Source organism: Adiantum capillus-veneris, chromosome 17, assembly GCF_014529385.1.
Source record: "Adiantum capillus-veneris isolate H3 chromosome 17, ASM1452938v2, whole genome shotgun sequence".
Taxonomy (NCBI): Eukaryota; Viridiplantae; Streptophyta; class Polypodiopsida; order Polypodiales; family Pteridaceae; genus Adiantum; species Adiantum capillus-veneris.
Genome location: NC_140947.1, coordinates 31,480,130 through 31,624,308, shown reverse-complemented (window position 1 = coordinate 31,624,308; position 144,179 = coordinate 31,480,130). Strand labels below are relative to the sequence as shown.

Sequence of the window (144,179 nt, the reverse complement as noted above, 5' to 3'; positions counted from 1 at the left end):
CTATATGACTTTCAACTTTGCATTGTGAGGACCAGAAATCCTTTTGCAGTGCACACAAGAAGTACATGTATTGCAAGAAAAAGTGTGGAACTTATAAAGGAAGGATAGAAGCTTAGGTGCTCGTGTGCGAAAGAAGAGACTATGAAAGCTTGAAACCTTGAAGGTTCTCTCTGGAGGTCTCAAGAAAAGAATCCAAGCATTGAGGTCAGGATTGTGAACCTTTTAGTTTATTTCAACTATACATTATTTTTTCTTATGTCTTTTATATTTTCTATATAGACATGCTATATATCCAGACAAAGAAAATATAGATCCAAAGGCCAATGTAGGAAAGCAGTTGAAGCCTTTGATAATAAGTGGTCTTGCAAAGGATATAATGCATGACAAAAAGTATAAGGTTTTGTAGCGAGATAGTGTTGACTGTTTTATTACAAAGAGTGCAGTACCTGCCAATGAAATACAGGGCACACTTGACTCCCTTGGTGTTAGTAAGAGACAGTACTCAGCTATTCAACAGTCTATCTCCTCCATTTTTGTGAAGAATGGAATAAAGTCTAAACTTCTACAAATAGCAACAAGTGTTTGGAAAGAGAGACTTCGACACAACCATGCACAAACAGATTTTATTGGATGTCCATTTCATATTGATGGTATTTATAGATCTCAAGGAACAACTATAACCTCCTACGATGAGTACAACAATATCTTCATTGACCTCACTTTGTTGCAAACTAGAATGGTTTAGTTCTACAATGTAGCATTTGAAAAGACCGGTGGTGTTCTGCATTTTGTTTCGAAGCTAGATGAGTGTGAGATCCTCAAAGAGAAGAAGCTAGAATGATTCACAATAATATTGATAAATAGGGATCTTTCAAAATGCCCCACTGATGATCCACCATACTTTAGTGTTCAATCAGAAACAAACATATGGTGGCTTGGTGCTTTTCAGGTATTCCATTTCCATCTTCTCTTCAGCTTTGGTGAGCCCTCTTGAGATTTAATTTTAGACTTAGTTTCACGTCTCATGCGGATTTAATCTTGAAGGTAAAGAAAGAAGACCATGACATTTAATATTGGGTGTTCCTTCAAACCCCTATCCTTGATATCATTGATTAAAAAAATAAATCAAGGAAAGGTGCTAGTTGTCAATGGGAGGGGAGACTTTCAGGTCTGATGGCATCTTGAAAGTGACCTTAAAACACTGAAGTGTATGTATAATTGTGGAATGGGTGCTATGGTAAAGGCTCCATGCTTGTATTGCATGGAGCCTGCAAAGACGATGGACCCAAAATGGTGGAGAAAGGCACCTACTCGCCACAATGAGGATCCTAATCTCCACCAGTTTTGGATATTCCACTTGTCAATGTTCACATTTGTACAATGCATGCTCTTTGCAGAATTGTGGAGAAGTTGGTGATTTGTACATTGGGTTTTCTTGGAAAATCAAGAACTCAAAAGAACAGAAGGTTGCGGTAGAGGCGCTTGAACTGGCTTTGTCAAAGATTGGTCTCCATGGGGGCAATGTGAAAATTCAACGGGATGAGAAAAGGTCAACCAATGATAAAGATGTACCTTGCAAACCATCTATTGGTGGGGTCAAGGCACGTCATTTTTTTTATCAAAACCAATGGATGTCAAAGATAAGAAGCTAACCAAGCATGGAAGGATATATCAGTCCACTTATGTTAGCAAAATTGAGTTTCAACAATGGAAAAATTTCCATATGGCAGTGAAGGACCAGGAACCCACAACTTGCAATGCCAAGGGTGAAGTGTGGCAATCCATCGATGTGCTATTTCAGATGTATGACAAAATATGAGTGGACACAAAATGATCTAAACAAGTTTAAGGAGAACCTTCAGTTACTAAAGAAAGCATTTAGAACAACATGGACTAAAACTTAGATTACTCATTACATAGTATTGTTAAAGCACCCTTTTAAATGATTAGGACTAAACTCGTTGTTTAAAATTCCTAACAACTTGTTTTATTTGCAGCACATCATTTTCAATCACTTACCATACTTCATGCAAAAGTATGGAAACCCAGGCGTATGGAATACCCAAGGCTTTGAAAAGTTTCATTACATGGCTAGGAATGCATATTTTAGACACACATAACATGGTGGCTCTAGAGATAAGGCAAACAATTTCTAAGAGTTGTTTCAATGGTTTTATCACACAATCCTTCATCGATTGCAGCAAAAACATGTATTGGACTATTCGACAACATCACAAGCAATTTGTTAGGAAATAAGACGTAGCTAAATAGATAATTGAGTAGATTACTTAATGGAGAGAGACAGATTTACATACACGAGATTATAGAGTAGAGAGAGAGAGAGAGAGAGAGAGAGAGAGAGAGAGAGTACACACGATATACGTGGTTCACCCAATGTGGGCTATGTCCACGGGAAAGCAGCCACTCAATGGCTTTAGTACTTCAAAACAAGAAGTAGTTTACAAAGGGATTATACCCTTAATGGAGCTCCCGCCTTGCTTCACTCTCACCACCTCACACTCACCTTGTTGCATCAACTTCACACTCTGAAATGTGTGTAGAAATGGCCTCCTTTTATAGGCCAAAAGGGATGCCCTCTCTCATGAGAGGCAGCCATGTGTAGCCGCCCTTGTGTAGATAAGTCCAAATCGGACCCTCCAATCCGCCCATGTGTGGCCGCCCTTGAGAAGACAAATCCGCTTTTGAATTCGGCCATCGGCCACCGGCCATTGACTTTCGACCACCGGCCAGCGGCCATTGACTACCGGCCAACCGACAGTTGTTTTCCGACCACTTTCTGATCGTCGTCCGGCCATAATATTCCGGCGAAAAGGAATATTCCGTGTGTGAAAATTTTGGTTTCCAATGAGTGATTTACCTTTACGCACGATGGCTTCTCCTCATAATGGGGCCCTACAAATGTACGCTTTTACCACAGAAAATTACAAGGGTAAATCAGGCTCCATACTTAACACAATTAGGTATTTGCAACAAAGGAAACGGAAACGAGTAGAGGCATTCAACAACTCTAGTGCTCGTGAAGACTAGAGTTAGTGTAGAGAGACAATGCAACATGTCAACCATAGGTGGATCAAGAGATTTTGATTTTCTATCTCAACCACCCTCTCACTCTGTCTGTCTCTGTCTCTCTCTCTTTATTTCAACCACCCTGTGTGTGTGTGTGTGTGTGTGTGTGTGTGTGTGTGTGTGTGTGTACGAGCTCTACCTAAATCTCTCTCTCTCTCTCTCTCTCTCTCTCTCTCTCTCTCTCTCTCTCTCATACACACACACTCACTCACACACACACACAGATACACACACATAATCTAATAGTTCATAGTACCGTTGCCGGCATGCACGAAAAAGAGTGTATTACTTAGTGTGCAATGGAAAGATAGATAACCCTAGAGTGATGGACGTATATACAATGCAACGGGAAAAGCCCTCCCAAAGAGGGAAAAAATTCCTCGGCAGTCCTAGCGTGTTCACACACATCACTACCACATGTATATGGTAACAAATTCCCCTAAGAGTGATGCAGTGAACGAGGGCTGGCATGAAGAGTAAAGGGAAGTGCCATGCCCTGAGGACATGATCAGTCCACAAAAAGGGGAGCAAGCCCAAAGCATTGTGGAAAGCTTCGAACTTCTCACAAGAAAATGCCTTTGTGAAAAGATCTGCAAGGTTGTCCTATGTTGGCACATAAGCTAAGCTTATCTCTCCGGATGAGAGCCTCTCCCTGACATAGTGGTAATGCATCTCAATGTGCTTTATGTGGGCATGAAAAACTGGGTTCCTTGCAACTGCTAATGCACTCTGGCTGGCAATGTAGATAGTATTGGCAATGTCCTGTCCAACACCCAAATCAGCCATAAGGCGTCTGAGCCATACACACTCAACCGTAGCTGTGAAGATTGTGATTTTCCACTCGCAGAAGGACCATAAGAAGTGATTGCATTGTTGTTTCCACCCTTTCTTTGAGTAGCAATAAAAGCCTGTTCAACTGCACACTGTCTAGTCCTTTTTTTTTTGGAAAGTGACTCTTGCAACAACAATGTGCATAATGCATCAAACTTGACAACTTCAGGATATCCTTGGGTCATTAGTCTCCAAGTACTAGCAAAAGTCTGGTAAGAATCTGACAAGGCATCAAGAACAGTCTGCACAAGGGAATAGTCTGAAATCACTTCACCTACAATTGCTCATTGATATCCTTGACAAGAGCAAGGACAGTGTACATGTCATCTTCCTCATGCATAATCTTCCATTCCAGCTCTTTATGCAGCATTGCAATTTTAGCCTCATTGCGACTTGCATAAAGACCAGCCAGAATATCCCAAGCCTGTTTTGCAGATTTTGTTGAACAGATGTGAGGAGCGATAGTGCACTTCACAGACAATGCAATCAATGCATGAGCATGCACATCTCTTACATCCCAACGAGTGTGCTTAGCCGTAGGCAAAACAGCTCTAACAGCAGCAACCGTGGCAACAAAACTTGGAGCATCCTCAACATCGCCTACATCCACAGTACTAGGACATACATCAATGCCTTGCACAATGTTCCACACTCCCTTTGATACAAGTACATGTTGCATCATGTAAGCCCACATACAGTAATTGTCCCCATCCAATCTGTCCTCGGCAACAAACATCTTGAACACATCTGTGTTGTTGTCAGCCATGAAAAATGCATGCACCTGATGTGAAAACTGCCCAGAATGAGGAGAAATTGAGTGAGACCAGCACATGCTATATAGCACAAGCCATAGTAGAGTGTATGGGACCTGTTATGCAGTAATTGACACTGACAAGAATTTCGCACAGAATGACAAAATTGCATGTGCAAACCTGGCTGTAGTGGAAACAAACTTGTTGAAGCTCGCGAAAGCTCGTTGAAATCTAAGAAAACAAACATGGGTGTTTTGGCAAGGCTGGCAACTAAGCTCAGGAGGATGTGGCGGCCTGCTCTGATACCAATTGTTGGAATTAGGGTTGCATGGAAACGCACACAGCCTAGAGAAGACAACGAAAGCTCAAGGCACACAACATAGAGTGTATTACTTAGTGTGCAATGGAAAGATAGATAGCCCTAGATTGATGGGCGTATATACAATGCACGGGGGGAAAAACCTCCTAAAGAGGGAAAAAATGCCCCAACGGTCCTAGTTGGTTCACACACATCACTACCACATGTATATGGTAACATGATTTACACGTGTCAAACGGCTAAAATCAAGTAGTGGACATTTAATGCACTGTATAATTTTGATTGAGTGGTCAATTTCACACTTAATGGGTTGTGAATATTTGTTGGCATACTTATTGTAGCACCTTAGAGAGAGAGAGAGAGAGAGAGAGAGAGAGAGAGAGAGAGAGAGAGAGAGAGAGAGAGAAGGAGAAGAAGAAGAAGAAGAAGAAGATACAGCCTGCAGCAAGTGTATTTTTTTGGGACACCGACCTTGAAATATTACTCAAGTTTTTGGCGAGAAAATGAATCTAAACTAGAAATGGTATGTTATTGGGTCTGCTAAATAAGCCAAAATGATAACCACCCATAAATTTGACAAGTTTGCACAATGGTACACGGAGACGATTCTACGTTCAGCTAAACATCATACGCACGCCATAATGACACTTTGTTGCAGATAGAGAGACGGATATAGGAATAAAAACCATGGAGGAGAAGTACAGCCAGGGTACAGAGAGGAAGAGACAGATAGATAGAGAGAGTGGGTGTGTGTGTGTGGGTGGGTGTCCCTATGTGTAATAGAAAAAAAATTTAATGTTGTGGTAGCATAACCTGGAACCTTGTGTGCACAATGGTATGCAGATATTGTTCTATCAGTAGCTACATCTCCCTCGCACGCCATAATGCCACTTTGAGAGAGAGAGAGAGAGAGAGAGAGAGAGAGAGAGAGAGAGAGATTTTCTTACAAATAACTGGCAAGAACAAAGGCGACTACGAGAAAGGCAAGCAAAGGACCAGGTTTGGCTGCTAAACTAGGAGGAAGATCTGCTAGTAAAAAGAAAAGACCAAGAAATCCCATGAAAATATTGAGAGCTCCAAGGATGAATAGGCTACAAAGACACATGATGCTATTCAAGGAAATCAGGAAGGCTAAAAAATGTATTGAGCTTCTAGTACCAAAGCTTCCATTCCAAAGACTAGTTAGGTCAATATGTAAGGAAGCATGTTTTGGGACCATGAGGTGGAAACATGTTGCACTGCTGGCACTACAAGGGGAATCAAAAGATTTTTTGATGGAATATCTCAATGAAATAACAATTGTTGCAGCACATGCACACAGGGTAACGATTATCGACAAGCACAATGAAACTCTGAAAAGAGTAAGGTGAAGATATGATCAGCTTCTCCACACACACACACACACACACACACACAGAAATTGGCTTACAAATACCTGGCAAGAACAAAGGCGACTACGAGAAAGGCAAGCTAAGGACCAGGTTTGGCTGCTAAACCAGGAGGAAGATCTGCTAGTAAAAAGAAGAGACCAAGAAATCCTATGAAAATCTTGAAAGCTCCAAGGATGAATAGGCTAGAAAGACACATGAGGCTATTCAAGGAAATTAGGAAGGCTCATAAATGTATTGAGCTTCTAGTACCAAAGATTCCATTCCAAAGACTAGTTAGGTCAATATGTGAGGAAGCATGTTTTGGACCATGAGGTGGAAATCTGTTGCACTACAAGGGGAACCAGAAGATTTTTTGCTAGATTATTTCAATGAATAACAATTGTTGCAGCACATGCACATAGGGTAATGATTATGGACAAGGATAGTGAAACTCTGAAAAGAGTAAGGTGAAGATATGATAAGCTTCTCCAGCCCAATGAATTTATAGACAATAAAATGAAGGAAATTTTGCTTATTCCTCCATCGAAGCCAGAGACGGTGAAGATTGTAGAAGCCACCCAAGATGTGAATACCAAGGCCAGGGCAGAGCAGGAAAATCGGAGTGTAGAGGAGATGAATAAATTGAGAGAGAAGGAAAAGGCAGCAACTGCTATAGAAGAAGAGATTAACAGCTACCACATTGTTACACATGAAATCGATGTCAGCAACAACAAGATTTATGGAGGAAAGATTAATAATATATATACAGCTAGAAGATGGTATAAGAAGACTTGCATTAGATACTACTGATATCAATATATTGCAGGATCCAGATGCTCAAACCACAGATTCAATTGTATATATCTTCCTGAAGTAAGATGCTTTCACCAGCTTCAGTATATTTTTATTCAGCCTTGAGGCTAGAGACTAACAACTAGTAATTGTCTTGTAGTTTCATAAAGAGCCAGCTACCTCCACAAAGCCATGCAGAAATATATATATTGGATTCCTAGATTTATTCCTTTCTTAGAATGAAAAATACCCCTATCGGCACATTTGAGAAGTGGCTTGCTTATTGTCCAATGCTGCAAGTAACAACCATAATTTTTTCATATGAGAGAAACAGCTATTGGAGCCTCGTTTGCATTGAACTGTCTGGACACTAAACTCAATTTGAGGAACGCATCCAGAATTGAGATTGTGAGTATTGAGAACTATATATTGGTTTTATTTTTTATACACAATGGAGACAATTATTGTGTTGGTCTCATACCAACTCATTCTGCTTGCAGATGCATAAAAGGATTGTTGCATGTATATGGAAGGCTATGCGGAAATCTAGAGCTGAACAAGTCAGAAATTAAGGAAGTCACGGTGCCTTTACAGATGGATGGAAACTCGTGTGGATGGAGATGCCTCCTCCATGCTGAGTATATACTGCAGATCTTTTATGCACTAAAGCCATTCATGTCAAAGGTATGCATTTTGCACATCATTACTATAACATTGTGACAGTTTGGACAAAAATGTGTCTCAATTCCTTTTTGTTTTTGTTTTCTCTTTTGCAGAGTGCATTGGAAAAGTACAGAGTAGAGTATTTGCACCGACATGGTGCCACCCTAATCTAGCATCTACTTGCAATTTCATATCCCTTGAGCATGGATGCAAAGAAAACCCTATTCGATGACCGCATTGCAGAGTTAACGATGACTATTGATGGACTGCAACAAACAGATTCCATAAGGGCAACTGAGAAAGGACAGGAGCAAGAGGAGGGAGGGAATTCTGAGAAGAGAAATGCTACAGAGCGAGAGTTTGACAAGGAGAAAATTCCAAATGAGCGAAAGCCCACCTAGGAGCAAGATCACACAAATCGAGGGGCTGACGAAGAAACAAATGTTGAAACTCCCTCTGCGCTTGGAGGGTTTCAGAAGGAAGAAGTTTATGCAGAGGGAGGGGCTGAGAAAGAACACTCTAACCCTCAAGCAGATCATACCTCTGCTATACCTCCATCTGTTGAGCTTGAAAATCAAGAGTCATTTATGCATGACACACAAACAGATCATAGCACATAGAAGCAAATTTAGGTGCAATGGAGCCCTCAACACTTGAGACACAAGAATCTCAAACAACAGAAGAAGCTCGAGGATGTCAACACTAGACAAGACAACCTCAACGGCAGGCAAACACAATATGGACCTTTGCTAGACATTGACATGATTGTTTTGGTGATAACCAATGTAAAAGAATATGAAAGTCAACCTATTGTCCAACTAACTTATTTGTTTTACAAAATGTTTGCAGAGATGAATTATTTTGGACGTCAATGGATTGTTGTTGTTTCGAAAGTTATATGATCCTCACGCAAAAGTTGTCAACCTACACACCTTTAGGATAGGCGATCGTAGAGACATTATGCGTCTAGGAACCAAGGAATTTATTCAGTTTCTACTTCCAAGGTTCCGGGTTGCGATATGGTCCTCTATGCTCCAGAGAAACCTCAATCCCCTTGTAAATATGGTTTGCACCATAGGGGGAATTGAACGTTCGCAATTTGATGTTTTGTATTCACTGAAGGAGTGTGTCTACATTGAAGGCCACTACCACCCTACCAAACCAAATGTATCCCTATTCTATTAACCTTTTTTGCAAATCCATGTCCCATATGATGATATCAACACTTCGTTGATAGATGACACACCCCATAAGGGCTTGCTAAATCCACCGGGCACCACTCTCTCCCCACCCTCATTTGAAGGTCATGAGCATGACTTTTATCTAGAGAACATTTTGATCCCTTATCTCCAAAATTTGTATTTCAGCCCATTGATTGTTTCAGAATTGTACTTACAAATACTCTCCGAAATGCTAGCTATCTAGATTAATATGGTTCTGTGTACTTCTCAATGTGGTGACATGGAAATACGTGTGTGTGTGTGTGTGTGTGTGTGTGTGTGTGTGTGTGTGTGTGTGTGTGTGTGTGTGTGTGTGTGTGTGTGTGTGTGTGTGTGTGTGTGTGTGTGTGTGTGTGTGAGAGAGAGAGAGAGAGAGAGAGAGAGAGAGAGAGAGAATACATCAAACAGTGCATATGTTGTTCAAAATATACAGTAATCACACTTTCAGCTAACAAAGGGATAGAGGTAGTGAGACAGACCTCATCTTACAATTGAAATAAAGATATAACCAAATTGTGGGAATCATCTCAAAATTGAAACAAAAGATATAAATTACAAGAAACGTTGGAATGGAAGTCATGAATATAGATTCATTCAAGTTACATTGGCATGATTTGGACTCGGCCAGTTGGTTCTCTATAGAAAATCTCTTTTTTCCTTCATTGCATTACTTTGCGTCCACCAATTAAGAAATAAAACTGCGAGGGCTTGTTCTCTGTGGTCTCGTCCACGATGTCGTGCCAAAGTTACAGAAGGTTGCATTGCTCTCTTATTGTGACCACTGTCACAAGGTTGAGCTCTTTGTTGAATACCTCCACATCTATGACACCATTGTTCTCCAGGCCTTCCGACTCTTGATCAATAGGAATAAACTTAGATCCGCCTACAACAATTTGAGAGCACCGGTACCAGAAGGAGATAAGAAGGGACTATGTGCCGATCATGTACTTGGCCACCAAAGTGTTCATTGCAACCTCGCGATGTATACCATCCACCTCTTTAACATACCACCCTCTATCAAGAAGCTTGTCACAGAAGCAAGCATACATAGATTTACATACCAACATTTTCCTTGCAACAAGTATGTGGCAGGTGTGAAATAGTTCCACAAATAAACGTATAGGACCAAAATTAGAAATCGTTAACAATTTAGTGGGCACTAAATTTTGTAGGGACCTTTGCACATCCCAAAATAGCTTCCTTCTGAGAGCTTCACAGACTGTGGTGTCCGGGACTGGCCAGTCAATACAGGTCCAATTGGTAGGGAGAGGGAGTTTAACGAGAGTACTTTTTTATTTTTTTAGTTGAGCTAGTTGAAGTGCGCGAGTGGGAGCGTGTGTGAGTATGTGCAGCAATGGAGAAGAGAGGAGAGAAGGAGACCTTGTGTTTGCACGGGCTAAAACTCACTCTCTACATGTGAGCCCCCTTATTCTATTATGTACATAATGAATAAGTATAGTGGGCAGGCACCTGGCCTAACCAGCCACGTGGGGCTTTACCCCAATAACCTCCCACGTAAGGCCAATGTGGCCGTGAGAGAGAAAAGAAAACCGTAGAAGACCTGTACAAGGCCATCGCAAGTATGACCTCAGCCAACGCCCACTAGCTCACTGAATCTGTGTACATCCAGCTCTAATCATAGAGAAAGTATAGAGCGATCAACACCATACCCCTCACCAAAGCCGCACACATCCTGCAGGTATCTCACCATACACTGCAAAGCACCCCTATGCTCAAGGCCAACGTCAGTCACTGCATGACTAAATGCTCCCACTGCAAATGCAGCTACTGCAAATGTAATCTCAGGTCTCGAGATCAGTATCTCGTACATGAGACTCCCAAATGCTGATGCAATCCTAGCAATATCTGCCAATCTGACCATCTCAGTCAAATTTGGCTCAGAACTCCACTCATGAAAATCACCCTGATATCCGAACTCCGATCCATGGAATCCATCCTCGTGTCCATCACATGTCATATGCGCACCAAGAGCATCTGTCTGTCCTAAACCCTGTGTGGCAAGAGCAATGCGTAGCTCTAACTCACACACATCAGCCTCTAGCCTAAGCATATCCATGAATGACTGAATCACGGCTGAATCCTTAGCACTCAAGCCATCCATATCCGTCATCGTATCCACGAATGACATGCCCTGATGCACAACTGTCTGTACAACTGGCTCAACATGCTCACAAACTAGAGCATCATGCAACCTTCTGCAAAGAAGACATGCCTCATCTCTCTGCATGGTTGCGTACTCACGAAGACTATGTCTCTCGTATATGACGTACTCGCATCGCATGAATCGTGCCAACACTAGCACCTCTCACTATGACTAGTTGTCCACGATGCAATATGAACACTGTGCTCATCCAGCACTACCTGGCATCCACTGTCTTGTAAACTGACTCACAGAGATCAAGCTCTACGTCAAACCTGGCACATGGCATACATCTCGCAACACGTATGATGTACCACTCGGCAACAATAGACTAACATCTCCTGCACCAACTATGTCATGCACTAAACCATCAGCTAGACACACACGTCCAAGCACACCACTAACATATGTACTAAACCACTCACAACTCAGCATGATGTGAAACCTAGCACTCACATCTAGTATCCAATGCGAAGGTAATGTGTCATCAAAAGCCGACATAAGAAAGTCAAGAGTAAACATGGAATCAAAGGTGACATCTCCGTCATGCGTGGCACATACGCTACATCTGCTCTCCCACACCACCCAAAGTGATAGCATCCCGATTGTGTTGTCTCCTGCGTTGTCTCATCCGTAAAAAACAACGCCTATGTACATGTCTTGTATGACCACAATGCCAACACACAACATCTCTATATCTGCAAGATTGTCCTTTGGTTGTAGGCATCTCTTAGATTCATTTGTGCCAAAAGCATTGCACAATCTTTGCCATAATTCTCTAGTTGTACATGCATCCAAACCAATGCGATAGACAAACTCACCAAGGTGTAACATGATCGTCGAACGTGCAAGCTCATCCAAGTCCTCCCACTCATCGTCAGTCATAGACTCTGGCCTAGCATCCATTGTAGCGGCAACACTTGGCCCAACTGAGTCAATTTTCAATGCTCAAAGTTTGACCCATCAAACTTTGTATGGAAAAGCACAAATCCTGACAATGATGTACATGCCAAATCCATGGTAATAACCTGTGACAAGGCCAAGCACAAATCGATCAACTAACAATAGCCAAAGCCTGGCTAACTCATACACCAAGTACTGTCAAAATACAACATAAGCTGTCTAAGAGAAGTGTCAACAAATATGGCGATCAATGTAATGAATAAGTGAGTAAAACCGCTCAAATGATGCCAAAACACCCACTCTAATTCAAGAGCAATATGTGGTAATCGATGAAACTATCATCAACAATCTCCCTCCTGAAGAGATTACCACATATATGTCAAATGACATAGTCCGTGAGCAAACACTCTCACAATGCGATACCAAAACACTATGGCAAAGCAACCACTGAGTGCGAAATGCAATCAAAACACAATTGCAAACCATGCACATAAACAAATAAACTTGCAAGAAACATCCGACAGAGTTTCGACAGTATTTGGCTATCTAACCATAATAACCATACATGCCATAAACATGCTCAAGAACCATGAGCAACTCATGCACAAAATCCGCACTCAAGCATACATGAGCTGTCCCAAAGTCTAAACTCTCTAAACTTGGAAAACAATCCTGTAATCCGAAACACAAAATGCATCAATGTCACTCCACAAGCGAAGCATATACAAGCATAAACTTGGATACAAATCAATCAAAATATGGCACAAATTGATGCTCAGAATAGCTGAAAATCAGCCCACATATGCCATTGCAAGGCGAAGAATACCATCCACCAAAAAGCGCACATCATGTGCATCCACATGGCAATATAAACGAGCATCAAGCATGTACCAAATGTGTAGTAAATGAGCATCCAAATGAACTGAAAATTCAGCTCACAATCATGCCAGAAATGCTTGCAAAACTCTCTGCAAAACTGTGCACCACACATTTTGAAATCTACTCAATCGCATTAGTCAATGCACATAACCTGATGAAGCCACTCTCGAATCCTGAGAGTCCACAAGAATGCATACATCCACAAAGTGTTCTCAAGGTATGCGCATAAATGTGTTGAAAATATCAACCTACACTTTCTTCACTGAGAGAAAAACATCAATGCGCAAAACAAGAGAATGACAAAATCTCAATTCGAGCTCTCCGAATGTAGCAAATCACTACAATAGGCAATAGGCATACATAATCTTCAACTTTCCGAATACCCTACAGCCTGTCAGCCCATATCTTCCAAACCGTTCAAAATTTGCAGAAACTTCCTTCTGCAAAGTTGTAGACCACGCGAAAACGGTTGGGACTCGCGAGAGTGGACCCGAAAGTACTATTTTTATAGGTTGAAATAGATTTGTTAAAATCTGCTTCTGTGTATCCTAGACGTGCAGGCAGTCTGAGTGCCGTATCTCAAAATTGGTGAAGATTTTGAGAAAACTTTCTTCTGCAAAGTTAAAGAGGACAAAAAACCAGTCAAGAATATAGGGAATCGGTTTGAATGAAGACGTTTTGGTAGGCCAAAACAGATCTGCAAAAACGTGCTACAGTTTTTGTTGCTTCTCTACCTGCTTCCCCATAGAGCTCCAATGCTCCCAATCCCTGAGCTCTGATACCAGTTGAAGTGCGCGAGCAAGAGCGTGTGTGAGTATTTGCATCAATGGAGAAGAGAGGAGAGGAGGAGACCTTGTATTTTCAGGGGCTAAAACTCACTCTCTACATGTGAGGCCCTTTATTCTATTATGTACATAATGAATAAGTATAGTGGGCGAGCACCTGGCCTAACCGGCCACATGGGGCTTTACCCCAACACTGGTAGAAATGCTCGTAGAAGAAAATTCCCTCATCTTCAAGACTCTTGCTAGTTCTTCCATCATATTGTAAAACAACAACGTCAGCGTGGATTACAGAAATGAGACCTATAAGACACTCCAGTGTTTCCCATTCCTCGTATGATGAAGGATAGACATATGCAATTGCAACAAAAAAATGTAATAGACCACATAGTCTAACTACTGAAACGAACGAAGAACTTATGAGAACTAGAACTATCTCTGTTAATATTGTTCTATCTCTTCAAAAAGAAAAAAGAAATTAAGAGAACAACAAGGTATAAAAGAAAGAATAGAGATGGAAGGCTATGAACACACTTACAGTTTGCATCGAGGATGATAAGCCAATGAGACATCTCCACCATTAGCAATCACATGATCGGAGTGACTATAGACATGTTGTACCAAAACCTCCTTAACAGTTTTCTTGCCCACCTCCACTTTGAAATCTAGCACTCGTGCTTTCCAAGCTGAACGAAATAGATTTGTTGTTGAGGATCTTTTCCTCCTTCTTGGTTGCATAAGAACCCAAGAACCTTTGTATATTGTTTGTTGTTGCCATTGACTATCTATATTGATGGACTTTGAGACAGTGATAGAGCTTATGGTGCTACTTGGCCTCCTTGGGAGACTAATGGCGAGGTTGGCTGGAGAGAGAGCACAACAACCCCTAGAGCTATTAGGGCAGGAAGAAGAAGAAGAAGAAGAAGAAGAAGAAGAAACATGGCTCTTTTTGAGTGGTAGAAGAAAGCGTGAACTTGCTTCCAATGGAAAGAAAATTCAGTTTTGAACGCTTGGTTAATGGAGCAAGAGCTTTTGGTGGCAGGAGTATGATACATTATTGTAGATGTCTTTCAGTACCATAACTACATTCAAACCCTGGGCCCACATATAGCTACGTTAAACACCATAGAAACGAGGTTTTACCTTATGTTTCTTGTCTTTATTTTGCATCTTTTGATTTATTTCTTCCTATTTCTATGTTACGTTGGCTTGTTGTTCATTGGATGCACCTCCTTTTCTCTCTCCTCAATAAGGCCCTCCAAATGACCTCCCAAATTCCCTAATGTCTGCATCGACATTACAGGTGGAGTTTTATAGGTTTACAGGTTTTTTAGATACGCACATGTACAGTTCCTTTCAGGCATTCTTGGCGGCAATTTTTTCTGCGGATGGTCACGTGTTGAGAGATGCATACTTTCTTGAGCGTATATAGTGCCATTGAGCTCTTTTGAGAGCAAATATACCCGCAAGGATTTGTTTACTTCATGCTGTAATTTTTTGGTACCTGTTTGTGCACAATTTCTCATGTACGTTGAGTTGTGGTTACTACCTTTTGTACATCATGTGGAGCCATTTTTTGGCATTTTTGATAGTTTTCTTGGCCGTTTCTGAAACTCGGACCGGAAGAGCCCTTTTTGAGATTGTGGCTAGTCTTGAGTTTGTTTAGCCTTTGAAGGGTCGTTTGCGTAAGGTTGAGCTAGGGTGTTGCCGAATGTTGACACACTTTCGATGATACAGGTTGTTGTGGAGTACCCCTCTTTCATTATCCTCACCATAGGCGATGTATCTTGATGGACATTATTGCTTTTGGTGCCGAGTTGGCAGTCAAATGACAGTTTGTTACGTCAGTCTTATGCCGAGTGGTTGATTTTGTGAGTTTATGTGTTGATTTTGTCATGTCAGGTTTGAGATCTTGCTCCCCGTACAGAGGAGACTCTACTGGATTTTTCTTGCAAGTCGACCATATGCGTTCTTGGCACGTTTAACCGCTTACAGCCAGTGATTCTGTCGCATCTTGTCTTGGGTTTCTGCTCCTATTCTAGGAGAAACTCTGTTAAAATTCTCCCAACAATTTTTGCCATAAATCCTTGATCATTTTCTCTTGAGTTATGGCTGCTACGGTAGAGCTTCGACTACTACATAGAGAAATTTGATGGCACAAATTTTACAATTTGGAAACAACGTATGCTTGATGTCTTGGTCAACAAGGATGTGACAACGCCATTGAAAGAGCGTAGAGAGAATGCTTACAATGATGATCGGTGGGAAGAGCTAGATGCCCATGCTATGGCCACGATTAGATTACATCTTGGCGAGACTATATTCTTCAAGATTATGGACAAGACTACAACAGAGAGCTTTGGGACTCTCTATGTGCAGCTTGGGATGGAAGAATTGCTTCTAACAAGGTTTTCTTGATAAAGAAACTTATGTGCTTGAATATGAAAGAAGGTAGTAGTGTTAATGCATTCTTGAATGAGTTCAATAACACATCTTCTCAGCTGACATTAAAAGAGATGGATTTTGATTATGAAATGTACATTTTCTTGCTATGCTCTTTGCCTTCTTCTTGGGATACATTTAATATTGCGATTAGTAAGTTCGCACTAGGGGGTAAACTAGAATTCAATGATGTTATTAGTGCGTTTCTCACTGAGGAGATTCAACGTCAATCTATTGATAGTGGTGGGCATGGAGATGCATATCTAGCAAGTGGCCATAATCAACATAGGCAAAGAGGTGGCATAACCGCAGCCGCGGTCCTTCACATGATCGTAAGAATCGCCATAATCATAGCAAGAGTTGAGGCCATGACTTGAGAAATGTAGAATGCTATCATTGCGGTAAGAAAGGCCATTTAAAGAAATATTGTCGTGCTTTGTTGTGTGAAAAAGGCAAAGCTATTGTAAAGTATGATTCTTTAAGGAGCAGTGTAAGGATAGAGGAGATTAATGTTGTTGAATTTCTACCTCCAAAGGTTGTTCTTGACATGCAACAACTGTTAGGTGTGCTTGTCTTCACTTCCAATTTGAGTCCAGCTGCGTTATTATTATGTGCAAAATTGGATCATTGATTTATGTGCCATTTTTGATGTTAGTCCCCATAGGGAACAGTTCCCACATATACTGTTATCCATGGTTCAGTCAAGCTTGGAGATTCCTACCAGCTTAATATATGCGGTATAGGAAATTTCAAGCTATGCATGATGAATAGCACTATATTTATGCTTCATGGAGTCAGACATGTTCCTAAAGTGACTAAGAGTTTGGTGTCAGTTGGTCAGCTTGATGCTCTAGGCTATATTATTATTTTTGGCAACGGTTCTTGGATGGTGTGTAAGGCAAATTTAGTAATCATAGAAGGTCAGAAATATGGATCATTATACTCTTTATATGTCTCTTCAGTCAAAGAGAGTTCTATCTATGTAGCCGAGCAACCTTCTACTGAGTTGTGTCATAGCCGGCTAGGCCATATGTGCCAGAAAGGAATGAAAATCATTCAATGTTTGGGCTATTTACCTGTGTTAAACTGTTCTAATTTTAATTTATGTGAGCATCGTATCTATGGCAAGAAAACTAGGCAAACTTCCTTGTCATTACATTGAGAGTTGGGAAACACTCTAGATTTGGTTCAAGCGATTTATGAGGACCTATGCCACACAAATCTCTAGGGGGGGCATTGTATTTAATGAAATTCATAGACGGCTCTACCAAAAGGTGTGGGTCTACCACTTGAAGGGGAAAGAAAAAGTGTTTGCTACATTCCAAAAACTATTAGCCATGTTTATGAACCAATCTTGTAGAAAGCTAAAAGCTTTTTGAACTGACAATGTTGGAGAGTATGTTTCCATAGAGTTTAAGAATTTTTGCAGTAAACAAGGGATTTGGTGATAGTTTACTACGTCGTGCACACCTGCTCAAAATGACATTGTTGAGCGTATGAATTGCACGATTCAAGAAAGAGTCATAGCCATGTTATCTATGGCGAGTTTACCTCCTGAGTTTTTGGGAGAGGCTGTTATAATAGTTGTACACATCATAAATAGATTGCCTAGTACTTTGCTGAATTTCAAGATTTCACAAGAGATGTGATATGGCAAGAGGCCAACTTATGATAGATTACGTGTGTTTATGTGTGAAGCATTCTCACACATTCCCAAAGAACTTCACAAGAAGCTAGATCCCAAGTCACACAAGTGCATCTTCATTGGTTATGGTGCAAATGGATAGATGGGATATCGTCTCTGGTACCCGAAATCTCGAAAGGTTATTTGCAGCTCACAAGCGATCTTCAATGAGTTTAAAATGCATTGACAACGTGTTAAAGAGGCCAAATATCAGAAATTCAGATTTGAGGATGTAGCCTCCACAAATTTGGGAAAAACAACTCAGTCTACTAGTGATGCTCTTGCCACTAGTAGTGCTCCAGAGAGAGCAGAATCACAGTAGTAAGGCAGTGAGGAGATATATGTGTGTATCTTGTGTCCCTGAGCGGTTTGAGCCACTATGTGTTAGTCATTGACTGCGATGAGTCCACTTGTTACAAAGAAGCTATTCACATGGAAGATAGCGTGAAGTGGGAGCAAGCTACACAATCTAGGTATAACTCGATTTTACTCAATGAAACTTGGGAATTGACATTACCATAGGGTAAATAGGCATTGCCTTGCAAATGGGTGTACAATAAGAAGTACATGGCAGAAGATCCCGAGCCTAAGTATAAGGCTAGATTGCTTACTAAAGGCTTCAAACAGAAGAAAGGCATAGATTTCGATGAGATTTTTTCTCCAGTAGTCAAGATAACTACACTACGTCTTGTGATTGGTTTAGTATCCATTGAGGACATGGAATTTGTCCAAATGGATGTGAAGACGACGTTTCTTCACGCGGATCTTGAAGAAGATGTCTACATGACGCATCCAAAAGGTTTTGAGATAAAGCCACAGAAGCCAACAAGGGTAGACATGGTGTGTGTAGACTCAATAAAGCTTTGTATGGACTAAAGTAAGGTTCAAGGCAGTGGTACATCAAGTTTGATAAGTATATTCAATCCCAAGGTTATGTACAAATCCAAGAGGATCACTACTTATACAGAAGGAGGTGGAACAATGGTTCTCTCATCATTCTGATGTTGTACGTGGATGATATGCTTATAGCTGGAAAATCCAAAGATGAGATTGCACTCCTCAAGGATGCCTTAAGGAAGCAGTTTTCCATGAAGGATTTGGGTGATGCACATCATTTTCTTGGTATGCATATCGAGAGAGATCGTAAGTGTGGAATACTTGAGCTATCACAGGATGAGTATATTCACAAGGTCTTGCACCATTTTAACATGCAAGCAGGGAAAGAATTGAGTAACCCAATGGCTACATATGTAAAACTTAGCAAGAATGATTGCCCCAAATCAAATGTTGAAAAGGTAGAGATGGAAAATGTGCCATACTCTTCGGCAGTTTGGCAGTCTCATGTGCACCATGGTTAGAACACAACCAAATACTGCATTTGTAGTGGGAGTGGTCAGTAGGTATATGAAAAATCCAAGAAAAAAGCATTGTGAAGCAGTGAAACATATCTTGAGATACATCAAGGGTTCAATCGGCAAGTGCTTACGCTTTGGGAACAATGATGCATCCATAGTTGGATACACATATTCGGATTGTGTGGGTTGTGTGGACACTAGGAGATCCACATCTAGCTACGTTTCTTGTTTGCTAGAGAGGCACTCTCTTGGAGATCATGTCTCCAAAATTGCACTTCGTCTTCCATTGTGACAACAAGAGTGTGATTGCGTTAGCAAAGAACCCCGTGTTTCATTCCAATTCAAAACACATCGAGGTCACGTATCATGTGATACGGGATATCTTGGCTAGCAAACGCATTGAGTTAATCAAAGTTCACGAGGATGACAACCCTGCAGATGCTCTTACAAAGAGCTTAGCCACAGAGTAGTTTGTACATTGCATTGAGATTATGGGTGTAGGATGAAGCCTCATGATACTTCACATTTGTACAAGTTCGTACTAACATAGGCCACTTGGGCCACTATTGCCTTTAAGAGGAACATTGTAAGGGTGCGGTTGGGCACCACCCATCTTTGTACTCTAACCTTATTCTTTAATACATAAAGCAATAAGGAACTGTGGATACTTATCCACAATAGATCCACAAAAACTAAGCGCTCACTCTCCTTACACACGCACTCCTGCACTCACACTCCACACGGATCCGCTCGCCTCACAACCAGAAGCTAACAATCTGCTTTCTTCAAGCATGGAGAGACGAGAGATATGGAAAAAATCCACACCACAATTAACATAAAAAATTCCCACTCTAGGAGAGCTTGAGTTTAATTCAAAAGGGGCAATGGCTTCCATTCCAAAGGCTAGTTAAAAAGCGGTGTGATTGATTGCTACTTTGAAAGAAGTGCGATATGCCTAGAGAGTGCCGAGCATGAGCCCATGATGCTAGATGCAAATGGAATTCTTTTCGGAGGTGCACAATGAGAATCTTTTTAGTGCTCTCTACTTTCCCATTGGCTCTAAAGGAGTATGAGAAAGACTTGCAATGTACTTAGGAGTGTTGAGATCAGCTCGGTTGACAAAATTACTGTCGTGATCACTAGTGATCTCAAGGGGGAATCAAACCTGCAAAAGCTATTCTCATACAAAATCTTAGCCACCGTGTTACCTATGTAGTCAGTGGTAGCTAGTACCTCTGCCCATTTGGTGGCATAATCAATAGTGACCAAAAAATTTCTGATTGAACGAGGGAAACATTGGACCAACAAAATCTAAACCCTACCATTCAAACAACAACCATGCCATTGAAACCTATAACGGACGATTGGACTACTTGCTAGGTTTAGGTGCATAACACACAACAATAATCTATGTGGCCTACAAAGCTTTGAACACCCTTGGGGTTGATTGGGGGAGGAAACCTCAAAATGGCCATGATTTTATCAGGATCAGGAGCGAAACCTTTAGTAGAAACAAGGCCTGTGTGAAAATATGTGCAAGGTTGTCTTGTGTTGGCACATAAGCCAATGTGATCTCTCCTATTGAGAGCCTCTCCCTGACATAGTGGTAATGCACCTCAATGTGCTTTGTGCGAGCATAAAAAACTAGGTTCCTCGCAACTCCCAATGCGCTCTAACTGTTAGTGTAGATGGTGTTGGCAGTGTCCTGTCCAACACCCAAATCAGTCATAAGGCATCTGAGCCATACACACTCAATCATAATGACAATGGGAGAAAAAGTCTCTTCATAATCTATGCCTTTCTGTTGTGCATAGCCTTTTGCAACAAGTCAATCCTTATAGCCATCAATCTCACCATCCGCCTTGCGTTTCAACTTGTAAACCCACTTTTTACCAATGGCCTTATTTCCAGGAAGCAAATCACTTAAATATCATGTGTCATTTTGTATAAGTGCATCATATTCTGATTGCATGGCAGACATCCAATTTTTTGAATTATGTGCTTCATCAAAAGATAGGGGTTCCTCAACATCACATAAGCTAGAAATAGGAAAATTATAGCAATCTCATGCTTAAGATGCATGGTGAGAACCCGAACGAGTACGACTAGACAAAGGTGCATCCAATTTATTATCATGCAAAGTATACACCAGCCATTTTGGCATACCTCTAGTCTGCTCATTCTCAGCCCTTTCCTCATCAAGTACATCATGTACATTTGCATCAAAAATTGATTGATCCATAAACATTTTAGAAACCCCCATAGGTTGTACATCTGCCTTATTTGAATTACATTCGAGCTTCCACCATTGAAAAGAGGTAAAATGCTATCATAAATGTCTTGTGAGCTTACATTACTATCTCTAGTACATGACAACAAAGGTTGAACAGAATCTTCCACTAACACAATATCTCGTGAAACCAAGATACACGTTGTTTGTGGATGGTACAACCTGTGACCTCCTTTGCTTTCAGCACTATAAAAAAAAAATGCACTTGACAGCTTTATTTTTCAATTTTTTGCGTTGCGTTTGTGGCACCAAAGCATAAGCCAAACACCCAAAAACGTGCATGTGATCAATAGATGGCATTCTATCATGCCATGCTTCATATGGAGTCATAGACTACAAAGCTTTCATAGGACACCTGTTAAGTACATAAGTGGCATAGATGATAGCCTCAAGCCAAAACAAATGTGGCAAAGCTTGACTTTTGACCATACATTGTGCCATTTTTGTAAACAATCTATTTTTCCTCTCAGCAACACCATTTTGTTGAGGTGTATATGACACTGTACATCGGTGTTTTATCCCATGACTAGCTAGAAATGCATTAGATTCATGAGACATATATTTCCCCCCTCAATCGAAATGGAGGGTGCCCATATTACATTTGGAGACATTTTCAATCATAGCCAAAAATTTCTTGAAGCACATAAACACTTCGGACTTAGCTTTAAGCGTATTGACATACATGCATCATGGACAGAAGGATCACAAGTGCACTCTACACTAAAATCCCATTCTGCATCAACATCACATCACAATCTCCTTTCACAGAAGACTCAACAATAGCTACACTTGTAGTGGAACCAACCTCTTTCTTCTTAGCCTCTTTTTCCTTCAACTTAGGACATTGCTTGATCAGGTGATCATTAGCTTTACAATAATGGCAACACATCTTCTTTTTTCCCTTTTCACCAGAATTCCCAGACAAGGTGTTGCCAGTAGAGGCATTGGAAACATGTAATTTACCACTCGCTAAAGAATCATGAGAAGTAGTTACATTATTGTTACCACCTTTTCTTTGAGCAGCAATAAAGGCATGTTCAACTATACGCAGTTTAGCCTTGTTTTTTTGGGAAGTGACTCTTGCAACAGCAATGTGCATAATGCATCACACTTGACAACTTCAGAATTTCCTTGGGTCATAAGTCTCCAAGTACTAGCAAAAGTTTGGTAACAATCTGCAACACATCAAGAACTGTTTGCACAAGATAACTGTCAGAAATGACTTTGCGTGTAGAAATGAGTTGCTCATTTATATCCTTGATACCAACAAGGAAAGTGTCTATTTCGTTAGATTCCAACTCTTTATGCAACAAAATTTTTTTAGCCTCATTGTGACTTGCATAAAGACCAGCAGAATATCCCAAGCCAGTTTTGCACATTTTGCTAAACGAATGTGAGGAGTAATAGTGCGCTTCACAGACAACACAATCAATGCATGAGCATGCGCATCTCTTACATCCCAACGAGCTTGCTCAACCATAGGCAAGATAGCTCTAGTAGCAGCAACCATGCCACCACCAAAACATGTAACATCCTCAACATCGCCTACATCCTCAAAACCAGGACATACATCAATGCCCTTCACAACATTCCAAACACACTTCAACACAAGGACATGTTGCATCATGTAAGCCCACATAGGGTAATTGTCCACATCCAAATTATCTTCAACAGCAAACATCTTGAACACATCTGTGTTGTCGTCAGCCATGGGGAATGCATGCACCTGATGTGAAAACTGCCGGAAAAGAGGAGAAATGAAGCGAGGCCATCATGTGCTATATAGCACAACCCGTAGAAGACTATAAGGGACCTGTTATGCAAAAAACCGCATTGATAAAAAATTTGCACAAAATGATGAAATTGCTTGCAGTACTACCTATAGTGGAAACGGAGGCTGAAATGAAACTGTATCGAAAATCTCAACAGACTGAGCTCTACGAGTCCTCCCAAAGTATTTGTAGACCTGTTGATGCTCACCAAAGCTCACAAAAATCAAAGAAAGTGAGGAGGAGTGTGCTAGAGCTGTTGGCAACTAAGCTCGGGAGGACACAACCTGCTCTGATACCAATTGTTGAAAATAGGGTTGCAAAGAAACGCACATAGCTTGGAGAAGGTGAAGGAAGCTCAAGGCACACAATAGAGAGTGTATTACTTAGTGTGCAATAGAAAAATAAGATAGCCCTAGAGTGATGCGCGTATATACAATGCACGGGGAATCTGAGCGTCACAACCTTCGCACGTAGGGCTGCAGGTTGCACCTAATGAGCCTAATCAAGGATTCATTTTGTAAGCTTTGCAGATCGTCTTCAGCTTCTTCTCTGGCTACATGGGTTCCTCAAGCCAAACACCTAGCAATATGCTTATTGCCTTGATGCTGAGCATGTAGCGTGTTGACCTTGCCTTTTTTTGTGTTATTGCGAGCTCCTTTGCAGTTCCGTGCCAAAGCCACCGTGTTCAGAAGAAGGTTGGTGGTGAGATTTTGTTGAGATAGAGAGCACCAATTCAGCACGATTGGGAGCATGTTGTTATCATAGGTGCCTAATTGCCTTGAGAACGGCTCTGCCTTCAAGCGAGCTACTCTACAAGAGCTAAATAAAAATTCTTATGCCTAAATAAATGCTCACACACACACACAAATTCCATAGAGAGAATGCCTAGGAATAAAGGAATGTTGCAAGGGCTACACACAGTGTTAGGCTTGGAAAGCTATGGCAACAATAGTCTCATAACAAACATAACTATCCTTAGGGTAATCAAGAACCTACTTATCAACCCTAGCTAATATGCCATGGATCTGATACCATGTTAAAAACAAGGATCAACCTAAGCTAGGGTGGATGAAATCTAGTTCTTGGTATGATGTGTGTGTGTGTGTGTGTGTGTGCGCGCGCGCACGCACGGGCGCTTGTGGACAAACAATGTTACTCAAGAAAATTAGGTCCAAAGATGGAAGCTTGGGCTCGTAAACATGATCTTGAGTATATACAAGGTGATCACAAGTTCATAAATAGAGAATTCCACTCAAGGAACACAAACTTGGATGATTTCCATTGGGCTAAAGGCCTCATTTTATACTTGGCCCTTACCAATACATTGCATGTGGGATAAATGCCCCTTCCTCTCATTCACTTACTACCAAACTTGACTCCAAAACTTCAACAAGGATTTGTCTGAACTCCCTCAAATTAGAATTCATGGTATGGAAGGGATAGTTGTTAGGCCATGTCGTGTCCAAAAATGGCATTGAGATGGCTGAAGACAAGATCCGGAGCCTCTAGCAGGTCAGAGCACTGCTAAATGTGTATGAACTCAGCTCTTTTCTAGGAGATATAAACTTTTATCGAAGATTCATTTATATGTTTACAACAAAGACTCTTGCGTTATATGAATTGACCCAAAAAGGTGCTAAGTTTATATGTTCTCTCGAATGTGAAACGGCCTTTCAATCTCTGAAAGAGGTTATTAGCATGAAACCAGTACTTCGCCAAACAAATTGAGACATAATTTTTCATACGCATGTCGATGCCTCTAGAAATGCGATGGGTGCTATTTTAGCTCAACCTGAATGGCGAACTGATTATCTAGTATACTTTGCCACTCAGCGCAGAGCAAGGACATGTAACTACAAAGAGGGAAGCACTAGGAACATTTTTCAGTGCTAAAAAATCCACACTAATTGTTAGCAAAGTTATTCCACTTTTATATAGCTCATCAAGCTCTTTTATATTTGATCAATAAATTCATCTCATCAAAGGAAGATTGATCAGATGGATGACGTTTCTTCTGGAGTTTGAGTTTAAGATCTTTCATAAGCTTGGCAAGACTCACTGTGGTGTGGATTTTGTATCCAGAAGTACTGAAGGCATATAACCAACATCATTAAGAGATGATCCAGTAGAAGCTAAGTTATTTCATACTTTGACTTTTGAAGAGCCAAATCTAGAATGCCAAGAAGTTTATGATTTTTTGTAGTATGGCGGTTTACCAAATCTCGCAGTCCAATAAGAAGGCGCTCATCCTTAGAAGTTTGAAATTCACTATAATTGATGGATTTTTGTATAAATTGGGCATCGATGGGGTTTTAAGGAGGTGTGTACCTATGCAAGCAAGAATGTAGATTATTACTAAATCTCACACTGAGAGTTTGAGAGGGCACTTCTCTACTAATATCTCTCACAAGAAGATTCTACATGCTGGGTTATGGGGGCAAAGCATGATGTCAAATGTTCGAGCTTTCTATAAAACTTGTGATATTTGCCAGAGAATGGGAGAACCCATTCCAACACACGACACCATTAGCCACCATTCAGCCTCTAGAGGTATTATGAAGTGGGGACTGAATTTTATGGGGCCTTTCAAGAAGGTCACACCCAAGAAGTAGTACATAATCATGGAAGTAGTACATAATCATGGCAACATGCTATGTCAGCAAATAGGTAGAAGCCACGGCACTCTCAAACAACATAGCCAATCTGTAGCTTGGTTCATATATAAAATTATTCAAATCATCCTAGCTGAGATATTCTCTATCAAGCATCAAAAGTCAACATCGTATTGTCCAAGATGCAATGGACAAGCTGAGAGTAGTAACAAGACTATAAAGACCATTCTAACTAAGATGTCCAAAAAGAGCCCCACAACTAGGATGAAAAACTTCAGACTACATTCTGGGTATGCCAAATAGCCTAAAAGATCACTAATGGAATGACACCGTTTATAATGGTGTATGGTACAGAGGATGTAGTCCCATCAGTATTGCAATTCCTATTCTCAGATTTTCAGCTAGACATGGTATGGATTATAACACTTATTTGAAAAAGAGACTAGATGACTTACTAAAGTTGGATGAGATAAGACAAAGGGCATTGTTAGAGCAAGAGTAGTGTAGCAACGAAGCAAACACTGGCATAATGGAATGAAAATCCACAAGTTTCAGAAGGAGGATTTAGCTCTTTTATATTGCTCGTTTATATTAGTCTAAGTTAGGGCCCAAGAACCCAATTTGAAGATTGCATGGTTTGGATCTTATGAGGTCAACTGAATATTTTTTAATGGTACAATTAGACTAAAAGATTTGTCTGGATTGATGCTACTTGGCATTTATAATGGTCAAACATCAAGTTATACTATTTAGTACCAGAGGAACCCCAAACACAACCTATTAAACTATCAGATACATCAGATTCTAAAACTCAAACACTAAATTTATGTTTGGTAGGATATTATTTGAATCCTTAAAGTCTTCAGGTTTTAGATAGTTTGGAACCTATTAGACATGTGGTTCAACAACCAAACATTGGGCCAATATTTGAAGCAACCAACAATAACTGGCAGTGCATTGAATGTCAAATCTTGGGGGAAATAAACCAATGATCATGAGAGGATTAGCCAATACATGTTCACCATGTCAATAACATTTTTTTCTCTTGATGTGTGAACGGAGTGGGGCGTTCATGGATTGAATTAGAACTACGATGAGACACATTCACGGCCCTAATTCATTTTTTCCACCTCCCTTCACACACACAATGTTATCTCCATAGAAGCTCCCTTCATACACACACAATGTTATCTCCATAGCAGCTCTTACCTACAACCATTGTGCAAGACATAGCCTTTTTTCTTGCTTTGCTTCCTTCTTCAAGCAGCTCCAACACCCCTTCAAGCGAGTTTTCTTTCTCCACATGTGTGCCATGGGGAAGAAGGTTTTTAAAGCTATGAAGCAGGTGCTAGAGTAGATTGTGAAAGAAGAAATAATTGCCATCTCTTATATCAAGCTATTGGCAAGTATGAGTTTAAAGATGCAGAGAAAGAAGTGATCAACAAATGGGGTTTGAATATCTTCATGAAAGTAGCCAAGATTTCTATAGATATGTCAATGATACAACAAGTGGTTGACACCTTTAACAAAGAAAGTCAATTGTCATCATCAATAAGAAAAACTCATTTAATTGCTACTCTGATTGCACATTTCTTTATATTTCCTTATCACTAAAATCCCAAAGTCTCTATAGCTGAAGAAACATTGTTTTTCAGAAGGTAACCCCAGAGTTGAAGACAAAGAGGAAGTCTAGAGGGCAGAGTATTATAGTATCAGCCCTTGAGCATAAGGCAGTGTATAAGTTTGCAGCAGAAGCTCTGAGTCTGAATATCAATCCTACCTATGTATCTGAAAAGGTTTTCATTATGTTGTTGGCCAGAGCACTGAATAAGCATTGCCCTTGTTATCTGAGTACTATATTGTACAATAGTTTGGTGGCTTAGACTAGTAAGATCAAAACCTAGCATTTGTTTAGTATGTCTAGCAATTCGTCTATCGGACCACCTATGTGCCAACCCATCCAAGTGCTACAAAAACAATCATCACATCACAAGCTACCACAACCAATACAATTGGTATCAAAATGACTCTTTGATAGGTTGCAGGTGCTACAAAAACAACCATTAGTGTGAAAACTAGAGTTAGTAAGTTCAGGCCAATTGGATTTACCATACCATGTTCTTGTGATGAGATTTGATAGTGAAAAGAAGGATGTTGATTGTGTAACAAATGGTTGTATAGACACTATCCAAACGGGCTAGAATACCATAGTTAATGTAATCGCCCAAATGATTGAAGCATCGCAAGTCTACTAAATTGGACCAAATAAAGCAACAGTTGGCACAGGAGGTTAGCAATTCGGTAAAATGGAAGTATGAAGTTCTTAAGCTCCAAAACCTTCTTCAAGACGAACAAGGAAACTGGGGAACAATACACGAAAACCATCAAGGAACTGAAGAAAGAGTGTGAAGAATTGGGAGTCATCAACTCCAATGTATCTACTCAAGGAAAAAACTGGTAAGACTAAAAACTTAAGAAGAAGATTGTTGAATATAATCAACCCTTAGCCAGAAGCAAGCAAGTGTTGATAGTTTAAAAGCCACAAACAAGGTCATGAAGCAAGCAATATTGGATGAGTATATCTACCAATCTCTGGTACAAGACATTGCGACAAGAAGAAACCCACCACTTTGGTTAGCAAATTTGTTGACATTTCGTGGGTGAAATTTTGCAATACCTAGGTTTATCATGTTTGGGTGGACACTAGACAATTGAAATGAAAGAAAACTACAATTTATGTGGGCCAATGTGCACTTTTCTCTAAAGCGAAGCCGCATAGGCGGGGGTTGATCCTAGTCCCCCTTGCTATGATTAGGAGTTGCACGGGTGACGGGCTGTGCATTCCCCACTCTGCTGAAAATGGCAGTGTGGCTTTCTGTATTCTTCATTAGATCATAAAGTCCTTACTTTTTTGCAAAGACATCATTCCAGTCCATGGATAGTCTAATTATTAGGGTTTAGGAATAAATTGCACAGTCCTACATCTAAATGACTCCAATTATGGGAACAAACAACTATTTTAGAGAAGCCGTGTAGCTCAACTTTAGCTTTGAATTGCTCCTGGGCAAGAGTTTCTCAAGGCGTCAAAAGCTCAGGGAAATCCTTGATCATCCCTGCAAATCCTGATGTCGTTAAAAGAGCCATGGCAATGAGCTTCAAGTAGGCAACAGACCATGAAGGTCATGAGAAGCAAGCATCAAGGGGAAGCTAGAGCAAATATGGACTTGCAAGCTTGCAACCGAATAGAGGAGGACACCCAATCGTGTATGCGAGTTGGGAGGGTGTGCCTGTGTATGTGGAAGGAAAGTGTAGAAGGTGTGGGGGGACACTTCACAATCAGCTAGGGCAGCTTGGTGTGCATGAGGATACTTGATAGGAGGAGGGTACAAAACAATAGAAATATATAATATGGCATGTAGAATTAGCATGATAGAGCAGGGTCACTAGTAAAGGCCACTCAAGGTATGCACCAATGTAGCGGGTTCGAGGTGCAAGGCTACATCTGATGCGTGTTACCCACTTTCCCATTGGAAAAGTTGTTCCCATGATATGGCCCTTGGTGGTTGTAATGTACAGCAATGTACAATTGTAAACACACAGAAGAGTATAGAGTTCTCCCTACTTACTTCCCCTGCATCGATGGAGAAATGCACCACCACTTGTAAAAATATTATTATAGTGCACATAGTTGGGTGTCTAGGTACCAAACCGATTATATGCCAAATAAATAATGTAGAGAAAGCCTAGATAAAGTAGGAAAAGTTGATACAATGGAGAATGTGTGAACTAAGTAGAGGGGGTTATTTACAAACAAAGTCTCAGCAATTATGTATGTGTGTATATGTGCACGCAGGAGACACATACGTCAAGGTTGGTGTTAAGGATTGAACGCGACATGGGGTTAGAGGGCTAATTAAAAGGCAAAGCTGTACCAGATTAAAATAAAACTGGTGCAAATTAGTGTGTGTGTGTGTGTGTGTGTGTGTGTGTGTGTGTGTGTGTGTAAGTGAGAGAGAGAGAGAGAGAGAGAGAGAATGAAGACCAATAAAATGAGCATTCCTTCTCGTTTTAAAACTTCAAAAGCTAACCTCCCACAGTTTGAAACATCCAAATACAAAGCTCTCTCTCTCTCTCTCTCTCTCTCTCTCTCTCTCTCTCTCTCTCTCTCTCTCTGTGTGTGTGTGTGTGTGTGTGTGTGTGTGCGCGCGCGCGTGCGCAGAAGATCTTACACCCGCTCAACTCAAGCAAAAGAAGGCAAAATTACAAAAGATGCGAGAAGCGCGCACAGCAGGGAAATGGGCAATCTACCGAGGAGGTAAAGCCATTATTCAAGAGTTTCTAACTCCCAAACCGGCTCCCTCCTCACCCCTTCTGCATAGATTTTGTTCATCTTATTTTATCTTACCTTTTTTTTGGACCCTCAGTCCTAATCTCATATCGTTTCCATAATTAATCAGACAACAGATATATAAATGAAGTATACAACATGAAAAGCTGAATGCTTGACCCACCGAATAGAAAGTACTTGACATCCACCTATACAGGTTCCAAGTACATTTACAAGTCTTTTTGTCCACCATAAGGATGTCTCAGAAAAACTCCGAAAACATTAGTGTAAAATAGGAATGTACAGGGCATTGACAAGCGCACAATGGCTTAGCCAAAATCAATATCAGAAATCATTGTTCCATTTTCGACCACGTGCATCAACCGTTTTAGTTTCCTGGTAACTAAGCATAAGTTGAGTAGGAAATGCTGAGCGGAATTAAGAGTCTTGCTATGAGCCTTGACTGATGCACATCTTTATCTTTCAATGCATCCTCCCTTGAAGATCACAAGCACCCTCCTCACAGTCCAACGCACCCCATCTTGCATCAACTCGTTGACAAGGGAAAATGCTCTTACCTAAACTGAATGGAATAATACCAGGAGTCGTTAGTCCTACCCAATGACGTATGCGGAAGACTTTGTTACTAAAATAGCCAGAACCATTTGTCTTTGGAAGTTTAATATGCTATCTGGCAAACTTGGAAAGAAATGAGATAGTAAATGCTTCCCACTATTTACTCATCCATGAACACAATTTAGCTCTTCATCATTACTTCTTATTATTCTTTTAACCAATACCTTTTTTGGGCCTGCGCAAAAGGGCAAAGGCTATAGAGTTGGGTCTTCATTTTGCTAACGGAAAATAGGAGGAAATTTTTTTATCATTTCAAGAGATTCTTCAATTGGGAGATAAATAAATAAATATATGTATGTATGTGTGTATAGGAGTCCCACTGAGGAGGTGCATAATGCCATGTAATGTGTCCCTAATCCAGACTGAAAAATACTGATGACCGCCTCCATAGCTGAAGAAAAGAGTGTCTACACACACACACACACACACACACACACACACACACAATTCCCATGAAGTACAAGTAGCACAGTGAGATACCTTCTATTGACAACATTGTGTACCCTGCACATCCACTGCGCTAACTGCACCCCAGAGCCTGCTTGAACAGGATTTGCCCTGCACAGCAATATGCACTATGAAATAAGAACTCAATATGAGATTGCTCCAACTTTGTAAACTTTTTGTCTTGAATTCTACACTAACTTGAGCACTTCTTTGAAATGGTCGGCACATTCTTTGCAAGGATAGAGCCGTGACAGGATGGCCATCTGCATAGACCTATTATCAGAAGCTAGTTGTACTGAAATACAACCACAACAGGTAGTTACCATTTGAGCAGATGCTCGCCAAAAAAGGAATTAAACCTCTCTATTCGAAACCTACCAGCTCTTTAGCATCACGCTGCTGTTGCCTTGTTGGCTTCTCTGGAAACTGGTAGCAAAGGGAAGAGAAAAAATAGCAATTAACCAAAATGAAACCTGTTAACAGATGTACATTAAATATACAAAAGGGGGGGAAACTTGTTGAAGCCTTTTGAAGTAAATACTTGAAAACTAATGAGAAGTAGCATAGCACAACAGAAACATATGAACTAATTCAAGGACTACCAAGGATCAGGTCCATGGTATGATCCTCTGGTCTTTCAAGCGGTACCTCGCCAGGTAAACCCTCTAAGAAACAATCAGTAAAACTTTACTGCTCAGACTCTTAAGTTTGCCAAATCGGAATCCGTATTGTCGTCCACATTATTGAGAATGATAGAGTAAACAAAAAAACTTGATCTCATTAAGTTTGAAATGGCGAAGGGGTACTAATTCGCCTTTCAATCTTACATCAATCACCACATCCCTACCCTCGCTATTCTGCAACTCAATCTTCTCAACCCCATAGTCCACTACGATGTTGTTCTAGGCCTCCCTAACGAAACATCACACCCTTCCAAAGGTAGAATGTTGAAGTCCTTGTGTCGTACTCATAAACTACTTACGTGGCACTAGCTAAAGATCAATGGGGTTAGAACTCCACAAACCTAACCCTAGCCAACTTACTGAAGACGGCTGAGGGGCCTAGAACCTAACCTGAAGACAAAGAGGGTTAAAAATTCTAACCTTGACCAACTTGTAAAGCCTGGCCGAGAGGCCTAAAATTCCCAAAACTTCAACTTACAAAACAATGACCGAGGGGTCTAGAACCTAATCCACATATCCTAAAAGATTGTTGGTGTGACCATGGCTGAAAATCATGGAAGGTTGATGATGTGGCAGCACTGTACAAACAGTTTCGGATTTCATGGAATTGATGTGCCAACACAATTTACAGACAACCCTCAAGACACTGGACTTTTGGCTTCTGGGAGTCATAGCTTTTCATGTTCATGCTTTTGGGGACCAACGGCCATCAAATAAGTGCACAGGGGTCTCTCTCGCATTCTACCTTGTGGAGAAGCAGAGCGTGTACCTTGTTGAAGCAATATAATGAAATACCGAAAGCGGCGCCAAAGCTTAAAGCGAGTGCAGTTTGGGAGTGGAACTCTACCACTCCAAATCTCTCGCTTGGATTCTCTCTCTTTCATTATGTTCAGTTGTTTTGAAGTGCTAAAAGTTTATTTCAGTCTGTTCTTTTCAGTTGACACAGGTGCCCTCCCGTTACACGTGGCCTATGTAGCCTTGGCAATGCAACCTCAGCTAGCCAATTACATGCGTTATGGCAACTTCATGTTCCAATGCCACTAACACACCATCCATTTGTGGCCCCATGTTGTAACAGAAGGGCACCACATGCCAAAGGAAAAGAACACACGAGACAAACTTTTAGCACTTCAATAACAATTGAACTGAAAAAGATGCATGACACATGAGACGCGAAGTGACAAAGTTCCACCCCAAGAGAATACCGGCCCCAAACTTGGGCACCCCTTTCCATATTTCTTTATATTCCTTCAACTAAAGTACAATGGTAGCGACACGTCTCTGCACCTTCACGTGGAAGCATCCAGAGAGTAAGACCTTGCCACGTATTTAAATGTAATGTGTAGCAGAAGTGAATGATGGTGTAAGCTCAGGATGAGTGAACAATAAGTGCTCAAGGTTCCTATTACTCTAGAGGAAGGGAAAGCCTTCCTTGCTAAGAGAGAGAATGTGCAATGACCAAAACAAGAGAGTGGAAAACTGTGAGTGCAAAGTGCATTAGAGTGCTCGAGAGGGAGAGAGAAGAGACGACACCAGATGGGGTCCCAAAGCCCCCTCCAAGGGCCCCCTCTCTATTGCTAGAGAGGTATTTGCTTTAGATTGCACAAGGTCTGGTACAATGCTTCTAGATGTTATGGTGCTTGACGACGACAATGTCGATGTCGATGACGTCGACGACGAAGGCTAAGGGCTGAAAATGAAAAACGCTAGGTCTACTGATGTGGTCGGAGTCATGCGATCGGGTAGGTGCTGCGAGGCTATTGCTGAAAATTGAAAACACTGCTGGCTGAGATCTGCTGATCCAAAAACGCTGATGTTCTTGCTGAGAAAAATGCTGAAGGAAACAGGGTCATGCCGGCACTACCTGGTACCACTGGGGTTCTTCCTCCTCTATGTCTCCTGCTCCTTCCAGTGCCCAATGGGCCTCATATATAAGTGAATAAGGGTGGGTCGAGCAGCCTTCAGTAAGCCTCCATGATTTTAATTGCTGAAAAGTCTGTTAGAGGTGGTTCATATGCAATATGGCAATGAGGGTTCATGCGGTGGAAAATGCTCATGCTTGATACTGGGTAATGCTGCTAATGATCATGGGTTGTGCAATCAGAGGGTATGCAGCTACTCTCAAGTGCATGGACATGCACCGCCCCCGTACAAGCTCATGAGGGTGCCAGAACACTTCCTAGGAAACCTAAACCCTAGAAGTAGGTATAGCTTGTCCACATGCACACAAAGTTAGATGTACACGTGACATCCCCCCCTTTTCAAGGTGAGGTACTAGTACCGAGTTGTATGGCTTCCATATTGGCCACCAACAACTCATGGGAGTCTACGAAGGACTCTTCAACAGCCCACTCTGCTATGTGGATCCCGCGATACTTGAACTTCAGGAAAGTCTGCAATGCTTGCTTCTTTGGGCCGCGCCGAAAGCGACACAGAATAATCTGTTGCGTCTCCAATGCTTCAACTTCGTCCATGATCTCGTGTTCATCTTCTTCACAAATCTCCGCTAGGAATTATCCCTGAAACCACTTGAAACACAAAACCATAAACATACCTGTTCCTCTGACTGAAAAAAGACTATGCTTCCTTAATGACTGGGCATGAAATGCAGATGAACAATGTGACGGAGTGCCAAACCGCTCACCAAACACATGCCAAAAGTGTGATCTAATCTTGACTTGTCGACCTAAAGCTATCAACTATGGCAAACCACAATGGAAATGCCAATGCTTGATGGACAATCCTGCTCGTACTTTTGTTGTGACTATGTCATGCCAAGGAACGAACATGCAAAATTGACTGACAAATCAGGCAATCGTGAAACATTGTGAATACCTTAAAAGCAAATTTTCCTTCTTTTCTAGAGTAATTTGCATCCATCCGTGCTCACCCGTGAGTGAATCATTTGCATCGTGCAATACGGCATGCCTATGAAAAGGTAACACATAAAGACAGTGATGAAAATACAAGAGATCATCACGAATGAGAAACTCAAATGATGCATATTGACTAATCATGGGAACACAAAATACTTTCGGAATGGGTTCTTTGGACCTCGACTCGAGCCAAGATCGGTCCTGCACGAATGAATGCATCAGCAATGAGGTTAGCTATACTAGAAACACAATCATCCAAACCCCCAAATTGCTCACAAGACCGGAACCATCTAGCTCGACAATCACCCCAAGGTATACACGGTACAGACTAGGGCAACATGAAAACTTGGGGATCCTGATGAACAATCACATCTCTATCATGTAAAAAATGTGTGTCGTGCTTCGAAGAAGGAATGACAGAAAGAGACTCCTTTCATGCAATGACTCATGCTTTGCTAAATTGTGGGACTGTGTACTGAGAGAGACTATATACTGCGTGTTTTATCCTCTTTCAAAATATGAGAGTGGGAGATTTATTAGATTTTCATTTACCTTTAGATGCTTCACACACTGTCTACAGGCTCCTCACCACTCACATGCACTGGCCCTTAGTTGTGGGTTGGCCATCCGTTCACCTCCTGGACAGGGATATCAGGCACACTCAGGGTTGTTCATCACATTTCCCATTTTAGACCTGTTTTGATCACATATTCCCCCATTTATATTGGAGGGTCATATTTTTAGGTCTTTGGGCTATATTGAGAATTATTGCCCGACCAACCCTATTCTCCTATATATAGGAGGGGGGTGTTGGGGTTAAGGCCTATGTGCCTTGACCGGTCGCCCAGATCATGGGCGCCCGCCCACTGTTACCCTATACTTATAGTGAGTATACTGTATAGGGGGAGCTGCCACTTCACAGTCTCCCCACCCACATCGTGTGTGTGTCTCCTCTCTCTCTCTCCGTCTGTGGTGCTCTGTGATCCCCTTCAATTGGTATCACAGCGAGGTTTTGTGCTTGCTGTTTTCGCGTCCGCGCGCGCATGCACTTTCAAGAGTGCAAACAGGGTTTCGACTTCGGCATCGGCAAATTCAGCTTTCCAAGAGCGTTTCTACCAGGACGTCCTTCAGTTTTACCCCCCTTTCGAAGCCATTCGAGCCACCAGAAACCTCATTCGAGCTACAGTTGAGGAGCTGCATTTTTCAGCCCTCTTTTGGCAGTTTATGCTGCGTTTTTGGGACGAAACGGAGGTTTTTTGGCATAGCTTTCACACCCGGACTCAGATACATGTGATCCAGGAGTCTACCTTGGGGTTTTGGCATGCTCCGGACGCGCTCGTCATATCAGAATTTTAAAACTCTGAACGCTGAATTTTCTGCAGCAGCAGTTGTTTATTGTGTGTCGAGGATTCCACACATGGTTTGCTCTCAAATGTGAGAGTGATATTTGCTGCAAGTTTCCTCACAGGTGGGAGGATACGATGTATGCCTTATGTGGTTTGATGCTCAGGGAGACTAATGTGATTGCATTTTGAGCTCGGCAATGTATGCCTCGAGCATGTTTTTTGGCAGTCACAGGTAGAGCAGATATTTGTGTACTAGATTTGTAGCTGTTTGCAATGATGTATGCAAAGTGTGGAGATTGGTGCATGCATTTGGAGTGCGGTTTGATGCGCTTTGGTTACTCATGGTTTTGAGCTTGTAGTCAGTTTGGTTATTGGTTTTGTGGCCATTTTACTGACAAAACTCAGGCGAAATTTTCTCAGGAGTTTTATGCGTATCATTTATGCGATCTAGGTAGAGATTGCGGGTTGCACTCAGCATTTGCGTGCGGTGTTCTCTGCAGGTGGGAGATTTGTGCGTGTGTATGCATCGATATCGCACAGTGTGGGCTTGGTGATTAGCTCACAAATTGCAGTGTGATACTAGAGCAGGCGAGGCTTGTATTGACATTGCGGGAGCTCTATTTTCGAGTGTCTCACAGGTTTTACATTGTGTTTCTAGCCATATCTGTAGACAGTTTCCAGGTGTTGTTGGTGAGGTGGTTTTGCTTTCTAGTTTGCTACATTGTGCTCATGGCAGAGACAGGTGATCGCTCAGATTACGATCTCTCCGAAATGTGCATGTTTGATGGGTCAGACTTTGCAGCATGGAGAGAGTGTATGCTTGATGCATTGACACAGCGAGGGTTGCATCGACCATTGAGTGGTGATGCAGGTAGATCTTCAAACATGTCTGACGATCAGTGGCAGGAGCTAGAGGAGATGGCACTATCTACACTCTCTTTGCACCTTGCGGAATCTGTATATGCTCTTGTTATGTATGAGACTACTTCGAGAGCACTTTGGCGCAGATTACATGATATGTATGATAGATCTGAGTCATCAAGGACTCGTGTGAGACATGTACATTCACGAGTACGCCAACAGGTGATATGTTGGTATTGTGGTCATTCTGGACACGTTAGACGGTGCTGTTTTCGTCGTATGCGACATCGTAGGAGACATGGCAGTCTCAGAGATGTATGTAGTGATGCCATGGACTCAGTTGCTTTGACAGTTGAGGCAGATGTAGTGTTGGAGTATACTAGTGACGGGGATGTCACTTTTACCTCGAGCTATGCACGAGATGCTATACATGTGGACAGTGCACTCCCTTCGCAGTGGTTGCTAGACGCAGATGCTATGTTTCATGTCACGCCGCATCGTGAATGGTTTTGTAGCTATTCTAGCGGGATGCTTGGCAGTGTACGTTTGACCGATGGATCGGTGCATGCGATAGCAGGTGCAGGAGATGTGAGACTGTCATTACCGAGTGGTGCATCTTACTTGTTACGACATGTGCGCTATGTACCAGATTTGACAGTGAGTTTGATCTCGATGGTCAGCTTAGAGATTGTGGATGTCAAATTTCGCTACGAGAGCGAGATTTTGTGATGCATTTGGGTTCCCTAGTGATTGCGAGAGGTGCCAAGAGTGGTACAGGTTACCCATTGCATGTGGATCACGGGAGAGACGGTGTTGTCTCTGTGATCATGCAGCCAGGTAGACAGCGAGCGAGCAGGCGAGTCTCTTTTGCTTGTGGGTTGCAGGATGCTTTGCATGGAGTGCAGAGCAGTGACCTTGTTGTGCAGGTTGCGTCTACGGATGCACAGGTAGAGCGGGACAGCTCTAGTGAGTCACAACAGGATGAGTCATCAGAGGTGATGACAGAGATGATTCACATGGATGCTGAGATGTCGGCTATTGTGGAGTCATTTCTTGATATGCTTATGCCAGAGCTTGATGCAGATTTAGGACAGATAGATACTCTTGGTACACATGTGATATGTGGTGGACACGAGGAGTCACTCCAGAGCTCGGAGTCAGAGTGCCATGGTCTCTATGATAGGGGAGAGGATTGCCATGAGTTGAGTTCTGAGTTGGAGGTGACAGAGGTTGCCAGGGTTGCATCAACGTTCGGTGTCCTCATGTACGAGATGCTGATCTCGAGGCCCGACATAGCAGCTGCAGTGGGAGCATTTGCAGCAGGGTTGATTAGTTGTTCGATGACTGATCTCGGCATAGAGCATAGGGGAGGTTTGCAGGTATTGGACCGATACTTGCAGGAGTGCATGAGCTCTTGTAGACTCTTTGCAGAGCTTGGAGCTAGCTCTGTGTGGCTTCCGCAGCGGGATGTTTGTCTATCAGTAGAGCCAGATGCACTAGCTCATCGAGAGTCAGTGGGCATAGGTTGAGAGAATATCTCACCTTCTATTAGTTATACACTAGTAGATCTTGCTTAAAGGCACATTGGCCTTTAAGTGGGAGGTTGTTGGGGTTAAGGCCTATGTGCCTTGACCGGTCGCCCAGATCATGGGCGCCCGCCCACTGTTACCCTATGCTTATAGTGAGTATACTGTATAGGGGGAGCTGCCACTTCACAGTCTCCCCACCCACATCGTGTGTGTGTCTCCTTCTCTCTCTCACTCTCCGTCTGTGGTACTCCCCGATCCCCTTCAGGGGGGCACCCTCTTTCTCATTGTCTTGTCTTGTACAGAGTTCGCCATCTTGAGTTATTGGGCTGCCAGCCTTTCCACCATCTGTCTCCTCTCATGTCTCTTCTCTCTCTCTTGGTGCCATTGTCTCTTTCTCTCTCTCCCTTCTGCTGCACACTCTGACATGGTATCAAAGCTTCTAGGCTTAGGATTTGCCATCGCCATCCCCTTTGAAAACTCTACAGAGATTCCCATTGCAAAGACCTGCTCAGATCTATCATCTTTCTTTTTGGGATTTGCGTTTTTCATAACCAGCCCTACGTTTTGTGGATCTGCATCCCTCTGCTCTCGCCCTCCCTCCCTCTCCCTGACCGCCACCTGCTATTTTCCTTTGCATCAGCGTTTTTTAACGATATGCACCATCATTTTTTGCAAGAGGGCAGCCAACTGATCTGCGTTTTCTCCATCTGCTCCAGCGTTTTTTCAGCCACAAGGCCTTGCGTTTTGTGCAGGAGATAGCCTGTGGATCTAGCGTTTTTGGCAGCAACAGCAGCTTGACCACCGTTTTTCATTTCAGGCCTTCCTCCTTGCCGATCTTGGACAACTGGAGCCCCGCTCCTTGCCCTTGGTCTCCCCACTTGGAAGCTGAACAATTGGTGACTTTGCTGGTGATTTCCCAACTTATCCCTTGTTGAATTTCAGCCTGTTTTGGTGTATTTACAGCCCTCTCAGTGCATCCGGTGATTCCGTCACTAGGCGTATTGCTCAAACCCCTGCATTCTCGCGGTGTTTTGAGCTCCCTTTTGCTGCGTTTTCAGTTTTGGACAGCACCTCTACTTTGCCCCTTCAGCATCCCTTCGGGTTTCCCTTGACTCTCCCGTCACTTAACCCTACTTCGCGGTCATTTGGCGTTCTATCAGGCGCGGTTATTCAGATCCTCTTCTCACCTTTGCTCCTTCTCCTCTGACATTAAAACGTGGACTCAGATATAGGTTCTAGCACAACGGACGGATCTTCCTCGACATTGCAGATCTCCCCTCCTCGAGGTACACTTGCCCTCGGGAAGATGCAGGGGATTGGATTGGTACAGGTACTTATGTGGATGTGGCTTGTGTTTTCCACTACTACTTCTCCCTCAGTAACCCTCCCTCCCTCTCCCTCGACTACTGTCTCTCTATTTGGGATTGCCCTATCCCCCTCCTTCATTGGTTCTCTGTATGATAGACCCGTGCCTCTTGGCACGTCAGACACTTCTTTTGGACATGTACTCCTAGATGGAGTATCCTTTGGCATCTGGATGCCCGCATGGTCTCTTCCAACACTGCTCCATGGTAGCTCTTTTGCCTTGCCTCTAGTTGGTAGAGCCTCTTCCTTGCTTCTGCTTGGTCCAATGGCTCCTCCACTTGCAGTTTGGATGTAACTATGCACTACTTACACGGTCAAGACCTCCTCCATAACCTTGCTCTGCTGGTCTACTCCGAGGCTATAACTTCTACATTACCGGTCATTCTTCCCGACGCATCCTCTCGGTCGTCCTTTATCTCACCACATTCCATTACTTTCCCGGGGGGCGAGTTTTCCTATGTCGCATGTCTTCACGACTTGCACTTGCAAACTCTCTCTTGGATTTTTCTTTGGACCTCGATGGTGGATGTGCTCGGGATGTTCTCCCACAGGTTGACTTTCCCGAGGATCTCCTCTGACTCTTTGGTTTGAAATTGTGTGTCTACCATGAAATGGCAGATCATATTGCAGCTTATATACCCTCGAGACGGCTCTTCTCCCGGAAGATAGCAGATATTGTGGTCTCTACCCAGGGATGGATTGCTTATCCTGTCATCTGTCTCCTATGATGGACGATGCCTTCCCTAATTAGCCTCTTCCTCCTGCTCTTCCTCTCTCTTTTGCTAGAGCTTCTTTGACTTGGATATGCTACCGGTTTCCCACCTCGGCAATTTCCTCTCCTCCTGGTCAGAGTGTTCCTCTTCAAGGGGGGGTCCCCATGTCTTGTCTCCTGTTGCTACATTGGGTTCCTCCATGATGGGCTATTGTACGCTCATCTTAGGTCATTTCCTATATATATCCTCTTCAGTGACTTATTGCGTAGCTTGCCACTCCATCAGCTTCCTTGTGCGACTTGATCGGAGTTTCCTCACCCTTAGTCATCATCACATTGGTGCTCTACGGATAGTCGTGTTGTTTGACTGGCGCTCCTTATCCTTTTCTCCCGAGATTTACATCTTCTCCAAATTTACCAAGCGTACTGCATTCTCCTTGATAGCTTCTCCGGATATGTTGTTGAGGGGGGGTGTTAGATTTTCATTCACCTTCAGATGCCTCGTACATTGTCTATAGGCTCCTCAACACTCACGTGCACTGGCCCTTGGTTGTGGGTTGGCCACTCGTACACCTGCTCAAAAGGGATCTCATGCACACACGGTTGTTCAGCACATTTCCCATTTTAGACCTGTTTTGGTCACATATTCCCCATTTTATATTGGAAGGTCATGTTTTTTGGTCTTTGGGCTATATTGAGGATTATTGCCCGACCAGTCCCTATTCTCCTGTGACGCCCTCGTTCGGGGCGTCGCGGAAACGGGGCCGCGCCGGCTCACCTGCGATGCAAACGGGACCTGCAGGCAAGCGAACGCACATACAAGAACTCAACTTGAAAACTGAACGCAAGAGGGACACGAGAATGAGGGACGCGAACGAATGATCAATTTCATAAGAAAGTGCCGAATACAAGGGACGCAAGTAATCACTTGAAAACGGGGCTGGAAAGTTGGGGGAAGTGGCACATACTTCCCTTATATACACCCCCGGGTTGAGAGAGCTTGACGCCCACGTCAAGCCGGGGTTTTGAGGAGTGCCGATACAAAAATTGATGCCGAGGTTTTGGGGCGGATATTTACAAGGAGGGGAGTTAGATGTTGCCACCCAATTGTCTAGCTACCTAGGGTGATGCTAGTTACAAAGTGGGAGGGAGGACTACTCTATGTGGTTGTCATTTAGTGGGTTGTCCTCCTCTTCGGTTGGCATGTTGTAGAAGCGCAGCACAAGGGGTCTCCCAAGTCAGAGCATGATTTCTTCAGGTACCCAAGTGCATTCCGTCATAGGGCGATTTCGCCATTTGACATAGAACAATTGTCCCCGGCGCCCGAAGCGCGACTTTAGGATGGCCTCCGGCTCATTTGGCGGGCCATCCTTTACATATTCGGGGAGGCTTCTTCCATAGGTGTGATCCGGCACGAACCTTTTGAGTAGACTTACATGGAAGGCGTTGTGGATGTTGATGTGTGATGGGAGGTCCAGCTTGTAGGTGATGTCGTTGTATGACTTCAGCACTTTGTATGGCCCATAGTAGCGGTGGTTGAACTTGGGGGAGAGGCCTGGAGGGAGGGTGATATTCTGGGAGCTGATGAGGACTAAGTCACCTTCTTGGAGGAGTTCGGCAGGCCTGCGCTTTTGGTTGGCGTATTTGGCGATGCGTACCTTGCTTTGCTCGAGACTTTGCTTGGCCCTTTGCATGCGGGTTTGCCATTGTTGCAGAAATTCTTCACATTCCAGATCCTGGGCATGCACGTCGCCGGTTGCCAGTGCCAGGGGTGTGATTACTTCTTTACCTGTGGAGAGCTCGAAGGGGGTGTAGCCCGTGCTGCTGTGGATGGAGTTGTTGTAGTGGAATTCCAGGACATCCATGTATTCGGACCAGTCTTTCTGATCTGCTTTGACGTAGCTACGGATGTAGTCTTCAATGCCTTGGTTGACTCTTTCTGTCTGGCCATCGGTTTCTGGGTGGTAGGCGGAGGAGAAGCGGAGCTGGGTTCCTAGCAGCTTGAACAGCTCGCGCCAGAGGTCGCTGAGGAAGCGGGTGTCGCGATCAGAAACTATGGCTAAGGGGAGGCCGTGGTATTTGAAGACTTTGGCGAAGAAGTGTTTGGCTACTTGGTATGCTGTGACGGGAGGCTTTGCCGGTATGAAGTGAGCCTGCTTGGTGAAGTAGTCAACGACCACCATGATGGTAGTGTGGCCATGGGAGGGTGGGAGGTCGACGATGAAGTCCATACTTACCATGTCCCAAGGCCGGGAGGGTGTTGGCATGGGATGGAGGAGGCCAGCAGGCTTGACTCGTTGAGCTTTGACCAGTTGACAGGTTGGGCAGGTACGCACGTAGTCGATTACGTCGTCCTTCATTTTGGGCCACATGTAATGTTGGTGGAGTTTGTCATAAGATCTTTTCTGGCCCCCATGTCCAGCTAGTTTGCAGTCATGAGCCTCCCACATGAGATCTTTCTTGAGCTCTGGGTCATTGGGAATGTAGATTTTTCCATGCGCATAGAAGAGGTTATCTCTGACTTCAAAGAGACCCACTGCTGCTTTACCAGAAATGTGGTCGTGGAGCATGCGGAGGACAGCCGGATCAGCTTTTTGAGCGTCGAGGATGCGCTGGCGTAGCGTGCTGGTTGCTGAGGAGATAGCATTGAGAGTAGGCATTCTGCTGAGTGCATCGGGCATGACATTTGTGGAGCCCGGTTTGTGGATGATCTCGATGTCATATTCTGCCAGTGTATCTTGCCACCTGGCTTGCTTGGGGGTGAGTTTTGGTTGGGTCTGGAAGTACTTGAGTGAGATGTTATCTGTGTAGACCTTTGTGTGCTTGTCTTGGACATAGTGTCGCCACTTTCGGAGGCAGTGGACGACAGCGAGCATTTCCTTCTCATGTGTAGTCCATCTTGTCTCTACATCGGTGAACTTGTGAGATTCATAGGCGATGGGTTGCTGTTCCTGCATGAGGACGCCGCCAATGGCACCATCTGATGCATCTGTATGTACTTCAAATGATTTTGTGAAGTCGGGCAGTCGGAGGACAGGGGTACTGCACATGGCAATCTTCAGGTTCTCAAAAGCTTCTTCTTCTCTGGGTGTCCATTGGAAAGGTTTGTGGCCTTTTGTGATTTCTGTAAGTGGGGCCGCAATCTTGCTGAAGTCGCGGATGAATCGGCGGGTGTACTGGCAGAAACCCACAAATTCTCGGACTTCTTTGATGGATGTTGGTGGGGCCCACTTGATGACAGCGTCAACTTTCTTAGGGTCCACCATAATGCCTTCGGATGTGACGATGAAGCCCAAGAACTCGATTTTCTGCACAGCAAACTCACACTTCTCCAGCTTGGCATAGAGTTGGTGTTCGCGGAGACGTTGGAGTACTGCGGCCACATGCTTCTGGTGCTCTTCCAGGGTCTTGCTGTAAATCAGAAGGTCATCAATGTATGTGATGAGGAAATCATCTATCATGTCCCTGAAACTGTCATGTATGATTCTGCAGAACGTGCCAGGGCCGCCAGTGAGACCAAAACCCAGGACAAGCCATTCCCAGGAGCCGTAGCGTGTGCGGAAGGCGGTCTTCGCAATGTCTTTGAGGGCGATGCGGACTTGGTGATAGCCTGAGCGTAGATCGATGCGCGTGAAGTACTTGGCACCCTGTAATCTGTCCAGGAGGTCTTCCATCAGCGGGACTGGGTACTTGTTTTTGATAGTTATTTTGTTTAGGGCCCGATAATCCACACATAGCCGCATCTAGCCATCTTTCTTCTTGACGAACAACACTGGGGCCCCAAAAGGAGAGCTGCTGGGCCGGATGAAACCTTGATCCTCCAATTCCTGTAGTTGCTTCTTGAGCTCTTTGAGCTCGGTGTCGTTCATGCGGTAGGGGGCCTTTGCCAGGGGGGGTGCTACCTGGGATGAGGTCAATTTCATGTTGAATTTGACGGGGAGGGGGTAAGCCGGGGGGGAGTTCTGGAGGCATGACATCCTTGTACTTTTGAAGGATGGGGGTCAGAGAGGGGTCACCCACTTTGGCCTGCTCGATGCTGATGGAGTTGAGCCTTGCTGTGGGCTGCTCCTTTGCCTGCATGATGCAGAGGTGAACCTGAGCTCCTTTCTTGAGGGCCCGCTCTGCTTGCTTTGCACTCATGAGATTGAGTCTTGGTGAGGAGTGTTCTGGAACTTTTTGTTTGCCTTTCATCGCTGCTAACTGAGCCGGGTCCTGCCGGTTGATGGGAGACGAGTTGGTTTGCAGATGCGCCTGGCGGGTGAAAGCTTGACTTGTTGTGAGTCTGGCGCCTTGTACTGTCACTGCTTTGCCCTGATTATTTAGCAGTAATTGGTCCACCTTCATGCCTAGTAGAGCAATGAGGTACTTGTCGTTGAAGGAGAGACCAATGATTGCCTCAAAATCGTCCATTGGGACCACTATGAAATCCAGCCGACATGTGAATTCACCCAACTCGATCCTGACTTGACGAGCTGCCTTGACATTGTTATCCTTTCCTTGGGCAAACTTTACTGTCGTTTCGTTGACGGTGGTGAGACGTAGGCCCAGGCGCGCGGCACATTGTGGCGACAGAAAGTTGTGTGTGGCGCCTGAGTCTACCATGATCCATTGCTTCTGGGACCCGATTGTTGCTTGAACATACAAGTTCTGAATGTCTGTTATCGCCGCTGCCATGCACTTCGGGTGGAGGGACACTGCTCCAATCCGGGGTTGCTGGTTAGCCACAGGACTAGCCAGTTCTTCGACGCTTATTCGGGGGGGGGAAGGTGGTTCTTCTATCTGGAGGGTGTTGACCCTGCTAGATGAGGATGCTGCTTGGTTGCGTTGGCGTACACAAGGGTAGTAGGGGCCATGATCAAGCTTGCAGTCACGGCACCAGACACGATCGGGGCGCGGGTAGTTATTGTTGCCTTTGTAAGTATTGGAGGAGAAGCTGCTCGATGTGGGGCTGTAAGAATTGCTCGCCAAAAAGCTGCGTGGTGGTGAGCGGGGTCCATTGCTTCTGTAACTGGGTCTAAACTCGCGGCCTCGCCCGGCAGGTGGGTTAGGCCCATTATTGGGGGCAAAATTATTGGGGCGAGGGTTGTGTGTAATGACACCTGGGGTTGAGTTTGTATCTCGTAGCTTCTCGGCCATGTTGGCGGCTACCTCCCAGGTGTTGGGATTCTGCTTCTCTACCTCGCGACGGGCCCAAGGTTTAAGGCCGTACAGCAATCCATGTAGCCTGTCTGCTGTGTGCATGAGTGGAAGTTGAAGCATCAGGCGGCGGTACTTGACAACATACTCTGATATGGGGCCGTCTTGGCGTAGATCGCGCCACGAATCTCTGACTTTGTTTCCTTCATTCTCTGGCACAAAATAGCTGAGCATGTCTCTTTGTAATTCTTCCCAGTCCTCCCAGTGCTTTGATGGTTGTTCACTGAAGAACCACACATAGGCGTCGTCAGCCAGGAAGGTTTTGGCCACTTGCACCCATCGGCGTTTGCCTATGTTGTTCCACTGCATGTAGTCTTCGACCTCACTGAACCACTTGTTGAGTGCCAGTGAGGTGCGGTGGCCTCTGTATTTCTCTGGGGGCAGGGGTTTGAATTTTCCCAGTCTGTTTTCATCTTCTAGATTTCTCTCAGGGCTGTAGTAGCGCCCTTCGCTTCGGTCATCCGGGTCGTCTTCATCTTCGTCAACTGTCTCTAATCTTCCGGGCCGCGGTCGTCTTTGTGTGTTTCGCCGCGTGTTGACATTGCTTGGCCCCGGGCGGTCTTCATGTCGTTGGCCTAACTGTGTTTGCAGTAGGTCGCTCAGATTGGCAGACATCATGTTCATTTGGTGTTCTACGGAGGCCATGATGCGTGCCTCTAGTCTTTCTTCCATTGACTCTTGGTGGTCCTGTCGCGATTTTTTCTCTTTGGTCTTCTTCGGGGCTCTGTGAAGTTCCGGTTCCGTCCTGTATCCTTCTTCATCTTCTTGATTTCCCGCCATTGGGGTGTTCTTGTGGCCGAAGCCGAGGAGAAATCAGAAAATATCGAAAAACTGGGAAACTGTGAGAAACAGCTTGAAAAACTTTGAAAACTATGACACAGTGTAAAAAACGGGTCCAAAACGACGAAACTGCAAAAAAACGGCTCAAAACGGTGAAAAACCGGTCCCAAACGGTGTAAGACGGGGCAAAACGAGGTAAAACGTTGAAAAACGTAGAGAAACGCGTCAAAACGGGGCAGAACACGGGTCAAACGAGGCAAAACGATGAAAAACTTTGAGGAACGTGGAGAAAACGCAAGGAAAGGGGCAAAACGGGGCAATCACGCAAGGGACGTGGTAAAACGGGGCAAAACGGGGCAACACGGGCCGAGAACGCGGAGGAAACGTGGAAAAAACGAGGCAGACGGGCCGAAAACGTGGTGACAACCACGGGCCACGGGCCGACGTCGGGTCGGCGGGGACTCGAGCCGAAGCTCTGATACCAAGTGTGACGCCCTCGTTCGGGGCGTCGCGGAAACGGGGCCGCGCCGGCTCACCTGCGATGCAAACGGGACCTGCAGGCAAGCGAACGCACATACAAGAACTCAACTTGAAAACTGAACGCAAGAGGGACACGAGAATGAGGGACGCGAACGAATGATCAATTTCATAAGAAAGTGCCGAATACAAGGGACGCAAGTAATCACTTGAAAACGGGGCTGGAAAGTTGGGGGAAGTGGCACATACTTCCCTTATATCTCCTATATATAGGAGGGGGGGCACCCTCTTTCTCATTGTCTTTCCTTGTACAAAGTTCGCCATCTGGAGTTATTGGGCTGCCAGACTTTCCACCATTTGTCTCCTCTCATGCCTCTGTTGCTAAACTGGCTTTATCTTACAGAAAAATAATTCTAAATGAATTATTGGATTTATAAGTGAGAGAGTTTTCTCGCTTGGAACACCAAGGAAAAATAATTCTAAATGAATTATTGGAATTTTAAGTGAGAGGGCTTTTCTCACTGGAGACATCCGAGTACACAGTATTCCTAGTGCGTCATTCAAAGTAATGACGGGAGCACTGAGAACGGGAATATCTGTAAGGCCACCAGGAACGGGTACTTCTGATGCGTCACATCGGATGGGTGACAAGGAGCATCGGAAAGAAGTATCCAACCATCCGGGAACGGACATCTCTGATGCGTCATAGGATGGGTGACATAGAGCATCGTGAAGGAGATTGTACCGTAAGTTCGGTAGGAAAGGACTAGGTGATGGGTATTTCTGATGCGTCACAAGGTGGGTGACGGGTGTATCGGAAAGCGAATATCCATAGTCGGAGGAAATTCCGAGCTGTGTTAGAATTCTGCACAAGGAAAAAGCAAGCACTTGAATGAAGATGGGTTCAGAGGAAACTTTGAGGAAAAACGGATGCTTTTTGAGAAAGCGGGATTACTTTTCGGGAAAGCAAATGCTTTCCCGCGAGGAAGTCTATGTCTGCATTGCAACTGTGCATGTGATTGCATCCAGGGACGCCTGGGAAGTGCTGTGAAAGCATTGTTTTTAACTTATAAGGTTTTATTGAGTTTTTGGGCAGGTTCATACTATTTTTAAAATACGCTGGCCGCCCATTTAATAAGTGGGCAGCCATCTGATAAATAAGGCAACAGATCAGCCAGCGTTTTCTCTCTCTTTTTCAGGCAGAACAGTGAAAAAAAAATTGAAAAATTTTTATTTTTATTTTTTTTTTAAAAACGGCCGCGATCTCTACGCGAGCAGCTATTCGTGTTTGTGGCTAGGAGCTATAAAAGTATCACATGCCCTCACTCAAAAAAAAGACCAATCTTTGCAAGGAGGAGATGCTACTGCAGATTTCAGCCGTAAAGAAGATGTTGCCGGTGATGCCCATGGCTGCCCCAAGTGTACCAGATGTCGCGAAGACCCAGTGCGCGAGTTCCCTCGCGAAGAAGTGCCTACGAAGCGTGTTTCCATCGCGACAAGTTGCTGTTTTTCTCTGTTTTCAGCCCATAAACGTTGTAGATGGGGCTGATTTACGAGAAGGAACCCGAGAACACACCTCTTTTGTGTGTAGGATTGGAAGAGAGGATTTTCTATGGAGAGATCTCTTCCGAGGAATTGCTTTTCGAGAATCGAGTTGCGTTTCGAGCGTCGAGACTTTGAAGGTAACGATTTTCATGTTCTGATCTTTGAGTATTTGATTGCAGGTGTACTTCCTCTTCGTGAGGGAGTAGGAGCAGAGGAAGGCATGAGCCTTTGCAGGAGAAAAGCGCTCTGAGGAACTAGAGCCAGATCAGCCCAAGGGTTTTGTACCCAAGTTCGGGAAGCAAATCCACGGATTGAAGAGAGGTAGACTCTCGAGATGTGATCCGGAAGTTGAAATTCCCAAGGAAAGGACTTCATGTCCAAGAAAGCGGAGTTATTCTGCAGGAACAGGACTCTGGAAACAGAGTCGGAAAAGAGTTCCAGGGATGCCATGCCCTGAGTCTGGAAGGTGTGATCCAGAGGCGAGAACCTTGGTTCTCAAGGATTTGGAATAAGGAACGGAAGTTCCTTGGAATAGGGTTTTGCCCTAGGAATCGGAAGCCGAGGCTTCCGGGAACCATCAAGTCTTATTCTAGAACGAACGTGGTAATACGTTCGGTTCAAGTGCTTGTATAGACTTCTCCTCAGTAATAAAGATACTATTACGGGGGGACTTCTCCTCAGTAATAAAGATACTATTACGGGGGGGGGACCAGCCCATCTTCTGGTCCCCAGTACTATGTCGATCTTCTCACTCTCTATCTATTTCTCTCTATATCCTTTGGCTTCAATACTAAGTGATAAAGTCTATTTATCCGAATGTATTTTATATTGTTATGCGCTCCCGTTTGTGACAGTCTCTCCTCTTTCTCTCTCTCTCGGAGCCTTTGTCTCATATCAACGGTGAAGATACAATAGATACCTGTAGGTAGGTTGATAAACACCTCCGATAAATTCTTAGCAAGCCATAAAGTACAACACTCTATACCACTCAATCTTTTGAGATCTTTTAGCACAAAGATTGCAGACCTCCATGACTAGGTTTAGGCAAGAAGTAACATCTTTTGTAACACAAGAAAAAATACAGTTTGAAGCATCGAAAATCCATCTGAACTTTTGTTTGTGTTTTTAAAAGTTGGAAACAGCACGGGAAGCTTATTTGAAGTTTCAGGCTTGCTTTATTTTACGCAATGAATAAGAGAGAGAGAGAGAGAGAGAGAGAGAGAGAGAGAGAGAGATTTACTTTTTTTTTTAAAGCTTTGCTTTATTTTGTGCCAAGTATGGCTTGAGAGAGAAAAAGGAAAGCTCATGCTTTATTTTAAAAATTTTAAAAGGGCTTTTAAGTTTACCAGCTTTTGGGGCTCTCCTTTTGACATCCCTTGTACTCTTTAAATAAGTGAGTAGGCCACTCACAACTCAGAGCATCTGGACGCAGAATCTGAGTGTGAGCGCCTACCCGCACTCTTGTACTTTGACCTCAAATTAATACAAAAAGAAATACCGAAAGGGGCACCAGTCTTTGGCGCCAATATCTCTAGGTACGGAACTCCGCCGGGCCAGTGTCAAATCAATTGCGAACTGTGAACTGTTTTAAAGTGGTTATTTGTGTTGTCGCGGTAGATTCTCGACTTGGAGTGTCCAAGTCTGTTACAGTGGTATCAGAGCACTACCGATTTCTCTTCTACGGGAAATTCGATCCCTATTTTTTTCCCGCGGCACCTATGCTTTCAGGCAAAGATTGGTCGACTTCCTCTGCATCCTGCGATGCGGAAAGAGATCACAACAAAGATTCACGCGAGGAGTACGGCCCGTCTCGGCCTACTCAGGCGGAGCTCGAAGAGAGAAGCATCAACGATTGATCGGCGACACAACTAAGATGATGCTCAATTTTGCGAAGGACCCAAAATTTGCAAAATATATGAGCGAGACCTCTTTCAATGAGGTGCATACGCAGTTGAAGAAGACCACAGAACCACCCCTCAAACCGGCTCTCAAGAAACCTCCTACGCCCAAGATGTACACAGAGCAAGAATTAGAAGAGGTGGTTGATGCACGAATTGCTCAGCTTTTTGACGCGCAAAATAAAGATAAAAAGCACGACAAAAAGCAGAAGAAAGGCGCTGACTTCCCGGGTTATTTGGGTCGTCAGTCGACATTTGAAAAGGCAAGAAAGCAGAAGAAGCGTGTTCAATTTGAAGGAGTACCCAGTTCTTCTTCTCCTTCTTCTTCTTCTTCTGACAATTCTTCTAGCTCATCTGACTCGAGCGAAGAAGACAGAAAATGTAAAAAGCGAAGCAAAAAGCAAAGCTTCGGAAAGGGCAAGAAAAAGGCAAACAAGCCAAAATCTCACCCAATGGTTGACAGTTCTACAGAGGACTCGTCTCCAAATGGTTCGGACTCTGATGACAGCATCTTTTACGCAAAGAAGAAGAATTTTTACAAAGCCAACCAATATGACTTTCTGGAAGACAAAAGCAAGAAAATCTGAGAGTTTAAGAAAGGTGAACAGTCAATAAAATTTGACACTTTTTCTGGTTATAGAGATGCTTCGAAGGCTTTGTCTTTTATACAACAGTTTGACATCGCTTTCTCTGGAGGGCGTTACTCAGAGCACTCTAAGATTCGGAGAGCTGCCTCTTACTTTGAGGGGAATGCTCGAACTTAGTGGTCCACGCTTCTATTAAACAAGACTGCACCAGTTAAATGGCTGAAATTCAAGAGGCTTTTAATTTCTTCTTGGCTGACTCGAGAGTATGAACGCGATATACGAACTGCTTGGAACCATCTTTGGATGACCAAGAAGGATACAGTGGACGCTTATTGCGAGAGATTCTGGAGCTCTTTTCTACCCGCCTCTTCATTTAAGAAGATCTCGTTCAAGGAACAGATTGAGCGGTTTATCTTGGGTCTACCTATAAAGATCCGAGACCACTGCTTGGAGCAGAAGTCAGCTTCCATTCAAGAGTTGATGAGTCGTGCGAAACGGGGTTTTGCCATTCACTCTGGCAGTCTGACCTACCCCACAGATGAGATCATGACGCAAAGAGCCGAACAGACTTCGAAAAACGAAAGTAGAAAGAGAAAGAGCAACCCATAACAGAAAGACAAGGATGCACGACCCAAGCTTACTCCTCAAGAGCGGGCTCTCTACATCAAGGAGGGGAAGTGCTTTGGATGCAGGGAAATTGGGAAGAAAAGGCAAGATGAAAACAGGACTGGTTCCAGATTGTGTGGATACCAATCCCAGCATGATAGACAAGAGTACACAACTTTGTGGAGCTTGGGGCAAAGTGAAAGACCAAGAAGCCCTGATCTTCTTTGATGGAGGAGTCAAGGCCAACTTCATTTCACCGGAATTGGCGGCGCGGCTCGAGATCACTCCTGATCGGATGGGACCACTTGCGAAGGCAGTCTAGCGGCATCCGGCAGGGACGTAGCCATTACACCTGTCATTGGCAAACTTCGGTTGCATCTTGGAGAATGTGCATCGATTATAGAGCTCTCAATAAAATCACCATCAAGAACAAATTTCCGATTCCTAGGATCGATGATATACTCGACACTCCTCGTGTTTTAGCAGGATTGATTTGAAGAGTGGATATCATCAAATTCGAATCGCGCCGGGAGACGTCTACAAGACAGCCCTTTGGACGACTTTTGGGTTATTTGAGTTTTTGGTGATAGCTTTTGGCCTAACCAATGCTCCTGCTACATTTAACTGGATGATGGACACGATTTTTCGAGAGTACAGGCTATTTGTTGGCACTTTCTTTGACGATATCATTGTTTTCTCCAAGAATGAGGCAGAACATAGAGATCATCTGCTTTAGGTCTTTCAGGCATTACGAGATCACAAGTTAGTGATTAATGCGAAGAAAAGTGAAATTTTCCTACCAGAGATACACTTTTTGGGACACATTGTGTCAGCAGCACGAGTGTAAATGATTCTGGCCAAGATAGAGACTATCCGTGATTGGCCCGATTTGAAGAATGTCCATGAAGTTAAAAGCTCCTTGGGATTGTGTTCGTACTACAGGCGGTTCATTAGAAAGTTTGCAGACGTGCTTCCCCTTTGCATATCTTGACTCAGAAAGGAGTCCCTTTCTCGTGGGGACCCACAGAGGTGACTGCCTTTCAGATTTTGAAAGAGAAATTGACTACGGGACCAGTTTTGACTTTGCCGGAACTTGCAGAAATCATTTGAAGTATATTGTGATGCTTGTGGTCGTAGTCTAGGTGCGGTCTTAATGCAAGAAGGCCATGTCATTGCTTACGAGAGCCAATTGTTCTCAAGGCTGGAGATGACAGCACAGATTTATGAGAAAGACCTTTTGGCGGTTATCCATGCTCTTACTCAGTGGCGGCACTACCTACTCGGAGCAGATTTTACTGTCTTTACGGACCATCAGAGTTTACGCTACTTCTTGTCACAGAAGCAGCTATCGGAAAAGCAGATGCGGTGGGCATACATCTTGTCACAGATGCTTTGTCTCGAAAGCTGTTGGTTCTGGCTATTTCCGCGATACATCATAGGAGCTTCGAGGATATGGTCGACCAGTATGCCACAAATCTGGATTTTGCAGACGTTTTCACACGGATACGGGATGGGGAGACAGTAGCTGGATATTCCATTTGGGATGGCTACTTGATGAGGAAAACCATGTTGTGCGTTACACAACCGTTGAGGGAAAAGGTTATGACTGAATGCCACTGTCCGCCTTTTACTGGTCATCGTGGCATTGCTACCACCACCATGAAAGGGTACAGAGATACTTCTTTTGGCCGAGACTCAAGAAGGATGTGGACGAGTTTGTGCGCAGTTGCTTGGTATGCCAGAAGATCAAGTTTGATAGACATAAAGCACACGGATTGTTACAACCTTTGCCCATACCCACCCGCCCTTGGGAAAGTATTGCAATGGATTTCATTTTTGATCTCCCGAGAACACAGAGTGGTCACGATGGTATCTGGACTGTTATTGACAGATTTAGCAAGCACACTCGTTTCTTTCCAGTGAAGAAAACAGTCAAGCCGGATCATTTAGCGAGACTATTTGTGGCCCAGATTTTCAGATTACATGGCATGCCTGAGACGATTGTCTCCGACAGAGACCCCAGATTTACAAGTTTGTTTTGGAAGGCAATTTGGGAGAACATTGGCACGCGGTTGCAGTTCTCGTCATCTTTCCACCCGCAGACTGACAGGCAATCTGAGATTGCCAATTCAGTGGTTTTAGATTTATTGAAGTCTTACATCTCGGATCAGAAGACTCAATGGGAAAAGTATCTACCTTTGGTGGAATTTGCCTACAACAACACAATACACTCTTCGACGGGGAAGGCGCCATTTGAGATTGTTGAAGGTGCTACGAAGATTCCACCCTTCCTAAGCACAAAAGATAAGATTTTTGCAGCTGATGAGTATACGCGCGACTTAGACACGGCTTTTGCCAAGGTCCACGAGGCTTTGCAGAAATCTCAAGAAAGACAAAAAAAGGCAACGAATCGCCATCGTCGCAATTTGAAAATTGAAGGAGGATGATTGGGTGCTCTTACGTTTTGAGAAGGCACGCATGAGAAAGAAAAAGGGAAAGGAGAGGCTTTTTCCAAAGCTTAGTATGCAATACTACGGACCTTTCCAGATCTCTGAAAAGATCAATGATGTCTCCTTCCAATTGAAACTGCCTCACACTTGAAGGATTCACAAGGCATTTCATGTGAGTCTCTTGAAACCTTTTAAAGGTGATGTGCCTGAAGATGGGGAGCCCGATGAGCAACCAGAAGTAGAGGAAAACGAGGAGATCCTTGTTCCTGAACAGATTTTGGCACATAAGGACACAAAGAATAAGGGTAAAGTAAGAAGGCGGTTCTTGGTTAAGTTCAAGAACTATCCTGCATTGGATGCAATGTGGATGGAGGAGGACCTAGCAGATACTCCTAAGATTGTAAACCTTTACCTTGAAGCTTTTGGTTTAGCATAATCTATTCCAAATGGAACCCAGAATTCAGCTTGGCCACAGATCTGGTGCAGTGGTATGCACAAGAGGGGAGTTACTCCGCTCCTTTGTCAACAGATACCTTGATCTTAGAATACTAGAGTCACTGATGTCTCTTTGAGCTTCAGGGATACTGAGAGCTGACAGTATTCTACTGTATGACTTTATGAAATGGAATTCCTGAATATGAAACTGATTTGTTCTTGACTTGTTTTTAAGTGCACGAACTGATAGACGAAATGACTGCAGCATTTTGGTCTAAACGATCTCGAATAGACATGGTTGCAATAGGGGTTAGTCAATCGGGCATCTATGAGGTCCTGAGTGGATCTAGATGCGATTGCTAACTGCATTGCCGATAAATCATGGTCTAAGATCCGAATGAATGTTGAATGTCATGTGATGTCCTGTGATGTGACTGTCAATTGGTACATGTGCTAGATGCGCGTTTCTAGTGCGTAGGTACTAACAGTCAGTGCCTGCTAAGACGGTTTATGGCCTCTGTCTGTTTTGCAGGCGTAATCGAGGGCGATTACAAGCTTTCAAGAGAGGGGTATGTCACAGGCTGTGACGTGGCTGCCCAGTGTACACACACACCTTCCCCCCTAAAGCATGGACAGTCCTGAGGATGGACATGCTGAATGATGACGTGGCTGCTGCGTACGGTGTTGCAGGCTGAATAATGACGTGGCTGTTGTGTACAACACCCGGAAATGGCAGAAGTGATGTCACGTGGCAGCAGTACGGAACCCCGTGATTTCTGACGCAATCAGCGCTCAGCTTTTGGGCCAGCTTTTGCATGGCTGCTTTTCCTATGCTATTGGCTTGCTTTATTTTACGCAATGAATGAATGAGAGAGAGAGAGAGAGAGAGAGAGAGAGAGAGAGAGAGTGATTTACTTTTTTTTAAAAAGCTTTGCTTTATTTTGTGCCAAGTATGGCTTGAGAGAGAAAAAGGAAAGCTCCTGCTTTATTTTAAAAGGGCTTTTAAGTTTACCAGCTTTTGGGGCTCTCCTTTTGGCATCCCTTGTACTCTTTACATAAGTGAGTAGGCCACTCACAACTCAGAGCATCTGGACGCAAAGTCTGAGTGTGAGCGCCTGCCCGCACTCTTGTACTTTGAACTCAAATTAATACAAAAAGAAATATTGAAAGGGGCGCCAGTCTTTGGGGCCAATATCTCTAGGCACAGAACTGCGCCGGCGGGCAAGTGTCGAATCAATTGCAAACTGTGAACTGTTTTGAAGTGGTTATTTGTGCTGTCGCGGTAGATTCTCGACTTGGAGTGTCCAAGTCTGTTACACAAAAGGCCTTGCGTTTTGTGCATGAGATAGCCTTTGGATCTAGTGTTTTTGGCATCAGCAGCAGCTTGACCAGCATTTTTCATTTCAGGGCTTCCTCCTTGCCGATCTTGGACAGCCAGAACCCTGCTCCTTGCCCCTTGGTCTCCCCACTTGGAAGCTGAACAATTGATGACTTTGCTGGTGATTTCCCGACTTATCCCTTGCTTATTTTCAGCCTGTTTTGGTGTATTTACAGCCCTCATCTTACACTCTCGGCATCCGGTGATTCCATCATCTGGCGTATTGCTCAAACCCCTGCGTTCTCGCGATGTTTTGAGCTCCCTTTTGCTGCGTTTTCAGGTTTTGGACAGCCCTCTACGTTGTCCCTTCAGCATCCCTTTGGGTTTCCCTTGCCTCTCCCGTCACTTACACCCTACTTCACGGTCATTTGGCGTTCTATCTGTCACAAAGTGATGATGTGGCGGACAGCAGAAACCCTAATTTCTGCCAGAAACCCTAAAATTACTGCAAACCCTAATTTCTGCCAGAAACCCTAATTTCCGGAAATCGCGGAGGCTGAAATTTTTAAAAAAATAAATTAAAAAATTTTTTGAAAAATGATGAGCGACGCAAATTTCGCTTTTTCTCTACTTAAATGAAAAAGAGAGAGAGAATGCTTTTGCTTTCATGTTTTGATTCTCTGTGAGAGAGAGAGAGAGCAATTGCTTTTGATTTGAAGCTTTTGGGGCTCTGCTTTTGAGCATCCCTTGTAACCTTTAAATTAGTGGTGAGGGCCTCACTTCTCAGGGCATCTGGACGCAGATTCTGAGAGTGAAACCCTAACCGCTCTTTTGTACTTTGATGATTGATTAATATAAAAAGAAATACCGAAAGGGGCACCAGTCTTTGGGGCCAATATCTCTAGGCACGGAACTCCGCCGGGCCAGTGCAAATCTATTGTGATCTGTGAATTGTTTTGAAGTGGTTATTTGGTGTTGTCGCGGTTGATTCTTGACTTGGAGTGTCCAAGTCTATTACAGTGGTATCAGAGCACGGCCGATTTCTTTTCTACGGGAAATCCGATCTAGAATTTTTTTTCCGCGGCACCTATGGCTTCAGGCAATGATCAGTCGACTCCCTCTGCATCTGGAGATGCGGGCTGGGATCACAACAAAGATTCAGGCAGAGAGTATGGCCCGCCTTGGCCTACTTGGGCGGAGCGGCAAGAGATAGAGCGTCGCCAGTTGATTGGCGATGCAACAAAGATGATGCTCAATTTTGCCAAGGATCCGAAGATGGCAAAATATATGAACCAGACCTCTTTGGAAGAGGTACAGACGGAGTGGCAGAGAACCACAACACCACTCCCGAAACCCGCTCTCAAGAAACCTTCTGCCTCCAAGAAATATACGGAGAAGGAATTGGAGAACGTGGTTGATGCACGGATTACTCAGCTTTTTGACACGCAAAAGAAAGCCAAAAAGCACGGCAAAAAGCAGAAGAAAGGCACTGACTTCCCGGGATTTTTGGGTTGTCGGTCGACATTTGACAAGGCAAAGAAATTGAAGAAGCGCGTCAAGTTTGAAGACCTACCCAGTTCTTCTTCTTCTTCTTCTGACAATTCTTCTAGCTCCTCGGATTCGAGCAAAGAAGACAGGAAAAGCAAAAAGCGAAGCAAGAAACAAAGCTTCGCAAAGGGCAAGAAAAAGGCAAAGAAGGCTACATCTTGCCCAGAGACTGACAGTTCTACTGAGGACTCGTCTACAGACAGCTCAGATTCCGATGACGGAAAGTTTTATGCGAACAAGAAGAATTTTGACAAAGCCAACCAGTATGACTTTCTCGAAGATAAAAGCAAGAAAGTCTGAGAGTTTAGGAAGGTGGCCACTCGATCAAGTTTGATACTTTTCAGGATACTCAGATGCTTCGAAGGCTTTGTCTTTTATATAGCAGTTTGACATCGCTTTCGCGGGAGGACGCTATTAAGAGCACTCCAAGATTCGGAGAGCTGCCTCTTACTTTAAGGGGAATGCTCGTACTTGGTGGTCCACGCTTCTATTAAGCAAGACTGTGCCAGTTACATGGCTGAAATTCAAGAGGCTTTTTATTTTCTTCTTGGTTGACTCAAGAGTTTGAGCGAGATATACGAGCTGCTTGGAACCATCTCCGGATGGCCAAGAGCGATACAGTGAATTCTTATTGTGAAAGATTCTGGAGCTCTTTTCTACCCGCCTCTTCATTTAAGAAGATCTCGTTCAGAGAATAGATTGAGCGGTTTACCTTGGGTCTACCTACAGAGATCCGAAATCACTGCTTGGAACAGAAGTCAGCTTCTGTTCAGGAGTTGATGAGTCATGCGAAGCGGAGCTTTGTCATTCACACTGGCAGTCTGACCTACCCCACAGATGAGGCCATGACACAACGAGCCGAACAGACTTCTGGGAATGAAAGTAGAATGAAAAAGAGCAACCCAGAGAAAAAAAAAGGATGCACGACCCAAGCTTACTCCTGAAGAGAAAGCTCGCTTCATCAGAGAGGGGAAGTGCTTTGGATACGGGGAACATGGACATATCTCCGCGAAGTGCCCTAAAAAGGCACAGAAACAACAGAATGATAAGAACGAGGACAGGTCTGAGAGTTCGAGAGCAGCTGAGGAATGTGGCAGAAAAGGCAGATAGAAAAGCAGAACTGGTACCACATGGCGTAGGACCTGCACCGAATCTAATGAATGAAAGTACAAACTTTGCCGCTTTCGGGGCAAAGTGAAGGATCAGGAAGCTCTTTTGAAGGAGCCAAGGTCAACTTCTTTTCACTTGGAATTGGCGGCTCGATTTGGAACTACGCCCGACAGACTGACGCCACAAGCGGAGGTAGCACCCGGATGGGATGTTGCCATTACACCGAGCATTGGCAAACTTCGTTTGCAATGACAGGGGTGTTCAAGGCACGCGAGTGACGTTCTACTCAGGATCCCTTGGTACCACAAGAACTACGCCGTGGTTGACTACCGGGCCGAGAAAGCGACTTTGATAAATGAAGGGCTTAGAGATTGTACTTGATGAACTTCAGTTTTCTTACTCATTCTTTTGGGAGAACTGAACGATGGATAAAAGTTGAATATGTTTTGACCTGAAGAAAAGAACGCCAAGATTTTTTTCTCCACGCTCATGCCGATTGCTTTTGAGAGGGCCTGAAGATCATACCATTGATCTGATATCTGGAAGCACGCCACCGAATCGGCCACCTTATCGTGTGAGCCGAGTACAGAATGAAAAGATTATGAACTCAGTGAAAGACCTCTTGGAAAAGGGTCTTGTCCAGCCTAGTACTTCACCGTATTGCTCTCCAGTGTTGTTGGTTTTGAAGAAAGACGGATCTTGGAGAATGTGCATCGATTATAGCACTCTCAACGAAATCACCATCAAGAACAGATTTCCGATTCCTAGGATCGATGATATACTCGACAGGTTACAGGGATCCTCGTGCTTTAGCAGGATTGACTTGAAGAGTGGATATCATCAGATCAGGATAGCGCCAGGAGATGTCTACAAGACAGCTTTTCGGACGACTTTTGGGTTATTTGAGTTTTTGGTGATGCCTTTTGGCTTAACCAATGCTCCTGCGACATTTAACCGGATGATGGATAGGATTTTTCGAGAGTACAAGCTATTTGTTGGCACTTTCTTTGACAACATCATTGTTTTCTCCAAGAATGAGGCAGAACGCAGAGATCATCTGCTTCAAGTCTTTCAGGCATTACGAGATCACACATTAGTGATTAATGCAAAGAAAAGTGAATTTTTCCTACCAGAGATACACTTTTTGGGACACATTGTGTCAACAGCATGAGTGCAAATGAACCCGGCCAAGATAGAGACTATCCATGATTGGCCCGATTTGAGGAATGTCCATGAAGTTAGAAGCTTCTTGGGACTGTGTTCGTACTACAGGCGGTTCATACGAAAGTTTGCAGAGGTTGCTTCCCCTTTGCATACCTTGACAGAGAAAGGAGTACCTTTTTCGTGGGGACCCACAGAGGTGACTGCCTTTCAGACATTGAAAGAGAAATTCACTACAGGACCAGATTTGACTTTGCCGGACTTGCAGAAGTCATTTGAAGTATATTGTGATGCTTGTGGTTGTAGTCTAGGTGCGGTCTTGATGCAAGAAGGCCATGTCATAGCTTACGAGATCCGTTTGTTCTCTAGGCCGGAGATGACAGCACAGATCTATGAGAAAGAGCTTTTGGCGGTTATCCATGCTCTTGCTCAGTGGCGGCATTACCTACTCAGAGCGGATTTCACTGTCTTTACAGACCATCAGTGTTTGCGCTACTTCTTGTCACAGAAGCAGCTTTCGGAAAAGCAGATGCGGTAGGCGAACATCTTGTCACAGTTCCACTTCCAAATTGTCCATGTGCAAGGACAGAAGAATATGGTGGCAGATGCTTTGTCTCGAAAACCGTTGGTTCTGGCTATTTCCGCGATACATCATAGGAGCTTCGAGGATATGGTCGATCAATATGCCACAGATACAGATTTTGCAGATATTTTCACACGGATACGAGATGGGGAGACAGTAGCGGGATACTCCCTTCGGGAAGGCTACTTGATGAAAAAGACTATGTTGTGCGTTACACAGCCGTTGAGGGATAAGGTTATGACTGAATGCCACTGTCCACCTTTTACGGGTCACCGCGGCATTGATACCACCATGAAGGGGGTAGAGAGATACTTCTTTGGGCCGAGACTCAAAAAGGATGTGGAAAAGTTTGTGCGCAGTTGCTTGGTATGCCAGAAGGTCAAGTTTGACAGGCATAAGGCACAGGGATTGTTACAGCCTTTACCCACCCACCCCTGGGAAAGTATTGCAATGGATTTCATTTTTGATCTCCCGAGAACACAGAATGATCCCGATTACATGGCACGTCTGAGACGATTGTCTCCGACAGAGACCCCAGATTTATGAGTTTGTTTTGGAAAGCAATTTGGGAGAACATTGGCACGCAGTTGCAGTTCTCGTCATCGTTCCACTTGCAGACTGACGGGCAATTTGAGATTGCCAATTCAGTGATTTTAGATTTATTGAAGTCTTGTATCTCGGATCAGAAGACTCAATGGGAAAAGAACTTACCTTTGGTGGAATTTGCCTACAATAACACGATACACTCTTCGACGGGGAAGACGCCATGTGAGATTGTTGAAAGTGCTGCGAAGGTTCCATCCTTCTTGAGCACGAAAGATTAGAAATTTGAAGCGGATGAATATTCGCGAGATTTGGATACGGCTTTTGCCAAGGTTCGCGAGACTTTGCAGGAGTCTCAAGAATGACAGAAAAAGGAAGCGGATCGCCATCGTCGCGACTGGAAACTGAAGGAGGATGATTGGGTGCTCTTACTTTTGAGAAGGCACGCCTAAGAAAGAAAAAGGGAAAGGAGAGGCTTTTTCCAAAGCTTAGTATGTGATACTACGGACCTTTCCAGATCACTGACAAGATAAATGATGTCTCCTTCCGATTGGAACTGCCAGATACTTGGAGGATTCATAATGCATTGCATGTGAGTCTCTTGAAACCTGTTAAGGGTGATGTGCCTGATGATGGGGAGCCTGATGAGCAACCCAAAGTGGAAGAAAACGAGGAGATCCTTGTTCCTAAACAGATTTTGGCACATAATGATACGAAGAAAGGTAAAGTCCGAAGGCGGGTTCTTGGTTTAGTTCAAGAACTTTCCTGCATTTGATGCGAAGTGGATGGAGGAGGAGGACCTAGCAGATACTCCTCGGATTGTGAAACTTTACCTCGATGCTTTGGTTTAGCATAGTCTACTCCAAACGGAACCCAGAATTCAGCTTGGCCGAAGATCTGGTGCAGTGGGATGCACAAGAGGGGAGTTACTCCACTCCTTTGTCAACAGATGCCTCGATTTTGATACTAAAGTCACTGATGTCTCTTTGAGCTTCAGGGATACTGAGAGCTGACAGTGTCTGCTAAGACGGTTTATGGCTTTTGTCGGTTTTGCAGGCGTAATCGCGGTCGATTACAATGCTTTCAAGAGGGGGGTATGTCACAAAGTGATGACGTGGCAGACAGAAAAAACCCTAATTTCTGCCAGAAACCCTAAAATTCCTGCAAACCCTAATTTCTGCCAGAAACCCTAATTTCCGGAAATCGAGGCTGAAAATTTTTTTATAAAAAAAAATTGGAAAATGATGAGCGACGCAAATTTCGCTTTTTCTCTACTTAAATGAGAAAGAGAGAGAGAATGCTTTTGCTTTCATGTTTTGACTCTCTGTGAGAGAGAGAGCAATTGCTTTTGATTTGAAGCTTTTGGGGCTCTGCTTTTGGGCATCCCTTGTAACCTTTAAATTAGAGGTGAGGGCCTCACTTCTCAGGGCATCTGGACGCAGAGTCTGAGAGTGAAACCCTAACCGCTCTTTTGTACTTTGATGATTGATTAATATAAAAAGAAATACCGAAAGGGGCGCCAGTCTTTGGGGCCAATATCTCTAGGCACGGAACTCCGCCGGGCCAGTGCAAATCTATTGTGATCTGTGAATTTTTTTGAAGTGGTTATTTGGTGTTGTCGCGGTTGATTCTTGACTTGGAGTGTCCAAGTCTGTTACACTATCCGACGTAGTTATTCAGATCCTCTTCTCACCTTTGCTCCTTCTCCTCCAACATTGAGATGTGGACTTAGATATAGGTTCTAGCACAACAGACAGCTCTCCCTCGACATTGTAGATCTCCCCTTCTCAAGGCACTCTTGTCCTCGGAAAGATGCAGGGGATTGGATTGGTACAGGTACTTATGTGGATGTGGCTTGTGTTTTACACTGCTGCTTCTCCCTCAATAACCCTCTCTCCCTCTCCCTCGACTGTTGTCTCTCTATTTGGGATTGCCTTATCCACCTCCTTCATTGGTTCTCTTTATTATAGACCGTGCCTCTTGGCACGTCAAACACTTCTTTTGGACATGTACTCCTAGATGGAGTATCCTTTGGCATCTGGATGCCTGCATGGTCTCTTCCGACACATTGCTCCATGGTAGCTCTTTTGTCACGTGACACAGCCAACCCTATGTGTCCGTGGACAAGCTACAGCATGACCAAGGTTCAGTTCAGTCAAGTCAGTCTAGAATAGGAAGTGTTCTGGCACTTTTGTGAGTTTGTTCGTAGACCATGCATGTCCAGACACTTAGATTAGATGCATATCCTCTGGTTACACACAGCATTATCATCAGATTTCCATCAGAACCCATCAGGAGCATTTTTACAGTGCATAGACCTATTTTTGACATTTTTCACTTATTATTTTTAAGTGACTTTTGTTGGAAACTAGGTAGGGCAAATTTACTAAGTTTGTATATATATAGAAACCTAGCGCTAGCACTTTTTGGCAGAAGAGGCAGCAGGAACTCCGATTCAACAGGCACCTTCTCAACAGGACCCCCCACACCTAACGGTTTTTGGAGCAGCCAACCTAGCGTTTTCTACATCAAACACCTAGCGTTTTGGATCAGCAAGATCAACCAGCGTTTTTGCACTTGCAGATTCCCAGTAGAACATCAGGTCAGCCTAGCGTTTTTCATTTGCAAGACAACCGGCAACAGCAGAACCAGCAAAAGCCCTAGCGTTTTTGCAAGGAGACAGTTTTCAGTCCTAGCGTTTTTAGTTTGCAAATCAACCTCAGCATTTTTGCAGATCTTCACGACGGATCAGCCCTAGCCTCAGCGTTTTCAGTTTTCAGCGCGTCGTCGTTGCATCGTCGTCATCGCCATCGTCACCGACATAGAGTCAGAATTCAGCAGATAAAGATTTGCAGGTTTCAGCCCTTAGCGTTTTCAGATTTTTCAGCCCGTCTCGTCGTCGTCCTCATCATCGTCGACATCGTCAGCAAGTCCAAAACATTGTAGAGATTTGTGCAATCAAAGTAGACCGCTCTCGCCATAGAGAGTGGGGCCTTCGGAGGAGGGTTTTGCCAGCATCCTGGTATCGTATTCTTCTCTCTCTATCTCTCAGTCTCAGCACCTTCATTCACAGTGTTCACCACTTTGTTTGTGATCATTTACACTCTCTCACTAAAGGAACGGAAGGCTCCCCTTTCGTAAGTAAAAGGAACCCTTGAGCACAGTTCGGAGCACTCATCTTGAGCAAAGTTCAACATTCGTTCCGCTGTACCTTACATTGGTATCAGAACTTTGGCAGTGTTATGTATCACTCAAGGAAAGAACCACAAGAATCACAGAATTATTTTTTTTTGCTTGTTGCGGTAGCACGTAACCCAAGACCTCTTGGGCGTGTCGATTCCTAATCGTGTTTTGAAGAGTGATAGGAAACCCAAGAAAGAAGGGCTTGTCCAACCTCCCCTTGTGCCTCTTTTCACTCATTGAGAGCGGACTGTGCACTTAGTGGCCGGCCAATCGACGTGAGGTGGGAAAAAGCAACCTTGGTGTGAGCGCAAGGCCGCCAAGGGGTGCGCCCACGGAAAAGTGCAAAACTCAGGTGAAGAGAAGATTCTTCTCTAACACAGATTGCAAGCGAAAGAAGAACCTCAAGAACTTTGTAGTTAGCATAGATGTTTAGTTTGGAACTCTTTGCAAAGGCATCTGTGGGTAAACCCGTAAGAACCTCAAGAACTCAAGAACCCCAAGAACCAAGACCCCCAAGAACCCAAGTTCCTCGTGAACTTAAGAACCCAAGTTCCTCGTGAACTTAAGAACCCAAGACCACAAGAACCCACGACTTCAGTGGATGGTCATCACATGAAGCGGAATGGATACTTCGCTTGGAAATGATGAGCATGAGAGAAGCGAAGAAGAATTTTCCCCACCAAGAGGTTTTATCGACCCTCTCCCTTCCCCATCTATGCAAAGGATTGCACGAACTCCTATGGAGGCTTTCTACATGATGATGATGGACAGGAAGTTAGAACGCGAAGCAAGAAGAGCAGAAAGAATGGCAGAATTTGATCGTGAATGAACAGAAAGAAAAGCAAAAATGGATCGCGAGAACAAAGCAAGAAAAGCCATGAACGACCGACACATGAAAGAGATGTTGCGACTCTTTTCTCAAGTGCAGACACAAATGCAAGAGATTCGGGAACAGGAGACTCTCTCGGTCTCTTCGTCTCCAAAGCATGACACACAGGATTTGCATGATGATAAGCATGATGAATTGAATAATAAAGATACACATGATGATTTGAGTGACAATGACAAGCATGATGATTTGCATGATGATCAAGATGTGATTTCTCACAAGCATGATGATTTGCATGATGATCAAGATGTGATTATTCACGAGCATGATGATTTGCAGGGAAAAGATGTGATTGTTCACAAGAATGATGTGTTAGTTGATGCTTTTTCTAGTGAAGCTAACCTCATTGCAGATTCGATCAATCATGAAGAACCGATCTTGGCTCTCGAGTCGCGGTCTACAAAACCGATCTTGGCTCTCGAGCCTAGGTCCAAAGATCCCCTACAAGAAGTACTATGTGTTTGAATGATTAGTCAGCACGCATTGTTCGAGTGTTTCATTCGTGATCGTTTCCTGTATTTTAGTCAGTGTCTTTATGTGACCCCTTTTCCTAGGCATGGCATATTGTATGTCACGTGACACATCCAGCCCTATGTGTCCGTGGACAAGCTACAACATGATCAGGGTTCTGTCAGTCAAGCCAAGTCTAGATTAGCAGTGATCTGGCACTTTTGTGAGTCTATTCGTAGACCGTGCATGCCCAGTCACTTAGTGTAGATGCATATCCTCTGGTTGCACACAGCTGATCATCAGTATTCCCTTCAAAATCCATCAAATTCAGTCAGGGGAATTTTCCAGTGCATTTTCCCTATTTTTGGTATTTTCACTTATTATTTTTAAGTGACTTTCCAACAAAAGTAGGTAGGGCAATTTTGCTAAGTTAATATATAAGCAAACCCAAGTTAGCACTTTCTGGCAGAAGAGGCAGCAAGAGCACATGCTCAACAGGCACCTTCTCAGCAAGAACCCATCAACCTAGCGTTTTTGGACCTCCCCAGCAGTACCTCCCGTATCCCTTGGCGTTTTCAGCCCTGACCATCGCCAGCCTACCCAGAACCTCAGCGTTTTGTGAAAACGCTAGCAAATCAGCCCGACGGTTGTGGTTTTCAGCCCTAGAGACCACCGTCAGATGCATTAGCGGTTTTGGATTTCATCAGCAGCAGAACCAGAATAGCTTAGCGCTTTTGCTATTGACAGCAGGCAGTCCAGCGTTTTTTATTTTCAGCCCTTTTGCAGCAGAAGACTCAGCGTTTTCAGCATGCAGAATTAGTAGACCATTCAGCCCTAGTTGGATGCAGAAGAACCCCCATTTTCAGCCATAAAAACGCAGCCAAAACAGTCATTTTCAGCCACCCAAAGATTTGCAGATTTTCAGCAGTTAGAAGACCACAGATTTCAGCCATCAAGTCGTCGTCATCGTCATCGGCATAGTCCAAGTTGCATCAGTCCATTGCATACACATTGTACCACTTTGTGCAATCATAAGTAGACCACTCTTGCCGACGAGAGTGGGGCCTTCGGAGGAGGGTTTTACAACGTCTCTGGTGTCGTATCTCTCTTCTCTCTCTATCTCTCAGTCTCATACACTTGCACGCACAGTGTCCATTCACTTTGTTCGTGATCATAGAACTTTCCATTAAGAACGGAAGGCTCTCCCTTCCATAAGAACTAAAAGGAACCTTGAGCACAGTTCGGAGCACTCATCTTGAGAAAAGCGCAACAATCATTCCGCTGCACCTAACATTGTACGTTGAGCACGTTTCACAAAAGAATGAGCACGCATGTATACGGATTTCTCATGAAAAGATGAAATGTTTGCATTCAAGGAAGTCACATTCCATGTCTCTTCCTTGGCATGACACATTCGTAGAAAGAGCACAAGAAAGTATGAGCACCAAGCATGGGCATTTCCATTGTGAATTGCCACAGTTATTGATTTAGATCAGCAAGTCAAGATTTGACCCCATTGTTTGCGTGTGTTTGATGAACAATTTGCCACTCAGTCTATATGTTCATCTACATTGCATGCACAGTCTTTTAGGAAGACTAGAATTTTTCCAGTCACTTTACATGGAATGGGTATGTTCATGTTTTTGTGTTGGAAGTGGTTTCAGGAATTTGCAACCTCGGAGATTCTTGAAGAAGGTAGACGCCTGACTATAGACGAAGTTCAAGCATTGAAGGAGCCACAAAGTATCGCATGACCACGCATCAGAGTGGGCCAGCGAAAAGTCCTTTCGAGGATTCTGGATGCTATTGGCGATCTCCCTCGACGCCATACAGTTCGGTACCAGTACCTCACTTTGAAAAGGAGGGGATGTCATGTGACACATCCAACCCTATGTGTTCGTGGACAAGCTACAGCATGACCAGGGGTTCAGTTCAATCAAGCCAGTCTAGAATAGGAAGTGTTCTGGCACTTTTGTGAGTCTGTTCACAGACCGTGCATGTCCAGACACTTAGATTAGATGCATATCCTCTGGTTGCACACAGCATGATCATCACATTTCCATCAGAACCCATCAAGAGCATTTTTACACTGCATAGACCTATTTTGCCTATTTTTGACATTTTTTACTTATTATTTTTAAGTGACTTTTGTTGGAAACTATGTAGGGCAAATTTACTAAGTTTGTATATATAGAAACCTAGTGCTAGCACTTTCTAACAGAAGAGGCAGCAGGAACTCTAGTTCAACAAGCACCTTCTCAGCACGACCCCCCACACCTAGCGTTTTTGGAGCAGCCAACCTAGAGTTTTCTGCATCAAACACCTAGCGTTTTGGATCAGCAAGATCAGCCAAAGTTTTTGCACTTGCAAATTCCCAGCGACAGTAGAACAACAGGTCAGCCTAGCGTTTTGCATTTGCAAGACAACCGGCGACAACAGAACCAGCAAAAGCCCTAGCGTTTTTGCAAGGAGACAGTTTTCAACCCTAGCATTTTTTGTTTGCAGATCAACCTCAGTGTTTTTGCAGATCTTCGCTACGGAATCAGCCCTAGACTCAGCGTTTTCAGTTTTCAGCGCGTCGTCGTTGCATCCTCGTCATCGCCATCGCCACCGACATAGAGTTAGAATTCAGCAGATAAAGATTTCAGCCCTAGACTCAGCGTTTTCAGTTTTCAGCGCGTCGTCGTTGCATCCTCGCCATCGCCATCGCCACCGACATAGAGTTAGAATTCAGCAGATAAAGATTTACAGATTTCAGCCCTTAGCGTTTTCAGATTTCAGCCCGTCTAGTCGTGGTCCTCATCGTCGGCAAGTCCAAAGCATTGTAGAGATTTGTGCAATCAAAGTAGACCGCTCTCGCCATAGAGAGTGGGGCCTTCGGAGGAGGATTTTCTCTCTCTATCTCTCAGTCTCAGCACCTTCATTCACAATGTTCACCACTTTATTTGTGATCATTTGCACTCTCTCACTAAAGGAACGGAAGGCTCTCCCTTCCGTAAGTAAAAGGAACCCTTGAGCATAGTTCGGAGCACTCATCTTGAGCAAAGTTCAACATTCATTCCGTTGCACCTTACATCTATTGACTTACCTCTAGTTGGTAGAGCCTCTTCCTTGCTTCTGCTTGGTCCTGTGGCTCCTCCACTTGCAATTTGAATGTAACTATGCACTACTTACACGGTGAAGACCTCCTCGATAACCTTGCTCTGGTGGTCTACTCCGAGGCTATAACTTCTACATCACCGGTCATTCTTCCCGACGCATCCTCTCGGTAGTCCTTTATCTCACCACATTCCATTACTTTCCCAGGGGGGAGTTCTCCTATGTCGCGCATCTTCACGACTTGCATTTGCACACTCTGATTTTTTGTCCAGACCCCGGTGGTGGATGTGCTTCCACAGGTTGACTTTCCCGAGGATCTCCTCTGACTCTTTTGTTCGATATTGTGTGTCTACCATGAAATGACAGATCATATTGTAGCTTATATACCCTCGAGACGACTCTTCTCTCGGAAGATTGCAGATATTGCGGTCTCTACAGAGGGAGTCTCTACAGAGGGATGGATTGTTTATCCTGTCATCTTGTCTCCTATGATGGATGATGCCTTCCCTATTGAGCCTCTTCTTCCTGCTCTTCCTCTCTCTTCTGCTAGAGCTTCTCTGACTTGGATATGCTACGGGTTCCCACCTTGGCAATTTCCTCTCCTCGTGGTCAGAGTGTTCCTCTTCAGGGGGGGGTCCCATGTCTTGTCTCCTGCTGCTACACTGGGTTCCTCCATCCCAGTGGTGATCATCAGCGATGGGCTATTGTACGCTCATCTTAGGTCATTTCCCTATATATATCCTCTTCAGTGACGTTCCGTAGCTTGCCACTCCATCAGCTTCCTTGTGCGACTCGATCGGCGTTTCCTCACCGTTAGTCATCATCACATTGGTGTTGTACGGATTGTCGTGTTGTTTGGCTGGCGCTTCTCATCCTTCTCGGAATTTACATCTTCTCCAGATTTACCAGGCGTGCTACATTCTCCTCGACAGCTTCTCCGCATCTGTTGTTGAGGGGGGGTGTTAGATTTTCATTCACCTTCAGATGCTTCGCACACTGTCTACAGGCTTTTCACCACTCACATGCATTGGCCCTTGGTTGTGGGTTGGCCACCCGTACACTTGCAGGGGTCTCAGGCGCACTTAGGGTTGTTCAGCACATTTCCCATTTTAGACCTATTTTGGTCACATATTCCCCCATTTATATTGCAGGGTCATATTTTTAGGTCATTGGCCTATATTGAGGATCATTGCCCGACCAACCCCTATCTCCTATATATAAGAGGGGGGGCAACCTCTTTCTCATTGTCTTGTCTTGTACAGAGTTCGACATCTGGAGTTATTCGGTTGCCAAACTTTCCACCATCTGTCTCCTCTCATGTCTCTTCTCTCTCTCTCCGTGCCATTGTGTCACGGGGACGTGGCAGCTGTTAACTATGTCACAAGGACGGGGCAACTGCTAACTTTAGTTGTTGGTTTCTTTCCAATGGGTTTTGTTTTATTTTTGAGACCCTCTTCTTGAAGTAGCAAACGGTCGGACATTGTATGGCCAATGTGAACGGTAGTTTCACCCGCAGACGGGAAGTGGTCGGCACTGGAATTCATATAGTAAGAGGATGTCTAGGCTCGGAGCAAGATCATATAGGTCCCCTTGTCGCACTTAGCAAGTTGGTGGATAATAGGAAGTGAACTCAATAAAGGCCTAAAGTCAAGGTGTGACTACCAACAGAAAGTATCCGACATTTGGGCCACATTGCACTTTTGGATGCGGTCCCAATGAGGATAGATGGTCAGATGACCACAGGGAGCCCAAGTCATTTCCTAAAATTTAGGGAACTGCTATTTTGGGCCACGAAATGTGTTCGCGTCATTACCTCCGGTATGACTAGCGGAACACTTTACAACTCTGCCGCGTAGTCAACTGGGCAACCGGTTAAGAGATTTTTAGGCGGCAACCCAGAAACTGGAAATGGCCTGTAAATGCGCCAAGTGGCACATTTCTGTGCACTTTCCTCATGCAAGAAGAAGTGGCGCTGAATTTATAGCTGGGAGGCTCATTTGCAAGTGCCTGCCAACAAGTTAAGAGCTATGGAGTGCTTCCTTTCCCTCTATGTACAGTGTGGTGCCAGGAGTCATGCCCTGCACGCTACACACTGCTCTCTCTCTCCCTTATGTGCGGTTATGTGATGCCCCACAAGAGGGCTTTTCATTTGACTCATGTACAGTTGTGTGGGTTCATGCGCGATTGCCAAGGCAAGAGCCTCTTGCACAGGTACTGGGTTAGCTAGTGGCTAATCCCCCGCAGGTACAGGTGAATTCGGAGAGGTTTCACGTGAGAAATCTCGTCCAATTCAAAGGGCAAGTAGCCCTACAGGCGCAGGAGCTCGAGGTCTTGCTACAGATGCGACCGGCACGCGAAATGGAGCCCAAAACAGGAAATTACAGTCTGTTGTGTATTTTTGCAGGTTTAGGGCTTCGGCCCTAAACGGTCCCTAATACCCCCAGGAGGTTTGGGGACGCGAGGGGACCGCTATTCAGGTGATCTGGCGCATTTTCGGGGCAGAAAACAAAGAATTCAGAGTGCTGCAGATTCTCGCCAGGTTTAGCAAAGTGTCTGTATGCGTCGGAAAAGTCATCTATTGCGTGGGGATACTGGCTGTGAAGCGTCCTAGTACAATTATGCTGCCGAAATCAGGCCAGAACAAGTGTTTCTTAGCCTGAATTGTGTGGGGCAGCTCGTAGGAGATCACAGGTTTTATTCCCTTTGTTAAAGAATAAAGAAATACCGTAAGGGGCGCCAATTTTGGGGCCTACAGATTGTCGGCATCGGCTCAGAGCATTCTAGCTTCCGAGCCGTGTGTGTACTTAGGTGTTAATCCCTGTTACAGGTTACCTTTGCAAAGTGCTCTGTGTGTGTCTAAAGTAAAGATTTTCGGGTGAAAGCCAACGCCTACCGCCCCACGGGCCGGTTCCATGGTTCCATTGCCGGGATATCAGTCACTTTTTTCTCAAAGAGTGAGCCTCGGTTGTTTTGGGTAAAGACACAGAGTGCAGGAACGTGGGATTACACTACGGCCGACAAGGGGAAGGGCATTATGGAAGAGGGTTCCTCTTGAAGGGACAGGCAGGAGATCACTATGGTTTTCGAGATTGGCGAGAGCTCACGGCCACGTCAATCTGTACCTCCTGTCAATGTGAATGTCCCTCCACTAGTACAGGGCTTTACGACTGGGCAACTTGAGGATGATGCGTTCAGGACTCGGTTAGTTGCCGCGGTGAATGTCTTTTCGCAGCTGGTGCAGAATCCAAGGTTTATGGAGTTCTTGCAAGCGTCACCAGTGCAACAGCAAAATAGGCAACCTACGCCGCGTACGGAGCTTGTGGAAGCTCAAGCCCGAGTACTTCATGCGGCTCACGAGGATTGGGAACACTCGCATGTTGCGGAGTCAAGGGCTCCAAAACAGGTTCCTCCCGTGCTTGAACAGGTGGCTAGAACGCCTATTCCACAGGTTATGCCAGTTCAGCCCGCCACCTTTCAAAGCCAGCATGCTGTCTTGAATGGACAGGGAAGTAGATACCAAGCTATGCACTCAATTTTTCCACCACCCACGGTACATCCTAGGTACTTCGGGGGTGGATCTGTGTTCCAAAGTATGGTTGGTTATGCGTCTGGAAGTCAGCCGTACATGCCAGGAACAGTGTTTGGGGGTATGCAAGGCATCATGCCAAACCCCATGTATGGTAGTATCGGCATGCAGCAGGGTTTTCAAAGCAACCACAGCCAGTTTGGGGTGCCACAAGGTCATTTTGGCATGGCTGGTTTTTCCGGACAGCAGCCAAATGTCGCACCTCTGACGCAAAATGTGAATGGCCAAGATTTGCCGATCATGCCTACTACAGTGCCCATGTTGCAGACCATTCCATATGACAATTTGGGAGCACTGGGGAAGCCGAAGGCTTACAAAGAAGGTGGTGCAGCTGTAAAGTTCAGTACCTTCAGTGGTTTCAAGGATAAGACAAAGGCTCTTACCCTTCCTCCAGCAGTTTGATACAGCATATGCAGGAGGGAATTTTACAAAGGCCTTGAAGATCAGGAAAGCTGCCACTTTCTTAAAGGACAATGCGCTTACATGGTGGACGACATTGTTAATGCAAGGACAGGCACCCGCCACTTGAGTTTACTTCAAGCAAATGTTTGCATCTGCTTGGCTGTCAAATGAATTTGAAGCCGACGTCATGACAGATTGGCACCAGCTTACTTCAGCTTCGTGCAAAGCTTGCTGGAGTACAATAGGAGGTTTTGTAAAGCGTTACTCTCAGTGACCTCCTACAGATTTGTGCCATTGACAGAGCAGATAGAGAAGCATTGTTGTGGGTTGCCTAAAGGGCTTCGCGATTACTGTACCAAGAACAAAGTGGCTACCCTCACTCAGCTTATGGAAGTTGCGAACACTGGTCTTGCCTTGTTGAAAGGAGAGGACAATGGATTTCCGAGCGCAACGACAAAGGAGGGCAGCAAAAGCAAAATTCAACGAAGAAGCCCTTTGTGAAAAGGGATCCTGATGCGTCATAGGGGTCAGAAAAGGCCACCAAAGACAAGGATTCAACTAAGACTTCTGGAGCGTAGGCAAAGAAACAGAAAAGGAAGCCTTTCGTGCGCAAGACGCTCAAGGAAAAGAAGGTCCTAATGGCTAAGAACAAATGCTTTATATGCGAGCAGCCTGGTCACTTTGCTACCAATTGTCCACAAAGGAAAAGACCAGTTGACTCAGAGGATAAAGAAGACCAAAAAGGCAAGAAGCCTAAACCCACGGCAGGTTTAGTGCCAGACATGGTGGGTGACAGGCCCAGCACAGATGCCAGTGAGTTATGCAGGGCATGGGGTAAAGTTAGGGATCAAACGGCACTCATGTTCTTTGAACCAGGTGCCAAAGCCAACTTTATCTCACCAGAGTTGGCTATGAAGTTGGGCATCAACGTTGAAGAGATGGGGTACACAGCAGAGGCAGGGTTGGCATGTCCTGGCCACTCAGAGTGTGTTACTCCCATCATTGGAAAGGACTTCCCGGGTTATTTGGGTCGCCAGTCGACATTTGACAAAGCAAAGAAACACAAGAAGCGTGTTCGCTTTGCAGGAGTACCCAGTTCTTCTTCTTCTTCTTCTTCTTCTTCTTCTTCTTCTTCTTCTTACAGTTCTTCTAGCTCTTCAAATTCGAGCAAAGAAGACAGAAAAGGCAAAAAGCAAAGCAAGAAACAATGCTTCGGAAAGGGCAAGAAAAAGGCAAAGAAGTCTAAATCTCGCCCAGTGTGGCTGACAGTTCTACAGAGGACTCGTCTACAGACAGTTCAAACTCCGATGACGGAAAATTTTATGCGAACAAGAAGAATTTTTATAAAGCCAACCACTATGACTTTCTGGAAGATAAAAGCAAGAAAGTCCGAGAGTTTAAGGAAGGTGGACAGTCGATCAAAATTGACACTTTTTCAGGATACAAAGATGCTTTGAAGGCTTTGTCTTTTATATAGCAGTTTGACATCGCTTTCGCGGGAGGACGCTACTCAGAGCACTCCAAGATTCGGAATGAAAGTAGAAAGAGAAAGAGCAACCCAGAGAAGAAGGATGCACGACCCGTCACCCAAGCTTACTCCTCAGGAGCGAGCTCGCTTCATAAGGAAGGGGAAGTGCTTTGGATGCACGGAACATGGACATATCTCCGCGAAGTTCCCTAAAAAGGCACAGAAAGAACAGACTGATAAGGATGACGACAAGCCTGAGAGTTCGAGAGCAGCTAAGGAACGTGGCAGAAAAGGCAAGATGAAAACAGGACTGGTTCTAGATTGTGTGGGTACCGATCCCAACACCATGGACGAGAGTACAGAACTTTGCCGAGCTTAGGGCAAAGTGAAAGATCAAGAGGCCCTAATCTTCTTTGATGGAGGAGCCAAGGCCAACTTCACTTCACCGGAATTGGCGGCGCGGCTCGAGATCACGCTCCCGATCGGATGGGACCACTTGCGGAGGCAGTTCTAGCCACACCCGGCAGGGATGTAGCCATTACACCTGTCATTGGCAAACTTCGGTTGCATTGTCAGGGGTATTTGGGGCATGAGGACTTTTACATAATACCTTTGGAGGGTTGTGATGTTCTCTTAGGGATTCCCTCATACCACAAGAACAACGCCGTGGTCAATTATCGGGCGAGAAAAGCGACATTGACTACAGAGAAGGGCAGAATCATTGTACTTGATATTAAACTAAAGGGCAAGTCTGTCCCTAATGTATCGGCTTCGGCCATTTCTAAATTACTAAAATCCAGTCTGTTTGTTTACTCAATCTTTATGAAAGAATTAAGCAATAAGGATAGGACAAATATGTCTAAACTTGATAAAGAACGCCAAGATTTTCTCCACTCTCATACCGATTGCTTCTCAGAGGGCCTACCAGGCGAGTTACCAACTGCTCGTCCTGAAGATCATACCATTGATCTGATACCTAGAAGCACACCACCGAACCGGCCACCTTACCGTGTGAGCCGAGCACAGAATAAAGAGATTATGAACCAAGTGAAAGACCTCTTGCAAAAGGGTCTTGTCCAGCCTAGTACTTCACCGTATTGCTCTCCAGTGTTGTTGGTTTTGAAGAAAGACGCATCTTGGAGAATGTGCATCGATTATAGAGCTCTCAATAAAATCACCATCAAGAACAGATTTCCGATTCCTAGGATCGATGATATACTCGACAGATTACAGGGATCCTCGTGCTTTAGCAGGATTGATCTGAAGAGTGGATATCATCAGATCAGGATCGCGCCAAGAGACATCTACAAGACAGCATTTCGGACGACTTTTGGGTTATTTGCGTTTTTGGTGATGCCTTTTGGCTTAACCAATGCTCCTGCGACATTTAACCGATGATGGACAAGATTTTTCGAGAGTACAGGCTATTTGTTGGCACTTTCTTTGACGATATCATTGTTTTCTCCAAGAATGAGGCAGAACACAAAGATCATCTGCTTCAGGTCTTTCAGGCATTACGAGATCACAAGTTAGTGATTAATGCAAAGAAAAGTGAATTTTTCCTAACAAAGATACACTTTTTGGGACACATTGTCTCAGCAAAAACAGGAATGCAAATAGATCCGGCCAAGATAGAGACTATCCGTGATGGGCCCGATTTGAAGAATGTCCATGAAGTCAGAATCTTCTTGGGACTGTGCTCGTACTACAGGCGGTTCATTCGAAAGTTTGCAGAGCTTGCTTCCCCTTTGCATATCTGGACACAGAAAGGAGTCCCTTTCTCGTGGGGATCCACAAAGGTGACTGTCTTTCAGACATTGAAAGAGAAATTGACTACAGGACCAGTTTTGACTTTGCCAGACTTGCAGAAGTCATTTGAAGTATATTGTGATGCTTGTGGTCATAGTCTTGGTGCAGTCTTAATGCAAGAAGACCATGTCATTTCTTACGAGAGCCGATTGTTCTCAAGGCCGGAGATGACAGCACAGATTTATGAGAAAGACCTTTTGGCGGTTATCCATGCTTACTCAGTGGCGGCATTACCTACTCGGAGCGGATTTTACTGTCTTTACAGACCATCAGAGTTTGCGCTACTTCTTGTCACAGAAGCAGCTTTCGGAAAAGCAAATGCGGTGGGCGAACATCTTGTCACAGTTTCACTTCCAGATTGTCCATGTGTAGGGACAGAAGAATGTGGTGGCAGATGCTTTGTCTCGAAAGCCGTTGGTTCTGGCTATTTCCGTGATTAATCATAGGAGCTTCGAGGATATGGTCGACCAGTATGCCACAGATACAAATTTTGCAGACATTTTCACACAGATACGGGATAGGGAGACAGTAGCGGGATATTCCATTCGGGATGGCTACTTGATGAGAAAAACCATGTTGTGCGTTACACAGCCGTTGAGGGAAAAGAAAATGACTGAATGTTGTCCACCTTATACGGGTCACCGCGGCATTGCTACCACCATGAAAGGGGTAGAGAGATACTTCTTGTTGGGTGCAGCGAAATGAATGTTTGGGCTTTGCTCAAGATGAGTGCTCCGAACTGTGCTCAAGGTTCCTTTTTGTTCTTATGGAAGGTAGAGCCTTCCGTTCTTAATGGAGAGTGTTGTGATCACGAACAAAGTGAGTGGACACTGTGCGTGCAAGTGTATGAGATGTGTGAGACTGAGAGATAGAGAGAGAAGAGAATACGACACCAGAGACTGTTGTAAAACCCTCCTTCGAAGGCCCCACTCTCGTCGGCGAGAGTGGTCTACTTATGATTGCACAATCTGGTACAATGGTGATGCATGAGAATGATGCAAGTCTAGACTATGTTGACGACTACGACGGGTATCGTGTTATTGTAGGCAAATTTAACCAAGGGTAGGTACTTTTCCCGTTGAGTCTGATCTGAGATATAAGACTTCAATAAATCTAGAACCACTGAATTTGCAATCTCAGACTATCCATTAGTCTGCAGGTGGAACGATGACGAGAACTGCAATCGTGTGCCAATGTTCTCCCAAATTGCCTTCCAAAACAAACTCGTAAATCTGGGGTCTCTGTCGGAGACAATCGTGTAAGGTGCTGCGGAATGAATGTTGTATTTTCTCAAGATTAGTGATCTTTATTGCTCAAGGTTCCTTTTAGTTCTTAGGGAAGGAGAGAGCCTTCCGTCTTATGGAGAGTTCTATGATCACGAACAAAGTGAGTGGATATTGTGCGTGCAAGTGAATGAGACTGAGAGAAGGAGAGAGGAGAGATACGACACCCGAGAGGTTGTAAAACCCTCCTCCGAAGGCCCCACTCTCGTCGGCGAGAGTGGTCTACTTTGATTGCACAAAGGTGTACAATGCGTATGCAATGGACTGATGCAATGGGACTATGCCGATGATGACGATGGTGATGACGATGGCGACTTGATGGCTGAAATCTGGGATCTTCTATTGGCTGAATTTCGTGGACTGTCTTGGGGCTAAAATGACTGTTTTACTGCTGTCTTAAGGCTGAAATTGAATGGTTCCGTCGGGGTTCATGCTGAGGAAAAAAACGCTGAACTGTTGTACCTTTTGGGCTGCGTTTTCTGCTGCTGTTGAAGGCTGAAAAACGCTGGTCTTGTAGGTCTATTCCATGCTGAAAAACGCTGCACTTGCAGGGTATCCAAGGCTGGAAAAACGCTGAAATATGCAGCTCTTCTAGCGTTAGTGATCTGCTGAAAAAACGCTGAAGTTGACAGGGGAAAAACGCCAGGTAATGCAACTTGATGGCGATGCTTTTGCTGTGGGAGGAAACGCCAAAGGGAGGGAAAGGAGGGCGATGGAAATCTGTTGGGAATGCCCGCGAAGGTGGAGGTCCAAAAACGTTGGGGGTGCTGGGGGGGGGGGGGGGGGGGAGGTACTGCTAAGAAGTTGCCTGTTGAGCGGGAAGCTCCTGCTGCCTCTTTTGCCAGAAAGTGCTAACTTGGGTTTTCTTATATATTAACTTAGCAAAATTGCCTACATACTTTTGTTGGAAAGTCACTTAAAAATAATAAGTGAAAATAACCAAAAATAGGAAAATAGGCTAAATGCAATGGAAAATTCCCCTGACTGAATCTGATGGATTTTGAAGGGAATACTGACGATCATGCTGTGTGCAACCGGAGGATATGCATCTATGCTAAGTTGTCACGTGACATCCCCTCCTTTTCAAAGTGAGGTACTGGTACCGAACTGTATGGCATCGAGAGAGATCGCCAACAGCATCCGGAATCCTGTAAGGGACTCTTCACCGGTCCACTCTGATGTGTGGGTTGTGCGGTACTTGAACTTCATAAAGGTCTGCAACGCTTACTTCTTTGGGCCGTGCCGAAAGCGACACAAAGTCTTCTGTGGCTCCTTCCTTGCTTCAACTTCGTCTAGAGACTTGCTTCTTCCGTCTTCAAGAATCTCCATGGCTGAAAATTCCTGAAATTTCCAACACAAAACCATGAACATACCCATTCCATGTAAAGTGAAGGAAAAAAATGTTGTCTTCTCTAAAGACTGTGTATGCAATGTAGATGAACATAGAGACGGAGTGACAACCCGTTCATCAAACACATGCAAACAATGAGGTCGAATCTTTTCTGTTTGAACGAAATCAATCAGCTGTGGCAAATCACAATGGAAATGCCCATGCTTGGTGCTCATACTATCATGTGCTCTTGTAGCGCAGATAGTGTGTCGTGCTCTCTACTGTGGGTGCTCCTCAAGCAATGTGCGTGACAATCTCACTCAAAACAGATTGGAAACAGGAAAAAATAGACAACAACGCTCACAGACACAACAGCAACAGCAACAATAGACCACACAAATGACTCGACTATCTCAAAGCACTGATACAGACTCTAGCGTGGCAACACACTCAGCTCCAGCCCAGGACTCTCAGGTACAATGGGGGTGTCGAGGCTCAGATGTGCAGGGAGAGTAAAGAAGTGTTGTGTGTCTAGACTCTATACTCCAGACGACGACGTTGGACCATATATCCAGAAGATGATCCACCAGCGGCCCATAAATGTTAGCCACCTAAGCCAATCTCCAAAGTGAGTGGTGGTGGTGACCTGGCCACGATGTCCACTAGACCACCGTCCGTATCCTGCCACGTGTCACTGCCCAGCCCAGAGAGTCCGTCCAGTGTGAACCAGACTGAACCAACTGTACTAACTGAGTGTCCTGTGAAAGTGACACTGTAGCCTGCTACAGGTTGCCCGCCACAAGGCCGCTCACCGTCTCGGTGAGAGGAAATACTGAAAAACTAGGAAATAAAACCAGTAGGTACCGCATAGTACATCTTTTTTGAAGCAGGTGCTAGGCCCAACCATGTAAGAAATGATTGTTGCTGGCAAGAGAATTCAACATTGGAGGAGAAGGTTTCTCTGCTCGAACACAGGATGGCGGATTCTTATGCAAAGATGATGACAGTTCAGGGCTGAATTGGGAGGGAAAGAGGGGGACGAATTGGGAGGGGGCTGAATTGGGAAGGGACTAATTGGGCAGAGGGCCAATTGGGGTTGGGAGGGGCAAATTTGGGAGAGGGCCGAATTGGGAAGGGACTAATTGGGCAGAGGGCCAATTGGGGTTGGGAGGGGCGAATTTGGGAGCGGGCTGAATTGGGAGGGAAAGAGGGGAATGAATTGGGAGCGTGGGTCGAATTTGGGAGGGGGTTGAATTGGCAAGGGACTAATTGGGCAGAGGGCCAATTGGGGTTGGGAGGGGCGAATTTGGGAGAGGGCTGGATTGGGAGGGAAAGAGGGGGACGAATTGGGAGGGGGCTGAATTGGGAAGGGACTAATTGGACAGAGGGCCAATTGGGATTGGGAGGGGCGCATTTCGGAGAGGGCTGAATTGGGAAGGGACTAATTGGGCAGAGGGCCAATGGGGATTGGGAGGGGCGCATTTGGGAGAGGGTTGAATTGAGAAGGGACTAATTGGGAGGGGGTTGAATTGGGAAGGTACTAATTGGGCAGAGGGCCAATTGGGATTGGGAGGGGCGCATTTGGGAGAGGGCTGAATTGGGAGGGGACTAATTGGGAAGGTCTGATTTGGTGAAAAGGCCGAATGGAAAGAGGGAGTAGGTGGACGAATTGGGAGGGGGGGCGAGTTGGGGAGGGGAACAGGGGGATGAATTGGGGAGGGGGAGGGACTAGTTTGGGAGGGGAAGGGGCGAGTTTGGAAGTGTTGGGCGAGTTGGGGAGGGGAAGGGGGACGAGTTGGGGAGGGGTAGGGTAGGGTTGAGGGGAGGGCGAGGGGAAGGGGGAGGGGGTGGACTAGGACGAGGGGGAGGGGGAGGATAGGGCGAGGGCGAGGGCGAGGGGGTGATGAGGAGGGTAGGGCGAGGGCGAGGGGAAGAGGGGGAAGATAGGGCGAGGGCGAGGGGGTGTGACTAAATAATAGCAAGGGTGTCACTTCTAAAATTTGCATCTAGCCGCAACATGTCATAAAGGGACACTTGTTGGAAAGTGTTCTTCAAAACTCTCTGCTATAAGCTTCTCTTTTTCTACCTGTTGTTCCTTTGGTATCTTGATCTTCTGCAGATCGGAAACTGCTTCCAAGAAAGCTCCATCAATATCGGAGAGCAAAGATTTGGATTCTTTCATGGCACTGGGGGATTGCTTGTTAACAGCTGCAGGCAGGGTATTCATTGGTGTGAGAATGTGTGGGGGAGTTGAAGTTGATGGAATGCTAAGACCGAGAGCGGCTCTCTGGGCCCGGGTGAGGACGACCGATGGCTCCTCTTCCAACTGCGGCGGCTTATTTTGAGGGGTAACCACATGGGTAGAAGGGGGCGGCTGAGAAACAGTGCTAACTGCTATCAAATTGAGCTTGGGAAAGGCAAACTCGGTCTGGCTTTGACTTGGATTCGAAGCCGTAGATTTACGAATTTTAGGGCAATCCTTACTGTAGTGATCCTTCATATCAGGGCAATGACGGCAAGGAGGAGACCCTTCGGGCAGAGGGCATTTGCTTTGGTAATGACCATATTCCCCGCATCTGTAGCACAAAATGGGCCGATTCACTGGACGAGTCGAAGGACGAGGTGGTCCTTGCTCCATGGAGTTGGAGGTGGAGGCATAGAAGCTGTGAGGTGGTGAGGGAGCATGGGTATGATAAAAGCTCTGAGAGGGAAAAGTGCTCTGCATACCTTGCATAGGAGGGGCTGTCAGCAAAGGTGGCATATGGGGTGGATGGCCATAGGGAGAAACCATGTTGGATGCAGGTGCTGGCCCTTGCTGAAGAGAAGGACCAAGACTTTGCTGTATTTGTCGCAATCCTTTGAGGTAGTAACAATCCTTGTCCTCATGTCCAGATTTTTCACAGAAGTGGCAGTAAACCCGAAGGGGGCATTCTTGTGGAGGGTGCCCTGGAGAGCGGCATGAGCTACACCAAACCGTAGCCTTAGTCTCTTGCTGACACTTAAGCTCTTCTAGCTCGCGTTTAATTTGTTCCAATGCCTCATGATGTGGAGGCTTCTCTTGTCTAAGAGAGAAGGACCTCTCCTCTTGAAGAGCTCGCTGTAACTTTAGGGCTTCCAATTCCCTACGTAAAGAAGTTAAAGGATCAGAAGGACTTTCCAAAAACACAGAAGGGGGTCTCTATGTGAGGGGGGTTGGTGAACAGCTTCCTAGCCCTCTCTATCCTCGTAGCAACTGCGCTGAACTCCTCAAGAGTGGCGTCGGGTCGGAGACTCTCGTAGTTTTTGCTGAGAACTTTTGGGAAGCGCCTTCTCTACCCACTTCTTAACCATAAATTCACCTGGTTGTTGGGGAAGCTTGGCAACCAGAGACTTGGTTTTCGTCATAAGTTCTGCAAAAGTCTCCTCTGGCTGGAGCACCATGTTGGCTAACTCATCCAACACCTTCTCCTAGTAGTCACCGGGCCTGAAAGCTGCACAGAATTGTTGCCTTAAGACTGCCCAGGTTGCAAAATGGTTCTCTGCAAACTGGCTGTACCATTTGTTTGCTAAGCCATCCAAGGTGGATGGAAAGAGTACCAAATAAGCATCTTCCCTGTTGAGACCACGACCCCTACAAAGAGATACAAACCTCCTTGCACGGTCGTCAGCATCTTCTGAAGAGAGACCTTCGAATGTAGGGAACTTGATGTTTACCTTAGCCAAAACTCTAGCCAATGGCTCCATGGCCCCTTGCTGAGCCTGTTGCTCGGTAGCCTGCTGTAGCAGAATAGGAGAGAGCTTCACTGGAGAAGGTGATCTGGAAGATGTGGAACCGGAGGGAGGAATGGGTGATGCCGTATGTGGAGGTATGGGTGATGAGGTTGATGGACTTCTAACAGGTTCCAAGGGTCGTCTTCTGTTGTAGTACTTCAGAGGACTCAGGAGTGCGCTTTGACGCTCGACTGACCGCCTTGTATGGGTCATGCAGCGACCACCAAACAAACCAAGCTTTGGGCAAGAAAACCTTGAACTGGCTAAAGACTGGTCTAGACTCTACTAGACCAGGCAGGTGACTAGACCGGGCTGGACCAGGGACGAGGAGGAGTAGACCAGGGTCTAGACCAGGCAAGTGACTAGACCAGGCTGGACCAAGGACGAGGAGGACTAGACCAGGGTCGAGGAGGTCTAGACCAGAGACGAGGGCAGGTTGGACCAGGGACGGGGAGAACAGCGCAAGGCAAGGTAGGTGAAGCTAGGCAAAGTAGGCGAAGCTGGATAGACCCAACTAGCTTCAAGATTTGCACCTCACACAGTGAGATTTCAGTTGAGGTCCCACCGTGATCGCCAAAATGAGAGCACCTGTAGCGCAGATAGTGTGTCGTGCTCTCTACAGTGGGTGCTCCTCAGGCAATGTGCGTGACAATCTCACTCAAAACAGACTAGAAACAGGAAACAATAGACAACAAAGCTCACAGACACAACAGAAACAGCAACAGTAGACCACACAAATGACTCGACTATCTCAAAGCACTGATACAGACTCTAGCGTGGCAACACACTCAGCTCCAGCCCAGGACTCTCAGGTACAATGGGGGTGTCGAGGCTCAGATGTGCAGGGAGAGTGAAGAAGTGGTGTGTGTCTAGACTCTATACTCCACACGACGACGCTGGACCATATATCCAGAAGATGATCCACCAACGGCCCATAAATGTTAGCAACCTAAGCCAATCTCCAAAGTGAGTGGTGGTGGTGACCTGGCCACGATGTCCACTAGACCACCGTCCGTATCCTGCCACGTGTCACTGCCCAACCCAGAGAGTCCGTCCAGTGTGAACCAGACTGAACCAACTGTACTAACTGAGTGTCCTGTGGAAGTGACACTGTAGCCTGCTACAGCTCTTTCTACAACTGTGTCATGCCAAGGAAGAGACATGGAATGTGACTTCCTTACATACATACCTTTCAGCTTTTCATGAACAATCCGCATACATTCGTGCTCATCCATGAGAGAAACGTGCTCAACATACAATATGTCATGCCTAGGAAAAGGGATCACATAACGATGTTGACTAAAATACACGAAACAATCACGAATGAAACATTCGAACAATGCGTGCGTATCAATCATGCGAACACATAATACTTCCTGTGAGGGTTCTTTGGACCTAGGCTCGAGAGCCAAGATCGATCCTTCGGGATCTCTCGAATCTTCTTGTGGGGGATCTGTGGACCTCGACTCGAAAGCCAAGATCGATTCTTTGTGATTGATCGAATCTACAACGAGGTTAGCTTCGCTAGAAAAAGCATCAACTAACACATCATCCTTGTGAACAATCACATCTTCTTCATGCAACTCATCATGCTTGTGAGAAATCACATCTTGATCATGCAAATCATCATGCTTCTCATAATCATGCAAATCCTGTGTGTCATGCTGTGGAGAAAAAGAGATTGAGAGAATCTCCTTATCCCGAATCCTTTCAACCTTGTCCTGCATATTAGCAATGAGAGATGGAGAAGGAGCAATGTCCACTCCATGAAAGACAATAGGAGAATCACTTTTGGCATTGAGAGTTAAAAGTGTTAGCCTCAAAATCAATGAGAGCGTTAGTCTCACGAAACCATCGAATGCCCAAAATCATATCACATCCTGAGAGAGGAGAAAAAACAAATCTTCTAGTGAAGGCAGTCTGTTGAATTGCAAACAACACATCAAGGCATTTCTCTGTGATGAGAGCGTCCATACCAGGACGAAAGCCAGAGACCTCGATAGGAGATCTTGGACTAACCTCGAGGCGGGCTCTCTCAACAAGAGAGGAACTGATCACATCATGCATACTACCTAGGTCAAACAATATGACAAAACGGTGCCCCGACGTACGACCATAACATTTAATGAGAGAATCATCAATGGGCGGGTCCTGAGAAACTTTGGGCACAATCGTGTTATCATTCATTGCATTGACAGATGTAGTGGGTGTTGTGGGTTCTTTAGATTCATTCGATTCAAGCTTAGGACATGTTCTTTTTATGTGACCCTTAATATGACAATGAAAACAACGACCTTCCTTAGAATACGTGCTTTGTTCTTCCGACCTGATGTATCCTCCTACAATTCCTTGTGCTACCTTTTCATTTGGAGTAAGCTTAGGTTTAGCAGTTGTGTTAGCCTTACCCTTAGATTTATTAGAAGAATTCTTTGATGAGATACTATTGGTAGATTGGTTAAAAGAGTTATCATTCTTACCATTCTTACCGTTCTTACCGTTCTGAGGGTTCTGAGAAGTCTGCGAGGTACTTGTGGAAGTCTTGTTCTCCTTAGGCTTTCCCTTGTTGTGCTTCATCTCGCGGGCGAGAGCAATTGCTACCGCTTTGTTGAGATCGATTGGATCGAGTACCTCGACATCATACTTGATATACTCGTCCAATCCGTAAAGAAATGCCTCCTTGCGCTTCGCATCCGATTTGCGTAATTGAGTGCCGAGCTGCAAAACACGATTAGAGAAAGACGTAACCGGCATACCGTTTTGCTTGAGAGCTCGCCAATCGTCCTTCAATCGTGCAAGGTACTGAGGTGGCATAAACCGCGCCTTGAGCTTGTCTTGGAAATCAGCCCAACTAAAACAGAGAGGCGTAAAATCTTCATCTGCCTCTAGGTGCACGGCTAGCTGTGCCTCTTGCCATGCCTGGTACCAATTAATGGCATCACCGGCAAGGTACATAGCTGCCGTCAAAACTTTGCTATTGCCTGTTTTCTTAGTTGTCGCAAAATAAACATTAAATTGATGCAACCAAGAATGAATAACAGTAGCATCCATCTTACCGTCATACTTAACTGAAAGTCAACTTTTCTGTGACTGGATGATTGGAATCCGCGTTGTGGCTTGCGCCACTTGACGAACTCCCACGATCTTTGGGTGGTTCGGTCTTCGAGGCTAGGACTTGGGCAAGCAATTCTTAAGTGCGTAGCTCTCGTCGAGCTTCATGCTCGGTCTCCAAAGCCAATCTATGAGCGGCAAGATCAGCCTCCAATGCCGCGTTTCTTGTTGCCGCTTCCTCCTTCCTTAGTTCTTTTCTTTCTTTTCTTGCGTCGCGCTTGCGTTCTAAAGCAAGGCGCTTGTCTTCCTGTCTATCCATCATGGCCATCATCTGCTTGACCATTGCCTCCATAGGGTCTGGTGCACTTGTTAGTACATGGCGAAGGGGGAGGGTTGAAGAAATCATCTCCGGGTGGGGACGAGTCTCCGTCGCCTCTCTCATGCTCATCACCTGTATGCGAAGTATCCATTCCGCTTCGGATAACGACCATGCACTATGATCTTGGGGTCTTAAGCTCGCGAGGAACTTGGGTTCTTGAGGGTCTTGAGGTTCTTGAGGTCCTTGATTCGTGAGAATCTTGGGTTCTTGAGGTTCTTGATTCTTGAGGGTCTTGGGTTCTTGAGGTTCTTGAGGGTTTCTTTCGCTTGCAAATCGCGTTGGAGAAGGATCTTCTCTTCACCCAAGTTCTACCCTTTTCTGCAAGCGCACCCCTTGGTGGCCTTGCGCTCACACCAAGGTTGCTTTTTCCCACCTCACGTCGATTGGCCGGCCGCTAAGTGCACGGTCCACTCTCAATGAATGAAAAGAGACACAAGGGGAGGCTGGACAAGCCCTTCTTTCTTGGGATTCCTGTCACTCTTCAACAAAACACGATTAGGAATTGCCACGTCCAAGTAAACTTGGGTTCGTGCGATCGCAACAAGCAAAAAAATTTCTTGTGGTTCTTTCCTTGAGTAATGCAGAACAATTCCAAAGCTCTATACCAATGTAAGGTGCTGCGGAATGAATGTTGTATTTTCTCAAGATTAGTGATCTTTATTGCTCAAGGTTCCTTTTAGTTCTTAGGGAAGGAGAGAGCCTTCTGTCTTATGGAGAGTGCTATGATCACGAACAAAGTGAGTGGATATTGTGCGTGCAAGTGAATGAGATGAGAGAAGGAGAGAGAAGAGATACGACACCCGAGAGGTTGTAAAACCCTCCTCCGAAGGCCCCACTCTAGTTGGCGAGAGTGGTCTACTTTGATTGCACAAAGGTGTACAATGCGTATGCAATGGGACTATGCCGATGACGACGACGGTGATGATGACGACGACTTGATGGCTGAAATCTGGGATCTTCTATTGGCTGAATTTCGTGGACTGTTTCGGGGCTGAATGACTGTTTTATTGCTGTCTTAAGGCTGAAATTGAATGGTTCCGTCGGGGTTCATGCTGAGGAAAAAAACGCTGAACTGTTGTACCTTTTGGGCTGCGTTTTCTGCTGCTGTTGAAGGGTGAAAAACGCTGGTCTTGTAGATCTATTCCATGCTGAAAAACGTTGCAGTTGCAGGGTATCCAAGGCTGGAAAAACGCTGAAATATGGAGCTCTTCTAGCGTTAGTGATCTGCTGAAAAAACGCTGAAGTTGGCAGGGGAAAAACGCCAAGTAATGCAACTTGATGGCGATGCTTTTGCTGTGGGAGGAAACGCCCAAGGGAGGGAAAGGAGGGCGATGGAAATCTGCTGGGAATGCCCGCGAAGGTGGAGGTCCAAAAACGCTGGGGGTGCGGGGGGGGGGGGTACTGCTGAGAAGTTGCGTGTTGAGCGAGAAGCTCCTGCTGCCTCTTCTGCCAGAAAGTGCTAACTTGGGTTTGCTTATATATTAACTTAGCAAAATTGCCCTACCTACTTTTGTTGGAAAGTCACTTAAAAATAATAAGTGAAAATAACCAAAAATAGGAAAATAGACTAAATGCACTGGAAAATTCCCCTGACTGAATCTGATGGATTCTGAAGGGAATACTGACGATCATGCTGTGTGCAACCGGAGGATATGCATCTATGCTAAGTGACTGGGCATGCACGGTCTACGAATAGACTCACAAAAGTGCCAGATCACTGCTAATCTAGACTTGACTTGACTGAACTAAACCCTGATCATGCTGTAGCTTGTCCACGGACACATAGGGTTGGATGAGTCACGTGACAAATTGTCTCAGGCATGCCATGTAATCTGAAGATCTGGGTCACAAGCAGTCTCGCTAAGTGATTCGGCTTGACTGTTTTCTTCACTGGAATGAAATGAGTCTGTTTGCTAAATCTGTCAATAACAGTCCAGATACCATCGTGACCACTCTGTGTTCTTGGGAGATCAAAAATGAAATCCATTGCAATACTTTCCCAGGGGCAGGTGGGTATGGGTAAAGGCTGCAACAATCCCTGTGCTTTATGCCTGTCAAACTTGACCTTCTGGCATACTAAGCAACTACGCACAAACTCTTCCACATCCTTCTTGAGTCTCGGCCAAAAGAAGTGTCACGTGACACATCCAGCCCTATGTGTCTATGGACAAGCTACAGCATGATCAGGGTTCAGTCAGTCCAGTCACTCTAGATTAGAAGTGATCTGGCACTTTTGTGAGTCTATTCGTAGACCGTGCATGCCCAGTCACTTAGTGTAGATGCATATCCTCTGGTTGCACATAGCATGATCATAAGCATTCCCATTAGAATCCATCAAAATCCTTTAGGGGAATTTTTAAGTGCATTTAGCCTATTTTACATATTTTTGACATTTTTCACTTATTATTTTTAAGTGACTTTTGTTGAAAAGTAGGTAGGGCAATTTTGCTAAGTTTGTATATAAGCAAACCTAGACTAGCACTATTTGGCAGAAGAGGCAACAGGAGCCAAGCTCAGCAGGCAACTTCTCAACAAGACCCCTTGGCGGTTTCCCCCTCCAAGCAAGCAGCACCACCTCCCCTAGCATTTTTGAAGACCCCTTGCCCTAGCGTTTCCAGCAGGCATCCTCGCCAGCAAGTTCCAACCACTAGCGTTTTGTATCAGCATTCATCGCCAGAAGAGGTTCCAGACACAGCTAGCGCTTTTGACATCAGCATGCCTAGCGTTTTTGGGAATTCATAGACCTAGCGATTTTGGCAATTTCAGCAAATACAAGGCAGCGTTTTCAGCAATGAACGGCCTGCCAATTCAGCCCTAAAGAGTAGCAGATTCAGCCCAGTAAGAACATCAGTTTTCAACTTTAATGAACCTCAGTTTTCAGCCCTAAACCTGCAGATTTTCAGCGACAAAGACCCACAGAAACAGCTCCCCAAATCAGCCTTTTTGGATTGTAGCAGATTTCAGCCCATGGCGCTTTTGGACAGCAGATAAAAGATTGCAGATTTCAGCCCTAGTGTCGGCCTCGTCATCCCCGTCGTAGTCGTCAACATAGTCTAGACTTACATCAGTCTCATGCATCACCATTGTACCAGATTGTGCAATCATAAGTAGACCACTCTCGCCGACGAGAGTGGGGCCTTCGAAGGAGGGTTTTACAACAGTCTCTGGTGTCGTATTCTCTTCTCTCTCTATCTCTCAGTCCCATACACTTGCACGCGCAGTGTCCACTGTCACAAACGGGAGCGCATAACAATATAAAATACATTCGGATAAATAGGATTTATCACTTATTACTGAAGCCAGAGGATATAGAGAGAAATAAATAGAGAGAGAGATAGAGAGTGAGAAGATCGATGAAGTACTGGGGACCAGAAGATGGGCTGGTCCCCCCCCCAGAATAGTATCTTTATTACTGAGGAGAAGTCTATACAAGCACCTGAACCGAACGTATTACCACGTTCGTTCTAGAATAAGACTTGATGGTTCCCGGAAGCCTCAGCTTCCGATTCCTAGGGCAAAACCCTATTCCAAGGAACTTCCGTTCCTTATTCCAATTCCTCGAGAATCAAGGTTCTCGCCTCTGGATCTCACCTTCCAGACTCGGGGCATGGCATCCCTGCAACTCTTCTTTCCAGAGTCCTCTTCCCGCAGAACAACTCTGCTTTCCCGGACACGAAATCCTTACTTGGGAATCCCAACTTCCGGATCACAACTTGAGAGACTACCTCTCTCCGATCCGTGGATCTACTTCCCAAACTCGGGTACGAAACCCTTGGGCTGATCTGGCTCTAGTTCCTCAGAGCGCTTTTCTCCTGCAGAGGCTCATGCCTTCCTCTGCTCCTACTCCCTCACGAAGAGGAAGTACACCTACAATCAAATACTCAAAGATCATAACATGAAAATCGTTACCTTCAAAGTCTCGACGCTCGAAACGCAACTCCGTTCTCGAAAAGCAATTCCTCGGAAGAGATCTCTCCATAGAAAATCCTCTCTTCCAATCCTACACACAAAAGAGGTGTGTTCTCGGGTTCCTACTCGTAAATCAGCCCCGTCTACGACATTTATGGGCTGAAAACAGAGAAAAACAGCAACTTGTCGCGATGGAAACACGCTTCGTAGGCACTTCTTCGCAAGGAACTCGCGCACTGGGTCTTGGCGACATCTGGTACACTTGGGGTAGCCATGGGCATCACCTGCAACGTCTTCTTTACGGCTGAAATCTGCAATAGCATCTCCTCCTTGCAAAGATTGGTCCTCCTCTCTGAGTGAGGGCATGTGATGCTTTTATAGCTCCTAGCCACGGGCACAAATAGCTGCTCGCGTAGAGATCGCGGCCGGTTTTTTTTTTTTTTTTTTTATGCCAGAAAAAGAGAGAGAGAAAACGCTAGCTGATCTGTTGCCTTATTTATCAGATGGCTACCCACTTATTAAATGGGCGGCCGGTGTATTTTTTTAAAAAAATAGTCTGAACCTGCCCAAAAACTCAATAAAACCTTATAAGTTAAAGACAATGCTTTCACAGCACTTCCCAGGCGTCCATGGATGCAATCACACGCACAATTGCAATGCAAACATAAACTTCCTCGCGGGAAAGCATCTGCTTTCCCGAAAAGCAATCCCGCTTTCTCAGAAAGCATATGTTTTTCCTCAAAGTTTCCTCTGAACCCATCTTCATTCAAGTGCTTGCTTTTCCTTGTGCACAATTCTAACTCAGTTCGGAATTTCCTCCCGACTATGGATATTCCCTTTCATATGCACCCGTCACCCACCTTGTGACGCATCAGGAATACCCATCACCTAGTCCTTTCCTACCGAACTTACGGTACAATCTCCTTCACGATGCTCTATGTCACCCATCCTATGACGCATCAGAGATGTCCGTTCCCGGATGGTCGGATACTTCTTTCCGATGCTCCCTGTCACCCATCCGATGTGACGCATCAGAAGTACCCGTTCCTGGTGGCCTTACAGATATTCCCGTTCTCAGTGTTCCCGTCATTACTTTAAATGACGCACTAGGAATACTCCGTACTCAGATGTCTCCAGTGAGAAAAACCCTCTCACTTAAAATTCCAATAATTCATTTAGAATTATTTTTTCCTTGGTGTTCCAAGCGAGAAAACCCTCTCACTTATAAATCCAATAATTCATTTAGAATTATTTTTCTGTCAGATAAAGCCAATTTGGCAACATCCCTCTCACTTATAAACAGTTGTCCTCAACTGTAGAGGTCCAATTGAACTGCCGGGGAGAAACCGGAAAGATTCCAAATCTTGCTCAATGGTGAGTTGAGCTAGTTCTTTCTCAAAAGAGAACTTTAAAATTAATTTAAACAAAAATTCAATAATTCAATACTTACCTTACCGGTTCATGTCCTTCCTCTAGTACCTCGAGGATATCCTTCACCAATTATCAAACTTACGAGCCATGTAAGAACTCGTCATTCGCGTCTTTCCAACAGATCGGAAGTTTCCTCATTCCAAAGTCTGTTAACTCAATTCCACCTTCTCAATCCGAAAAGAATAATCCTCCTAGAAATCAATCTAGGTATCTGTCTTTGCGCATAATCCTACGCTGTTAGTCTAGAGGGTATTAAACTTCTGGTGTCCTCCCACATAGGGAATGCTCAAGTCATAGAGCATTAAGCTCGATGTCTTTCTTTCACAATTTGCGATCACCTTAAAGAAGGTTCTTGTTTCGGGCCGACGCTCAACGTAGGCGAATGATTCTAGTCCGAAGATTCCTTGTGCACGGCGGCACTTCCTTCCAATCTTTTCCTCCTGCAAGTTATTATCACCAGCAGTGTTTTCCTGACGCCCATTAGCGTCTCTTCCTTGCAGAGGCCATCCTTGCAAGCATCTAGGACTCCTCGCAAAATCTTAGGCAAATAAAATTCTAGCCATATCATTCTGTGAACATAAGTTCAAACTCGGCCTACTTAAGGGCGAACACGCTTTAGATCTCAATGATGTTCTCCCGTATGTAATTAAGGTAATTCTTACCATTTTTAAAACGGGTTGGCGAATTATATTCTTACGAACAAAATAGTTCGAATTTATTCCAGCAGCGTGTAAATGCTACTTGACCTGCTCATGGAGAAACATATACCGCAACCAAAAGTTGCTACTGTAATGGTAAAAGCACATAGCGTACTCAATGATCAACGACCATCAGAAAACCTCTTCTCCGTAGAGAAACTCAAATTCCTTCTACCGAACACATCTCAAATAGAGATTCTCGTGTCGGAGTATCCTTGCGCACAAAAAGGCGCTCAAGAGAGTATAACAAACTCTCATCCAGTTCCTTGGCATAGGTCTGCATCTTCGTGTGTTATCCATGTACTCAAAAGTGTACATAATTCTTAAGCTGTGTTAAAGTTTCGGTGAACCTGGGAAATTACCTTCCCTTCGTAAAATCCTTAGAGCGAAGACGCTCACCTTGATGATCACTTGGCTCGATCTTAGAGCAAAACCCGCTCATCAAATAATGTAGGATTTTAATCCTTGGATTCCTCAAGCACAGGCCGTAGTCGTCGCTTGTTCCTTCCTTCGTAAAGAGAGTTCATTCACTTGTGTGAAAAGCACTACCATATCTTCCCTTACCGGGTAGGGGTGTTGGTTCATAAGGTACTCAAGCTTAATGAAAGCTTTTCTTTGCTGGAAAGCTCAGAATGGTTCCTTCATAATTTCCTACCCGCAGTATAGCAGGTAATCTGTTCGAGAATTACCGGATACTAGATCAATAGTCGACCTTCCGGCTAGTTAAGCAAACCAATTCATCTCAGAAAACAATGTTTCAATTTGATCCTGCTCTCATAAACACTCGAGAGTGGTAGTCCCGGTTAGACATAACCATATCTTGTGCAAAAGAGAAAACAAGCACAATGCACTTTATGATTTCCTTAAAGATGTAACTTTGATTAAAAACCTGCCCTCTCACTTAAAGTTCAAGGGTCTTCTATTGAAGAACTCAGGAGTTAGATTTAATTCCCTTACTCCAAACTTTATGTGTTCAATGTTTCCCGTCCCACCACGGGGATTGGATTCTATGTACACTAAGGTGTACACTTTCAGCTTTGTATTGCTGACTCCACCATTTGCTGCAAAGTATCTTGCAGATGGGTTTACAAATTCGGGCAAAAGTCCTTCGTTAAATTTGTTCATCTTTCCTTCCTCAGAGAGGATCAAGAATGGAGCTACCTTGGCAAGAGTGAACCACTACTTGCTTTCACTCACTCGTGTTCCTATTGGGCAAACCGATCCCAATCTTTGCAAGGAGGACCAATCTTTGCAAGGAGGAGATGCTACTGCAGATTTCAGCCGTAAAGAAGACGTTGCCGGTGATGCCCATGGCTGCCCCAAGTGTACCAGATGTCGCCAAGACCCAGTGCGCGAGTTCCCTCGCGAAGAAGTGCCTACGAAGCGTGTTTCCATCGCGACAAGTTGCTGTTTTTCTCTGTTTTCAGCCCATAAACGTCGTAGACGGGGCTGATTTACGAGAAGGAACCCGAGAACACACCTCTTTTGTGTGTAGGATTGGAAGAGAGGATTTTCTATGGAGAGATCTCTTCCGAGGAATTGCTTTTCGAGAACGGAGTTGCGTTTCGAGCGTCGAGACTTTGAAGGTAACGATTTTCATGTTATGATCTTTGAGTATTTGATTGCAGGTGTACTTCCTCTTCGTGAGGGAGTAGGAGCAGAGGAAGGCATGAGCCTCTGCAGGAGAAAAGCGCTCTGAGGAACTAGAGCCAAATCAGCCCAAGGATTTCGTACCCGAGTTTGGGAAGTAGATCCACGGATCGGAGAGAGGTAGTCTCTCAAGTTGTGATCCGGAAGTTGGGATTCCCAAGTAAGGACTTCGTGTCCGGGAAAGCAGAGTTGTTTTGCGGGAAGAGGACTCTGGAAAGAAGAGTTGCAGGGATGCCATGCCCTGAGTCTGGAAGGTGAGATCCAGAGGCGAGAACCTTGATTCTCGAGGAAATGGAATAAGGAACGGAAGTTCCTTGGAATAGGGTTTTGCCCTAGGAATCGGAAGTTGAGGCTTCCGCGAACCATCAAGTCTTATTCTAGAACGAAAGTGGTAATACGTTCGGTTCAAGTGCTTGTATAGACTTCTCCTCAGTAATAAAGATACTATTACGGGGGGGGACCAGCCCATCTTCTGGTCCCCAGTACTGTGTCGATCTTCTCACTCTCTATCTCTCTCTCTATTTATTTCTCTCTATATCCTCTGGCTTCAGTAATAAGTGATAAATCCTATTTATCCGAATGTATTTTATATTGTTATGCGCTCCCGTTTGTGACATCCACTCACTTTGTTCGTGATCATAGTACTCTCCATTAAGAACGGAAGGCCCTACCTTCCATAAGAACAAAAAGGAACCTAGAGCACAATTCGGAGCACTCATCTTGAGAAAAGCGCAAACATTCATTCCGCTGCACCTAACATTGGTATCAGAGCTTTGGCAGTGTTCTGTATCACTCAAGGAAAGAACCACAAGAAATTTTTTTTTGCTTGTTGCGGTCGCACGAACCCAAGTTCGCTTGGGCGTGTCGATTCCTAATCGTGTTTTTGAAGAGTGACAGGAAAGAAGGGCTTGTCCCAGGAAAGAAGGGCTTGTCCAGCCTCCCCTTGTGCCTCTTTTCGCTCATTGAGAGCGGATCGTGCACTTAGCGGCCGGCGAATCGACATGAGGTGGGAAAAAGCAACCTTGGTGTGAGCGCAAGGCCGCCAAGGGATGCACCCGCGGAAAAGAGCAGAATTCGGGTGAAGAGAAGATCCTTCTCAAACATAGATTGCAAGCAAAAGAAAACCATCAAGAACCTCAAGACCCTCAAGAACCCAAGAACCAAGACCCCCAAGAACCCAAGAACCTAAGCTCCTCGTGAACTTAAGAACCCAAGACTTCAGTGGATGGTCATCACTCGAAGCGGAATGGATACTTCGCTTGGAGGTGGTGAGCATGGGAGTGGCGAAGAAGAATTTTCCTCACCGGGAGGTTTTTCTGACCCTCCTCCTTCCCCATCTACACCAAGGATTGCACCAGATCCTATGAAGGCTTTGTGCAAGACGATGATGGACATGATGACAACGTGGCACGAAGCACGAATGGCAGCCATGGAGCGTGAGCGCGAGCAATTACGCTTGGAGGCCAAAGAATTTGATCGCAAGTACACAGAAAGAAAAACAGAATTGGATCGCAGGAACGTTGTTTATTCTTTCTCTCTCATTTCTAATGTACAGGCGAAGATTGAACAGATTCAGGAGAACGAGACTCTCTCAGTCTCTTCTTCTCCAAAGCATGACACACAAGATTTACATGATTATGAGAAGCATAATGAATTGAATGACAATGATTTGCATGATGATTTGAATGACAATGATTTGCATGATGATTTGGATGATAATGACAAGCATGATGATTTCCATGATGATCAAGATATGATTTCTCACAAGCATGAGGATTTTCATGAAGATGATGTGATTGTTCACAAGGATGATGTGTTAGTGGATGCTTTTTCTAGCGAAGCTAACCTCGTTGTAGATTCGATCAATCACGAAGGATCGATCTTGGCTCTCGAGTCGAGGTCCAAAGAACCCCCTCAAGAAGAAGCGATCTTGGCTCTTGAGCCTAGGTCCAAAGAACCCTCACAGGAAGTATTATGTGTTCGCATGATTGGTACGCACGCATTGTTCGAGTGTTTCATTCGTGATCGTTTCCTGTATTTTAGTTAGTGTCTTTATGTGATCCCTTTTCCTAGGCATGACATATTGTACGTTGAGCACGTTTCACTCATGAATGAGCACGAATGTATGCGGATTGTTCATGAAAAGCTAAAAAGTATGCATTCAAGGAAGTCACATTCCATGTCTCTTCCTTGGCATGACACATTTGTAGAAAGAGCACATGAAAGTATGAGCACCAAGCATGGGCATTTCCGTTGTGAATTGCCACAGTTGATTGATTTAGATCAGAACGACAAGATTCGATCTCATTGTTTGCGTGTATGTGGTGAACGGTTTGGCACTCCGTCTCTTTGTTCATCTACATTGCATGCACAGTCTATTAGGACAACAAATTTTTTCCACTCACTTTACATGGAATAGGTATGTTCATGGTTTTGTGTTGGAAATGGTTTCAGGAATTTTCAACCATGGAGATTCTTGAAGAAGAAAGAAGCATGACTCTAGACGAAGTTGAAGCATCAAAGGAGCCACACAAGACTGTCGCTTTTGGCACGGCCCAAAGAAGCAAGCGTTGCAAACCTTTATGAAGTTCAAGTACCGCACGACCCACACATCAGAGTGGGCCGGCGAAGAGTCCCTTCCAGGATTCCGGATGCTATTGGCGATCTCCCTCGACGCCATACAGTTTGGTACCAGTACCTCACTTTGAAAAGGAGGGGATGTCACGTGACACATCCAGTCCTATGTGTCCGTGGACAAGCTACAGCATGATCAGGGTTCGGTCAGTCCAATCAGTCTAGATTAGAAGTGATCTGGCACTTTTGTGAGTCTATTCGTAGACCGTGGATGCCCAGTCACTTAGTGTAGATGCATATCCTTTGGTTGCACACCACATGATCATAAGCATTCCCATCAGAATCCTTCAGGGAAATTTTCCAGTGCATTTAGCCTATTTTACATATTTTTGACATTTTTCACTTATTATTTTTAAGTGACTTTTGTTGAAAAGTAGGTAGGGCAATTTTGCTAAGTTTGTATATAAACAAACCTAGACTAGCACTATTTGGCAGAAGAGGCAACAGGAGCAAAGCTCAGCAGGCAACTTCTCAACAAGACCCCTTGGCGGTTTCCCTCTCCAAGCAAGAAGCGCTACCTCCCCTAGCGTTTTTGAGGACCCCTTGCCCTAGCGTTTCGAGCAGGCAACCTCGCCAGCAAGTTCCAACCACTAGCGCTTTGCATCAGCATTCATCGCCAGAATAGGTTCCAGACACAAGCTAGCGTTTTTGACATCAGCATACCCAACGTTTTTGGGAATTCATAGACCTAGCGATTTTGGCAGTTTCAGCAAATACAAGGCAGCGTTTTCATCAATGAAAGGCCTGTCAATTCAGTCCTAAAGAGTAGCAGATTCAGCCCGGTAAGAACCTCAGTTTTTAGCTTTAATGAACCTCATTTTAAGCCCTAAACCTGCAGATTTTCAACGACAAAGACCCACAGAAACAGCCCCCCAAATCAACGTTTTTGGATTGTAGCAGATTTCAACCCATAGCGTTTCTGGACAACAGATAAAAGATTGCGGATTTCAGCCCTAGTGTCGGCCTCGTAACTCGTCTCTTTAATACTCCTCTTGGGAAAGCCCGAGCCATGAGTATCAAAAAGTGTTCCCAAAAACATTGAAACCAGTATCAAAACCAGAATTAAGGAATCTCAAATTGGCACCAGTACAAGTTCAAAACAAATAACATCCATTTCAAATAAGTTTCACACAGTATTTTCAAACAGATTCTCAAACTAAGTTCAAGAAATGTCTAAATCAAACTTAAAAAGCATTCTCAGTGTATCTTGGTCAACAGTCGAGCTCGAAAAGATGACTGGCTTTTTATCCTGAAACCTACACCAAAGTTAGGGTTAGGTTCCTTCCATAAGATTGTAGCCAACTGCAGCATGGTCCATAAGCTCTTGAAAGGAAAGGTCGAAATTTGCTTTACCAGACAGAGTTCCTGTAGCGGTGATTGCAGTCCAATGATTTAGTAATCACATTGGGCCTCCAAGGTTATCAACTCGAGGAGAGACACTTGATGATAGATGTCTAGAAATTTCAAGTTGTAATATGTTAGAGTTTCCGTGTCAAGCATTTCAAGACACCCCACTCTGCCAGAACCAAGGAGGATGTCCTTGGAGTGTGCGGCTTGGTAGCTATAGATATCCACTACTGCATAGCATTATCTTTGAGAAATCCCATGGCTCGAGAGATCTTGATTCTTCTAAGTAGTTCCCTATGGCATAGATATTGTCAAACTGCTGCAAAAACTGTAAAGCTTTCCTTGGATCTTTCTCCCCCGACAAGGGAAATAAAAAATTCTTGTGAAATCTGAAAGCGTCGTCTTGCTCTGTCTGCTCTTGGAAGGACCGGTATGCTTTCAAAAAAGCACACAATTGAAGCTCCGATACCACTATAACGGGAGGGCACCACGCCAATGGAAAAGAAAAGACTAAACAGACTTTAGACACTTCAAAACAACTAAATTGAAGAGATACACTGCACACGAGACACGGAGTGGCGGGGTGGAATCAGAGCTTTGGACGTGCTTCGGCTTCGCGAACAAAAGGGAAGAATCAAGAACCCAAGAAGAATCAAGAACCTAGGAAACCTATCTCAAATTTTTTTTCAAAGAAGTTTTATATCCTTGCCTTAGACTAATACATGTTGCCTACTTATATTAGCCACTCTCACCTTTAGTCCATTGCGTATCAGGTGCGCTCTCGTCTTCGTCGCTATGTCTTGGATACCCTTAAGGCATAATCTCCCCATCATGAACGAAGATCGGCATCGGATACACGAAGATCCACATCTCGAGTATCAAGATCCGCTTGCCTTATATGTGGATAAGAAAGAAGTTAGAGAAAGAATCCCTAGCCCTCTTCTGCATTCGCACTCGCATGTAGCATGCATCTACTTTTGTCAACATGGAACCATTGGAAATACCTCCGAGCATCCTAACCTTTCATCTTCATCCATAATGTTTTCTCGACAAGACTGTTCCAGTAGTAGTACTTGCTCCCAAGGTAGAGTTAGTATCAAGGTTGATATTCTGCGACAATAGTAAGGTTGCCTAGTAAGGTGCAAAAATGACGCCTTACTATTAAGGTGCTAATAAGGCTGCCAAGGAGTGGGGATGGCGAATTGGGGACGGGGCTCAGAGCGGATTTTAGTGTTAAAAAGAGGGGGACGGTAAGTAGGACGGAGAAAATGGGGACAGGAAGCCCAAAAATGGGGTCCCAAGTTACTATGAGGTCCCCAACATCGCCCAACATTTTCGCACCAAATTAGCATAGCGTTTTGCAATTCATTGGCATGAAGCATCAGCACTCAATATTCAGCATTTAGCCATTGTATCAACATTTGTGCAAGTAATCAAAGCAAGTACTTGCCCCGGCAATAGAGCAATGGGGCCCTTGAGCGTGGTTGGGACCCGACATGCAGTGTTTTCTCTCTCTCTCTCTCTCTCTCTCTCTCTCTCTCTCTCTCTCTCTGCTATGTCAATCCCAACTTCTCAAGAGGGAAAAAAGCTTTGGATTGCTGAAGAATTGACCATGAATCAACTCAAGAGTAAAGCGAGCGAGCTCAAGAAGATACATGAAGCACGTAAGCAAGGCAAATGGGCAGTCTACCGAGGTGGCAAAGCGATCATCCAAGAGTTTCGAAATCCCAAACCAGCTCTCCCCTCAGCCGACCCTTCCTCAACTTCCACGCCCCAAGTTGAGAAACTTGTTGATAGCATCATAAAGGCATGTACAAAGGCTACGCGAGCATCCACACCGTTACCCGAGAAGATGCCATTAAGTACTACAAACATAGGATGTAATGTTTGCATCAGTTCATTGCCGACTATATGCCTATTTCTCTTGACACCTAAGAGGGGGTTTTTTATTCTCCTTGCATCCACGCATCTTTGTGTGATGTCATTTTGGCATGTTAATGAAAGCTCATAACGAAGCATTGTAACTGGTTGAAACAATGTCAATGTGTGCAAGAATGTGTAAGTACCTGGGCTGCCAATGTGTGCAAGAATGTCCAAGTAGCATGCCCAAGAGACTCTTTTGATGCTGGGGCTGATGCCAAATCCTGACATTTTACACAAAAGAATGTTGGATTTTCCCTGGAGAACCTATGAGTGCCGAGACAGTTATTTCAAGATGTCAATACCATGATTTCAAGCTGCCTCTGCAAGTTTTGAAGCTCCATAGAAGTACTGAAATATTTTTTATTGCTGTGATCACACGTGTGATGCCCATCCATGACTGTGGTATCTTCACTCTGCATGGCAACACTGAGTGGACTTGAACTTTGTAATCGGAGGTTATCTGGAATGGAACTATGAATGAAGGGTGATCCCACATCTTCTTCGTCCTTCAAAGAATGCACTTGTTTATTCAGCTCATTCCGGATCTCAAGGTCAACGGTGCTGCTGACAACAAGGGAGTGGGCTATGGTGCTTGAGTCCAGAACCTGTGTATTCTTGCCCCTCTTTCTAATGAAGGAGAGGGCCGAAAAGGGGAATGGAAAGTGCAGACGAAAACCTTGCTGTTTCCCGTAAGCCGGAGACTGCTTGTGTTCCAGGTGGCGTAGAAAGTTAGAGATATCAAAGTAAGTATCAAACGGGCCGCCTGGGTTACCAATATGGCCCTTCACCTGCTGCAACCCGCCTTGTAAAAGCTGTTGAATGTTTGGAGGCGCCATCCAAACTTAATTGAGTGACTGCGCGCCCTCGTCTATAAAGACCACGGGAGGGGAGTGAAGGGATCGGCGTGATCGGCGGCGCGCACATTTTGGGCCATCGGATTTGTTGTTTTTTGGTGGGGGGGGGGGGGCGTGCTCGGGACTAAATAACACCTATATTTAATGTGGGGCCAAGTAATGGGATCGACGACGAGGAAGTTCGCGCACGAAGATCGAAAAGCTTGCAACCCAAGATGTCTGCTCAAAAACTAAACTTGAACTGCTTAAAAACTAAACATGGACAGGCGCTAAACCTAGACAACGTGGCCAATGCACCCTGAATTCACAATATTATAGCGTCAAAACGGTTTGGAATACACAATGAGTGCGTGGATGAGGTGGTTAGCTCGTTTGACCCCCAAACGTGGACCCCGAGGTCACGAGTTCAAATCGCGCCGATGCGCCTCGTTTTTTGCGTTGACCCAGTTTAGCGCCCCCCATTTTTTCGACAACACGCCTCGTTTTTCGTGTTGGCCAGGTTTAGCGTGCCTCGAGATCCCGCTCCCAACCCCGACCGTCGATCCCATTACTCGGCTCCGCATTAAATATAGGTGTTACTTAGTCCCAAGGGGAGGATGGGGGGCTTGTTAGTAATTAACACTTCGTTTTGGGAGGTGGGATCAACGACTCCAGATCGTCGGTTGATTGTGACCGTTGGATTGTGTAGGGAATGCAAAAGATTCCCACTTTTTCTTGAACCCGTACCCTCTCCCCCTTGGAAATTGACTCTAACCGCTAAGCTATCACGCGTCCGTTGAAAGGCATGTGTGGTAAGTTTATAGATCACGACGTCGTGGACAAGTTTGCATCTAGTTCACACCTACTTCACACCGAGTTCACACCAAATTTGGTGTGGTGTGCATACCCTTCCAAGCTCACACTTAGTTCACGTCGAGTTCACACCAAATTTGATGTCGTGCACATACCTCCTGAGTTCACACCTAGTTCAAACGGTGATTCGACGGCTCGGATTGCACCCGCCTCGCGACACCTAATGTGGGCCATTGATCCCACCTCCACAAGGAGGTGTCAATTAGTGACGGGAGGGGTTTATACATGCAGGGGTGCTTATTGTGCATCGACGCGCGTCATCTCGCAAGTGGTTAGAACACGGGACTATGGAGGTCATGCCCGAAAGATTTTGGGTTGCCAGCTCTCAGATTTCCACAACAAACCCTCAACACTATTCGACAGGGGGTAGGCTATTGAATGAAGCCTAGGTGGTAGGCAGTGGGATCGACTGCGGAGAAGCCTAGACACGTAAACAAAGGCACGCGAAGATGTTTGATGAAAAAAGATAAACAAGGACACGAAGGACATGGAAGGGGTAAACAAAAGCTAACTTTATAAACATGTGGACTCATATGGGTTTCAACAACCCACACGCGCTCGTGTGGTTAGATCACCAAGCACCCAATTGTTGAAGTGCAGAGTTTAAATCTCATACCCTTGCCACGCATTGACTTTTTCTTGCATCCTTCCCCTACCCCGAGATTTGTGCGCTTTATCCTCCGTCGTTGATCCGACGTACTTGAGTCAAATAGTATTAAGGACAACAGACCCTTGAGCTTCTCCTTCGTCACATGGACGTCCCATCGGCCACGAACTACTTGACACCGTCCTTTTCGGTTGTGTGTGATCTCCAATCGATGCACAACACCGTTTCTTTTTAGGGCCCCCCATTGCAACCAAAGCTTCGATAATACGCACAATTCGTCCCTCCCCCCGTGCACCACCCCCCGGATTGAAGCCACAACCTGGAAGATGGGAGCAATGTACCCTAACCACATCGTCTGAGCACATTGTTCATGGAATGTGAAGAGAGAATTGATCTATGGAGGATCACACAATGAGCCTTTGTCCCCCCCCCCCCCCCCCCCCCCCCCCCCCCCCCCTTCCTCTCACCTCGAAAGATTGAACCTATAACCTAGGAGATGAGAGCTATGTACCCTAACCACATCCTCCTTTGTGCATGCCATTTGTGGAATGTGAAAGGAGAAGTGAAATATAGAGGATCACACAATGAACCATTCATGTTGCTAATAAACATAGCGATTGCATTAGATTGAAAGATCATACAAGTTTAGCATGTGGGTTTATATAAGCTCAAGATGGAAGGTGTTAATAAATGGTGAAAAGAATATGCATCACATGTGGAAAAAGGCAAATAGCATGTGGGCTACAATAAGTAGCAAGTGAGTTGTAATGTGTAGTAGGATCACTCTCACTGCAAGTGTAAGCTAAAGGCTTACCCCTACAAATGTCCCCATAAGTTGAAGCTTACACTAGAAGCATGGATTCTAATCAGAGATTTTAATATGGGTAAATTGGGTAAGTACATAGGGCTCTTAAAGAGATGATGCATGAAGATAGTGTAGGTCTTACCTCCAAACTGTGTGATTTGGGACACTGTTGAAACACTTTACAATGTGGGTCATCAATTTTTATTATTAGGAAGGAACTTATTGGTGGCTTCATGTTTTACTTAATTTGCCTTGCTTTTGGAATCTGGAGGATTCTGATGATGATGGTGGGTATATGTGGATTTCTACCGGGTTTAGTGTATATCCATCATAGGGACAAAAAAGCCTTACCACGCCTTTGGGATAGCCAATGTCTAACTCCTTTGTAGACATTTTAGTATAAGTGCTCATGAATGCGATATGGGAGCTTTGATTACTCAAATATATGCGTACATTACAATTATGTCCAAAGTTATAAACTTGGATAATTGGAACCATGAACTTGGGAAGGTGTGAAATTTTGATGCTTGACGTGCTTTGAATGCCTTAAAAGCTTGCCTCCTTGAATGTTCAAATGTGCTTTAAAGTGTTTTTTGTTGTGTTATGAAAAAACAAGCCACCGTGGAAAACGCTTGGTTGGCCAATTAGTGCGGAGCTAACGGAGGTGGACGCTTGGACTTGAGATGGTGCAAGACCAAGGGATGTTAAGCCGAATGGTGTAGTGTATGTCATGGGAACGTGGGGATTTACTCAGGTAAATTCCACACAAAAAAACCAAATAAATTCCACACTAACGTGGTGGTGGCAAGTGACAAGAGCAATGCGGTCACGATGTACAAGGCAACGGGTAGCGGATGGGCATGGGAGGCTCAACAAAATGCTTGGCTATTTAGTGAGGTCGTCTGATGAGAATAGGGTAGGGTGTTGAGAGCAGTTGATAGCAAGTTGTTGAGAGGCTAGCAGATGATGGCGGTGTGTTGAGAGCAGTTGATGACAAGGTTTTGATGTCCAGGTGTGTGACAAGCCGGTGGTAGGTGACAATCCTAACAAGGCAGTGCCAATGAGGGGCTAATCAAGTGGTGATAAAATGTTAATGACGAGCGGCTGAAGCATGGTGGAGTGTGAGAAAATTCATCAAATGGGATTTGAAGTTGTCAAGCTAGTAAGCCTTGGCAAATGATGGCCAGTTTGGGGGTTGAGGGTGTTTGAACTTTGATCATGCTTGCACGTACGATCTGAGGCTAGTGGTTGGTTATGGGTGAGGTTTCCAAACAAGGCTTTGAGAATACAACCTTTATTTATTTATTTTAAAAAACTCTTAAAAAAAAGGTTTCCATTAAAGAGCCTTTTAGGCCATGGCCCACACACACACACACACACAAACACACAATGTACACATACACACATTTCAAGAGAGAAAATTAGCAGATGAAAGGAATATGAGCACCAATTCAAGCATACGCAAGTGCAATAAAAAGCTCTTGAAAAACTCAATGCACACATCTATGTATAGATGGGAACATTGTTGATTTTTCAAGTTGAAAACACAACTAAATTGACCCAAAAGTCCAAAGAATTGCCAAAGAAATCTTCAAGATGCAATCTAAAAGAAATCAACACACAATCTAGTGCTCCATCTCTAATTCCACTTAGCTATAATCACTTAATTAAGGAAGTGGCCATGTAGATGTACCCAAATCCAAAGAAGGATATAATTAGGCTTGAGCTTAATTACCGTACTCCTAAAGAGTTATGAATCAACTTAGTTCTTAGATAGAGAGAGCATTAAGTCTAGCAGAGGGACCTAACTAGTTAGGAGATAGTAATTGTATGCTAGTCTGATACAAGTTGAAAGGAGGATTGAGCTATGGAGGATCACACAATGACCCATTCATGTTGGTATTGAACATAGTGGTTGCATTAGATTGGAGGATAATACAATGTACATATACACATATTTCAAGAGAGAGAATTAGCAGATGATTAGCAGTATACCAAAACTTCCCCAGAAAACATCAATTTTAATCATCCAACAAAAGATATGAGCTCCAATTCAAGCATATGCATGTGCAATAAAAAGCTCTTGAAAAACTCAATGCACACATCTATGTATAGATGGGAAAATTGTAAAATTTTCAAGTTGAAAACACAACTAAATTGATCCAAAAATCCAAGAGAATTGCCGCAAAAATCTTCAAGATGCAATCAAGCAAGTCAAAATGATTGTGTATAAACACACAATTAAGGAAGTGGCCATGTAAATGTACCCAAATCCAAAAAGAGATATAATTAGGCTTGAGCTTAATTAGCGTACTCCTAAAGAGTTATGAATCAACTTAGTTCGTAGATAGAGAGAGCACTAAGTCTAGCAGAGGGACCTAACCAGTTAGGAGATACTAATTGTATGCTAGTCTCTGATACAAGTTAAAAGGAGGATTGAGCTATGGAGGATCACACGATAATTCATTCATGTTGGTATTGAACATAGTGGTTGCATTCGATTGAAGGATAATACAAGTTTAGCATGTTGCCTTATATAGGCTCAAGATGGAAGGCGATAATAAATTATGAAAATGAGATGGTCCACATGTGAAAAAGGACAAATAACATGGGGGACTATAATATGTAGCATGTGGCTATAATGAGTAGCATGTGTGAAGCTTATAAGATTCGATGGGGAAAGTGTAAATGTGCACACAAATGGTGCATGCTTGGCTTTTAGGGATTTTCTCACTTCTAGTGTAAGTTAAAGACTGACCCCAACAGAATGTAGGCGTCTTCCTTGATTTTTGATGTGCAAACGTATCGCAATGGGAGAAGTAAACTCGATTTTCTTTTGTACATGCATGAAAAAATCTATGACTTCTGCTTACTAGGCCCGTAGATTGATGGGGGCCTTTGATCCCAACTCCAATGCCCGTGTGAGCTATAGTTAAGCATTACAATCCTTGAGTCTAAACCATACCACCTCACTCATCATCCAAGTACCTTACCATTAAGTTATTGCATGGAAGTTGAAATGGTGGTGTGAACCAAGATCTTATTAGAAAAAAAATGGAGAGGGGAGTTTACTTTGTGATTACATTTAGATTACATGTATTTCACATAGAGATCCCTGGGTTCACTTGATGTTCAAAGAAGACATGGGCTCACAATATGCACTTAATATTCACTTTGAAATCCACGAGTTGACTTAGTGTTCACTTTGGGATCACATGGCATTTACTTATAGTTCACTTTTAAATGGAATCACTTGTAGTTTTATTCCAAATCGAACGGTGCACATTTGATCATGTCTATGATGCCTCTTCGGATTACATGTATTTCACATAGAGATCCCTGGGTTCACTTGATGTTCAGAGAAGACATGGGCTCCCAATATGCACTTAATATTCACTTTGAAATCCACGAGTTGACTTAGTGTTCACTTTGGGATCACATGGCATTTACTTATAGTTCACTTTTAAATGGAATCACTTGTAGTTTTATTCCAAATCGAATGGTGCACATTTGATCATGTCTATGATGCCTCTTCGGACCATTTATCCCACCTAACCAGTAGGGTGTCAAATAGCCATGAGGCCAAACGTCTCCAAGTCACACAGACATGTTGCCAAATGGATTAAGTGTGGGCATCATTTTGGGTGCCTCTAGGCTTTGATCCATAGATTTGGCACCTAGAATTTCCAAAATGCCACCCAAAATTCTAGAATTTACATTGGACTCCATTTAAGACATCAAACTAATTTCCATATAATTCAAAATCAGCATACGTGTGAAGTGGGTAGGGCACTCAACTCCCAATGGTAATGTCCCCAAATCCCAATCATGGAGGGTCAAGGGGTGGGTGCCAACCCATCTCTATGGAGAGTGGTGAGGCCATCTAGGACCCTCTTTATTTAGTAAAAGGGTCCTAATGACTCCTCATCCATTAAAAAGTAATAAAAATAAAAAATCCCCCTCCATAGGAATTTTTCATCTTCTTAATCCAATAAGTAAAAATGGATACTATCAACTATTGTTAATTTGTTATGACTTAGAGAGAGAGAGAGAGAGAGAGAGAGAGAGAGAGAGAGAGAGAGAGAGAGAGAGAGACAAAGGTTTCGTCTAAAGTTCCTCGATAAATTTTGGCACATCATTAACTTCCAATCACCATCTTTTGGGTGAGACTATAATGCAATTCTTTCGTAATCTCGATCGTGATGGCAAATTAACAACCTAGGATTGCTACACAACACCCAATCCTATAGTGTGTACCATAATCCATCATACCCCTTGTTGTAATTCCCCTTCACCCTAATGTGTATCATATTCGTTTGAACTTCTCACAAGATATTGATCAATCATAAGTATAAAAATTCATGCATACTCAAAAAGAGTAGGTGCAAATCAAATATATGCAGCTCCACATCATTGATTCTCAAGTTTTTGCAATTCAAAGAGAGAGAGAGAGAGAGAGAGAGAGAGAGAGAGAGAGAGAGAGAGAGAGAGAGAGAGAGAGAGAGAGAGAGAGAGAAGGCACATAAACATCTCCTTGAACGAGGCAAGCGGTGGCCTATGAACACTACAAACACGCTTTGATATTGTCACTTCCAAGTCCTTACCGGTAGTCCTTAACTTCCTCAAATATGTTGGTCCATTTTTGTTCAACAACTTGGACTATGTGTATACTTCTTCAAAGGGCAAAGGAATAATTCAAATAATTCTCGCGTCTTACTATGCTTGTAGCAAGTGTACAGTTTATTGGCACTAACAATTGCCCATACCCTCCACTAATATGTGGTAAATACTCGAAGAAGGGTAGTGCCTCATGACATTGCAAAGAACTTTCCCCAATACTTCGGTTAATCAAACAAGGACTGTAACATGAGAGTTTTATTAGGGAGGTTGATAATAAATAGAGAACTTACTTAATTGGAAAAACTAGGATCAATGAAATTAGAAGATATTAATCTCTTTAGGGCTCTTGATACCAGGTGTTGATTAAGAATGATAATAAAGTGAACCAACCATTCATGGTAAAAAGAGAATTTTTAATTAGATTTGACACCTAAATGATTACAAATATCCTTATATATATCATAGGAAGTGGCTAAATATATGGAAATCATGATCATTTACGTGGTTTGGCTCGATGCATGGACATATAAATGAGCACCTAGATAGTTGGCTTAGAGAGGGTTTCCATAGAAGTGCAATATAGGCTCTCACTCCGACAAGTCTTTTGTATGTGTAGATATACTAGAAAAATGTTTTATTTTCTTCCTTCTTGAACCTTGGAGCCATATTTAAGTCACCGATGCAGAAAAATTACCCTCCACAATAGAGTAAGTTTGTTGAAAATGGAAAGATGTTGAGAAGGAGAGGATTTGAGCTCTTGTAGGCACACTCGCACACAACCAAGAGATCACACAAAGGAGAGAGAGAGAGAGAGAGTCGTAAATCTCCTCCTTCTTTTTCACTAATCCAAATGATGATAAGATCTACAAGACATGATTGGGACATATAGCATTAATAAGAATGATATATAACAATAGTCAATGAAATCCTCTGTGTCCAACATAAGGTGGTTTATGCAATTCTTCAATGAGTAAAATATGGAATGGTTTTGTGACACCCGGTTTTTGTTTGAAGTAAATAAGATTTTCTTGTATTCAAGAAATGTATATATAGAGTTGGCAAGCATATGTAACCATGTGGTTTTAAAATAATAATCTTGTGCATAAGTATCCGACAAAGAATCAAACGAAGTACCCCTAATGGTTGACAAATTATTAAGAGAGGGTCTTCAACTCAAGGAATCAGCCACACCATTTTCTTTATCTGGTTGGGCTGAAAACTTTAAATAAAAGCAACCCACTTAATATGCCTATCATCTATTAGGGGGTGAGATAATAATTACTTGATACTTTGTTGATCAATTTTGATTATCAAATCAACACCCATTAAATCGTGTTTTTAAATTTTCAAGGCATGCACTACAACAATAAATTCTTTATCATATGTACTGGAGCTAGATTCAAAGGGTTTAAATTTATGGCTTTCAAATGCAAGTGGATGGTTATCTTGCATAAGAACTACACCAATACATTTTCCACTAGCATTAGTGACTACAACAAAGAATGGTCTATCAAAATCAAGCAATTACAACATAGGTGTATTAGTCAAAGCATTCTTGAGTGTAGTAAATGAGCTTTCTTGTGAATCAATTTATACATATGGGATGTTTTTTTTAAAACAAAAAATAATAATGAGACTTATAAGAAAAATTACGAACAAAGTTCCTGTAATAATTGTAAAGAACAATGAAAGATTGTAGCTTATGCAGGTTTTTGGGTCTAGACCACAATTGAATAGCTTCAATTTTCTTTGGGGTCTACATGTATTCCCTTTCCCTATACAATGTGTCCCAAATAATCTAAGATTGGAAAAATGAACTCTTTGAGATTCAAGTATAAATGGTTTTGTGAAAGAAGGTCAAACACACATGTTAAGTGTTCCTTATGTTCTTGCTCCGATTTATTGAACACTCGGATATCATTAAAAAATACAATGAAAAAATCTTGATGGTCAATGAAAATTCTATTCATCATACTTGTGAAGGTGGTTAGTGCATTTATCAAACCAAATAGCATGACAAGGAACTCATAGTGCCGTGTTTGTGTTTTGAATGCAGTTTTGTAAACGTATTCCTCAAACATTTTGACTTGTTGATACCCTCTTTTTTTTGTGCAAAACTCACAATTGTGAGTGGATAATATTAAGAACATCAGAAATATACACCAACCTCGAGCTCAGATCGAGCCTTGAGGGTCAAAGGATTACAATTTTTCTGCTTGACAGAGAAACCACAACTACTCCTGGGCTTTACTTATTACAAGATGTCATCATGACATGTATTGTTCTAGACCAGTCCTCTGAGGCTTGTTTGCCTCCGATCATGTGGATCGTCACTCTGCTCTCTTGTATGATTTCACAAAAACTTGCCACAACCAGATCTCCCTCAAACACATGGCGGTTCCTTGCTTGCCAAATATGGTGAAAGAAGTAGTACCTGATTATTTGAGTGCAGACAAGAAGAGAAAGACTTACCAAGTTGTTACTACCAAAGAACAGATCAGTCCTGAAGAACTTAATTTTCCATGTCCTTTGAATCCACTTGCATATTTTCCCAGTCATGCCACTGATTGCCTGGCATCCCATGAAAAGGTGGGCTAGGTCTTCACTAGCTATTCTGCACCCCGAGCAACGATCAGACCCGATTCCTCTTTCTTGTATCTTTACGCTCGTCAACAGAGCACCCCCACATCACTTTCCACAGAAATATCTTCATATACTGAGGCCACCTTGGCTTCCAAATGTTCTCTATGACTCCCTCCCACCGTTTTTTTGTCCAGTGCCTCTTCCATAATTTATTGAGGGGGCTACACCAATTAGCCTCGTGCATTAATGCATGGTAAATGCCTTTAGAATGTGGTTTCCAAAAGAGGCTACTCCCGGGCCATCTCCAAGCATCCCATTCAAAGTTGGATTCACAAATTGGCATCACCACCTTATCAAGCTCTTTCATCACCCTGTAGATCAGTAAGATCTCAAAGCCATTCAGTTGAAATTGGATGGCTAAAGAGTCAGCAGTTTTCCAGCACTTCCTGTTGCCATCCAAGAATTGCTCTAGACGAACGAGTCTCTTATTATTCACATTCCTGGCCATTTTTATCCAATACGGGCTTTGCAGCGGCCCCAATATTTTAGAGAGCCGAGGGGACTAGTGCAAAATGGAGTTCTTAAAGTATCTGGCTGCTTCCCCCCATTCCAAAACCTCAGTTGCTCTTTTGCACTTCCTTATCAGCTCCCCTGAGAGTCCACCAAATCTAAGATAATACCACTTCGGGGCGAGAAGTTTGTCATACATCACAACCCCCTTCCACTTTCCCCCTTTCGATCCCAGTTTTACTGCATCAAGCATTTCCTTGGTCATGATAGCCCAAGCTTGGTCCTGTTTAGCCAATAGACCATAAATTTGGCACAAAGGGCCTCAACATGGGATATAGGGTTGGTCTATCGGGCGAGCAACTACCTCCCATCTAGCTCATTGCCATGGTCAGGAGTTTTTTGTGTTCTTCCAAAGAAACCTTTTCACTGGTTTTAAGAATTCTTTCCAGTTACACTTAGCCATCTTGAGCACGGGGCTGAGGAAAGAAATATACGGGATCATAAAAGCATTAATCACTCTAATCCGGCTTTGGAAGGGGAGGAGAATAAACTCCCATCTTCTCATTTTTTAGCTTATTTTTTCAAGGACCCATTGAAATCTTTGCCTGTGGATTATGTCCATCCCTACGGGGGCTCCCAGGTGTCTGAATACACTCCCTTTTGAAATAATCTCTCCTGTCTAGACTATAGGGTCAAAAGAGTCGTTCTACGACAGGGATATAAGTCTTGACTTCTCTATATTGCACTTGGATCCCGAGGCCATGGCAAATGTTTGCACAATCTCTAGAACTCTCCTGACAACTTGAGGGCACGCCTTCAAGAATAGGAGCGAATCATCTGCGAACATTTTGGCCAGTAGTTGGTCCTTGCCCGTAATGCCAGACTTTGAATCTCTCCCCGTGCAGCACTGGCTTCGAGCATCATAATGAGAGGATGTGACCCGTTGGCGAAAAGCAAGGGGGCCATGGGAGATCCTTGCTTAATAGACCATTTAACCTCAAAAGAGCCCACAATTCTGTCATTAAACAGGAGCTCTAATTGGCTGCCAACGCCTAGTGTGCGTATGAGGCGACAAAGGCGAGGCCCAAAGCCTAGAGCTCCCATGACTTCTTCTATATAGGACCATTCTATTCTATCATAGGCTTTGTTGAGGTCCAGCTACACCAAGATGCACTCTTGCTTGCAGAAGGATGCATACTCTATTCCTACCATTGCTGCCAAGAAATTGTCATATATGTACCTCCCTTTAATGAATCCGTGTTGATGGGGAGAGATGATTTAACTCAGGAGGGGGGAAAAACTGAGAGCCATCGCCTTGGCAATAATTTTATATGCTACTGACATCATCGTAATGGGACACCAATGTTTAAGTTGAGAGCAACAGATCTCTTTGGGGATGGGCTTGATAAGCCCTCTCTTAACACTTGCATCCAACGGCTCTTCGGAAACAGCTTGATTGGCCATCCGTGTGATTGGAGCCTTGAGATCATCCCAAAATTCCCTGAAGAATTTCAGCCGTCAGCCCATCCCAATCGGGGGACTTTTCATTGCCAAGAGCTTTTAGTGCCGCTGAGCATTCCTCCTTAGAGAAGGCCTTTTCCATGCGGTTGGCTTCCTCTTGGGGAACCTTCTTTTCAACACACCCAAGTAAAGATGCTTAGGCTTCTTCCATTTCCTTAGATTGGGTCTCTGGTTGGCCGATAATCTAGCTGAGATAATTGAGCATAAGTCCAGCCATCTCATCTTGGTTTTGACTTGTTGATACCCTAATTTAAGATCAATTTTACTGAAAATGTTTGTCCCTTTCAGTTTATCTATAGAGAGTTGATTCACAAGCACTAGGTATGTTTTTCCTTGTTTTTTAAGTGCTCGTTTGGCTTGAGTGTGAGAAAGTAGTGGAAATTTTTTATGTTCTAGGATTGCTTGGATGGAGTAGATTTTGTTTTCATTGATGAGAGTTAAAGTTCGTGTTTTGTAACTGATTGGTGAGTTAAATTAATGTCAAAAAGGTATCCCCAAAATCATATCAATACCATGCAATGGTACGACTAGAAATGTATGTGTATGGAAAAATTCACCGATGCAAACTTCAACAGTAACTTGAGTTTTACTATTGATTTTTTCTCTCCTTTTTTGAATGGTTTATATAAAAAAATATTTTACTTAGCTATACATTCAAGGATGATGTTCGATCTAGAAGTGCAACACGAGATCAGGTTGAAATCTGGCATTCAATTGAATAGGCATGCGTGCAAGAAATTTAAATTTCTTGGCATCTAAACTCCCTTGTCCTAGTAGCAGATAATCAACAACGCTGTCGAAGCAATCAAATAAAGGAAATAGGTAATGACGAACTCAAACTATCTCGACCGAATAAATTTGGAGTTAATTGGTTAGAAAATTTCTTTTAAAGGTCAAGCAATGGTAATTGAGTTGCCAAATAAACTGAAATTGGCTTGGTGGGTTGCTCGAGGGGGGACTATTTCTAAAACTCCTTTTCTGTGAATTTTGGACAAAAAAAATATACCCTTTTTCTATTCAATCTGTAATTTTTTTTCCAATTTTATGGTACCCTTTTGTATGTGAAAATGTGAGAAAAAAAAGAAATTTAATTACCCCTTCTACTGCACTCATGTGATAGTTGCATAATTATTAAGTGACACCCCCCCCCCCCCCCCTTCCCAAGGTGGGTTATCAAAAAAGGGTTTAAAATGTGCAGCCACTAAGGAGATTCGGCAAGGTTACTTGAAAATGGGCGTCCAGAGTAGGTGGCCAAGGGAATTTGAAAAGGGGCAACCAAATAAATTTGGAAGAGGGTGACCAAAATTTGAGGGTAGGCAACCGACCGGGGTCGACCACTATTCGGAGGGCTTTAATTAATTTAATGAGGTGAGGTAAAATGAATTTTGCCTTTAGCATGCAATTTGGGCAGCCTGAAAAAGAAAAGTGTGGAGTTTATGTTAAATTGGTGACCACCCTTTAAGTCAAAAGGGGTGTGGAAAGGAAGTTACAAGCTTTTAAAGGAAATCAACGGCAGAGCTTGCAGAACAATGAGCAAAGCAGTTGTGGGAGAGAGTTAGCTACTACCGTCATTTTCAGGCTTCATGGAAGTGGAGAAAAGCATTTGCCATGGCCGTGAGAGTCTAAAAGCTACAGCCTGATGCTTGTTGGTTGAGGTCAATGGCCACACCTTGGAGTGTGTAAAGGGTACTTCCCATGGTGCTGGCAAGTCCACAACTGAAGTAATGTAATCAGTTCACCTCCTTTTGCATGAAGGGTGGATGCTCTCTTAAACTCCTCCCACGCTCGTCACTGAGTTGATGTTTATCATCTTCTTGGGCTAGCCTTGCAGGTGATTGGGTTCAAATCCAAGGTTTGACCTTGAATAAGATACTACTTGAATAAGTAGTTAAAGGATTAAAAATTCAAAGTCAGCTTGCCAAAATAAATCCTCAAGGTTTTAAGTAGTCAAAAATCACCCATGCTCTTTGTAATCCTTATGATGCCTTCCTTCTATCGCCAACTCCTCTTTGAAAAGGGGTTCTAAATCTTTCTCCTTCTCCTTCCCAAACTGAATTCATTTTTTATAGAGTTCATTCAAGTACTCTAATGTCAAATTTAATCCCCGTTTAGCCCTTTTTCTTCAGAATATTCTTCGTCTTGTTTTTTTGCCCGTATATCTCCACAGATCCAGCAAATTTCGCTATTGACTTGAATTAAATGCTTGAAGTACCCTATTTTGAATGTTGAGAAGCGTAATTGGTTGGTTGATTTGCCGATAATTTGCCAATTAAGCTTTGATTTACGAACTTGGTCCTATAGATTCAAAAATTACTCCTTAAAAGTTGAAAATCAAGCAATTGATTTCCACAAACACTTGGGCTTTGGGAGAGATGGTGAGAGGTTGATGGTTATGTGTGTGAGGAAAGATTAAATGGTTCTAGCTTCCGAACCCTTGCTCTAATACCATTGGGCTACTAGGAGAACGAAAGCTAGAACCATTTAATCTTTCGTCACACACATTGTTGGAATTAGGGTTGCAGAGAAACACACACAACTTGGAGAAGACGAAGGAAGCTCAAGGCACACAATAGAGAGTGTGTTACTTAGTGTGCAATGGAAAGATAGATAGCCCTAGAGTGATGGGCGTATATACAATGCACGGGGGAAAAAACCTCCTAAAGAGGGAAAAAATGCCCCGGCGGTCCTAGTGTGTTCACACACATCACTACCACATGTATATGGTAACAAATCCCCCCTGGAGTGATGCGGTGAATGAGAGCTAGCACATGAGTAAAGGGAAGTGCCATGCCCTAAGGACATGATCAGTCCACAAAGGGGAGTAAGCCCAAAGCTTTGCGAAAAGCTTCAAGCTTCTCACGAGACAATGCCTTTGTGAAAAGATCTGCAAGGTTGTCCTATGTTGGAACATAAGCCAAGCTGATCTCTCTTGCTGAGAGCCTCTCCCTGACATAGTGGTAATGCACCTCAATGTGCTTTGTGCGAGCATGAAAAACTGGGTTCCTCGCAATTGCCAATGCGCTCTGATTGTCAGTGTAGATAGTGTTGGCAGTGTCCTGTCCAACACCCAAATCAGCCATACACACTCAACCGTAGCTGTGAAGACTGCCCTATACTCAGCCTCACAACTCGAAGTGGCCATAGTAGGTTGCTCCTTGCTCAACCATGATATACATGAACTTCCAAGCATGAAACAAAAAACTGATGTGGACACTCGCGTGTCAAAACAACCAGCCCAATCTGAGTCCGAAAAAGCATGTAAGTTTGGCGGCAATGATCCCCCTTGGGATAAAACAAGCCAAGATGTAAAGTGCCACTAAGGTAGCAGAAAATTCTCTTGACAGCCTGCCAATGGTTAGACCCTGGGCTATGCATAAATCTGTTGACCTGTGAGACTGCAAACTGAATATCCGGCCTCATGTTGCATACATAAATGAGGCAGCCAACAACAGTTTGGTAAAGAGTGACATGAGCAGGATCACCAGCATCATGTAGACTCAACTTCAAACCTGTTTCCATGGGAGTGGCAATAGGTTTGCAATCCTCAAGTCCAAACTAACATAGCAATGTCTCTATGTAACTTTTCTGACACAAGGCAATACCACCATCACACAGCTTAAACTGTATACCCAAATAATGATGCAACAGCCCCAAATCTTTCATCTTGAAAGTAGCATTCAAATCAGCCTTAAATTCAGAAATATGTCTCTCATTTGGTCCAGTGATCAGCAAATCATCAACATAAAGAACCACAATGAGAAGTACATCACCCTCACACTTTACATACAATGTGCTTTCTGTTGGACTATTACGAAAGCCTTGTTTGATCAAATGAGTGTCAGCTTTCTCATACCAAGCACGAGGAGATTGCTTCAACCCATACAAAGCCTTGTTACATTTGCACACTTTGTCCTCTTGTCCTTTTATGACAAAACCGCGAGGCTACGTTACATAAACTTCCTCAAATATGTCACCATTCAAGAAAGCAGTAACAATGTCTGATTGATGTACATCCCAACCAAAATGAGCTGCCAATGCACATAGAAAATGCACAGTAGTCATACAACAAGTGGGAGCAAAAGTCTCTTCATAATCTATGCCTTTTTGCTGTGCATAACCCTTTGCAACAAGTCGAGCCTTATGGCGATCGATCTCACCATCCGGTTTGCGTTTCAACTTGAAACCCACTTCGTACCAATGGCCTTTTTGCCAGGAGGCAAATCACATAAAGTCCATGTGTCATTTTCTATAAGTGCATCATATTCTGATTGCATGGCAGCCATCCAATGTTGTGAATTTTGTGCTTCATCAAAAGTCAGAGGCTCCTCAACATCATGTAAGCTAGACATAGCCAAAGCATAACAATTTGATGCATAAGATGCATGGCGAGAGCCTGAACGAGTACGACTAGACAAAGGTGCATCCAATTTACTGTCACGCAAAGTGTGCAACAGCCATTTTGGCATACCTCTAGCCTGCTCATTTTCAGCCCTTTCCACATCAAGTACATCATGTACATCTGCATCAGTAATAGGATGATCTAAAACATTTTCAGAAACCCCCATAGGCTGTACATTTGCCTCATTGGAACTTACATTCGTATTTCCACCACTGAAAAGAGGCAACAAAGTGTCATAAATGTCCTGTGAGCTTACATTACTGTCTCTAGTACATGACAGCAAGGGCTGAACAGAATCTTCCACAAACACTACATCCCGAGAAACCAGAATATGTTTTGTTTGCGGATGATACAACCTGTAACCTTTGCTTTCAGCACTATAACCAACAAAAATACATTTGACAGCCTTATTATCCAATTTTCTGCGCTGCACTTGTGGCACCAAAGCATATGCCAAACAGCCAAAAACACGCATGTGCTCAATAGAAGGTTTTCTATCATGCCATGCTTCATATGGAGTAATAGACTGCAAAGCTTTCGTAGGACACCTGTTAAGTACATAAGTGGCACACATGATGGCCTCAAGCCAAAAAGAATGCGACAAAGCTTGACTTTTGACCATACATCGTGCCATTTCCGTCAGTGACCTGTTTTTCCTCTCAGCAACACCATTTTGCTGAGGTGTATAAGGCACTGTACATTGGTGTTTTATCCCACGACTAGCCAGAAATGCATTAAATTCATGAGACATATACTCCCCCCCTCGATCTGAACGGAGGGTGCCCATAGTACATTTCGAGACATTTTCAGCCATAGCCAGAAATTGTTTGAAGCACATAAAAACTTCGGACTTCACTTTAAGCTGAAATACCCATGCATGCCTGGAGTAATCATCAATGAAAGTCACGAAGTACAGGTAATTGCCCAAGGACGGAGTTTGCATGGGCCCACAAACATCACTATGCACAAGCTGCAACCTGCATGTGGCCCGAATTGAACCATCCTTTGGAAATTTAGAACGCTGCATCTTACCCAACATACAGCCTTCACAAACATGTTTGACAGGTGCTTCAAGAGGCGGCAAAGAAGCAACCATATCAGATTTCTGCAAACGCAACAAACTGGCAAAATTCAGATGACCAAAACGTGCATGCCAAAGTTTTGCATCTGAAATAGCCCTTGAATTTGCAACAGCATTTGCAAAGTTTTGTCCACACTTGTCATACAAAGTGACCTTATACAGCCCACGGCACAAAAGCCCAGATGCAACAATTTCATCACCAAAACTGAGATCATGAACTGTACATCTGTCATCCACAAATTTGACTACAAGTCCAAGTCTAGCAAGTGCGGATACAGACAAGAGATTCTTCTTGATCCCAGGTACATAAAGTGCATCAACAAGTGTGAAAGAACTGCCATTAGCAGTAGTAAGCACAATCTTTCCAACTTCTTGAACTGGATAAGAGGCGTTTTTGGCACAAGTGACTGAATTCCCATCAGGGACAGACTCGAGAGAGGTAAAAAATTCACGATGTGAGGTAATGTGCTTTGTAGCACCACTGTCGAAATACCACACATGTGAATCTGCAGCAACTGACAAGCATGCATCATGGACATCAGGATTGTAAGTGCACTCTGCGCTAAAAGCCCATTCTGCATCAACATCAACAACACAATCTCCTTTCACAGAAGACTCAACAATGGCTGCATTTGTAGTGGAACCAGCATTTGCAGTGGAACCACCCTCTTTCTTCTTAGCCTCTTTGGCCTTCAACTTAGGACACGACTTGATCAAGTGATCATTGGCTTTACAATAATGGCAACGCATTTTCTTTTTGCCCTTATCACCAGAATTGCCAGACCAAGTACTGCCAGCAGAAACATTAGGAATAGTATTTTTGCCACTCGCAGCAGAACCATAAGAAGTGGCTGCATTACTGTTACCACCCTTTCTTTGAGAAGCAATAAAAGCCTGTTCAACTGCATGCTGCCTAAACTGTTTTTTCTGGAAAGTGACTCTTGCAACAACAATGTGCATAATGCATCAAACTTGACAACTTCAAGATTTTCTCGGGTCATAAGCCTCCAAGTACTAGCAAAAGTCTGGTAGGAATCTAGTAAGGCATCAAGAACAGTCTGCACAAGGGAACTATCTGAAATGACTTCACCTGTAGAAATAAGCTGCTCATTGATATCCTTGACACTAGCAAGGAAAGTGTCCATATCATCTTCCTCATGCATAATCTTTGACTCCAGCTCTTTACGCAGCAAAGCAATTTTAGCCTCATTGCGGCTTGCATAAAGACCTGCTAAAATATCCCAAGCCTGTTTTGCAGATTTTGCTGAACGGATGTGAGGAACAATGGTGCGCTTCACAGACAACGCAATCAATGCATGAGCCTACGCATCCTTAACATCCCAACGAGCTTGTTATGCCATAGGCAAAACAACTCTAACAGCTGCAATCCTTGCAGCAAGACCTGCAACATCCTCAACATCGCCTACATCCTCAGAACCAGGACGTACATCAATGCCCTGCACAATGTTCGAGACACCCTTTGACACAAGAACATGTTGCATCATATAAGCCCACATAGGGTAGTTGTCCCCATCCAACCTGTCCTCAGCAGCAAACATCTTGAACACATCTGTTTTGTTGTTGTCAGCCATGGTAAATGCTGCACCTGATGTGAAAACTGCCCGAAAATAGGAGAAACGGAGCGGGAACAACCTGTGCTATATAGCACAAACCGTAGTAGACTATAAGGCACCTGTAATGCAAAAAACGGCACTGACAAAAATTCTGCACAAAATGACGAAATAGCCTGTGCAGTACTGCCTGTAGTGGAAACGGAGGCCGAAATGAGCCCAAATCAAAATTCTGAGCAGACCTAGCTCTTCGAGTTTTCCCAAAATTTTTGTCGACCTGCGAACGCTCGCCAAAGCTCACTGAAATCGAAGAAAGTGAGCAGGCGTGTGCTGGAGCAGCTGGCGACTAAGCACGGGAGGACGTGACCTGCTCTGATACCAATTGTTGGAATTAGAGTTGCAGAGAAACACACACAGCTTGGAGAAGACGAAGGAAGATCAAGGCACACAATAGAGAGTGTGTTACTTAGTGTGCAATGGAAAGATAGATAGCCCTAGAGTGATGGGCGTAAATACAATGCACGGGGGAAAAAACCTCCTAAAGAGGGAAAAAATGCCCTGGCGGTCCTAGTGTGTTCACACACATCACTACCACATGTATATGGTAACACACATAACCATCAACCTCTCACCATCTCTCCCAAAGCCCAAGTACATACCACTAGACAAGGACACCCAACACACACACACACACACACACACACACACACACACACACACACACACACACACACACACACACACACACAGAGAATAGACTAGATAGTGAAAGCATGTAAGAGAGGAGATGTAGGCATGATTTTTGCGAAAGAGTGAGAGAGGAGAATCTTGCACAAGAATGGCCTAAAGTCCTAGTCCCCAAACTCCACGACACATCTTGTGGAGTTGAGTATTTAATTTTATTTTGAAACCTATTTTAGGTGCCAAGTATTTAAGGCCCCTCGTTACACTTTAGTCCATGAGTGGTGGCTATCACTTCTTGCATGACCCTTTATAGGGCGAGTTCTCACTTGATATATATAATGAAACATTATTGAAAAAAATAAAAAACATTGCGTCAATAAAAATGGCCGAGAGATATTATTTGGCACCTTTTCAATTCCTAAAATTCCAATCTACACAACATCAATCTCACTGTTAGTAAAAATTAAAGACAACACCGTAATTAACCATTACATGCTAGCTATCTCAATTGTAATGCTAGCTACATAGAGCAAGAGGGTGCCCAAAGTCATAAAATTATCTGAGTCTATAAAGTGCTTTCCCACATACTTGGGATATCTCACATCCTCATATCTCTGTGGCTGCTCCATATGCACATCTCTTGCAAGTCACTATGCAAGAATAAATTCTTTATATCCATTTGCTGCAATACCCAACCCTTTTTTTCAACCATTGCAATCATGGTACACATAGTAGCCAGATTAGTTACAAGGCTAAAAGTATCCTCATAATCAATGCAATAAGTATGTGCATAACCTTTGGCTACCAATCTAGCCTTGTACCTACTCATTGTGCCATGTGTATTATGTTTCACCTTGTATATCCGATTACATCCAATCACATTATTTTGTTTTGGTAAAAGTGCAACCATCTCCTCATTCATAGCTGAATACCATTTGGGATCTCCAACATCATCCTCCAAACAAGTCGTCTTTACATCCTGCACAATCTTTGCCATAAATGCTAAATGGCTAGCCACATTATTGTATTAAGTCAATCTTTGCATGATTGCTTACTCTCCTAGATCTACGTGACCCAAGATCATTGCTAGGTGCCCTATTTTTAGCATGCATCCTTCTTGCACTTGGAGTTTTCACATAGGGTATACCAACCTCCTTATCAAGGCTTTGCTTTGAGCCAATTGAATAACCATCATCATGTCCAACACTAAAATTTGGTATCTTTGGGGCATCACTAGCCTTTTCCTTACCCTTCCTTGATACCTTTGATGAATATGTAGGACTTACTCTTTCACATGACCTACCACTCCATAGGTTCTCAATACCTTTTGAACTAGATGACCCTTGCAGTCCATTGAAAACCTTTGCCTGTGGAGCCACATTTTTTTCTAGCCACATCGTCTTTTATATTAGCCCCAAAATCATCCTTTCCAATAGAAAACCATCTCTTCAACTAATAAAAAATAGCATCCCTACTCACCCTCACTTGATGCATGAAAGGGTTGTACCCTCACAGACACCCTATCACCTCGACGGTCGCCTTATTATTTATTTGTTTGAGTCATGGACTGGGCTTGTCAGTCCAATGGGTGTGTAGGTGATCGTGGATGAGGCGTACTACTTATCTTATTTTTACAGTAGTTTTGCAACGACCCGCTACTGTGGGCGCCCATGTGTGAATGGGTCAAACTTATAAAAGGTCCATTTGACCTAAAAATCCTCATTCTTTGAGGTGCAAGCTAAGAAGTGCTCTTGCTCCATCTCTACCTCCTTCTCCTTCATTGCTCATGGGTGTGTGTGTGTGTGTGTGTGTGTGTGTGTGTGAGAGAGAGAGAGAGAGAGAGAGAGAGAGAGAGAGAGAGAGAGAGAGAGAGAGCATTGTGGCTGTGGCGAGGCGCTTGAGTGTGACATCGATGGCGACTCCTTCTTCTTAGCAGTACAAGATCCTTCACGACAAAAGCATTGAGCGGTGAGTGACACACCATTGTTTCTTTGAGATTGCTAGGACTATCTATTGTCTGCTTGCAGCCTTTCGAGGCTCATACACAGTGCAGATGCAAGTTCCCAGCCTCCGAAACGTGTGGCAAAGCACACATTTTTGGCGCTGCTACCAAGGACTACCTTGCACTAAGCTTGAGGAGCACTCAGTGCTACTTAGGAAGCCTTCACTTCTACCATTTTTGGTTTTTTGCTGAGTTGTGTGAGAACTGTTAAGTGACTGTAATGTGCACTTTTAGCAGGTGTTGTTACCTTCTGCTAGTGGCTGTAAGGTGCGGTTTTAGCAGGTTTTTATAAGATCTGTTAAGTGCTGCAATGTACTTGTTTTTGTTAGATTTTTTAGATTTTTAATGTGCAGGCTGTTGGGGTAAAGCCCCATGTGGCCGGTTAGGCCAGGTGCCCGCCCACTATACTTATTCATTATGTATATATACTAGAATAAAGGGGCTCACATGTAGAGAGTGAGTTTTAGCCCTTGCAAACACAAGGTCTCCTCTTCTCCTCTCTTTTCCGTCGATGCACACACTCACAAACGCTCTTGCTCGTGCACTTCAACTGGTATCAGAGCTCAAGGATTGGGAGCACCATTGGAGCTCAGCGGGGAGGCAGACAAAGAAGCAACAAAAACTGCAGCACGCTTTTGCAAATTTGTTTTGGCCTACCAAAACGTCTTCATTCAAGCCGATTCCCCTCACCCCTGATTGGTTTTTTGTCCTCTTCAACTTTGCAAAAGAAAGTTTTCTCAAAATCTCTACCAATTTTGAGATACGTCACTCAGACTGCCTACACGTCTAGGGTACACAACAACAGATTTTTACAGATCTGTTTTGACCTGTAAAAACAACACATTTTAGGTCCATTCTGGCTATGCCCAACCGTTTTCACATGGTCTACAACTTTGCAAATTTTGAACGGTTTGGAAGATATGGGCTGATCGGCTATGCAGGTATTCCAAAAGTTGAAGATTATGTATGCCTATTGTGGTGATTTGCTACATCCGAAGAGCTCGGATTGAGCTTTGTCATTCTCTTGTTTTGTGCATGATATTTTTCTCTCAGTGAAGAGAGTGTGGGTTGAGATTTTCAACAAATTAATGCGCACACATTGAGAACACTTCGTGGATGTATGCATGCTTGTGGACTCTCAGGTTCGAGAGTGGATTCATCACAGTTTACGTGCATTGACTTATGCGATTGAACAGATTTCGGAAAGTGTGGTGCACAGATTTGTAGAGAGATTTGCAAGCATTTTTAGCATGATTGTGAGCTGAATTTTCAACTGATTTGGATGCTCTTTGATACACATTTGGTACATGCTTGATGCTCGTTTATATTGCCATGTGGATGCACATGATGTGCACTTTTCGGCGGATGGTATTCTTCACCTTGCAATGGCATATGTGGGCTGGTTTTCAGCTATTTTGAGCATCAATTTGTGTCATATTTTGGTTGGTTTGCATCTAGTATATGCTTCACTTGTAGAGTGCGGTTGATGCACTTTGTGTTTTGGATTACAAGATTGTTTTCCAAGTTTAGGGAGTTGAGACTTTGGGGCAGCTCATGTATGCGCATGATTTGCTCATGGTTTTGAGCATGTTTATGGCATGTATGGTTATTATGGTTAGATAGCCAAATACTATCAGAACTCTATCGGATTTTTCTTGTGAGTTTATTTGTTTATGCGCATGGTTTGCAATCGTGTTTTAATTGCATGTGGCACTCAGAGCTTGCTTTGCCATAGTGTTTTGGCATTGCATTGTGAGAGTGTATTCTCACCGGATCATGTCATTTGACATACATGTGGTAATCTCTTCAGGAGGGAGATTATTGATGATAGTTTCATCGATTACCACATAGTGCTCTTGGATTAGAGCAGGTTTTTTGGAATCATTTGAGCGGTTTTGCTCATTTTGTTTCGTTACATTGATCGCCATATTTGCTAATACTTCTCTTAAACATCTTATGCAAGCTTATGTTGTATTTTGACAATACTTGGTGTATGAGTTAGCCAGGCTTTGGCTATTGTTAGTTGATCGATTTGTGCTCAGTCTTGTCACAGGTTTTCGCCATGGATTTGGCATGTACATCATTGTCAGGGTTTGTGCTTTTCCATACAAAGTTTGATGGCTCAAACTTTGAGCATTGGAAAGCAAGTATGCATGATGCATTGACTCAGTTGGGCCAAGTGTTGTCACTACAGGGTATGGATGCTAGGCTAGAGTCTATGACTGACAATGAGTGGGAGGACTTGGATGAGCTTGCACGTTCGATGTTACACCTTGGTGAGTCTGTCTATCGCATTGGTTTGGATGCATGTATAGCTAGAGAGTTATGGCAAATATTGTGCAATGCTTTTGGCACAAATGAGTCTAGAGAGATGCCTATAGTCAAAGGACGATCTTGCAAACATAGAGATGTCGTGTGTTGGCATTGTGTGGTCATACAGGGCATGTATGTAGGCATTGTTTTTGGCAGATGAGATAGCATAGGAGATAGTACAAGAGAGATGCTATCACTTTGGATGATGTGGGAGTAGATGTAGCGTATGTGGCTTCGCATGATGGAGATGTCACCTTTGCTTCCATGTTTACTCTTGACTTTCTTTTGTCGATTTTTGACAACACATTACCTTTGCATTGGATACTAGATGTGAGTGCTAGATTTCATGTCACGCCGAGTCGTGAATGGTTTAACACATATGCTAGTGGTATGCTTGGACGTGTGTGTCTAGCTGATGGTTCAGTGCATGACATAGTTGGTGCAGGAGATGTCAGACTATTGTTGCCAAGTGGTGCACCATACGTGTTGCGAGATGTACGCCATGTGCCAGGTTTGACATAGAGCTTGATCTTTGTGAGTCAGTTTACGAGATAGTGGATACCAGGTAGTGTTGGACGAGCATAGTTTTAGATTGCATCATAAACAACTAGTCATAGCAAGAGGTGCTAGTGTTGGCATGATTCATGCGATGCGAGTACGTCATGTACGAGATGGCACAATCTTCATGAGTACGCAGCCATGCAGAGAGATGAGGCATGTCTCCTTTGCGGATAGGTTGCATGATGCTCCAGTTTGTGAGCACGTTGAGCCATTTGTGCAGATAGTTGTGCAGCAGGGCATGTGATTCATGGATACGATGACGGATATGGATGGCTTGAGTGTTGAGAATTCAGCCGTGATTCAGTCATTTATGGATATGCTTATGCCAGAGGCTGATGTGTGTGAGTTAGAGCTAGGCATTGCTCTTGCCACACAGAGTTCATGACAAACAGATGCTCTTGGTGTGCATGTGACATGCGATGGACACGAGGATGGATTCCACGGATGGGAGTTCGGGTGTCACGGTGATTTCCATGAGTGGAGTTCTGAGCCATATTTGACTGAGATGGTCAAATTGGCAGATATTGCTTGGATTGCATCAGCATTTGGGAGTCTCATGTATGAGATATTGATCTCAAGACCCGAGATTGCATTTGTGCTAGGTGCATTTGCAATGGGAGTAGTCAGTCATGCAGTGACTAACGTTGGCCTTGAGCATAGGGGCACTTTGCAGTGTATGGTGAGATACCTGCAAGATGTGTGCAGCTTTGGTGAGGAGTATGGTGTCGATTGCTCTATACTTTCTCTACGTTAGATCTGGATGCACATAGATTCAATGAGCTAGTGGGCGTTGGCTGAGGTCATACTTATGAAGGCCTTGTTCAGTTTTTGTATAGTTTTCTTTTCTCTCTCACGGCCACATTGGCCTTTATGTGGGAGGTTGTTGGGGTAAAGCCCCATGTGGCCGGTTAGGCCAGGTGCCTGTCCACTATACTTATTCATTATGTACATAATAGAATAAGGGGGCTCACATGTAGAGAGTGAGTCTTAGCCCCTGCAAACACAAGGTCTCCTCTTCTTCTTCTCCATCACTGCACACACTCACACACGCTCTCGCTCGTGCACTTCACAGGTGTTAGCAGATCTGTTAGTAAGTGTAGACAGTGTGCAATAGTTAGTGTAGACAGTGTGTAGCTTACTGTGTTAGATAATGTGTGAGTAGAGGTAATTAGTGTTAATTAGCTGTGTTAGCTGCAAGGAGGTTAGACAGAGCTGCTGTGTGCTTGTGTGAGCTCGGTGCCCATGCGACAACATTATCCACAGAAAAAAGATTTTGTGAAAAAAAATTCTTTTTTCAAATTTTTTTTAAAAAGCTCAAAATATAAAAAGAATTAAAAATTAAAAATTCTTATATTAAAAGGAAGGGATCGGGATCTTCCCCCAAGCCCAAGCCCAAGCCTAAGCCCAGGCCCAGGCCTCAGTCCTCAATCTTATGATATAGTATACATACTACTTTATATATAAAGACTAGGACCTCAAGTGAAGGCAGGTATGTGGGATAAGTTCCTCAAGTCCTCCACCATCCCCTTCACACTCACTTTTTGGACTTATTAATTCTAGCCCTCTCCTCGACTAGGAAAAGATTGTTTTTAGGATTTCAAAGGCTTTACGCAACCGAATCGGGGGCTGTAAAGCACAGCACGTCCCTCTAGCCAAGAGTTCGTTTTGAGCTATCACACACCATATTTTGTGGCTTGGTCAGAAAACAGGACCAAAAATAACAAAAAATTCGGGTTGTAAACACAAAAAAAACTAGGTGAGTGGCCTTTCTTGGCACTCAACAACGCTTCTAGAGTGTTGAGGTCACATGCACCTACACTCTGGTCATGTGCTAGAGGACGAGCACATAGAGAGTGTCTCCATTTACGTAGTCACTCATTATTCCTCCACCTTAGGCTCTAGGTCCTCAGCGGGAACCCAAGGTAGTACCACTCATGATCCACATATTGTATCTAGTGACTCTTCCTCTGACTACGATGTCATGGAAGGTTACCTGATGCCTAATCGTGATAGTTCAAGCTAAGACATGCATGCCATGGGCCCACGTTCTGAGCTGAGCGTGCTTAGCAGCTTGAAGGAGACTTTTAGTAGAGCCACTCGCTCCGAACATGAAGCTAACGATGTGAATGAAGGGGGTGGGGAAGTAAATTCACCATTCATGACCAATGCAGACCCCATGCTCTTGGAGAGTGTGCATGTGAATACTCCATTCACTACACCCCCTGACTCTTCAGAGCTATTCTCTCCTCCGAGGTTATATTACCTGATGGTAGAAACCTTGCCAAAGTGCAAGAGGTTGAGCGATATATCATTGCGTCTAGGGAAAAGGAAATCGATAGCCTACGCAAGGTGGAGCAATGGAGAGAGCTTAAGGCAAAAAAGGCCCCTATGTCAACATCCATGCTAGTTGAGCAATCGAGCGTTCCTGAATTAGCAACCACTAAGGGTTAACCCATAGAGAGCCACACTGCATCTAGTTCAAAGAACACCCCTAGCACATCAATCATAGATGGAGCATTTCTTAATGAGAACTGGGAGTATGAACTACAAACAGAAACTCTAGCCGACCTATACATAGGTCACATCTATCACATGGGTTGGTTAGATGTCCTACAATCCACAACGGGTGCTACTAGCATAGAGGATCAACAACAAAGAGTTTGTGATGTCATCCATAGGGTTATTGAACTGGAGAGGCAGAACAAAGGGATCCACATGCCTTCAACGGATCTCATGAAATTCTTGGATACAGGGAAGGCTATGCAACCAACCTTATCGCAAATGGAGACTCCCTCGGTAAGTCCAATGGATCCTCCATATGTTGTTTCTGTAGGGGTCTTTGTACAATCTAATCCCACAAGCGATAGCTTTACCTTTCCAAGTTTAGCTTGTCTCTCTCTTGATGACACCACGACTACCATGTCTACCCCAGTGATGGGCATGGAAAAAAACACTCCATGGACCTCTTTTGCTAGTAAAGCACCACTACATGGTAGCCCAATGCCTGCAAGAGTACCTACAAGTGTGTATCAATCATATGCACCTATGGGTCCTCATGCTCATGTGGCTCTTACCCCTCCCATTGTTTCAAAAACTATTCTCCACAACCACAACGTACAAGCTCTTATTTCAATGGGGCCATACCGACTAGCATTAGCATGTCACATCCGACATCTGCTATGTCAAGGGCCACACATATGAACTTTGGCCCCCCACATGGCACAACATTGTACCCAACTTGGAACCCAAGGGCTACATATAAGCCAAACACAATGCCAACCCCCATTCCACATGCAGTCCCAAGAACGCATGTCCCCACTACACCTGCTTACTTAGGTGACTTGGAAACCTTTGCTCAAGCTATTGGTCGATCCATTGCTGAAATTATGCCTAACAAGCTAGATAGAGAGCTTAGAAGTAAGGAAGTGTAAATAGCCAATCTCACACAAAAATTAAATGGAGACGGGGATGTGAGAAAGCATATCGAAGTGTTTGAACAAATGTGCGATTCCCTAGGAGAACACAATGACTTGTATAAGAGTAATGCTTTAAGCCTGACCTTGAGTGGAAAGACTGGGGATTGGTATAGAACCCTAAGGATGGAAGAGAGAACGATTTGCCCTACTCTGAAGAGACTATCCTTGAAAGAGTACATACGAGAGGGAGTACTTTGGGGTGTAGCATCTTAGGTCCAGAAAGCCCAACGAGAGGAAGGGGAGTCAATGAGAGACTTTATTAGTCACTTGAAGCATTTGAATTCTCGTTGTAATTCAAATGAGCGCTTCATTAATAACCAATTGCTCAATAGATTCATTAGGGGACTACGACATGAGGATATCTACAATGGCTTAGTCATTAGAGGAATCACCACTTGGGAAGCAGTCACCACCAATGTGATCCAATTGGAGGACAATTTAATGATTCAAGGAGAAAGAGTGTCTGTTGAGCCTAAATCTACTGGCTCGCAAGCATCGGGGCATGAGCCAATGATCCTAAAGCCTACCGCTAAAGAGCCAAAGATATCTGAGATGACTTTAGCAGATCTCAGCGAGGCCATTCAAGAGAGTCTTAAAGACAACCATGCTCCACAAAACAATCTTATCTATCTAAGAAGAGAGCAACAATGGTGCTCAATTTGCTTTGTTCCACATAGTACCAGTGAATGCCCTACGTTTAGAGTAAAATTCAATGGGAATTGCAATGCCTGTGGTAGGTATGGTCATCAAGCCAAGGATTCCATAGTATTTAAACGTGCGATGGCCAATAGACCAACCTTAGCATGGATAGACACACCTCGAGTGCCTGCATTGATGCCGGAGCCACCTCTTGAACAAACGTCACATCACATGGTCCCTAGGGCCCAAAATGTTGTTCAAACAACACCCTTACCACCTCCAGTGCTAGGATTGCAACCACCACATTCGAGAATCACTTCTGTGAATCAAGTGTGTTATGAGCCATCTATTGCTTGTTTGGAAGGCTATGAGGAAGATATAGACCCTATATTGCCTATGGAATTGATGCACTTGAAGAAATGCTACAATATTACATGGAGGACTATTGGGGACAAGTCAAACCTGCAAGAGGCCAAAATATCAATTACACTGCCAATAGACCACCTCTTCAATGCTATGCATGTGGAGGTCCACATCGTGTAGCCGAATGTCCCATTAGGCTACAAAAGAATGCCACACTTCCCAATGTCCTAATAATCCAAATGCACCAAAGATAATGCCATTGAATTTAATTGAGGTTACTGAGGAGCCAACACAAAGTACGCGTGTGGTACCAATAAATGTACTCGCACGATCGATGCTCCAAAACCAAACTTATAGTATTAAAAAAAGAGACACAGCATCATTTTCCCAATCCCAAAAGAAGAAGAAAACACGAAGGAAGAGATCGCAAAAAGTAGCGAAGTCAGACCCTAGTTCAAACCCCAGTTCAAAGACCAACATAGGAACTGGTGACGATCCATATATATGAACAATGCTAAAGAGGTTCTGATTTAGGTGAAAGCATGGAGACCAAAACGACCGTTAGAAAAGAAAAGAACAAGGAAGATCGTCATGAGCCACAATGGCCAGGACCCAAGAAGAAGATAGGAACTTACCCAAACCCTACAAAGGAGATCGAGCGAGTCAAGCAATTAATGAGTTTGGTGGAAGAAACCCAAAGGGATCTATAGCCAGCACCTAGGCAGATCCAGATTATGGACACCCTGATCCCTACGCAAAAGCAGCCTCACAAAGTCCATAGACCACTAGCGATACCAAGTGTCAGCCAAGAAGAAAGTGACTTTTAGTCATGGGAAATTGGACATGCTCCCTTCTACAGAGGGATTACCTGACCCTATCGAAGAAATGGAGATCCCATCTTCCCCACGTCAAGTGGCTGAAGCCCATAAGGTGCCTTTAAATATTGCCAAATTGATGGATTTCATGGCTTCAGAGGTTAGCACCACCATCATGTCCAAACTATATGGAGACCCCGAGCTATTCTTAGCTCTTCAAGCTTTCCTCAATGGACAATTGAAAGTTGGGCTACCACAATTTGCACGGATGGATGGAGCTAGGGAGGTGCCAATAGAAGAGGAACACTTAGATCCACAACCCAACCTAGATGAGAACTTTGTTGTTGAAATATCTGTTAACAAGTTGGGACAATACTTTGAAGGTGATGAATCCAATGCGACCATACCAATCACTACCAAGGGATTAATTGTGAAGGAAATCCTTGATGGTGGCACTGGGGTTAGCATTGTAACTAAAAATTTCTGAGAAACTATGGGAAGACCTCACCTTGGGATTACAAACATAGTGTTAAAGATGGCCACTGGGACTATTGTTAAGCCTATTGGGACGCTAGAAGATCTCAAGATCAAGGTCTTTGGACACAAAATAAGGAATACCTTCATTGTCATGGATTTTTCCAAGCACACTATGTCATCTGAAATGATCTTAGGAGGTCCTTTCATGAGGGAAGCAAAAATGGTGCATGATTGGTCTAAAAACCATGTCTACTTGCAGTTCCAAGATTCTGTCATTCAAGTTGATCTTGTAACTGGTCGGGCACATCCTCTAGGAAATATATTTATAATTGATCATAGATCTGACACCACAATTCACTTGGCCCCATTGCAGTATTGTTATACGTGTAAAATAGACACTGATGTTGGGGAAGATTCCCCTTATATGGATGTTTTACCTGGGATGACCGAGTCTGACAATGTGGATTGGGTCCACCTAGCAGCAACCATAGACACTCGGGGAAATAGAGGGATGACCTGGGTAACACCTGAGGGGGATGAAATGCCACCACTCGTACCTTTAAATATGATGGGAGCAATGCATATAGGTTCTGATGATCTACCAGATGAAGGCTTGACTGACATTGGGACTAGTAGCGTCTCAAAAGACTATAACCGACACAATTCAGAGTCAAAATAATCAATTGAAATGGACTCTGAGGATGAAGAATCTGAGTTAAATCTTGGTGCAAATGTGGGGACAAACCATTTAGGGCCTAGTGGTACCCTAGATGACAATCTATCTAGGAGAGGAGAAGACACAAGTAGCGATTCATCTAGTGACTCTTCACCGGATATCGGCCGCAATAAAAAATTAGACAAGAAGAGTAAGAGATATAAGAGGAGAGGATGTCGAGCAAATGTGCGTGCTAAAATAAATGAAAAGAAATCTAATGTAGAATGGCTTAATTATATAGGGGCTTGTGATGCTCATCATAAGTTGGTAGATAATTGGGATGAATACCTTCAAAGAATCATGTGGTGTAGTCCACAACCCATTGAAATTGCACAATTAGAGGCTACAGAGAATCCAAAGTTGACCCGTACCATAAGGAGATGACAAAATTCAGAGTTAGCTCAACAACAAAAGGAAGCGGAAGAGAAATCACAGTCCACAGAACAACAAGACCCCACAGACTTACACCCTACACCCGAACATTTCAAATCCTATACCACAGAGGAACGTAAGGTTGTGTATACAAAGGCCTAGAGAACTCCTATCAATGGAAGCAATGGAGTCTTTGATGGTCCAGTGAGATAGGTAAGGAAATAGAGCTAGCAGACCCCGGTGAGGAGTCCAGACCTATTTTCATTGCCTAAGATTTGACAGAGAGTAAGGAATATATACTTAAAGAAATTCTCAAGGAATTTAAGGACATATTTTCTTGACATATCATGATCTGGAAGGTGTTCCACATTCCGTGGTGCAACACACAATCCCCATGAATAGCATGGCTAAACCAGTCCAGCAACGACCCTACCCAATGAATCCTAAGTATGAAAAAATTGTTGAAGAAGACATCAAAATTCTTGTCAAATGTGGATTCATATACCCTATTGAGCACTCAGAATGGGTGTCTCCAATAGTCATTGTGCCGAAAAAGAATAGGAAACTCCTCAGAGTGTGCGTGGATCTCCTTGAAAGAGTTGCAAGGAAGGAAGCTTATAGCTTTTAAGATGGGTACTCTGGATACAATTGAATCACAATTGCACTAGAGGACCAAGATAAAACTGCTTTTATAACTAAATTTAAAGTGTTTTCATTTTGTGTTATGGCTTTTGGCTTAACTAATGCCCCTGCTACCTTCCAAAGATTAATAAACACTGCTTTTCGTGTTATGGCTTTTGGCTTAACCAATGCCCCTACCTTCCAAAGATTAACAAACACTGCTTTTAGAGAATATTTGAGGGAGTTTTGCGAAGCTTTCTTAGATGACCTTTGTATTTATTATTCTTGGAAGGAGCATCTATCATGTTTACAAAAAGTGTTTGAGAAGTGCAGATTGTATCGCATCTCCTTAAACCCTTTCAAATGCCAATTTTGGGTTAAACATAGAGTCATTTTAGGGCATATAGTGTCCAAAAATGGGATTCCCACAGATGAGAGCAAAATAAAAGACGTTTCCAATTTCTCACCACCTACAAACTATAAAGGAGTTCAAAGGAATATGGGCCATGTTGATTATTACAGGCGGTTTATTTTAAACTTTGCCGAGATAGCTCGCCCTTTGTACAAGCTTCTTATTGAGTTCCACTAGACCGCAGAGTGTGACCATGCTTATGAGTCATTGAAAAAGACCTTGACTAGTGCTCCCATTCTATGAGTGCCCAACTAGAATATAACTTTTCATGTGCATATTGATGCATCGAACTTTGCTATTGGGTGTGTTCTAGCTCAACCAGAAGAACATAAATTGGACTACCCCACTAGCTTTGGAAGTCATCAATTGAATGATGTTGAGAAAAACTACACCACTACAGAGCGGGAAGGTTTAGCTATGATTTATGCAGTGAGGAAATTTCGCTACTACCTTCTTGATAACAAGTTTGTCTTCTATGTTGATCATCAAGCCTTGTTGTATCTAGTAAATAAACTTTGTTTCACGGGAAGAATTACACGATGGTTGTTAATTCTTCTTGAGTTTGATTTTACCGTTGTGGTGAGAGTCGGTAAAAGACATGTCATGGCATATCATTTGTCTCGCATATTCAATGGTGAAGTCCCTACTAGAATTGATGATGAATTGCCCCATACTTCCCTATTCCTAGTTAAGACCATGTCTGAATGGAGTGAGAAGATGTCCCAAATAGTGAATTTTTGCTTTCAAAAAATCACATTTGGATTCCTTAGCGTATAATTTGAGTTGCTGTAGCAAATCAAGCACCAGCTTCAAGTGTTCTAAGTTCTCTTTCTTAGATATACTGTACACTAGGATGCCATTAAGAAAAACAATGACAAACTTGCATGCATATGGTTTCAAGACACTATGCATGAGTGTCATGAAAGTAGTTGGTGAATTGGTTAAGCCAAAAGGCATAATCCAAAGCTCCTAATGTCCATGTTTAGAAATTAGTTTTAGGTATATTAGCAAGCTTAATTCTCACTTGATGATACCCTGATCGTAGATCTATTTTCATAAAAATACAAGCATGGGTAATTTTATCAAAGAACTCATCCACTTGTGGCAATGGATAATAGTAATCGTATTCAGGCTACAATAATCTACACACATACGCATACTACCATCCCTTTTCTTCACCATTAGAATGGGAGATACCCATGGTGAAGAGCTAAGCTGAATAAACCCTCTACATAGGTAGTCTAGGAGTTGACATTCTGCCTCAATAGCTCTAGAATGGCTCATTCTATAGGGTGGTTTACTAATGTGAGTACTACCTGCAACCATGTCTATTCCGTGTTTCTCATAATGTGTTGGTGGTAACCTAGGTGATAGATCTTCTAGAAATACATCCTTGTATTGAACTAAAAGTTCCTTCAATTTACTAGCAATATTTACTTGTGGTGATAGAGGAGTAGCAAGAGAAGGAAGATAAGAGAAAGAAGCATACATCATTAAGAAATCTTCAACCATAATTGAATTATTATCAGTGTTTGAGAAAAAGTTGACACAAAGAGTAGCACAAAAAGAGTTCTTCTATTTTATAGAGCTTCATAAACTTGGCTGTACAAATAAGTGGTGAGGAAGGCACATCCTTTTCCCCCAATAGTACCATTGGATTAAAACATTAGAATATTATGCTCATGCTATGATGTATTGATGATCCTAACCCATGCAACCACTCCCAACTTAACACCAAATATGATTTATTCATATTCACTGCTTGAAAATCCAAGGCTATCTTATACCCTTTGATCCCTTAACTTCTGTATCCCACACTTCAACATCATGGCCATTTATCATAGCTACCTTATAGCGGCATGAACTAGGTATGTGTTACTTCCACATTGAAATAATAAGAAGATTAATTCAAGGGAATCAATTGCACCATCTGCACACCTTTTTTCTTACCCTAGGGGCAACAAATTTCCCATTGGGACAATCCTTTTAGCCATGCCCACTTCTCAAACAATTAGAACATAGTTTATCTTTCTTTGGGTTTTCAAGTTCCTCGCTTGAATGATGGCCTCTAGGCCCCTTGAGCTTTTTAGAAACATCAGCTGAGGCTACCAAAAATTTTCTCTTATTATGATTAGGAGATGCACGTGCATTTTAAGTGTCATGCATATGTGTGCTATGCAATGATTTTTTATTTGGGTCATCATGAATATGAGCTTGCACTATAGCTTCCTCAAGAATCTTGGGATCTTGGGTTTTAAATGCTTCTTAAGCTCAGAAGTTAACCCATGGATGAACTTGTGTACCTACTGGAAGGTGTCTAGATCCTCTAGCTTGAGGATAACATCTCTATAATGTGAGATATACTGAAGTAGTGTGTTATGCTAACACATAGAACACTTATCCCACGTGGTCCAATTTATGTCTATCTCATTAGTGGAAAAGAAATCCTTTTTAAAGACATCTTTGAAAGAAACTCAAGTGTGCAGTGCGCTGCCCTTCTCCTTGAACGACATCCACCATTTATAGGCTTTGCCTTTTAGTGTTAAACTAGATTGTAGTACCTTGACTGCATCCAAATTCCGATGAATATTGTGAATACCATCCCATGTACCTAAAGGATATATTCAATGTATCTTTGTTGTGCTCTTTCTCCTCCCCTCAAAAGATCGGTGGTTTTGAGTTTCTGAAGAACTCATCCACCTCTTTTTGAGTGAGAATGGGCAATGTGTCTAGATTGGAGACTTGCTTAGACACACCAAGGGTTAGATTTGCACACACAATGCCCAAAAAAATCCAAGATAGCTCACTTGCAAGGCCCTTGGTCTGCTCATGCATATATTGCTCTACAAATCAAAACATTTAGTGACATTCTCATTCAAACATGCAAAATTTGTTTCCAAAATAGACATGCGTGATTGAAATGCTCTAAACTCTTGCAAATCACGCAATTCTATGTTGCCAATTTCCATGCAGATACCCTCCTTGAGAGTAGTTGATTGTGGTGCAGCAACATGCCGAACGGGTGTAGGAGGGTGAAAGCATTTAACTTGTCACACTTTTTCATGCCCCGAACAATGCTAACTAGCACAATTTTGACATATGCTAACTAGTACAATAACATGAGATACATCTCAAGATCTATAATGTATGATATATCAGTAGAAAGCTCTTGAAACAAGGAACCCAAATGTGAAACCTCCGACAAATTTTGATATTATTTGTAAAATTTTTATCGGATGCCCAATTTTTTTGAGATGTGCTAATTTTCAAATGCTAACTAGCACAAAAAGCACGACATGCTAACAAGCTTTCACTTAGGATGCTCAAAATCGAACGTATGTTGCATGTCTATGTTTGAATCCATAGTGTAGTGTTGGGTTAACAAGAAAAAGTAATATACCTTGTATCAAAGCCATTGTGCAAATATTTTTATCAAATCACCAATGAGCAATAGGAGGTCAAAGGGAGAGATTGGCCATGATAAAGCAATTTTGAAAATAAAAAAACTTGCCAAAAAAAAATCGATGCTGATGCCAATGCTATCTCTAGAATCTCGGCCAAAAGTACCTTTCTAGAGTGCAATTGTAAGCCATAGGAGCTTCAACTTTTGCAAAAACAAAAGTCTTATTCAGGAATTTGACTCCATAAGTAATTCCTATTGTCAATTCTCTACTACAATAGGAAAATTATCAGAAAAAAGACGTGCTTGACTCAATTTGCTGACAACTTATAGAGGCTATTGCTTCTTGCTGAATTGATTCTTGCTATAGAGTGGGCGTGGGAATTGTTGCTTGGTTCTTGCTATAGAGTGGGCGTGGGAATTGTTGCTTGATTCTTGCTATAGAGTGGGCGTGGGAATTGTTGCTTGGTCACCCCTAGAAAGCCTCAAAAATTTAATTTTGATGGCCTTAGTGCAAAAATGAATCTCCATAGCTTTAATGGTAGCAGTCAGTTTGTGTGAGCCACATAGGGAGAGAAGTCGAGTGCTGCTGACCTTGCCAATCCTTGAGCTTGTGACAAAAAACTCCTTGAACACAAATGAACCTGTAGGTGTGTTCAAATTAGGATGAGTAGGTCCACTATGGGGGCTTGTGTGTGAACAAGGGAACTTTCCCACAATTAGCTCTAGATAGATTGCTTCATCTTCTTGCTCACCACTACCAAGCCCCATGCAAAGAATGCTAAAAATAGCTCCACACCCTTCCTTCTTTCCCAAGGACCTAAATTTCTATGATACCAATGAGAGTCCTACAGATGTAAGGCTTGATACTCCACCCAACCATCCTGCCCTTTCTTATAGGGTAGCCCTCGTGCCGATCCCCACCTAGCCCTTGGCCTCACAACCAGATTATTCCATGCCACCTTGGGGAAATTCGCATCTTATATATGACCAATTATAGAGTAATCTACAATTACAGAGAACAAATCTATGACCTTCCACAATGATCCATGTTTCCAATCTTTGAAGACTTTCAATTGTTGAGGAGTATGATTCTTCTCATGCCATACATGTGCATTGTCATGGTCACCTTGAAAATACTCCTAATAACCTTTACCCGTTAGGAAATTGATCATATAAACTTCCAAGCATGGAAGTTGTTCTTGTGTAGATCCTCACTAACGATACCAACGATTCCATCATTCTTAGATATGTTTGCAGGAAATAAAAAATCTACACAAAGGAGCGAAGTCATCCAGACATACCATGGGTTGGGCTTGATATCTCAACAAAAAATTGGTGTCATTATCCTCATTCAAAAGAGGCATGTGTGGAGTAATTGTGGCACACATTCTCGCATCTAAAAGGATCCCACAACTCCACACTCTTAGGGATTTTACACCATGCTTAATCACTCTGGTTATATATTTCTTAAGTTGTTCTTTACCTATGTGAAGATAGAAAAGGAAACCTTGACATATTTGAGAGAATCTATGCTCTCACATGCTAGCGGGTTGCCGTGATGGGATGTATGCAGCATAGCTATTTGGCACTAGCAGAATGTCAATACTGAAGTGACTCGGATGGGACACACAGACTCATTGAGGGTGTCAATCTCAAGAAGTGAACCTAGTAAGCTAATCAATCAACTCAACAAGAAAACTATCACTCTCTAATATGAAAACCCACTTATGTCCTATTTTGCCACTCTAGGTCATTAGACCATTTCATCGACCAAATGAACTCCGATTGTAACAAAACTTTAGGGGAAGCTATATTAGATCTAGGGGCACTATTCTACAAAGTCTAGAGATCATCCGATAAAGTATCAAAATCCCAATCCATCATGGTCTAGGTCAAAAGAATCGCAACAAAGCAGTCCAAAGAGGTTTCCCTAAGGTCTAACAACACTGTCCTATGGTCAAAATGTAAAAGAAAAACATTTAGGCACTCAAATCTATAGATATAGCTCACATACATGTAGTCACAAACCACCAAAAAACTAGAAATGATTATACTTAAATGAAAGAGCAAGAGAAAAGGAACACAATTCACTTTGAGGAATCAAATTTTGATTACTAGACATTGAGAAAAATCAATTACAAGTTGCTGATGAATAGCCGCTCATAGTCGTACGTACAAAAGCTCTTCAAAACTTAGCTTAATGTTACAATGTTTTCAAACGAAGGATTTTTTGAGCTTTATACCTAGGGCTTTTCATATGGCCAATGGCCGGCTTACATAGCTTTGGGCTCATGACAAAAGAATACAACTTGGAGTGTTAACATCCGGCTTCAAATCATAAAGACTCTTTTACAAGGATGTTTTGGAAAAAAGAGAATAGATTACATCAAAGTTTTGGAGCTTGGGCAAGGTGTGGTAAGCTAAGAGGGTGCACAAAGGGTGCACGCCAATTGCATTGACCAAATACTCCCCCCTTCCTAGCCATTGCACGTCCTCGTTCAAGTCTATGATGTGCTTTAGTAATCAAATTGCCATTTTTTGAGGGTCTTTGTAATCCTCTTATATTCAATGGCTTTGGCAATGATGTCGGCATGGACTAACAAATCTTTGAATGGATTTTTCATCAATGTACTTTGGTAGGCTATGTGTATCCCTACATATCCTTTGTAAGAGGGTTGAATCCATCCTGAAGAACCCTATAATGAATGCTTCCTCAAAGGTTTGCATGTAATGAGATGGGAGGAACATCGGTCTGTCATACATCCCCTTGATTAGATTTCTTAAGGGGCATTTGGTTTCTAGGTTCCAGATGATGCCCTTGGTGCCTTTGAGGAACACCTACCATGGGTGTTCTGCCGTGTTGATATCTTCAAATGCTTGGATGCATGTAAAGATCATCTTTGCAATCTTGCACAACATTTGGCAAGTGAGGTCTCACACATCTCTCATCATAGTGATCACTACCTTTAGTGTATGGATCATGTAAGCCTGTATTGGTCTATTGTTGTTGGCACTCTTGGAGATTACCAGGTAGTTCATAATTGAAGGCCCCCTACTCCTCCATGTGTAGCATGTTTCTCACGATTGTCGTCTTAGGATTGGGTAGTAGGTCATGTCGATCCTGAGGTGTTGGGGAGCACTACGATATTTTGTCTCATCTTCGGTTCATTTATCGGACCATTCATTCCTCCATAATGCCTATCTCTCCAGGATGAGGAATATTTGATGAGAAATGGTTGGTATATCTTCATAATTTCCCTTGGCATTTGATTCTAGTACTGGGTGGTAAAAGCTTTCTTTTCCAGAGGAATGCTTCCTACTTCATGAGATGGAGGGCCACCATGTCATTGCCAAAGCTCTTGATGACCTCATGTGGTTTGATCATGAAGAGTGCCGCTGACTTGAGAACTTTAAGTTCATATCTCATTTACTCTTTATGTGATTCCTTCACGTCTTCAATCCAACTCTTGAGCTCAACTCTTGCATCTGTATGCTCTCTATGAGTCTTCTTCAGAGTCTAGCATATCTCCCCTTGAGGATGTGCTTGAAATGTCCAATAGGGGTAAGTCTGTGCTCTCAAACTCTATCATTTGCCATGTTTACATCAAGGGTACAATAGATTTTGATTGAAGAGCACTGAATTCCAAAGCTTTTGCTTGTAGTTCTTTTGCGTGCAGCTCCGCTTAACTTGTGAGATCCTCTTGTGCTTTGGCCAACTACTCTTGAATCCCTTTGATCTACTGCTCTCTTTGGGACTTGGTTGCCATCACCCTATTCATGAGTAGCTGTCGGTGTAGCTTCTCCTGTTCTAGCTCAGTCTTTAAGGCTTAATCTCCGGAGAAACTAATGTAGGTTCTTAAGAGGTTGAGGCTGGTGCATGCACTTCTTGAAGGGTTAGGAGGAGGGTGGAGAGGGTGTGCTTCACCACATCATATGACTCACACAACTTGGTGTACTTCTTTGTCTCCCCCTACAAAGCCTCTTCTAGGGTTTGATGCTGCACTTGAACTTTAGTGTTAGCTTCTACCTGTCCTTCTAGATAAGAAAAGACGCAGGCATCATCCACCTTTCCAATTTAGATCTTCTTGAAGTTTCTCTTTGTCCACATGTAGATTTCTTACTTAGAGCTTACTTATTGCTTTAGTCTTTTGACCTCTTGATTGGCTTTTAGTGTTTTTGCTTTGGTATCTTCCGCATCTTGTTCGCGCAATTGTGAGATCACCTTTTGACACGTGAAATGGAGCTCAATTTGCTATAGGTTTCATTGATATCAAATTTTGATAGGAGTCTTTCAACTTCAGCTGCATCCTTTTGTAACAGAGGTGGTACCTCTCATTGTACTTTGTTTGCCTTTTTTGTGAGGTTTCAACAACATGATCCTTCTTTGGTGGATCATCTTTTCTTCGTTCTTCAAGTTGCCTTGTTCATCTCTTTGGTGCTTGCTTTGATATTCTTTTCCGGTGCCAGGTTCTTTCTTTTTCACTTAGTCTTCAGTCTTTTCTTGTTTCTGATTTGCAGGAGGAGGGGATGGGAGTTTGGGAGAGCCATGCTACTTTGTCTCTGTCTCCTTCTCCTCATTCTTGGATGTTGTAGCCATATCCTTGTTGGTTTCTTCATGGATGGATTGTTGGCTTCTTGGAGAGTCTATGGGAGATTAGAGATTTGTCATCTTCTGTATTTTGAATCCTCCTCCTCTCTTTGGTCAGCCTTTTTTCCTCTTCAAAACATCATGGATCTTTTGAACAAAAGACCCCACCAATCTAACTTCATCTATTTCTTTTTGGTGAGTCTTTCTTCTTTAATCTTTTTGAGCTTCCTATTGAGCTTGATATCATCCTCATCATCATCACAGGGGGGTGGACTTTGCTTGAATTCTTCCATCTTTTTCTTTTCTTCACCTATCTTGGGAAGTCTCTCTTCATCATCATCAGAGGGGGGTGGACTTTGCCTAGATTCTTTCATTTTTTTCTTTTCTTCAGCTATCTTTGCAAGTCTCGTCTCGAAGCCATTGGGCTTCCTCCATGGACCGTTGTACTTGAGATTTTGGCATTTGATCAACTAGCTATGACCTCTTTCTCATTAAAGTCACTTCCACATCTGCTTCTTATTCTAAGGATTGGTACTCAGAGGGTACATCCTCTTTGCCTTTGATTTCTTTGCCCAACACATTCTGTGGCCTCGATGTCCGGTGTGTGTGCTCTTGATCTTTGGCCCCTTGTTCTTCTCTTTATCGATGTTGTTGATTAACTTCCCACCGATCTCACTACATGCTTTGGCTTATGTGATAAATTTAGTTGTGAATTTGCTTCTTGAAAGTAGTCAACTATATACTGCTCTCTCTTTGCTCTCTTTACTTGCTTTGTCATTTTCAATAGTTTTTGTCTTGTGAAGAAGATTGTGGCTTCTAGCAAGTAGGTGGAGAGATTGTTTGACTCTGAGCTCATCAACGATCTTTACTCTAACTATTGCCCTGTCGTTATTTATGAGTGTGGCTTCTCTGGTGTACTAGATGGAGCTCATCAACTCGTGGCCTCTTTGGAAATCTGTGCCCCAAGGTGGTAGCCTGAAGAAGCTATCTAGTTTGAGGCATCGGGCACTGTCCAAAACTTTGAGCTTCTGATGCAAGGTCCAAAGCTCCTTTGGAAAATTTGTTGCTTTCACCTTTGTGCCATTGGTACCCTGAATTTGTCGATAAAGATATTTGCTGAGATTTATGCCAGTTCTTCATCTGTAACATGAGCTTGCTCATTGGAGGAGATATCTATTACTCGTATGGTGCGGCCTTCCACTCTTTCTAAGCTATTTTTCACGACATCATACTACCAAAAAGTCAGCTAGGATTTGTGCCAGTTCTTCATCTGTAACATGAGGTTTCTCATTGGAGGAGATAGCTATTACTCGTATGGTGCGGCCTCCCACTCTTTCTAAGCTCTTTTTCATGACATCTTGCTACCTAAAAGTTAGCTGTTTAGGGCCTAGAAATTAATTCAAAAGTTCTTGAAAAGTTGAAATAACACAAACTTGACCATAAAGTTAAAAATGAGCACAACTTGATCAAAATAGTTCCAAATTTGACCAAACTGCACCACTGTGACAAGGACAACTACAAGCACTAGGTCAAACTATTCCACGTCAATTTTGGGTTAGAGATACATAGATCACAATCCATGTTGGAACACATTTTGAAAAGTTGTTTTCACCATGTAATCTTGCATGTTATAGAGATGCTATGGAAGAAAAGTTTTGGCATTTAAATCAATGGTTTGGGATTTGAGCCAGGTTTTGCGAATTTTCTGCAAACTTCGTGAATTTTTGCACTTTCACAAGTGTTTTGGTGTTCAAATGACTTAGGGTTAGGCTTTATTTCACATATGGGATTTGTTGGAATTAGGGTTGCAGAGAAACGCACACAGCTTGGAGACGACGAAGGAAGCTCAAGGCACACAATGGAGAGTGTATTACTTAGTGTGCAATGGAAAGATAGATAGCCCTAGAGTGATGGGCGTATATACAATGCTCGGGGGAAAAAACCTCCTAAAGAGGGAAAAAATGCCCCGGCGGTCCTAGTGTGTTCACATGCATCATTACCACATGAATATGTTAACAAATCCCCCCTGGAGTGATGCGGTGAACGAGAGCTGGCACATGAGTAAAGGGAAGTGCCATGCCCTGAGGACATGATCAGTCCACAAAGGGGATTAAGCCCAAAGCTTTGCGGAAAACTTCAAGCTTCTCACGAGACAATTCCTTTGTGAAAAGATCTGCAAGGTTGTCCTGTGTTGGCACATAAGCCAAGATGATCTCTCCTGCTGTGTTGGCAGTGTCCTGTCCAACACCCAAATTAGCCATAAGGCATCTGCGCCATACACACTCAACCATAGCTGTGAAGACTGCCATGTACTCAGCCTCACAACTCGAAGTGGCCACAGTAAGTTGCTTCTTGCTCAAACATGATATACATGAATTGCCAAGCATAAAACAAAAGCCACTTGTGGACACTCGCGTGTAAAAACAACCAGCCCAATCTGAGTCTGAAAAAGCATGTGATTCTAGCGGCAATGATCCCCCCTTGGGATAAAACAAGCCAAGATGTAAAGTTCCACTAAGATAGTGGAAAATACTCTTGACAACCTGCCAATGCTTAGACCCTGGGCTATGCATAAATCTGTTGACCTGTGAGACTGCAAACTCAATATCTGGCCTCGTGTTGCATACATAAATGAGGCGGCCAACAACAGTTTGGTAAAGAGTGACATAAACAGGATCACCAACATCATGTAGACTCAACTTCAAACCTATTTCCATGGGAGTGGCAATAGGTTTGCAATCCTCAAGTCCAAACTACATAGCAATGTCTCTATGCAACTTTTCTGACACAAGGCAATACCACCATCACGCTGCTTAAACTGTATACCCAAGGATTGATGCAACATCCCCAAATCTTTCATCTTGAAAGTAGCATTCAAATCAGCCTTAAATTCAGCAATATGTCTCTCATTTGGTCCAGTGATCAGCAAATCATCGACATAAAGAACCACAATGAGAAGTACATCACCCTCATGCTTTACATACGATGTGCTTTCTGTTGGACTGTTACGAAAGCCTCGTTTGACCAAATGAGTGTCAGCTTTCTCATACCAAGCACGAGGAGATTGATTCAACCCATACCAAGCCTTCATACATTTGCACACTTTGTCCTCCGTCCTTTTATGACAAAACCGCAAGGCTACGTTACATAAACTTCCTCAAATATGTCACCATTCAAGAACGCAGTAACAATGTTTGATTGATGTACATCCCAACCAAAATGAACTACCAATGCACATAGACAATGCACAGTAGTCATACGACAAGAGGGAGCAGAAGTCTCTTCATAATTTGCTATGCATAACCCTTTGCAACAAGTCGAGCCTTATGGCGATCGATCTCACCATCCGGTTTGCGTTTCAACTTGAAACCCACTTCGTACCAATGGACTTTTTGCCAGGAGGCAAATCACATAAAGTCCATGTGTCATTTTCTATAAGTGCATCATATTCTGATTGCATGGCAGCCATCCAATTTTCTGAATTCTGTGCTTCATCAAAAGGCAGAGGCTCCTCAACATCATGTAAGCTAGACACAGCCAAAGCATAACAATCTGATGCATAAGATGCATGGCGAGCGCCTGAACGAGTACGACTAGACAAAGGTGCATCCAATTTACTGTCACGCAAAGTGTGCACCAGCCATTTTGGCATACCTCTAGCCTGCTCATTTTCAACCCTTTCCTCATCAAGTACATCATGTACATCTGCATCAGTAATAGGCTGATCTGTAACATTTTCAAAAACCCCCATAGGCTGTACATTTGCCTCATTGGAACTTACATTCGTATTTCCACCACTGAAAAGAGGCAACAAAGTGTCATAAATGTCCTGTGAGCTTACATTACTGTCTCTAGTACATGACAGCAAGGGCTGAACAGAATCTTCCACAAACACTACATCCCGAGAAACCAGAATATGTTTTGTTTGCGGATGATACAACCTGTAACCTTTGCTTTCAGCACTATAACCAACAAAAATACATTTGACAGCCTTATTATCCAATTTTCTGCGCTGCACTTGTGGCACCAAAGCATATGCCAAACAGCCAAAAACACGCATGTGCTCAATAGAAGGTTTTCTATCATGCCATGCTTCATATGGAGTAATAGACTGCAAAGCTTTCGTAGGACACC

General features: G+C 43.7%; 1 protein-coding gene across 1 annotated transcript; it reads right to left on the bottom strand.

The window, feature by feature from the left end:
* Positions 1–30,394: 30,394 nt before the first annotated feature.
* ERV1 (Erv1/Alr family protein) lies at positions 30,395–100,127 on the bottom strand. The gene is made up of 6 exons (XM_086486423.1): positions 99,504–100,127; positions 99,345–99,422; positions 31,703–31,750; positions 31,523–31,587; positions 31,358–31,435; positions 30,395–30,824 (listed from the first exon to the last, which is right to left on the bottom strand). The coding sequence occupies exons 1-6, from the start codon at positions 100,035–100,037 to the stop codon at positions 30,725–30,727; spliced, it is 903 nt and encodes a 300-aa protein (XP_086342549.1). The 5' UTR covers positions 100,038–100,127; the 3' UTR covers positions 30,395–30,724.
* Between the last annotated feature and the right edge of the window lie 44,052 nt (positions 100,128–144,179).

What these genes read in the sequence shown, in the direction of transcription:
- ERV1 (XM_086486423.1), bottom strand. Translation starts at nt 100,037, where the DNA reads ATGGCGCCTCCAAACATTCAACAGCTTTTACAAGGCGGGTTGCAGCAG. An exon ending in TGCACACATTGGCAGCCCAG is followed by an intron (nt 31,751 to 99,344) that starts GTACTTACACAT and finishes CTTTGCTACCAG; the next exon opens with TTTCCAGAGAAGCCAACAAG. An exon ending in CATTTCAAAGAAGTGCTCAA is followed by an intron (nt 31,436 to 31,522) that starts GTTAGTGTAGAA and finishes ATTGCTGTGCAG; the next exon opens with GGCAAATCCTGTTCAAGCAG.